This window comes from Elaeis guineensis, chromosome 1 (assembly GCF_000442705.2).
Source record: "Elaeis guineensis isolate ETL-2024a chromosome 1, EG11, whole genome shotgun sequence".
Lineage (NCBI taxonomy): Eukaryota > Viridiplantae > Streptophyta > Magnoliopsida > Arecales > Arecaceae > Elaeis > Elaeis guineensis.
In genome coordinates, this window is record NC_025993.2 from 158,479,125 (window position 1) to 158,623,303 (window position 144,179).

The window sequence follows — 144,179 nt, forward strand, 5'->3', positions numbered from 1 at the left end:
AAATGACAAAGGCATGTTGCTTTAAGAGCTGTGTAAGCATAAAAAATGATAGTAGATGGAGCACTTTGAGATTTGTGTATGCAAATAAATGGTAGAGCATAGAGTGTTTTGAGATCTTTGTAAGTAAATGGATGATAAAATATGGAGTTTTTTAAGATTTATGCAAAAAATAGATGATAGAGGATGGACTAGTTTGAAATCTGTGCATGCAGATGGATAATAAAGGATAGAGCATTTTGAAATTCGTATAGACAGATAGATGATACAAAATAAAGTGTTTTGAGATATATATATAGGTGGATAAATAGCAAAGGATGAAGTATTTTGAGATCTGTACAGAAGGATGGATGATAGAGAATAGAGCACTTTGAGATTTCTATAAGTGAATAGATACTAGAGGATGGATAATAGAAAATAGAGTGCTTTAAGATTTATGTAGGTGAATGAATGATAGAGGATGGAGTGCTTTGAGATTTGGGTAGGCAAATGAATTACAGATAGAGCACTTTACGATTTATGCAGATAAATGGATAACAAAGAATATAGCTCTTTAAGATCTGTGTATATAGATGGATGATTAAGATTGGAGCACTTTAAGAGATGTATTGGCAAATGAATGATAAAGAATTTGATGCTTTAAAATCTATGCAGGTAGATGAATAATAGAGAATGGAGTGTTTTGAATTGGTACAGATAAATGAAGGATAAAGGACAGTCTCTCTGAAGTAAGGGCATTTTTAGTTTTCTTATTCTGTTAATGGTGTTAGAATCCAGATAAACGATTGGGTTATATTGTAATAAATTCGAAATTTTGGTGATTGATTGATATTTTTTTAACTTTTGGGATCTACGCATAAATGGTCGAAATTTGAAGGAGTGCATTAGTAATTTTTTCTGTATTTTGAATATGATATATTGACCTTCCATATCAAATTATACTCCCCATAGAGTTGCAAAAAACTTCCAAGGAGCCTAGAATTGCAATTACTCAAGTACATGTACTACTTGCTAAGAATACATTACACACATTGACACTTAACATATATAAATTTTTCATCACGTGTAACATACGTGAGCCCACAGATAATTACCAAAACAACAAACCATGGGTGGTCCATTGATGTTAATTGAGTTGTATCCAAGCCCAGATCCAAAACCTTGCCCCATGGCTCAGGCATGGTCCCAAACTTGGACTTTAGTGTCCGATTTTGTACAAATTTGATCATGTAAAAGTTCTTCCAGCTGGAAACGGTAGTCTAATTTTTTGATAAGAATAATAGTCTAATATTGAACACAAAACTTTACTACCATTGAAAGTTGGCATTTCCACCATTTTTTCGATAAATTCAAATTCTAATTGTCACAATCAAAGCAGGCATGCCCATGCCGCAACAAAATTTATAGAGACCCGTGGAATTTCCAACCAGTTAGGCATAAGCTGGTTGCATCTGATCTAGATGGTTAAAATAAGTGAGCTCAAAAAAAATTCACGTACGATCGCAAGGATTATGTTTGATCGCAGGGAAATATATAGAAAAATAAAAGTATAGATAAAGAAAAGAAAAAAAATAATGAAATATAATTATATACTTTTTAATTTGTTAGTTTTTTCAATAAAAGCAGATTTTTCATCAGCCTAAGTTCTTAACCCAGATCCTTTAAATATACAAATTGAGTTTCGAGCTAAAACCCGAAACTGTTTTGAATGTGACCCAAGCCTTGCCACGGTTACACCAAAAGATATCTAGCTGTTAATAGCTCCGGCTCAAGTCTGCCCCCTACCTTTTTTTCCACGGCTAATTCAATGAAGGATATCATAGCAAACACTGCCTGAAGCGTGGGTGAAATCAAATCCAGCTCAATGCCACTGAGAGCATGGCCAAGGTTAGAAATGTGGGCCCGGGACCATGGTGACAAATAAATTGAGGTGGTACAGTTTCAGGTCACTCTCACGGACAAGTCACTCTCCATGGCTCCTGAAGCCTTACTGAATTTGCTGACAGACATCAGCCTTGTGTGCACGGAACTACCAAACATGACAGCCATCAACATGAGAAGTTATATCCCATACTATATGTAACATATGACCGTACATGTTGTCGATCATAACTATTCATATTTATGAGCTCCGGTCATCAAGCACACATCTTAATGCATCGATACATGAACAAATAGTTGTGAGGAATGGTGTGTACGACTACATGGTGCATGGCATGTGGGATATAATTAGCTCTTCGACGCAATTAGCTTTTCGGCATGCGACCACGTAAGTAGAAAAGAGTTCTTCGTTTAATTTGATGGTGGCTTTTGGCTCCGATGAACTGCAAACGTTCCACAAACAAATACATAAAAGTCTAGTGTTATACGTAAACGATAGATCCAAGAGAGAAGTGAATAGACAAATTTCTGTTCTACATTATGACCGTAGGGTTCAGGACTTGCAAGTCTAGTTCTCTCAAAGTTTTCCACATTGCCTAAAATCAATTTCCTCATTTTATGAATTTTCCTATCTGAATAATAGCATGCTGATCACCTTCTGTGCCAGACCATACTGCATTCCTTGTGACTCCAATAAAAATGCTTGTCGAAGAATATAGCATGTTTCCGTTTGCAAGGCGATAAATGGTGATAAGATCGTACTCATCAAACCTCCAAACAAAATAAGCCAGTTCCTGTCATGCGTAATCTGCAAGCCCCCCACACATCTTTTATCAAAACAAGCATTGAAGCAACCAAAGGTGGTCCTTTGATACGAGGGAAAAATTGTACCCAGCTTTGGACCCAAAATCACGACATTTGTGTCGGTGCAGCAGATCGGTCCAAGTTGATATATTTTGCATAATCTTTTGACTCATGCACAAAATCTTAGCCATGATAGTCGTATACTATTTTAAAATCTTTACCCCAATATAGTATCGTTGTGTAAAAATAAAATTAAATTTTTATAATTTTATAAATATTTTTTATACATTAAAATTAAGACCAGAACTCTCACGACGTGACAAGTGTCAGCCTCTCCAATGCATTATATGTCAGACTTCCCTGCACGCAACATGACAACCCACCAGATCTTCTACCATGAGATCTTCTCCCCCGGTGCTTTTTTTTTCCTTTTTGTTTAGCGCGCTGTGGAGTCTCTTTGGTTCCCGAATGCAGTTTCTTGTCATCAGAAAAAAAAAAAAAGAGGGAAGAGAGGTGATTGGATGGCTCAGAGCAGGCCCTCCACCTACCACAATGATAGAGTGTGCTTCAGAGAAGTCAAAAGGGAGGAGATGGGGCATGGGAGAGCGACAGAAATGTCAGCAGAGAGAGTCAAAGATATGGAGAAAACGTACGGTGGTAGCTGTACCTTAACTATCTCGGAGAGGAAGAAAAAAAAAAGAAAAAAAACTCGTTGATTTGAAAGGGACATAAAACTAGCATGCCTTCCCTTTTAATTACAAGATATGGGGTTAAGAAAAAAAAATATCGAAAGGAGATCGGCGATAGGATGACTCAAACTAGCTGGCTCTGCCATGTGGAATGTCATTACCTGTTATGGCAGAGACGTATGCAACAGAGAAAAAAAAAAGGATTGGATGATTCCGTTTTGTTTAGGATAGGATTAAATGACTATATTAGAGGAGAGTATGGCTTTGATTACCTAGACATGATGATCTGAAATGATTGTGGTGATGGTTGGAGAGACTGTAGGGATGGTTGCAGAGAGGTTTGATGGTGAGGGATAGGGGTTAACAGAGGTATGACCGTGGATAGGAGAGATGATTGGTTGGTTTTCTATTTAAGGGAGGATAGAAACCAATGTAGTCCACATTGGTTCAGGATTTTCTTTGTTTTAGTGTTGTTTTGATCAGCTCATCAGACGTTGGGGGTTGCTGCTATGTTTCACGCAGCCTTCCAGCTTACAACGATGCATCATTTGAGTACATCTTCGGCTATCGGTGCAGGTATCTATTTTTTTTTTCCCTTTTTGGAACTCATAAAATATTTATGGTTGCTACCAAGTTTCAGATGCATCATCTGGGAGAGGGATCTCCGATCATTTGCATCTCTGGTCATTTACAACCCTGTTTTAGATGATTGCATGATGGGAAGTAGGGGCAATGGAGGGTTGCTTCTCGCATTGGGCAGCCATCCACTTCGTTGGATAGGTGAAAATGTAGGGGAATAATGGAGGGTTGCTGCCCGCGTTGACTAGCCATGGCGATGAGAAAGAGCAATGGAGGGTTGCTGCTCATGTTGGGTAGCCATCCGCTCCATTAGAGAAAACAGGTTCATAAGTTGTATAATTTGGATTGATGGGTTCAGCTTTACAAATGTTGGATCTAGTCTACTAGTTTACGGGTTAGCGGACTGTGGATCGGAGCTAATCAAGTTAGGATTAGGTTAGGGATATGGTTAGCATTCGGGCTAGGATTGGTGTGCAGTTTAGGTTAGGGCCAAGGGATCAGGTGGAAGACTTGATCAGGTGGGATGCTGAGCATGGAAGGAGGTTAATCCAGTTAGGATTGGATTAGAAATGTGGTTGGGTTAGGTTCAAGGGATCCAGTGGGAGACTCGATTGGGTAGGATGACAGTTGCATGTGAGGGTTAGGGTTAGGGTTTGGATTGTAAGACAGCTATGATCGGAGAAGATGGCCGAAAGAAGGCAAAAAAATAGGGTGTGGATTGGGAATGAACTAGAGGTTAGGTTTAGATTTGGACGATGGGAAGGGTTATCGGGAACATGATTACAAAATTAAGGATAGAATTTGGGTTGTGGGGCGGCTTAGAATTTCATTGGTGGGGCGGCTCAGATCGGAGGAGATGGCTGGAAAGAAGAAAAAAAGGTGGGGGATTCGGATGAAATGGAGGTTATGCTTAGAGTGTAGGGCTCAAAACAAGAAGAATGTGCAGAAGAAGTAGAATGATGGAAGAGAAAATAAAAAAAGAAAAAAGATTGGAGTTATCGATAGTGAGGAAGCTAGGAAAAAAAAAGAAGAGAAAGAAAATTAACCTTTATTACCCGAGAATAGATTACCGACATCTTTGTACTAAAAGAGACAAAAAAAGAAGAGGCAAAGAGCGAAACTGCCGGATCACAGTGAAGAGGCCGAAGATAGTGGGGAGCTTCATGCTGTCCATCTTGGGGATGTTGCCTGGCACGTTGCCCTTGACGGTGGAGAGAAATAAGAAGAAATTGTGAAGGTGGTGGTGGCGAACTGATTGAGGAAGAAGGTAGTGGTCGGGAGAGAGTTGGAGGGGGTAGGGGGTTGGCGATGCCGTTAGGGTGGGCGAGGATGGTCGAGAGAAAGTTGGGGAAGAGACGGGGTGAGGTCGTGAGGGAGGGATGGGGTGGGCAACGGACGGTGGTGGCGTAAATTGGGAAAAGGTATGTTTTAGGATTTTTAGGGATGGTGGGGATGAGTGGAGGAGTTGGTAATACTCGAGAGAAAGTCGAAGAGTGGAACTGATTGCGAATGGCGATTGGGTGGGCACCGCAGAGGGCAAGAGAGGGTGTCGAAGAGAGGCACGGGGGAGTGGGGAGGGGGGTGGTTCGGGAGCTGGTGGTGGCTGCATGAATCGGGAGAGAAGTTAGGATTAGGGATTTTAAGATGGGAGGGCGCATAGTGATTCTATACGTTGCTCACTGCATAAAAATTTTATGGGGATCCGTTCAAGATATCTTGGTGTGGGTATCCTCATAATGGTTCTATGAATTAACTGGCTTTTTTTTAGGTTATTTTACTTGATTTTGTGTTAAATATTTGTGTATAGACATCAATGTACATTCATACATGCATATACACACATGCATATAGGATTTGATAGTGTATACATTTTTTTAATTATTTATAATTTATTTAATTTTATTTTAATAAAACTAGGTATAATATGTTATTGTGATACTGATTTCATAATTTATTGTAATTGCAAAAATAAATTTAATTAAATTTTTTTCAAAGATTATATTGCAAGAAATCATGGCAAAATTGGGTCTTATGCCACCAGCATGTTTTTGAACTATGATATTTTGGTTTTCTCCGGCATTGAATCTTGCAACTAATCAGAGGTCTGATATTTACTCTTCTAACTGTGATCAGGCAGATCCTTGATGTCACTTATATCTTCTAAATTATGTTTGGATTGCCAAGCTTCAATGATAAGAAAGATACTTTCAAAGTGATACATATTTTCAGGATCATAAATCTGAATCAATTGATTTGCCTGAAAGTTCTATAGCTACATCTTCTATATTTCAAATATTAGAGGAATATGCTTTTTCAACTCCTTAAAAACAAATTCAGTGTGAATTTTTTCAGAAAACCACTCCTTTACAAAGAACATCAAGTATAGAATGATAATATATTTTAATTATTAATTTTTTTTTTCAAAAAACAAACCATAGATAAATTTTATTGTTTATACAGGGAATCGCCAACGCACCGTCAACAAAAAAAATTATATTCGAAGTATTTTGACATTATATTTCTCATTTTGATCATAATAAAGTTTTTATAATTTGATTATAATTTTGATAATTTTTTATAATATTTATGCAGTTTGGATGAGCATTCTGAAGGTGTTGGAGATTAAAATTTTTTTTAAATCTTATTTTATATTTTATTAACACCCGCTGTGCCGCATGGTCCCTTGCTGGTTAGGCAAAAGGAGAGGGCCATTCAGGAAGGAAAGTAGGCAACATAAAAGTCGGCGTCAGGATGCCGACTTCATGTAGCGCAACGCAACGGCCCGCAACTGGACCACACTTTCACCGGCTCAGCCGCTTGTGGTTCATTTCCCGGTCGGCTTTCAAGTTTCAAGACCATCTCTGGTTCGAACCCAACAGCAAACGCCATTAACACTCCTGTACTTTCCCTCTTGTCTCTCTATTACCTTGCAGCCTAGGGTTCCGAGACTCTGCCGGCGGACGACGGCGAACTCGCGCCCCTTCCAATGGAGAGCATGGGCGACCTCGCCTCCGCGCTCGACACCACTTCGAGCTCCGATCCGGCCTCTAAGAGCGGCGGCGGTGGAGGGTCCTCCGATGCGGCCCGGATCGCGGAGGTGAAGGCGTGGCTGGCGTCGCAGTTCGAGTTGGCTGGGAGGGAGGTGCCGGAGTTCGAGTACACACCGCGCAGCGTCGCCCATCTCCACGCCCTTGCCTCTCTCTCCCAGGCCCGAACCCGCGCCGCCTCCATCGTCGCCGCCGACCTCCGCCTCAAGGCCTCCGAGTACCGCGCCCAGGCAGCCCGGATCCGGGAGATCCTGGAGCGCGTTGGCCTCGCCCAGGAGCAGCTCTCACCCAGCGCGATCGCCTCCGCGCAGGTCGTCGCCAACGTCGCCAACCTTCTCAACATCAGAGACACCGAGATGAGCAGGTAAATTAGGTCAGGGTTCTGGCTTGATTTTATATTTGCAGCAATTTGCCGATTTTTTTCTCTTGGTTCTTTTGCTTTTATTATTTTTAATCGCTTTTTTAAAAGTTAGTGAAATTTGTTGTAGTTTTGTGGTGGCTATGGGGGATCTGTCGCTGAGGAAGGAGGATGTGGAGGAGAAGAGGGCGAAGGTGCAGAAAGAGTCGAAAATCCTTCTTGAATACACTCGAAGAGCCATTGCGAAACTGAACGATCTTAAAAAGTAGGAAGGGCTCCTATCTGTTTGTAAAATTGTCTCTCTGAAGCTATTATCTTGTAGAACATGAATTCTCGTTTAGTTGGATACTTGAAGGGTTGTTGATCCTGATGCATGGGATCACATGGATTCTTCAGTTGACATATATTTTCTTCCATTTGCAGAACTCTTGCTAAATTTGAAAATGAAGTCGCCATGCATGAGGCTCAGATGCTTCAGTGGCAGAAGAACTTGGCCATCTTGGATTCAAAAGAGCGACAGTACATGCTTCAGCTCTCCAATTATAAGGTACTGATATTCTTCTATTATTTTTTATACTTTAGATATGGGGTTTCAATAGGCAATTGGATTGCATCATTATCTGTCGAGATAACTGTAGCTTTTATGTCATCAAGCTCTGTATGGAAATACCATAAAAAACAATACACCATTCCTTTGACTAGTATTTCAACTACATCCTACCTGGTTTTGTTAAAGCCAGTCCTAATCCAGCTCACTTTGCAGGACTTGTTGCATCTGATGTATTTTGACTCATATATTGTCTATTATACATTCAGGTGCCATGTGGCTTTAATTATGCTTGGAGTGGTAGTCTTATGATGGGAGGCTAGGTAATATGTATTCAAGAGTGCTTGGGCATTTAAATTTTTCCCTTTGAGCTAAGACATTTGGGTTGGAAGGAAATCCTTAGAAATATCTTTAGGGCCCGTTCTTTTGTAGATAAATATCATGAGAAAGTTGATCAACTTTTCTATTGACCAACTTATCCATGTTCTTACACTTTTCAAGATGGATAAGTTATTTTCTATGGATAACATTTATCAATTTTATCAATGAAATAGAGAAAAAAATCTTATCTATCTAGAGGGTGGTTAAATCATTTTTCCATGAGCTAGTAAAGTCGACATTTAGTTTTATTCCTAAAATACCCTATCCTCATTTTCAATGCCTCTATCATTCAATGCCCAATAACTCAATCATCCACTTTCTCCAAACCTGAAAAGCATAAAGGATATTATGAAAAATATAGCTATATTTTGGCAACTTACCCAGGAAAGTAATAATGCAAAACAACATGGGTAATGGATTTTGAAGCCACTTTACCATGCATAAAAGAATATGAATAAATTATTTTTCTATTTAAATGTTGCCTGAAAAATATTTACCTAGAAAAATATAGATTCTTAAATAAATTTTTTAGCAACAAAAGAACAGACTCTAACTAATTCTCTTTATTCAAGTATCCTTGCTGAGAAATCTGTAGGAAACTTTATTCAATACTATTTTTGTTGGAAACTTATAACTAGTTCTCTTTTGTTACCCAACTAAGGTATTTATTACAGCTCTGCTTAGATCAAACTGGATTGGTCATGTGTAGAACATTTGGCATGACTTGTTTATCATCGGCTGAAGCCAGTTTAAATGTACAAAAGGTTAGCCTTTACTGACTTTGTCTTAGTCAATTTAAGGGACTGGGAAACTAGCGAATTTATTTCATTTGTTGGGTTGGAGGATGGTTGGATCAGGTTCAAATTGGCCCGGTATTATGGAGAAATACTTCACAACTGATAGTGATCTAATTATTAAAGGGGTTTTATGTTTTAAGTTAGAAGGATCAATTGATGTAGAGCAAATCAGCTGCTAAACCAAGATGGACAGAAACCAACGAGTTTTGCTCCCAAGTGTACTGTATTAAGCTGGATTTTACTTAATTTTTGGAGGACCGACCTTCTATCTTGAATCTTAAGCCTTAGATATAACCTACTTATTTTAGATTTGCTCTATAAATCTGTTGTGGCAGCTGAACCTAGCACATCCCGCTACCAATCAAAGCTATTTCATGTTAAAACTTTTAAAATTTATCTACCTGACGTTATACAGATTTTAAGATGATATAGTATTTCTGAACTTTGAACATGTGTAGGTCAACTTGCCATTTATTTCTTACTCATTTGCTTGCAATGTAAAGTACTTCTAGCATGATGCCTTTTGGTTCTCATGAAACTTATTGTCTTTTTTCCTAATCCATCCTTGAAACACCATGAACAGGCCATACTAAATCGTGTGGGCTACACTGCAGAGATCAATCATGGTGTGCTGATGGAAATGGCAGAGCATAGGAAGGAGTTAGAGAAGAAAACAAAGCCCATTTTGGATACCTTGAGGAGCTATCAAGACTTGCCACCCGTATAATGTCACTTCCTCTTTAAGTAGTAAGAGTGTGTAATTGATGCTTATAGGATTTAATGCATTCTTCTTGTTATTTACTCAGGATAAAGCTCTTGCTGCATTAGCAATTGAGGATAAAAAAAGGCAATATGCAGCTGCAGAGAAGTATCTTGAAGAAGTGCTGCATTCTGCACTAACCACGCCTGAATTATGACGTGTATGTGACATGATTAATTTAACTTAACATGAAATGTTTCTTTCTTTACAAAATGTTATCACATTTATTCATCATCACCATTATAGAACTACTGCAGTAGTTGTTTTCCATTTTCTTGATGGTGAATTTCATGTCATCTGACAGTTTTGTGAGAAAGGATAAAACTTACATTGGAATTGTAATCCTGGAGCATCTCACCATCTAAGATCAATCAAGAAGGTATTTTGGATAATTTTCTTTTATCAAAATGAGAATATATTGACTTCCAATTCCTATAAGATTCCAAGACAAGGGAATTCTATATAACATGCATTCTGATCTGAACAGAATTAGAAATCAAATTGTATCGCATGACTAATAGGTTTGAATTAATTATACAATATAATCAAGTAAATAAATATTGGTCATGTAATTTGATTGGGTCGAAAGTTGAAGTCAAAGCCAAAGTGTGTAATTCAATTGATGCCAACAGTAGTTAGTTATCGAATCAGTTTGAGTTGCTATGATCATAAATTTGATATATGATTATAAAGTTTGATATATAATTAATCATAAAACAACATTTATGACTTTTAATTTGATTTAGCTTATGATAACATTTTTCTGAAATTTTCTTTGCCAGTCCCACTCCTATCATTTTTTACAACTACTTCCTGCTTGCTTCTGCACCTAATCATGCTCCCTTCCCCCTCTCACTCCATGCTTCCATATAAGACCTCCAAAACAAATAATCTTGTTACTACAACTCTGCCTGTGGGGCAATGAATATCTGAGATACAACTTTAATACATATACATACATACATACCTACATAGTATGAGTAATGCATATTTTTTTGAAATAATATGCATAGGATCTCCAAATTACAAGAGTTTTTAACAGCAAGCATTAGATGCATAGCCTATATGGCACTGTATCAATCTTTGGTATTCTTAAAATGTAGGCAGGATGAATTTGGACAGATGTTTCCTCAGTTCTTTGGACCAAGATTTAATTTCATCTATCTTCACATTATTTGACCTGCCTAGAACTTTTCTTAATTTATGAGCACCATTTGAAACTGCACCTGGGCATTTATCCAAGAAAAAAAAAAGGAGAGAAAAGAAAAGAAAAAGAACCTGCAGCTGAGCAGGTAGATAGTCATTGCTTTATATATTTTATAGCTGTATGATTTTTATTATGCAGTTGCATCAAGTTGGTATATCCAGTATGCATGGTAAACTATGTGATGTTAAGTTCTGATTTTGGATGTCTTCAAGCCTGATGTCTTCTGGCTTGACCCATTCTACTGCACTAACCTTTTCAGTGGATCTCAGCAGGATGCTGAACTGTTATGAAGGTACCAAATATATTTGTGAAAAGTTATATACTCAGCAAGACCAGGTTACTTATTAATATGGATTTTAATGATGATGTCATAAACAAATCTGAATAACATGGATTGTAAGCACAATGGATAAAAAAATGTACAGACTGAAACTTTAATATATGATTGTGGTTTCTCACAAGTAAAGCTACAATCTCTTTTTGCAAGTAATTAAATTAGACTCTGCCCTGATGGTCTTGTACGTTAAAGAAAATGCCATAACTAGCATTGGATGCATACAAGCTCCATGCTGTTTTGAACTTTGAAAACTCATTCTTTATCTAGTGAGAGGAGGAAAAAAATGCTAAATGCTTTATGAAAATATAGATCTTAATTCACATCTGATTTATCCATTAATATGCAGGCTGCAGCATTCTCAGTAGGTGCCTCCCAGATGCTCAGGGCTTACCTTCAGTTACCATAGATTGTGCGGCTATTTGTTGAGAATGGGTCATGCCCGTGGAGATGTGTATGTAGAATTATGATGTAACCAAAATATCATTTTCTGTTCGACCATTTTTTTTTTTCATTGATTGCAATGATGTAAGTAGCTTTTTATGTGGAGTAGAATGCCCTTGATGCCTGTTTTCACCCTCAAGCTTGAATTTACCTTTTAACATATACTAGTAGATGCATGTATGATCTATTCTTTCTGTTAAACATTTTACACCACTTTCATGTGACAAATATTGTCTGCATTTTCTTTGCAAAAATATGACAAATACCCTTTTTTTTTTCCCCTCTCTCTTTGACAATTAGAAAGGTATTCTAACTAAAGGCAATAAATAAGAGGAAAAACACCAGTTGATGAACCTAGATTAGCTGCAGCTGTTCTTTGTTCAGTTCATTGTGGGTAAGAAGTTTAGTTCTGATTTTCACCTCAGTGCATCTCACCTTCATGTTTTGTTTGTGAACAATAAAGATCCTGTGTTGATTAGTAACTATCATCAATTATTGTCTGGATATGTGTCATATGACGCTATGCTGATGTTTAAATCTTACTGTGGCATTACATGAAGAAGAGGATCATACACTTTGCTGTCTGGGTATAAGAATTTTTTTTTTTTTTTAAACTCTATGAATATGTGATAGAAGATTTAACGGAGAAGATGCTTGAAATTGATTTTTGTTTATCTGTTTTGAAACCGTGGAACACTCTGGTGGTAGGCCTGGAGGGAATGTCTTTAGACCGGTGCAATAGTTTGTAAATCATGTAGTTCTTCTGTACCCAGCTCATCCTCTCTTGGCTTGTAGAGTCCAGATCTTGTTTCAACCAGGCATTGTTTGACGAATTGGAAGTAGATTTTGTCGAACTGCAGCTAGAGCTACCGGAGGTCCAGACACAAGCATTCTGTACGAGGTTGTGAAGGGGGGCTTGGCTCCAGTCGGTTTTCACAAGCCCGCCCCTTGTTGCCCAGTCTTCAGCGTCCCAAAAGCTAGGATGGATCCTGATTGGTTGATTCTTTGGAAACGCCACACCCTTTGACTCCAGATTCTTGAAATTTCTTATCGGTATGCCATCGACAGTGAAGCTTGGAAGCAAGCCATGTTGGGCATTCAAGTGTATATATTCTTAAAGGACCGCAGTGAGCGGTTCTTGTATACAAAAAATTCACGCACGTACTAACAGAATATTTAGATATTTAGGATTCACATGTCTGATGTCTGGGGTTTCAGAGAACGGAATAGGTGTGAAAGTCTTTAGTGGGGTCAAACCAGTGGTGGGACTGCTGCTTCCTCTTCCCCTTTCCCTGGACGAAGATGTTGGTGTATGGAGTAGGGATCACAGCCAAGGTTTTCCAAGGAACTCAAAGCCGATCTCATCGTTGTTGGGCTCCTAAGAAGATAGCTGCATACATAGATCGACTCATCAGCAACCAGAAATCTCCACCGAAGTCGAAACAAGAAGATAATTTTAGGAGGCATTATGACATTACGTGGTAGGCAGCGACGGTGCCGGCCGAATCACCAGGATCGAGCTTGAGCTGCATTTCGATCCTTCCGAAGAGGTGGTACTCATGCTTGGATTGGAATCCAGATCCTGAGGCCTTGTCCAGAGACAGTGAAAGGAGCTGCCTATTGTCAGGTACTTTGGCACGGCCACTGCCCCAGATGATGTCGAAGTCCTGGCTGAAATTGCCAGCAAAAGCACTGGCTATCAGATAGCATCCTGATAGAGGAATCAGTAGAGCCATGATAGCACTGGAAGGAGGAGCTGCAAAGACACAACATGATCAGAGACACCAAATGACAAGTTACAGGAAGGATGACTTTATCAGGTATTTTTATTTTCAATTTTGAACGCAGTACTGGTGTATTTGTGGATCTTCATGACAAATGAGTGAAAGCCAGAGGCCAAAAGGATAATTACATTTACCGATTAGTTTCTGCTGGGTTCGAGTATTAAAGGACGTAATTATGGGATATAGAATTTTTATGATATATATCAAAATAGTTTTTGCTTGAAAAAAATATTAGAGGCAGTTAATTAATGTGAGTCATCTATAAATGGTGGAAGACTGAAGTCATATTCTTCTGTCATTATGGTGATAATGGTATCGGACGGCTCTGCCCTGAATTGGCAACCGATGGAAAAAGAGGATTAATTTCATGGTTTCGTGGGGTGTGCGATTGTCTTTGGCTTCTATCTCCCTCACCGATCGACCTACCGAACAAAGGTCTCAAATATGGGAAATGCGTTCTAGATTTATGTAACAATCCAAGAACTTGTCCAAAAGGACTAGCCGAAAAAATATTATTTAAATTTTTTAACTTTTTATAAATAGTTAATATCATCAGTGTTATAATTAACATTGGACTAAACACATTTCGTACTTTCAGAAAACCAGTGCCACTCGGCCTCTAGTATTGGGCTAAGAGCAAACGGAGCTGGATACTCCAAACGGCTTGGTTCCAATGTTGTCTCACGGCAAGCCGATTCTACACCTTAATAAGAATAGGATGTGCCTGAGGTTGAAATCTGACGTTGCTTTGATTAAGAAGATGGAGCAATGAGTGCAACTCCACTGACAGGGCTGGCGCGTCCAATTTTTTTTTGTTTTTAGAGGAGGAAGAAGTGGATCTTGAACCGGAATCAGAACTCTTGGATCTCACAATTTATTCACAAAAAAGAGGATGTCAGGTCACCTTCCTGTGGCGTCATCGCTACGGGGATCGGAAGACGTCGCATGTGTTATGTTTCAAATTCGAGATATAACATAATTATATTATAAAAAAATAATTCGAAATATAATATGATCATATTATTAAAAAATAGAATTCATGATAACAAGAAGTTAATTCATTATAATTATCTAAAATTTATTAAATAAAAAAATTTAATTCTTTTATTCATCAGATAATTAAACCAATATTGCTTCAGCGCATCTAAATCCGCAAGTAAATATAAATTTATATCTCAAAATTTATAATTATTTACTATAAATTCGTGATCATCGTATAAGTAAACTTTATCTACAAAATTTTCAAGCTTGCATCGCAGATCTCTAAAGTCTGGATATCCTTTATCGGTCCTAGCCCTATTTCTCTGTATAAGAAAAGAAAAATAAAAAGAATATGAGCTACACTAGCCCAGTAAGTAGAACTTGCGCTTTCTTATCGGATCAAACATAAGTTTTTCATGATAATGAAATATTTAGAAAATAACAGATAATACAAAATAAAGTATTTCATAGAGCATATAATAAAACAAGTCATAAACCAATCATGCATGCATAAAATCATGTATATTTTACAATCATGAATCATAAATCATTCTTGTCATGTATTCATATCAAGTTTTGAAATATTGCTCTCAGATATTCGTGCTAAGGTCACTATTATACCCGTGATAGTACCATATTTCTTAATCGACAGAGTTCTTGTTTCGTGTGCCAACTTTATACTCATTGGCGGAGTCATGTTTCATGTGGATATTAGCTTCGGATGTCGACCTTTTCGAAGAAATTCGTTGATAACTATCTGAGAGCCATTGAAATCCTTATATATTTTTTTTAAAACATACGTATACATTGATGAAAAAATCAATGAAATTCATGCTTCATAATCATGCTGTTTTCATAAGATATATTCATGAAATCAATGCTCATAATAAAATGTGATTTTTAACTTCACATATGCTGATCCTTAATTTATAAAAAATATAATTTCATCAATAACAATTCTTTACATAGAAACATGATTATTTAAAAATAAATAAGGAGCATAAGATCTACTTACCTCAATCGTCCTAGATCTTTAATCTTCCTTAAATGAATCAGATAACCTTATTTAAAATATTAAATCAGAATCAATTTTCATTCCATATATTTAAAAAATTAAATAATAATAGAAAGTGATTGACTGAATGACCAGTCAGATAATCCTCCCAGGCACTAAATCAATTCAGGATCATAGGTCCCTAGAAGGAGAAAAGATAGCCTGATATGGGATCCATAGGTCTTCTTAGAGAGAGAAAAGAGGAGAGAGAAAATTTTAGAGAGAGAAAATGGAGTGAGAATAGAAGAAAAGAGGGAAGAAGAGGGGAGAGAGAGGAGAGAGAGAATCTTCTCTCTCTCTCTCTCTTTTTCTTTTTCTTTTTCTTTTCTTTTCTTCTTCTTTTTTTTCTTTTCTTCATTCCCTTCCTGGCCGAACGAAGGAGGGATCGAGGGGAGAGGCTCGGTGGCTCGGGCTCTGACGAAGGGTGGTGGCACGATCGGAGGTCCGACAACAGGTGAAGGTGGCGGTGGAGCCAAGGATGGCCGACGATGAGGTTCGGTCAACAGAGATCCGAAAATAATGAAAAATAGGAGATTTTTTTTCTGACAAAATCCGACGACTCCGATCACCGGCGATCATGCACATTGGCACGGAAAGGAAAGGAAAGAAGAGAGGGAGAAAAATCGGGGCTTACCTCGAGCTCCGGTGAGAAATTGAGGCGAGCACGGTGATGGCTTCCGCGAGCAAATTCCGGCAATCCTCACCGTTTCGCTCCGAGTTCCTTGGTGGGAAGAAGGGAGAAGGGGTCTCCCCCTTAAATAAAGTCGGAGGAAGGAGTTTGACTCCTCCCCGGCAAGGTTTCCGACCCCATTTAGGAGTCGGTCGGAGGAAGAAGAAGACTCCCTGAGGGAATCTTCTTCAATTTCTCTTTTTTTTTTTCGTTGGGCTTCTGAGATTTTGGGTCTGGTCTAAGACCCAAATAGGCCGGATATTACATTCTCCCCCTTTCAAATAATTTCGTCCTCGAAATTAAGTTATGTTGTTTGAGATATTTAGGGTTCTTCTTGGCATTATTTACAATAAAATAATCTACTGGCAAAAATTATCAGACTATGATCATATTAGATTAAGATCTATAGTATTCTTTCATTATCAATAAAATCTTTCTTTATTTACAACTAGGGGGTGTTTGGTTCGTAACCGGAATTAGAATCAGAATGAGAATGAAAATCGAAATGGCTTGGAATCGGAATAACCAAATCCCCCGAAGTATTTGGTTCGTGATCGAAATTAAAATCGAAATCGAAATTGGAATGAAAAATTGAATCCATAGAGGAGAGTAGGGATTGAGTTCTATATAGATTAACCCATTTCCATTCCATCCTGGAATCGAAATCGGAATGGGACTCCTCTCAACCAAATGGTTGGAATGGGAGTCACCCATTCCGATTCCGATTCTAAACCCCCACTCCCCCCAACCAAACACCCTCCTAATGTATTCTATAATATCTTTTGATTTAAAGGATTAATATTTCTAATCAATTCAGACTACTATGCTTTTGCTGCGCACTTTGATCTCAACTTACCAAATTATCTAAGTCTATCAAAAATAAAAATATCTTTATACGTTAAATCAATCAAAGATAGTTCTAACTTTCAAATTTCATATAAAACTTTTTCTTGTCATTACTATCTCTTAGGCATAGCATATCAAAATTAAATCTTCATCCACCTTCTATGTTTGAACTTATTACATAAGCTTCACCACTCTTCAAGAATCTAATATACTTAGAATTAATTTGAGTTAACCTTCGATTTACCTTACAATCATTTAGACAATTTCCAAACCAATCTTTCTTTGTAAAAAAATTAACATCAAAATCAGCAAAATTATTATGTCCTTTATCCATATAAGTTTAGCATTCCAATATCATCGAATATACCCAACATAACATATCAATACCTTCCACTTTATTCTAGGATCAATACTTCTCGTACTTAGGTCAACCCTACTAATTGAAATCTAAGATATAACTCATTGATTCTATTATAGACATCATATACCACTTATGCATAAATTTCATCATAATATCTATTGATTCAAAATCAAATTATTGAATCATTTCTTTTATATCTATCATGTTCCTCGTGATCTTAGCCTCAAGTTTAAATATCACTGAAGTCACAATCCCGAATAATGATAATCTTAAGCTCAAATACCATTTAAGTCATATTTTCTAGTGATCATAACCTAAACTTTATATCATTCTATCACGTCCTTAATGATCATAATCTTAGGCTCTGATATTATCCATCATACTCCACTCTGTCATATCCTATTGATCATACATAAAGTTTTGATATTACTTCATAATCTTAGTGATCTTAAACCTAAGCTCTGATATTATTCTATTATATTCTAATCACTTATATCATAATCCCCAATGATCATAACTTAAGCTCTGATACCATTCTGTCACGCCTCAAATCTGGGACATAACACGGCCATGCTATCGAGGGATGAAGCCCACGATAACACGAAGTCAATCCATCATAATCATCTAAAATCCATCAAATAAAAAAATTTAATTCTTTTATTCATTAGATAATTAAACTAATATTGATTCAGAGCATCTAAATCTGAAAGTAAATACAAATTCATATATCAAAATTCATAATTATTTACTATAAGTTCATGATCATCATATAATTAAACTTCATCTACAAAATTTTCAAGCTTGCATCATAGATCTCCAAAGTCTGGATATCCTTCATTGGTCCTAACCCTATTTTTTTATATAAGAAAAAAATAAAAAGAATATAAGCTACACTAGCTTAGTAAGTAGACTTACGCTTTCTTATTGGATCAAGTATAAATTTTTTCTGATAATACAATATTTAAAAAATAATAGATAATACAAAATAAAGCATTTCATAGAGTATATAATAAAACAAGTCATAAACCAATCATGCATGCATAAAATCATGTATATTTCACAATCATGAATCATAAATCATTCTTATCATGTATTCATGTCAAGTTTTGAAACATTGCTCCCAGATATTTGTGCTAAGATTACTATTATACCTATGATAGGGCCATGTTTCTTAATCGACAGAGTTCTTATTTCGTGTGCCAACTTTATATCCGTTGGCGGGATCATGTTTCATGTGGATTCTAGTTCCGGATATCGACCTTTCTGAAGGAATTCGTTCATAGCTATCTGAGAGCCTTTGATATTCTTATATCTTTTTCTTAAAACATACGTATACATAGATGAAAAAATAATAAAATTAATGCTTCATAATCATACTGTTTTCATAAGATATATTCATGAAATCAATGCTCATAATAAAATGTGATTTTTGACTTCACATATGCTGATCCTTAATTTATGAAAAAATATGATTTTATCAATAACAATTCTTTGCATAGAAACATGATCATTTAAAAATAAATAAGAAGCATAAGATCTACTTATCTCAATCGTCCTAGATCTTTAGTCTTCCTTAAATGAATCAGATAACCCTATTTAAAATATTAAATCAGGATCAATTTTTATTCCATATATTCAAAAAAATTAAATAATAATAGAAAGTGATTGATTGAATGACTAGTCAGATAATCCCCCCAGACACTAAATTGATTCTAGGTCATCGGTCCTTAGAAGGAGAAAAGATGGCCTGATATGGGATCCATAGATCTTCTTAGAGAGAAAAAAGAGGAGAGAGAAAATTTTAGAGAGAGAAAATAGAGAGAGAAAGTGGAGTGAGAAGAGAGGAAAAGAGGGAGGAAAAGGGGAGAGAGAGGAGAGTCTTCTTCAATTTTTTTTTTTTTTTTTTTCCGTTGGGCTTCTGAGATTTTGGGTCTGGTTCAAGGCCCAAATGGGCCGGGTATTACAGCATGGGTTGCTCGTTTGTCTAAAATAATTGAGGAGAGTTGAGAAGAAATCTATCAACGTGTAGTCGCCCTTGCTATACTATACTGGATGGTGGACTTCCACGTTGAAAGACTCGTTTTTAACCACAATGTGGTGGATTAGCTGCTGCTGGATTTTGATCTTGTACTCACCAATACTCCACTTGAAAAAAAAAAAAAAAAAAAGAAGAAAGAATCAGGGTGCTTTGAAAGGGGCTGCGTCGGCAACGAGATTATAGGTGGAAAGGAACTCTAAGAAAGTCATTGCCATGTTTCCATGTGATAAGCAAAGTAATTGCCATGATGAGAGGAACTAAAGGGGACTGAGTTTGGGGGTGTCGATGTCCAGAATTTCCTGCAAACCATTTGATTATCTGTAAACTATGCAGCCAAAGTAGTTGATTGGGCAGTTGCATCTTCGAGAGTTCTGATTTATGGGTTCATAATCTCATGGATTTCAGAGAAAAGTATCTTAGTGAGCCTACTCTTGACTTTCAAACGGTTCACATTTGTTGAAAGATGGCATTTTCTGATTAATCTTGATTAGTCACTTCTGGATATACATTTTTGTTGTCTAATTACAACACTGCACTTTTAGCACGCTTATTTTTTGTTCATATTTATAATATGTATATAGTATTTGTGTTTAAATACCCTTTCCAAATTTCTGAATTCTTTCGCCTCATCTATACAGTTTGAGGAAGCATCAAGAAATATTGCAGTTGGGAAGAACCACTGTAGAACGTGTTTGGCAATTTGATGCACTGTATGACACTTTTTTTTTTTTTGGTATGACACTGTATTACACTATTCATTGATGTATGGTTCACATCATTTCGCTTTACAAGTAACAACAAGAAAAACAAAGTAATCAGTGCTTGTCTGCTATAAACAAAATTAATGAAACAAAGAACATATATGGCATCCCTTTGTTCTGCGTCACTGTTAAGCTAAGGAGCACTCTGGAGGTAAGCCCTGAGGAAATTGCTTTCCATCGGTGCAATAGTTGCAGATCATGTAGTTCTGCAGCACCCATCTTGTCGTCTCTTGGCTTGCCCAGTCCAAGTCTTCTTTCAACCAGGCACTGTTAATGGAAACAGAAGTAGATTTCATCAAGCCACAGCTAGAGGCACCGATGGACCAAATACAGGAGAAATTATTAGATCGACTATGTCCACCATGGATATAGGTTGAAATGAATCCACCTGCGGTGATTTCATCCTAGGTCCATAGTGGACCTGGTCCGCCTAATAATGGGGGCCAAACACAGGTATTAGCACTGAAATTTCTAGACGAGGGAGCCTGTCGGTTTTAACTAGCCTACATTCATCTGGTAGCCCAGTCCTCAGCATCCCAGAGGCTGTTGTAGACCCTCATTGGCTGGCTTCTGGGAAATGGAATGCCACATGATTCTTGGTTCTTGAAGTCCCTCTTTTTTCCTTTTTTTGGGAGAAAGAGGAGCTGCAGCTTAATTATAGAGAAAAGTATTAGTGAGTTTGTAGATTGCACTATATAACACAAGTGAGCGAAAGATTATACCCTAGAAATAGAAACATTACCCCACCGAGAACAAATAAGAAGTGTCTGTGTAGCTTGAACCATCTAGGCTCTTGAAGTCCCTGATTGGTCGGCCATCAACTGAGAAAATGAAAAAAGAAGAAGGCATGATTAACTTTCAATGTCATGCAAAGAAGACATTTGCCATCAATGTGATAGAAAGTTTTAGTTAGGTGGCCTTGCATGATGTTTTGTGGATTCCAGATGATGGAGTAGGTATGAAAGACGTTGGTTAGATCAAACGTGAGGTAGCACTGCTGCTTCGTGTTCCTTTTCCCTTGTCTAAACTCATTGGTATGGAGGATGTAAGGGTCCCCACTAAGGTACCCGAGGAACTCAAAGTCAGATCTTGTCACGGTTAGGCCTCGTGATGATAGCTACAAGCATTACATGAATCGGATACTAAAGTCTTAGTTACAACGCAACATGACCAAAACAATAGACAGAGGAATGGATGCTAAGATGTTAACTTACATTGTTGGGTTTATGGTTTTTATTATCCATTTATTTCTTTATTTAACTGACTTTATTCATAATGGACATCGAGAGAGTGCAGTCAAATGCAGCAAGTGCAACGCAGGAGCAAAGCACTTGATGAATGATTTTGTCGATCACGAATATTTAATAAAATTTGATAAATATCATTTTTCGAAACTTGGGCATGGTATTTCTTTTTGCATTCTTAGTTATTTGTTAGAACCATTATCAAGTAGTGTTTGTTTTTCTGAGGGGAAGGGAGAGGAAGACCATCCATGTGCAGTCATTCAGGTACAGACTTTTCAAAGACTCGCCATCCAAGAATTTAATCCATAATTTCTGGTTGCTAAGGTCTAAGCAGAGAGGTGTGTTGGGTGGATGTCTGGCCAGGACACCACCTCCCAAGACCCTTTCAGTACCACGCGATGCAGCAGGAAGAAAGAAGAAACAAAACAAAAGGAAAAACAATCAAAATACGTGGATCAGCCACAAAAGGGCTCGCCTCCACGGGACATGCAAACTTCACTATGAAAAGAAAATTTTACAAGAGGAGACCTCACCCTCAACCCTTGTACACCCAATTCTCTCTCACATGAAGTTCCCCTCACAAAAGCTCTCTCTCTCTTGGAGACCCCCCTGAACCCCTGAAGAGCCTGGCGACCGCTGTCCAGGAGCCTCCTGCTCCTTCTCTCAAAGCGCCTCACGCCCTTCTCTCTCCTCTCGGTTCGTACGGCGGCGAGAAACCGAAAAACCACTCCTCTCTGTTACCTCACAGGCTTTTTATAGGTTTAAACAGGCTTTAAACCTTGATTAGAAGGATTAGGAATCCTAAACAAAGCCAAAAATCCCTCCGGACCGTTGGATCAAGACCGTGAGCGTCCTCGACCCTTAGATCGCGCTCCGGTCCACGAAATAGAGCCGTGGACCGCGAGAAACGCGTGGGAAACGCCCACGCGGTCCACAGACCGCGCCGTGGACCACCCGGTCCACGGTGGACCGGGGATGGGCCAGCAGGCCGCTGGGTCGCGCGTCCCGCTTGGGCCTGGGCCTGGGACGCGCGTCCCGCGCAGGCCTGGGTCGCGCGTCCCGCGCGGGCCTGGGTCTCGCGTCCCACGCGGGCCTGGGACGCGCGTCCCGCGCGCCGCCGCCTGCGGCCGCGCTGCTGCCGTCCGCCGCCGGTCGCCGGCGGTCCTCCGCCGCCTCGATTTTCGTGCCATCTTCGAAAGCTCGTATCTTCTCCATCCGAGCTCCGATTCAGGTGATCTTGATCTCGTTGGACTCCATTTTTCGCCGCGAACCTCGCTGTGGGCTCAATGTGGGCTGAATCTCGAGGCGTCAAATCCTAACAATCTCCACCTCGACTCGATATTCGGCCTCCTCCAAACTCCGAGAGCTTCTGGATCTCCTCGCCCCCATGCCCTGGGGCAATCGCCTGCTGATCATGGATGGGCAAACATGGGAGTCGAGCCAGGCTGCTCGATCCCATCTCCGTCGTATGCTGTGCTCCTCCTGACCTGAGACCTGCTCGGGGCATCATCCTGCGGCAATAGGAATCTTACCTTGCGACGTCGCCTCTCGTCCTCCCGAGTCTCCTGTCTCGTGCCCGATCCGCCTCCTGGAGCTCCACCTCGCTCTGGGCTCCACCTGGCTCCCGATGCTCCACCTCGCACTGGGCTCCCTGCCAGGTAATAATGTCCTCTGCTCCCCTTCTTCCCCTCCAGCACAATCCTATCGCCGCGTAGCACCCTCAGGATTCCTCCACCAGCTACCGTCCTGTAGCCTCTCGAATCCAGTCTGCTAAGTGAGATAAGATTCCGTCTGAAATCGGGTATGTATCGGACCTCCCCCAATCTCCTCACTGCACCGTCATGTGTCCTCCAGCTGACCGTCCCAATGCCTCTGATCGCACAGCTCGATCCATTCGGCAGATATACAGTGCTCTCACTGTTCTCCAGGGAGTCAAACTGCTCCTCTCTGCAACACACATGATAGGGGCATGCAGAATCTAATATCCACTGCTGGGAAGAAGTAGATACCTCGTCAGATATCTCCAGGACATCTCCATCTGAATCACTGCCGGCCGTCGCTACAGCAGCCACCGTCCGATTTTTCAGTTGAGGGCAATCTCTGGCTAGATGCCCCAACTCCTCACACCGGTAACACCTGGTTTTGCTCAAGTCCCTCCTGGACTTAGACCGCCCTCGATGCGATCTCCTGTCGCTCCGTCTACCGCCTCCTGCACCTCCAGAAGCCACCAAAGCTGAGCTATCGACACCTGAGCTCGAAGCTGGGTTCTCCCTCCTGAGAACCTCGTTCTGGAGTATCGCCGCGGTGACCTCGTCCATCTTGATAGTGCTCTTCCCCACTAGAAGAGCAGTCACCAAGGACTCGTACGAAGAAGGAAGCGACGCCAGCAAAACCAGCGCCCTGGTCTTCTCCTCAACGTTCTCGCCAACGCTGAGAAGGTCGGTGAGGATCTTCTGGAAGTGGCTCAGATGCTCCTGCACGCTCTGTCTCTCAGTCATCCGCAGTTGGTAAAACTGCCTCCAGAGGAAAAGAGTGTTGGTGAGAGACTTCGCCATGTACAACTCCTCGAGCTTCGACCACAGCACCGTCGGGGAAGTCTCGCTCAGCACATGGATCACCACCTCATCCGCCAGGTACATGCGGATGGTACTCACCGCCTGCATCTGTAGCCGTTTCCAATCCCGCACCTCCATGGTGGTCGGTTTCTCATCGCACAAGAGAGCATCGATCAACCCCTGTTGGATGAGCACGTCCTTCACCCTTGCCTGCCACAAGGAGAAATTGCTCTTACCATCGAACTTGTTGATCTCCATCTTGATTGTTCCTGTTTTCTCCATCTTCAGTCTTGCTCACCACCACTGCAATCTGCGTCCTTGTACCGCCTTGCTCTGATACCACTTGTTGGGTGGATGTCTGGCCAGGACACCACCTCCCAAGACCCTTTCAGTACCACGCGATGCAGCAGGAAGAAAGAAGAAACAAAACAAAAGGAAAAACAATCAAAATACGTGGATCAGCCACAAAAGGGCTCGCCTCCACGGGACATGCAAACTTCACTATGAAAAGAAAATTTTACAAGAGGAGACCTCACCCTCAACCCTTGTACACCCAATTCTCTCTCACATGAAGTTCCCCTCACAAAAGCTCTCTCTCTCTTGGAGACCCCCCTGAACCCCTGAAGAGCCTGGCGACCGCTGTCCAGGAGCCTCCTGCTCCTTCTCTCAAAGCGCCTCACGCCCCTCTCTCTCCTCTCGGTTCGTACGGCGGCGAGAAACCGAAAAACCACTCCTCTCTGTTACCTCACAGGCTTTTTATAGGTTTAAACAGGCTTTAAACCTTGATTAGAAGGATTAGGAATCCTAAACAAAGCCAAAAATCCCTCCGGACCGTTGGATCAAGACCGTGAGCGTCCTCGACCCTTAGATCGCGCTCCGGTCCACGAAATAGAGCCGTGGACCGCGAGAAATGCGTGGGAAACGCCCACGCGGTCCACAGACCGCGCCGTGGACCACCCGGTCCACGGTGGACCGGGGATGGGCCAGCAGGCCGCTGGGTCGCGCGTCCCGCTTGGGCCTGGGCCTGGGACGCGCGTCCCGCGCAGGCCTGGGTCGCGCGTCCCGCGCGGGCCTGGGTCCCGCGTCCCACGCGGGCCTGGGACGCGCGTCCCGCGCGCCGCCGCCTGCGGCCGCGCTGCTGCCGTCCGCCGCCGGTCGCCGGCGGTCCTCCGCCGCCTCGATTTTCGTGCCATCTTCGAAAGCTCGTATCTTCTCCATCCAAGCTCCGATTCAGGTGATCTTGGTCTCGTTGGACTCCATTTTTCGCCGCGAACCTCGCTGTGGGCTCAATGTGGGCTGAATCTCGAGACGTCAAATCCTAACAAGGTGTGACCAATAGAAGAAGCCTTGGACATATGAATTAGCATTTAGTATACAACCACTGTTGACTATATCTGAATCCAAGCATCAGGTGGGAACTGGTATGCTAATAAGAAAGAAGCGAACCGGACTGGTGAGGCTGAGTATTTTGGAAATTAGATGTATTCGGTTTCCTGGCCAAAAGCCTGTTTTTAATGTTAGAAAACATGATAAAATTGGATCCTTGATTTTGTGGAAATCATAATTATATATTTATCAAATTAGATTTCGGTCTTCTTATATTCGAATATCTGTTTGGATTTCATAATCAAGAAAGAGATATGATAGATTACAGGTAATGCCCTCTGCAAACCACAATTGCAGTATTTCTTTTCTCCACCCCTGTAATTTTGTTGAAACAATCCTACTAATCAACACACACCGGGCATCCCGAAAAATGGATGTCAAATCTAATTCTCTTTTATTGTTATGTTTCTAAAAGTTATCTGTATTTAGTTAATCGGTATCTTCACTCTTCAATAGAAATTTCTGTCAATGATATTCACACAGGTCTCAACCATTGAAACTGTATTATTAAGAAAATCTATGATGGTGTTTTTTTTTTTCAACTACATTTAAAGTCCTTTTGCTTAGAAACTTTCAATCCCATGAGCTTTAAACAATTTAATGATAACAAAACTTACAGAAGTAATAACATCACAACAATCCATGAACCTAAATGGCAAAAGAACATATTTTGCTGCATCTACAACACAATCTTTAAAAAAAAAATGGTCCGTGTCCGGCAATATTGACAACAATTGGTACAATGAGTGAGAATTTATTGAAAAACAAAGATTATTTGATCGATTTAAGAGAAGTCACGCGAGTGAGCATTCGATGGGAAGGCCTTGTGGGAATCGCTTTGTATCCTTGCAGTAATCATAGATCATGTAATTGTTTCGCACCCATGTTAGCTTCTCTTGACCTGTGGTGTCTAGCCCTTGGCTCATCCATGAATCATTTGATGAACCAGAGCCAGTAGAGCAAGAAGAAGTGCCTGAAGACCACACACAGGCATTAGCACTGAAACTTCTGAAGGAAGCAATGAAGGGTGCCTGCGTCCAGTCAGTCTTGACAAGGCCTCCTCTTGTGGCCCAGTCATCGGCGTCCCAGAGGCTGCAGTAGATCCTCATGGCTTGGCTGTTTGGAAAGGGGACTCCAGAGGACTCAAAATTCTTGAACACTCTAATGGGAATGCCATCCACAGAGAAGCTGAAAAAATTGCATTCAGTTAGACCAAAGTAATGTAAGAGGCTATGTCTGTGAATTACTCGACACTGACCAAATATTACTTATCAGTAGATGAGAGGCACCAAGATGGCTTGGGTCGCTAAATGGGCCTCTTAGATGGCCCAATTATGCAGCCTATAATTGAATGAGATTTGAGATTGTAATAGCAGGCATAATTCTGAGTGTTCTAGCTAAGAAATGAAGAATTTTGGAGACTTTGTACATTTCTTTTCAGATTTTATAATGATAGTTCATGGGTGAAGTTGTCGAGGATTAGCAAGGAGACAAGAACTAAAACTGAGAAAGTAAATACGTTCTGTCTTGATTAGATAGGGAAAGAGCAGGAGTCAGATTTATTGAGGTAACGAAGAAAGAACTTCAAAAGTTTATAATAATTATAAATTCAGGATGAGTTGAGTAATCATTATAGCAAGTTCATACGTATGATATATCTGACATCGGTCTCTTGCTTCACAGAGCCTTGCTATATATTAAGATATTTTGTAAAAATTAGCCAAATCTGCGGCTCTGGGTCTCGGTTTTGGTTGGTTTAGGCCAAACGACACGTATACCGTGCCAAGAAATTGAGCTTCATCTGCCAGTTACCTACCAAGCAAGATTTTGTATCACATACCAATTTTTTTCCTCTGATCTTAAAAAAAAAAAACAAAAGGAAAAAAAAAAAAAAGAAATGTATCATAGACTGTGATACAGCGGTTCAGAGGCTTACATGATGTTAATGGGATTCCAAAGGACAGAATAGGTGTGGAATTCCACTGTAGGATCAAACCAGAGATAGAACTGCTGCTCCCTGTTCCCCTTCCCCTGGGTGAACAAGTTGGTGTGGAGGATGTAAGGATCTCCACTGAGGTTCCCCAGGAACTCGAAGTCGATCTCATCATGCGCTGGACCTTGGGATGATAGCTACAAGCATTACATGAATCAATTATCAAAGTCTTAGTTCTAAAGGTAACATGATCAAGATCATACAAAAGAGGTCAAAGTAACATAGCATGATGCCAAAGTCTTACATAGTAGGCAGTGACAGTGCCTGCAGAGTTCCCTGGGACAAGCTTTAGCTGCATGCTTATCTCCGCAAAGAGGTATTCATTCTTCGACTGGAATCCAGAACCTGAAGCCTTGTCTAATGAAAGTGTGAGCAGCTCTCCATTGTCGAGTATCTTCGCACGACCGTCTCCCCACGTGATGTCAAAGTCCTGGTAGAAGTTGCCGCCATAGGCAACAATCACCAAGCTGGATGCCAGCACAAAGGAAACAAGCAACATTCTGGTGCTACTGGTGATGGAGGACCTCGACATGGTCAAATAAGAGGTGATCAGGACCGAGTTTGTGAAACAAATGGAGCAGGTTGCATGGAGAGCTTGAGGAGCCTTTTTATACATAGAGTCCGAGATGTGGACCTGTCTTGGTGTTTGATGAGTGAAAGAATGGTGCAAAGCTGGCAGGCACGATTCAGGAACAGCTGTGGGTTTGGTGACTTGTGGTTTGGATCATTTGATGGCTTTCTTTTTTGAAATGAATCATTCTTATCTCCAGTATAAGTCTAGGGGACGGACTTATCATTGTGTTTGAATGGTTGCAGCTCTGGTTTAAGGAAGGGGGCTGGGTGGGGACAAACGCAGGCGGTCGAAGCGAAATTCTTATTGCACCGCGCGCGGTGCAGCTCGTTCTGCACCGCGCGCGGTGATTGGCGCGGAAACCCCCCTCCCTCGCGGTGACCAATCACCGCGCGCGGTGCACAAAGAATCGCTCCTGCAGTCGAATAGGGATGGGAGAGAGGAGGGTACTGATTGTTGCATGGCTGCTGGATATTTTGCGTTATCTGGACTGGGTATTCTCTATTATTCTATCCCTTTCGCAGCTTGGAAATTTCGACTTGGAACCTTTGGAAGATGAACATGTTACAGCTGTGGAGGCCGTCCCACTTTGAATGTTGAATTGATTTCGTCCGACTGACGCTGATGGCTTTGCAGTGCAGCCCAGCCCAAACCAACCTATCAGCGGCCACAGTGGTTGGCCCTCTCTTCGAATCACGAAGAGAGTCGTTTAATGAAGAAGACTTATCTTCTGGCCAGTTGACGAGTCCATTGAAATTTCTTCGGGATGATGAAAGCTGCTTGATTTCTTGGAGAAAGATAATGAAATGAAAGCTGTGTGAACTAAAAAAATTCTTTTAATTAGTAAAACCGGCTACTTTCTGAAAAAAAAAAGAAGTTAAATTAAGTTACATGTTAAGTTCAAGTATGGATTTTTTTTTCAAAAAACTAGACATGAGATTTCTGAGTTTTTTTTTTTTTCTAGGCTATCTAAGATTGACCTCTGGGTACGAAGGAAAAGCAGTTGCAGCAGTACATCCAAACATATTTCTATTCTCATTCAGCACAAAAGATGTATTTAGTGCATGGTCAAAATCAGGATCAGAATGAATTGAAATGTGAATTGGATCGACCTTACCCCCCTTGAGGTATTTGCTTCGTGACTGCAATCAACATTAGAATTAAAATAGATTTGAATACTTGATGATCTTGGTGGTTCATATACTGTCCACCAACTAAAAGACTATTAAGCCATCAATGCTTACTTTTGGAAGCAGGGTTCTTTTATTTTGTCTCCCACTTTCTGATCTCAGATTTACTGCCACCGTTATGTTTGAAATTTTCACAGTACTTCAAATAGAGAAGGGAGGAGATGGTGGTGCTGCAGAGGTTATTGTGGCCGGGGACGAGCGTCGGATCTGGAGATATAGTGATCCCAAGGGCCCACCTCTGCATCTCACCCACCAAAAAGGTCAAGTCACCTTACACCGTAAGGTGCTGTTTGGTATATCACTAGTGGTGATATAATCACTGGAGTGATGTGATCATTAGGATGATATAAACATTAGGATGATATACAAATACTGAGGTGATATGTAATTACCGTATTTGATATATCATTAGAAATAAAATTTCACTGTGTTTGGTATATCATCAAATAGTGATAGTAATAATATATAAAATACCATAAATAGTCTTATATATTAGTATATAATAATTACGCTACAATTTAATTAAATATTTTTCATTTTTAACTCCTCACAAAAACATATAGCAGTGGTAATAATAATAATATTTATTTATTTATTATTATTAGTATAGGTATTTATTTTGATGAATCTATTAAAATGATATTATGATAATATTATATATAATCATGCTTGATTAGGCTTAGCCAATTTTGACCATCAATATCAGGGCTGCCCATTAGGAAAGATTTAACCTATCAAAATAAATTGAGAAAAAGAACCGCATGAAGGATTTAGCATGATCCATCCTTGCCAATTAAGCATATCTACCTATAGAAATAAAGTAGGTATTTAATAAATAAATAAAATGTATCCATATCATTTAACTAAATCTGTCAATAAAAATAAAAAATACATCCAGTAGATAGGCATCTATAGAAAAAAATGAGAAGGATTTTTATTTTCTTTTCAATTTGCTGATTAGAAATATTTTTATTTCAAAATAATTTCAGCATATCACCAGTGCCTGGTGATGTGCTATCACCTAGAGTATGCGTAGTGATAACATCACTATATTGTACAGTGATGCTATCATCGAGTTTATCACTGGATCCTTCATTACTGGATGGAATTTTATAATATCAAATAAGTTGATCACATCACCTAACTTACATCACTAGGGTGATGTGAAATATCATCCCTTTTCAAACAGCACCTAAAGGCTCTGGGATTATGGAGTCAGGTGGTCGATAGGGATATGACAACGAAGAGGCAAAGGAGGAAGGCGGGAGGGGAAGGAATTAATTACTGATTAAAAAAAAATATATTCTAGGTTCCTATTCAAATCAATAATTACTGAAAGTTAAGTCACAACATCATATAAAATCTAATGTCAATTTTATGCAATATATCCATAAAAATTGCATGAATTATCTTCCCATTTCACAAGCTCCGCATGAATCCATAGATCTTGCCAACTTTAGTTGATAATTAATTTGTGAAAGGAAAATTGTACACTTCCTTTATGAAATATAAATTGCTCAAAAACACATACTGCTAGCTTCTTATGAAGCTAGTATTGCTGATTACAATTTAGAAGGAATATTTAGAGAAAAATCATGAACAAGACGATGGTTGAACCGTAGCTTATGAGCTCCTTATTCACAAGCTTGTATAAATATTGGCCAAGGCTGCTAGAATTTGCTTTATATAGATCAAGTAGAATATGCTATGTGTAGTACAGGTGATTTAGAGATAAATAACCATGGATACTCTGGCAAATATCTTTGCGAATATATCGATGCCCCTCCCATTAGATTTATTGCATATTTATTCTTTGAAAAAATTTATGTGCATGTATACCCCACAAATCATCCTATTTTCATATCAGTGCCCCTCCCATTAGATTTTTATGCTAATGATGTTAATAAAGAATATTTTTTGGTACCATTTAATGCTATTACACTTATATATTAATACCATAAAAAATTTAACATTTGGTTTTTGTCTATAAGAGATATATTTATTTAGTTTTTTTCACTAATATTAATGCAATAGGGAAATAAAATTATTTTATAGTTAAATTAGTTGTTTCTTAATACTATTAGCCAAAAATCTAATGTGAGGAGTAATTGTACAAAAAAGGATGATTTGAGGTATATATGCAATTATTGGTTTTTTTTAGATGGTAGATATACAATAAGCTAGTTTTTAAGGATATGTATGTAAAAATATGATTACGTTTAAATCCCCAGATAAATCCTAATTCCTGAAGTTACAAGCTTTGTGAGAAGTCAACAGAGTGTGCTTGAATTCATTTTTATGGAACTGGTTAAAGTATACTTGCATATGTATGTGAAAATAATAGCCAATAGAAAGAAAATTTATATAACCAGTTTCAGTTGTAACAGAAAAAACTATCTGGTTTCACCCTACAGATTATTTGTTCACAAGAACCATTTAGGATTTTGATTTTGTAGAAATTGGTTTTTGCATGCATCTTGCACATGTTGTATTATGTTTATTTGCACAGCCCAAGTTAAGCACAGGTCTAATGCTCCAAGGTTGGGCTTATGCATAGCTTAGATTCGAGTTGAATTGGCTTTCGGCCTAACGTGTCTATACAAATTTAAACCATGTATAAAATCATGTCTACATTAATTGGGCCATGTGTCCTTTTCTTTGTCTCCCCATGGAGCTAGATTTTCTAAACCAATTTCTACCAGGTTGCTTGTTTAAGTGCAATCAGCTTGGGCTCAAATTTTTTGGGATCCATGACTCTTTGAATTTGAAGATTGAATCCAAGTTTGGAACCCAATGGTTTTTTTAACGTGGGCGCGGGCTAGGTACAAAGTCACATAAGGTACAATCCAAATCTAGGTTTCAGAAGCTGAACTTAATGAGTCGGCTATCCGCTTCATTCGGAGGATCAAATCATAGGTGAAGCATACAAGCAGGGAGTAGCCAGGGATTACAGAGCAGGCTGGAGTGTGGCACAATCTCGGCATTCCCATCATTGTCTAGTGGCTCCGACGATCCGAGTATTTGATGATGGAGTAGAGCATTCGGGAGTGGTTGGAGGGTTGGCAAGATAAATCGCTTAGGATGATGGGTAGGGTGATGCTTGTGAGATCAATTCTCAATACTATGCCCATTTATCTTTTGTCCAATATCATTTTCTTTAAGACCTCTCTCCTATCATTAAAGCAAGTGTTTACGAGCTCCTTGTGGGGCTCGCATAGGAGAAGGGTTGGGGTACACCTTATGTCATGGGATGTGATCTATCAGTTGATATGCAAGGAGAGTCTGGCATCCAGTCTTTGTCGACCAAATAAGAGACTAATTGTGAGACATGCAGCTAAATTCCTATTTGAGCTTGGGTTTCTTTGGAGCACTATGATGAAGGTAAAGTATGATCTATGGATTGCTAGAGCAGAGATCCAAGTTGATCAGAGTTGCTTATTCACGTGGAAGGAAATCTATAGTCATGCTCCAGAGTGGTGACTCGCACGAGATGGTTGATTGGGATGGCAGTGGATGTCTCTCAAGCTACCTAGCTATCTAATCTCCCTTTGGGGTAATGGTCAACGACGATCAGCATGGAGGTGGTGATGAGCATATCAGTCAATAATTTATTCCATCCAAGAGAGAGGAGATGGGACATTGATCGAGTTGCCAGTCTATTTGGGGAATAGTTGGTAGAGAGGGTTTTGTCCTTGATGATCCTTGCTTAAGTTTGCCTGGACATAAGTGTGTGGAGAGACTCATGCAGTGTGAGGGCTCCAGGCATAGATATCTATCACCTATATAGAGAGAATCCTATTAGGAGCTTGGATGCTACTAGGATTTGGAGACTAGGGTCCATTCGAGGGTGAGCCTTTAAATTTGGATGTGGCGTGGGGTTGCTTCCTGGCTAGGATAGCATTAAGAGATCGTGGAATGGATATTCCTCCAACATATCCAGTTACTACAGAAATGTGGAGACTAATGAATATGTGCTATTCTAGTGTCGGAGAGCAGGATAGGTGTGGCACCTTATCAGCCTCTCTTCGACGATCACTTAGTTTACGATCCAATCCAACTCTTGATTTTCTTTGGCAAAGCTCTACTAGTTAGCTCACTAGAGTAGAGGGTATCAGGCCAGCCTATTTGCTTACTAGATCTAGCTAGTCAAGAACAACTGCATCTTTGATGGCTGTAACCAACTTGTGAGGCTTGTTCTAGAGAAAACCTTGACTCAAACGACTGAGGTTATTGGTATACAGTCAGATGATATGACGTTGACAACTTAGGATTTCTAGGACTCCCCTTCTACTCTTGTAGTGACCTATTGTGTTTTCCTCACCAAAGAGCCTCCATCCCTGAGTTTTCTTTAGATCAATTCGATGGTAGTGTGTCCGATAGTGGTGGAGGTATAGGGTTTGTCATCCGACACTCGAGTTTGGACTTTATGGTGGCTGATTGGAGTCACCTACTTGATATCTCCATCTCGAGGGCAAAGCTAAGGGCAGTTTGGGCCGGTATCACCTATACGAGGAAGATGCTATGGATAAACCATTTTATCATCTACCATAGTGGTGAGATGGATTTAAGGTAGTCGGAGGCTGCACACTTTCATCCCCTACTTCATGATATTTGAGAATGGTGTGGGATGCACCTCTTTTGATATTAAATATATCTATTGAGAGACAAGCGATGATGCAGCCTAGATTGCCTATTATGTAGCTCACTATTTAGATGACGTGCTATAAATGAAAATAGCAATGGTGCGTTTAGAATTCAGGATATTTTATTTTCTGATTTTGTGGGATATATACATATTAGACTTTTATGATAATTTTAATTTTCATCAAAAATAAATAAATAAATATCTATTCATTTACTCAGCTAGAACACCCTTCAAAAATAGTAACAGTAAAAAAAAATTAATCGATAAAATTAATTTAATTTAATTGAAAGTTCTTAATTCATCAGCTATGATATCCATCGATCTTGTGGTTCTCAATCGATGGATTCATTGTACAATTCACGAGTTGAATAAAGAAATAATAATAATAAAAATTATGTCATATAATTTTATTTAAAAATTAAATAAATTATATTTAAATAATTTTAAAATAAAAAATTAAATTAAAAAAAATATCAATTTTGACCCTCCCGTGTTTTCATTCTTGTCGTTGAAGACAGTATTATTATTATTTTTTTTTTTTTTGATAATATGGTATAATTGCACAATCCTTAGACAAGGAGGACACAGAGACAGAAATCACGTATCGCTCCTCTGTGGCGTTTTCCGGCCCACACCTCCCACGCACCCAAGAAACGGTTGGATCGGGTCGCCGCGCCCGTCGCTCTCCACGCTCTTTCCTCGTCCTCGATGAACCTCAACGATCGTGACTCGTGATATTAGGCAGCCTCAAATTAAATGTCCCTCCGACGGCTCTCATGGCACTCTCCTTCCCTCTCTCTACCACCCACACCATCAACCGCTTCCTCCTCGCCTCCGCCCTCCTTCTCCTCTGCCTCTTCCTCCTCTCCGCCCTCTTCCTCCCTCGCCGCTCTAGCCCTTCCCCCTTCTCCCTCTCTTTCGATCTCTCCCTCCCTCCTCCGCCCTCGTCACCGCCGCCGCCGCCTCCACCTCCTTCTCTCTACCATCCTCCGCCTCTCTCGGCACCACTCGGACTCTCATTGTGGGTGCCAGGAACGTCGGATGGGGCGGGACCTCGAGAAGTCGATGATGGTATCACGTCTCTTCCCGAGCCCGCAGTCTGGGAGCCGGAACCGGAGGCGGAGACCGGTCGGGATGCTGCAGAGTCTCGAGAAGGCCGTCCGACCGGGAGGAGGGAGGGGAAGTGCGATCTCTTCCACGGGAGGTGGGAAAGGGATGAGGAGGGTTGGTACCCTCTCTATTCTCCGGGATCTTGCCCTTATGTGGACGAGGCTTTTAGCTGCCAGGAGAACGGGAGGCCAGATCGGGATTACCTGAAGTGGAGGTGGAAGCCGAAAGATTGTGATCTTCCGAGGTAGTTTATCTGAGCTTATTCTTTTTCTTCACGCTCCATCTTATTATTTTATTTCCAGAAATGTACTCGGTCATATCTATTGTCATTATCTGACATGGAGGATGGAATAATTGGATATCATTGACGGCAGATGGTAAAATTTAGAACTTTTAGACGTTAGGTGCAGCAGTGGATATAGACAAATTACTGCAGAAGGGGTGAACTAGTTGGTAGCGCAGTGCTCGTGATCCTGCTTCAAAGGGAGGCTCAATTTCATGACTTGGGAGGTTTTCTTCCAAGTAACTGGACCTTGGTAGTTCCATTGGGTAGGTCTTGCTTGCACGTTCCTATAGAAAAGAAAAGGAGGAATGAAACTCTAGGGCCACCCGGAATATGGTGGGATAAAACTTAGTAGGAGAATTTTCATCAGAGTGGCGCAGATTCAATGTAATTTGGTAGGATGTCAAATCTAAAAACGGAGAGAAGGAACAGAAATTACGAGTCAAGGAATGGAAAGGAATAAAAGAAAATTGCATCAGGTCTTTCTCATGTTGGCTACTATTATTTCATTTCTTTTTTCTTCCGATGACTTGGACAGTTTAAGTGTGGACCTTCTGAAACTTGTCACTGCTACAACTTTTGGAGTTTGTTAATGTGAGACTTGAATGGATCGAGTCTTATTGGCTTGGATGGCTTTCTGATTCATCAAACAATTTGAATCTATGGACCGCTGTCCAATTTATGTCCATCTTATTGCATGCCTTACTGCTTAGAGTGCTTGACTATGTTTGGGAGCCTAAATACATCTTTGCTAGGTAAAACCTCAAAGGCTTGGCATGCTTATGGATGCCATATCCTAAAAAATATCAGCTAGTCTAGACATTCACCAAATATGGATTCCTCTTAATTTTCTCTCAGTATCTTAGATAAGGAAAGTATAGTAACCAAAAAACAGGAGTAAATTTGCCAATTTGCATAAACTGAAAAATATGTCATGGCAGCAAACCTATTCTTGAACATTTCACTCAGCGGTGGGGTGATGACCATCTATCAGATACTCCTTTGTTTTGAATCATAACCATCACATCCCTCTATTGGATCAGTTATGCGCATCACACATGCCAAGCAATGATTCATAGATCAACGGGATCACAAATGTTCATCAAATACTGCTTCCATTTTGATTAGTTGATGTGGTACCTGCATCAAATGCTTCACCCTCTTTATTGGTAATTGGGTTCATAAGCATCAATCAACTCTTTCTCCTTGAATCTGTCATCTGCATCACTGTTTTTTTTTTTGGGAAAATGGTGAATGTGCATCTCACATATGTAGTTTTACTATAGTTGGAAAGTGAATAATGAGGGTCATCTCCTAATTAGTCAGCAAGAATTTCTGTTTCTTATCCCTTAAAAAGGGCTGTAAGAAGATTTTGAACAACTAGTTTTAGTAGGTGGTCAACTTGTTACATTTTATGTTAATGTTTAGTGTTGTTTGGAGGTTTCTATTATGAAATTTTTATTTGAGTTATCCAAGGTTGGCTGCCAGTTTTAGAGTAAGAGCTAGGTTGGCACTCTCTTATCTCTCCTTTTTGGGATGGCAATGCACATGCCATTAGTTACAGGGTAGCGTAGAAAGAGCTACATCAATTGAGTGAGAACTCCAAACTTATGTTTGCAATTCTTATGCCTTGGATAACTAATAAGCAGTTGAATGTCTCATCCATCGAAGGTTATTTATTGATAAAAATCTACCAATGAAGTCAAATATACTACCACTATTAAATCACTGTGTATTATGGATTTGGAGATTCTGATTTGCAGCTTTACCTCAACCACTTAGATTTGGGTACTTCTTAATAGTTCTTTGTTTAGTTGTCTCCTCCTGATCATAGCAAGATGAAAGTAAAATGAAAGAAGAAGTGACTAGTCATGACATAATAGGTGAAATCATCGAGCTTTTGACCCTCTTTTGCTGTGCCTTCATGTATTTATGTGGCTCTTTTCATGAGCACTCCAAAGAAAACTTGGAACAAAAAAACACCATAAATTGAAGTCATACGGAACTGAAATTTAGAAGCTTAATCAATAACATAGTGAGATTATTGCCATCAACTTTGAGGAGATTTGGATGGATGTTCATAGAACTAGGAATGGTAGATTGTGGATTGTATGATGATGCAGAAGTTGCATCTATTGAAGGACAGAGTGGTGAAGAATAGTTTGGGAAGGATTGAAGGAGATCTTGATAAGGAGAGGTGCTGAAATTTATGTCAAAGGGTTAGGAGGAGGAGGGGACAACTAAAGTTAACATGGTTTTTGTTTGTCAGAAAATACATGAAAAGTTGTAGTGACACCATAGTTTGCCCTTAATAGGAATAACTGACAATCTTTAGAAACATGTCCTCAAATATTTAGGACAGGAATGCCATCTAATAAAGAATACAAATCCAAAGGAGATGAAGAGCATATTACTCAGTTATCGAGGATTACATGGAATCAGTGGTCAAGGAATTATGGAATCAATTTTGAGAAGACTTATTCAATTTCTTATTTGGCGTATAAGCTAATGTATCATAAAGCATCTGTTAGGATATTGTGCATTCAGCATTTATCCATGAGTGTAGGATACATGAGACTAATCTCTATTTCCTGGAATGCTCATGATTTTTTGGGTCCATTAAAAAACCCCTTCTATTCGCTAGTTTAAAAAATTAACAAAGATTTTGCCTAATAAATTTCATCTATATGTCAACCTTTCCTATTATAATTATGAAAAATTCTTTCTAGCAAATTAAATTGTTATGTAGAAAAGTCCTTACCTATTCTCATACTAAACCATCATTCAATTATTCTCAAGGATTTGATAAACAAATTCGGGTTCACTAAGGGATCACATGCCATTACACTACAATGTCAACTTTTCCACACTATTTCTAACATAGCAAGCTCACAGAACTTAGGTTCTATTTTCCACATAAAATTCTACCAGACATCTAATATGTCAGCCATTTATCCTCTTGCAGTTATCTCATTTCTTAGCACCTTTTTTTATGGGAAGGGAGGAAAAAAACAATGCATGCATATATGAGAATGTGTTTTGCGGACAAGCATCGGTTGCTTGCTTAATGCTTACAGATTTCCATGTAAACATGATATCTAATCTTCATTTACTGATTGGAGAATGCTCGCTCTACATTGGTTGTGCTATGATATGTAGCTTGTAAACAACTACAACCTCCTTGGTGAATTCACCCCCGAATTCTAGCATTTTCTATTTGCTGTTACTACCATCCATATTCACCACCCTTATATACAAGGGGAATATGCTTAATGTAGAAAATGCCTCATTAAGGCTTTATCATAATGCTTTGTGATTTAGTTGCTAAAATTAGTGTATGATGAGTAAATACCCATAATTGTTTTCACTTGATTTGGAATTGCATGCATGCACTTGCAAGACGCCATATACAGAGATCTGTGCAGTCACATACTGCAAGCACCCTGAGGTTTAGGTCATACACCTTTCTAATAGTTTAGGGGTGTCAATTGCCTAGATTGGTTTGGTAGCCCAATAGGTTAACCTGCTCTAGACTGGACTTGGGCTGGGAATAATATTCTGTGGGTTGGGTTAGCCTAGAGCTGTCACTTAGTAACCTTGCTGTTGGGTTTGATAAGACATAATTATGCCTCAAATAAAGTTTTCTCTAGTTTTTAACAGTTTGATGAGTGTTTACCGTGTGTGGAGACTCTAAACATTTGCTTCCATGTAGTTCATTATAGTTATATGATTTTTGTATTATTTGCTGTTCATTAGAACATAATTCTGTAATTCTCTTCTATCTTCTTCAGTGTTTACTTCCATTGAGGAGTGATCTTTAAAAAATCAAAACAATAACCTTCTTGTACAGACCAAATGTGAAGAGTGAAGATATGCCAAATATCAAGCAAAGCATCATTAGATTTTTAGCTGGATAAACTAGGCTTTGGCCTCGATCTGGACAGCAGGCATTGGCTGTTTTTTGGCCTTAAGAGGTAAGACTGAGGTCTGAGATATTCTTAAGCTGACCACTGCTTCATCCAATTCTGGCCCATGGCATACTTTAGGAAAAATATTTGTTTAAATTCATCTTTGAACTGAATAAAAACAGTTGGTAAGTCAGTTTAGGTCCGAGCCAAAATATAATGATGATGAGTGATGCATCTTTGTGGATGACTTTTCTTTCATAAGGTAGTGTACCCTGTTTGCAACATGAGGTAGCGCAGGTCCAACATGTGCTGTTCTTGATGATGTGCTGGTCTCTTTTTAGTCAATATCATGGAGCCATAGACAATCCCATGATCACATTATGGAAGGAGCTGAGACACAAGATGGTTTTAGTGGTGTTGCTTGTTGGCCCAAACTTATTGACCCATAGGGTTAGATACATCATCGTACCATATCTAGTGCTTTTTGAAGAAGAAACAAACGGATCTGCAACACATTTCTAGTCAGTTTTTAAACAAAGCTCCTCAAGAAAATGATGCAACTTAGCTGACATCCCTAGCAACAACCTACCTTCCCAGACGATCCTGTCAGGACCAATTGGAACTCTAAGTGGGGACCTCAAGCCATGTCAGGTGGAATTTATGTAATCCAGGCCATGATTCGCAGTTTTTTTCCCATTCTGAACATTAGTCTACTTCATAATTGTCTACAACCAACCAAGCACCACTGGATAGTCTCGGTAATGTTTTCAACACTGCAAGTTCAAACTTCCAAATAAATTGACATCTGTGGCAGTGGTTCACAACTTTGTAGTTGTTTAGAAGCAACAACTCAAAAACCAAAATCGTGCTTTTCTAGCTTTATATGTTCTGGGTCATTAATGTATCTCTTGGATACAAGCCGGAATCATAATATTTTAGGACAAAAAAGGTTGTTGTTTCCTGAGACATGGCAATTGAGTCATGCATCATTCAATTCTTGCATAAGATTATGACATAATGACCAAGTTTACATGGTGGCAGGCAGAACAAATTGGATTAAAGTATTTGACCAACATAAATCGAATTACAGGGCAAAAGGAAAGAGCACATTCCCCAGCAACCTTGTTGTCTCTGGAGATTCACATCCGACTAAATTGTAAATTTAAGGGTACTGCCAAAAATCCTAAACCTCTACCTTGGAAGCTATAAATTTGTTCTTTGGTTGCATTCCCAATTTCTCATAAAACATGCCTTTCTTCTAATGGGGAGCATGTTCAGCCTTCTTTGAAAACTCCGGTTGGTTGGCAATTGAGGTTAGTTCATAAATCATGAGGAGAGTATTAGGTTGCCACCCATTCCTAGCTGAGCCACTTCTTCACAGCTTCTATATGTCTATCTTCCTCTTGGGCTGAGCGATTACGTGTTATCCACCTAGAGAACACCAAATATAGAAGTGCGATTGAAGCTTAAGTCCTATCAATGGAAGTGCCGTACTCATCATCTGTCAAACAGTAATCCTTCATCAAAATTCTTTCTGTGTTTTTGTTCATTTGGCATGTTGCCATACAAGTAAAGGGGATGGGTTCGGAGGGGGTTATACAAAGTTAAAATATGCACAATCATTCCATAGTTATTCAGATATATTCTTACACAGTTTGATAGGTGTCCCTGAAGAAAAGAAAATTGTAACATGGAAAAGTGTGATGCATGTTTAAAAAAAAAAAAAATCGGGAGAAATCTGGGGTTCATGAGCTTTGAGGATTGGAGAGAGTGCTCCTAAACTGTTTCAATTTCAAATTATTTGAGTGGATCATAGGGTTGAAGAGATGATGAAAAAGATGAAAAATTGGAAAAAAATCATTTTAATTTGAAACTAGTGGGAGGATTTATAGGATTGAAGAGATAATAACTTGTGTGGTTGGTAAAGAGGAAGACAGAAAAGGAAACATACTGTTTTTGATATTTACTGAAGATACCACATGATTTTTATGTAATATTTTTCAAAAATACTTAGGCCACTTTTATCTACAAATTTGACAAGAAAAATCTATTTGGCATATTCCTTTCTCATTTTTAATAAATCATAGATAGGAAAAGGTTCTTGCATGCTATAATATGGCATTTCTGCTTAGGATATAGTTTTTAGTTACTCTTTGTGCAATGGTAAGATTGCTCTATTATAACTTGAGTTTCATAGGTTCGAAGCGTGAAAACAACCTCTCCATACACGGGATAAGGCTGCATGTGTCTTACCCTCTCTAGACCCCACAGTAGTAGGAGTCTCATGCACTGGGCCATGCTTTTTTTATAAAATTTTTAGTTTCTATCTATGGTAACTCATTTGTTAGTCAATCTATTGACTAGAGGAATCATTTTATCCATCTTGGAAGAGAACTCTTCTATTGTGTTTGAACCATATGTGTGCATTAGGTCTTGTGTGCGTGCCCTTCATCCTACTGTTTCCACTATGAAGTAGCAGCAAGGACTCATCCTTAAAATGTTGTTTCTTCTTGACCTACTTATATTCTTCCCTCAAAGAATATGTTTAATTTTTGGTTATTTTTTGTAAGCAATTTCGACCTTTTTGGCCCTTATACTTGGTTGGTAGGTTTAATGCAGCAGACTTTTTGGAGAGACTGAGAGGTAAAAGATTGATGCTTGTGGGTGATTCAATGAACCGGAATCAGTATGAATCCTTGCTTTGCCTTCTACATGAAGCCTTGCCTAATAAGAGCAAAATGTATGAGACTCGAGGGAATAGAATAACTAAAGGACGTGGCTACTTTATATTCAAGTTTGTGGTAAGAGAATTATTCATTCTGCATTTTAACTTGTGTTTAATTAACAAGATCATGATCCATCAAGCCTGATAATTGAATGCTTGTTACCATCAGTTTATTTTCAAGTGCCTAAACTCTGCTGTAAAATTGTATTACTTTTTTTCCTGAAGTTGCAGTAAAGGATACTTTTAAGATGTGAGTAGAACAATGATACAACCAATTTGGAAAAATAATCAACCATAAGCCCTAAAATCTATCCACTTGCAGAATATACTTCCCCACTTCTCCTCTTTATTGGATGAACAACCAACAATTGATCATCTGATTGTTTTGTTATTTTGGCAGGATTATAACTGCACAGTAGAGTTTGTTCGCTCCCATTTTCTTGTCCGAGAAGGGAAACGTGTCAACAGACAGGGCAGTTCACCGACTCTCGCAATAGATCATATTGACAAGTCAGCTCACCGATGGAAGAGAGCTGACATTCTGGTTTTCAATACTGGTCATTGGTGGACTCATGGGAAGACAGCAAGAGGGTAAATCACATCTTTTGCTCCTTGCCCCTTAATTTCACTAGTTTATTCTTGCACCAACATAAGTACCATAATTTCTGCTGCTTTGCTTGACTCACAAATGATTAATAGATGGCTTTTACTGATTAGGAAGAATTACTATCAAGAAGGTGATGTTCTCTATCCACAGTTTGATGCAATTGAAGCTTTTAGGAGAGCCATGAGAACTTGGGGAAAATGGATTGACAATAACATGGACCCTGCAAGGAAGTTGGTCTTTTACCGGGGGTATTCTGCTGCTCATTTCAGGTGCTGATACTTTTTTGTATAATATTAGCAGTTCTGTTGTTCATCTGAAATATTTCAACGATTCTCTAATTCAAAACTCAAGCCTCTTTTCTCTTCTCTTTACTTAGGGGTGGAGATTGGGACTCTGGTGGCACATGCAATGGAGAGACAGATCCTATTTCAACTGGAGCGCTCCTTGATAGTTACCCCTTGAAAATGAAAATTGTGGAGGAGGTTATTCGTAAAATGCATTTTCCAGTTATTCTCTTAAATGTAACAAAGCTGACCAACTTCCGTAAAGATGGGCATCCATCAATTTATGGTAAGACCCGGACACAAGGGCAGAAAGTTTCTAAAAGAAAGCAGGATTGCAGCCATTGGTGTCTCCCTGGGGTTCCTGATTCTTGGAATGAGTTGATATACTTCTCTCTTGTCCTTGCGCAAACAATGCATTTGGCGAAGTAAAGATGGTTGGTTAATCTGCTGAGTCAGGTTTTTCTCATGTGGCACATAATTGTATCTTTATTGGTCATGATTAACTGGGAAGAGATTATACATGTATGGAGGAGTCGAACAGAGCTTCAGTTTTTCTCATTATTAAGAAAATCATTTTGTTCCTGAACCCACCCTCCTTAGAAAAGAAAAAGAAAAAGAAAAGCATTTTATCAATGGAAATGCGTCAGTTTCTGAGCTGCATATATGTAGAAGTCTCTGGTTTCCATTCGAAAGCATAATGTATAGCAGAATTTTATGTTGTGGGGTGATGCATTTTCACATGAACCTAGTTTTAGGATACAAGCTGGTTTCTGTTTAATTGTCACAATTCTGTTTGCAATGTTAGAAACAAATCAGGTTTCTCCCCAGACCCTGCTCACTAGTATACATTTTTTAGTATCCTCACCAGGGTACCCAGTAATCAAGTTAGCAAAGGCCTAGCAATCATCATCAGGAACACCTATGTTGCAGGAGAGCAGCTTGACTCAATCTTTTTTTTTTTTTTTGGCTAAAAGCTTGACTCAATCTTAAAGGATGTCGTAGTGCTCTATTTTTGGGGCAATGACAACTGCTCCTTTCAGAATAATGTTATACCTGCCTTGGTCTCTAGATGAGAAGAGTAGTCTCTAGATGAGAGGAGCTATGTTTTGCTAAACAGAACTGTGATTAAAGGATAAGAGAAATTTCTCTTATGCTGATGTCACAGAGGACCAAGTGGACAATCTTTAACAAGGATTGTGAGCCTAACAAAATGACCCGTTTGGATAGTCTGGAGTTCTCTGTCCGTAATTGCTAATATGCTAGTATTGTTTGATTCCAGCGTTCTAGATTCCTTTAACAAATGGCTTTACATCATCGGGTTTATTGGGTCAATTCTTTGACCGACCGATAAACTGTCTCATAATAGTGTGTACTGGGTTACAGGCACGTGGTTTGCATATAAACCTTTATCTACACCTAACGTTCAATTTAACATATTTGTGCTCAGTCTATTGGCTGTTGACTGCTCGCACTTTCCTTCCCAAACTCTTTGCTCCTAATGATGCCTATCCGCATGAGCCGAAATAGTCGGGTGGTTTCCTTCTCGAAATCATCTTCGTGGGCCAACCTTTTGGACCATCAATTTAGATGTCTTATCATATGATATGATTTTATTTAGCTAAATTGATTATATTCTAAGAACATCAAAGCTATTCCTTCTACCGGCGTACCTCCCCCAGAATTTGTGAAAATTCTTAGCCAAATCCACTCAACCGTGCGGTTTGGTGGCATAGACATGTGCCGTGCTAATAATGCAACCGAAAATGAAGTGTTTTCTTATTTTTTCATTATTTTTGGTAGTGGAAGGGAGAGACCAATTTCAACCTAATTACACACTGACAAGAACAATCTATCCTCAACCTTGAACCGTAGTTCACATGACACTGCTTCCTGTCCTTTAAGGAAGAGGTGGGTGGTTCAATTTTATGAATAAGTGCAAATGATTCTGACATTTGAGTGAAGTGGTGTGCACAAAATTATAAGGGTCCTGGGAATTTGTATTTATTTTTCTACCTTCTAAAGATCCAAAGGGTCCGAGGAATAAAAAGGAAAAAAAAAAAAGGATGATCCGATTTATGAGAATCTTGCCATTTGCAATATCCAAAGAGGGTCAGATGTATGCCTCCTAACCCTTAGTTATAGAGAGACTCTTTCTATATTTCGCATGCATGATCTATAGGTCACAGTGGAGTAATGTTATTATCAAAATTCGTCATCTCGATACTAGATTCTGTATGAGTACCATTTTATTATAGTATCAGTACATGATTCGATTTGAGATAGCGTACCAAATATCGATATGGTATAAGGTGGTGTACTAATAAAAGATCAGTATGATATAGTATATTTGGTACTAGATGGTACAAAATGGTATGATAGATCATAATTTTTGCTGTGCTGAGACTCATCCTTCTCAAATATATAATAAAATAAATTGAAATCAACGTTATGAATTGCGTGGACCAAGAGTATAAATTTTTGAAGTACAAAAAAGATAATAATGAAAGAGAAAAAAAATTTATTTGTCACTTTAACTCGTTTTATAGCAGCCAGCCCTCAGTTCCCTCTCTAATTTTTTTATTTTATTAAAATTTAAGATTTTTTTTATGAAATTAGATATTTTTTTTTATAATTTTTTTAATATAATTGAAGTATCGGCATTCGTAGCTACATTTACGCAAACGTGGCAGGAAGAAGGCCAAGTCTCGGGTAGGTGGGAATTCCACTTCCACTTACCCGTTGAGGCAGCTCAGTCGCAGCCTCAGCCTGGGGAATTGTACGGACAGAAGGCTACTTAGTCATGCATGTCAATCCGCTCATAACGATACGGAAATACGCTTTTCCTGCACGGCAACTGCAAAGTAGAATAAATATTTCTAAAAGACCCAAGGAACAAGGGAAGAATGCACGAAGCCTACCATATGTTTATCTTAATGGATGTGACCCACCTTCTCAAGTTTTAATGCGGAAAGGTTCAGATCACCACCTTCCGGCGGCTGTGACCCTCCCATGAATGATACTAAGAGGGTGTACTTTAGATCCCAAATACATACATACATATATATATATATATATATATATATATATATATATATATATATATATATATATATATATATATTTTATAAGATGGAAAAGCCACACTATCCTACTATGAATGCATCCAATAAATTTAAAAAATGAAATATCACAGACAAAAAAAAAAAAAAGCAACCTAATCTACAGCACTTAATTAGCAGACTGCTTCTTTCACTGGGCACCTACTAGACGACATCTTTTTAGTAGACAATCTAAAGATGCTACAAAAAATGACGAGCTAAATTAGACCTTGATATCGCTATTATGGAAAATGCTACGAGGTGCCAGTAGCTTCTTAGGCCAATGTGAGATTGGTGTGAGCGCACGTGAAGTGCACCCACCGTGCTTTCTCATCATGCAGCACTATAAATGTTTCATGCACCCAATTGGCTCCTTATAACATTATTGCACCCAATTGACAGTGTATTTAATTTCTCAAACATTACTATGTCAATAAAATCGACGACAAGACCAATGATATTTCCTAATCAACATAGGTAGCACTCGTTTACCCAAAAAAATTAAAAAAACAGAAAATAAGGAAATTATTAGAATCATAAATTTACTATAATCTGAACTTAAAAATTGTTTTAAGTAACCCATTTAACACTCAATACGAAATGGAGAGGAAGAAAACAAACGGACTAGACTCATAATTTCATTTAAGTTGACTCTCTTCTGCCTCTTGATGGGGAATTGGACCCACGAAACTTGAGAAGAAAGAGAACCTCTCTCTGCCCTTTTGACCACAAGAAAAAGTTTGGCTTGCATTGCTGATGGGGGTGACGCGTGGTCATCGAAACATTTGGCAGGCAATTGTTATAATTTTCACCTCACCTACTAATTAAGTACCTCAATTGCTTGGTGAACAAGCCTCTAAGCCAACTCAAAGAAAATGACGAAGGGACCAGCAGGGTCCGGTGCACCAATCATCCGGGAACAACAAAGTAAAATTCCATGACTGGGTAATGGGTGGAATCGGTCCACCATATGCTTTAGTAAACAAGCTTTAGTCTGAATGTTTCTTATACTATATATATTATATAGTACTATATATATGCTTTGGAGCTAAATCATATTCTTCAGTATTCTTTATCATATCTCCGTTCTTCTTGGTCTCTATTATCTTCAGTCTAGAGGTGTATTAAAAGTTGGTTTCTTCATGCTCATGTTTGACAGGTAAAATTTTCATTATTTGCGCGTTACGATTGGTGCACTCCTATCATTTTTCTTGAAAACAAAATTAAAAAAAAAAAAAAAAACATCAGCTTTAGTTATGGAATTAAAAAGAAGATATACCTCCAGACCAACTAATCTTCCATTATTTGATGGCTCTCTTGTCATAGTTGCTTGAGCTCAAGGTACGTAGTATTCAGCAATTCATAGAATATCGTATGTAAAAAAAAAAAAGACCATTTATATGCGATTGATGTTATGTTGTGCATCTACCATATATAAGATGTTCTTGAAATTATAAGTTGGCCGAACCATGCAAACTCCTCCATTTTCCCTCTGCAGTATAAGTTCATCATGTCTTAGGTTTTTGAAGAAGCAACAATTAATTCAATTAACTCAGCTAATATCGTTGCGTTCATGGCCTGTATAAATAGGCCAAAGAGCATTATTGACAATTTTATGCACTTATTTAACTTTTAGAGTTCTCTCATCAAGTTTGCTTCAAACTTTGGCATGTACCGATTGTAAATTGTGCTTGGAGAATGGCTGATGTTTATACTGGATTGGCCCCAAGCATGGAATCGACTTGATGTTATTATGCTAAGCATGAACATCCTGAAGCATGACATGACACCATGACAAGTCTTTGCGACACCGCGTACATTCGTGGATCAGGCATATTTTTGCTCAAATGATTGAGGAAAAAAATTAAATGGGATATTATTTTCACCCTTGGATTGACTGTCATTTCATGTGTACGATTCGGTGTTGATGGTGATTTTATATTTAGTTTTTTTAGAGGAGAATGGTGGTTCCATATTTAGTTTCCTAGTGGTATACAGATTAAGCAGTTCTTTTTTAAGAGAAAAACCTAGTGACATGCAGGTTTAGAACCGAAGAGTCCATCAAAAAAAAAAAAAAAACGAAAGGAAAAAAAAGATAATTTTGCAAGGGGGACATATCTTTCTCCTTTCGTTTTCCATAAAAAAAAAAAAAAAAAAAAAGATATGCAGGAAAATAATTTTGCTGCCAAGGACTAATCATCTAATGGCAGCCAGAAAAATGAATGCAGCTAATTACCTTTGCCAAAAGGATTATGGGACGAGTTTCATTATATCTGTAGCAGCTCCTAGCAAGCATTCCTCCGCTTGTCTGGCACATATATATTAAATCAAACACGGGGTTCTTCCCTAATACCAATTTATCCAACACAAAAATTGATAAGAAGTTTGTATTTGCATTGAATTATAGATAACCCCCACGATATATACAAATTTCACCAAATAGACCTTTCCTCTATATATGTCCTAATTGTATGTCTTCAACCTTGTATTACTTCTTAGTTCTGAAGGCCGACAAGTCCATTCTTTAGAGGGACCCGTTGGCTTTTCATGGCATCCAGATCACCGTTTCCTTTTTCACTGCCGGCCGCCACGGTCCGCTCGCAGGATGGGCACAAGTTCAGTGTCGCCACCTTTGGGATGCCGACGTAGAACGGACACCCGGGCTTCATCGACTTCAGCTCTTCCAGTTCTCTTTTTAGCCTCCGGTTCTCGTTGCTTAGGTTCTCGCAGCACTTCTTGAGGAATTCACAGTCCACCTCAGTCTGCTTCAATTTAGTCCTGCACGATACAAACCAAAAAATCCCTTTAAAAATCACATAATTATTAATCGAAAACGCTATGCATAGCTTGCATGTATTTTATCTGTAAATCATGCACTTACGCATGTTCTTGCCCATGTATAGAGGGACGCTAAGATTACTAGAGAAGGTAAATCCATCAACTCTGTAAAGGGTGAACCATTTGTATTGCGACCAATAATCCTCCAAGATTAAAGAGCTAAAGATTATGTCTATGATCAACAGATGGATATATTAGTACCTAGCTCTTCTATTCTGGAACCAGACTTCAACTTGTCGAGACCGGAGGTTTAATTGGTCGGCCAGTGCCTGTTTCTGGGTCTGCCAAAGGGATCTACCGATCAGCATAGAAATAAGCTATGAGGTCTGCAATACTTTGCATGCAATATATGGCATAAAATTCGATATGTTACCGAATTAAGGGTGTTGTGCTCTTGAAAGCTGTTTTCAAGCAACGTTAGCTGTTCTTTAGTGAGCCGGAGCTTCTTCCTCATGCCAACTTGGTTGCTGACGCCATCACTCATATCCTTGGTGCTGGTATCCTCCTCTTCATCGATGTTCTTGGATCTTGATCTCGATTTGTTTACATGTTGTTCTTCTGTTATCGGCTCTTCTTCTTCCTCTTCTCCTTTCGGCTGGGGGGGAAATAGGACGTGGAATTGAACAGGAGGCTTCCGGCCATTGTTGCGACTCTGGTTAGAGGAGAAGAGCCCACCACCACCTATTGCAAGCCCAAGGCTAATGTTGCATTCATCTCCTTCCATGGCAGGCTATTTGGTTCCGTGCAAGAGGGAGGAAATGGGAAGGGAGAAGCCCAAGAGGACTTCTGCTGGTAAAAATAGTGATAGGAGGGTTGAATGAGAATGTGAAGACTTTTATATAGGAGGAAGGAGATGATGAAGAGGGGGAGGGAGTTTCTGCTAGAGATTTAATATGAGGGGGAAGAGCATGCGTTGGAATCTGGTATATTGAGAGCCCCTTTAACACACACACAGAGCTAGAGAGAGAGAGAGGGAGGGAGGAGCTCATATTTGTGCGGTATTTGTTGGGCAGGGGAACAAAGGTGTATACCACATTTAAGTCAGCGCATTATTCTTCCTGGCAGTTTCCTTGGGGACCATCATGCTGCAAGAAATTCGCATAGTAACATATGATAACATCTCCTCTATATTCAAAGCATAGCTTTACTGCATATTATCTCTGCTACATGAGAATTAATAGGGTGCTGGAACTGTCACACCTGACGCTATTATTTTGTTTTATTTTATTTTTGATGATAAGGAACGATTACAAACATCCAACCGATGATTGAACCTAGTGGACTGGCTCACACCCAAAAGTCTAATTTCGTGTCTGTTTCTACTTAACGAGTCAAGCGACATTCATATGCGAATCCAAAACCTAACTCAATCACATTCGCATGTCTGGCCCATAAAATCTCTCTTAAATATTTAAAATCCTATTAAATATGTAAGTTTCCAAAACCCCATAAATCCATCCATTTTATCTGCTGGCTCTGGTCCTCTTGCTTTGGGTCTGGGCCGCACATGGGAATTCTAAGGTGGATTAATTTGAGCTAATTTATGCACATTAGAGATCCATTAATGGGATCCTTTGGTTCAAGGTATCATTCAGACTATAGATTTGATGAAAAAGATCATGCCTAGAACAAGCTAAGAAAAATCGTGCTCGACCCAACCTGCCTGGTTCTAATGTGAAAGATTGGGAAGTGATTGTAATTTCAAGACATAAATCCAGTCCAAATTTCCCTTGATTTGAAGTCAAATTAGAGGACTATTTGGATATTTCTATAGAAACAGACCGAAAATTCTATAGAATATATAAATTGACTGTTCATTTAACATAATCCATAAATTTTATAGAATGCTTAATTCTATAAAAATATCCGATTAGATTATATATATATATATATATATATATATATATATAATTTGATACAACTCGAGCAAGGATAGGTTGGAGAGACATTTAACTTCCATACTGAAAAGAAAACCCGAACCATTTGAAGGGCGTTCGTCCACCCCAAGTTTCTTGTTCAAACCCTCTACCTTCTCCCAGAAGAAAAAAATGTAAGCATTAAAAGCGACCCCTTCTTCTTGTGATCTGATGATTCCCGACAATTAAAGCCCGATCTTGATGGCTGGAGCACAGGTCGATGCATGTCCTCCAACATGGCAAGGTCATCCTTGTTGGGCCCACCACTGCAAGGGACACTCATCCATCACGGCACGTGTGAACTGCCCAGTGGTCAAACACGTTCCACCATTAATATGCCCAGCAAGGCGTGGTGACCATTCTCCTAGCATAGGAAAGTTCCCTCAACGATGGCCTAATCTAACTTACCAAAAAAAAAAAAAAAAAAACCAATGGCCTAATCTAGATTAATTGTCTCCTAAGTACATGCTCTAGAGCGCTTCCTTGTAGCTCTAAAGGGAGAAAAGTCCTGAGCAGCTATCGGCTAATGCTGCGTGGAATGTGGTTGAAGGGTGACCTGGATTTTCAGCACCAAATCTTAGCCAGCAAGCTTACTATTGGACAGAAAAAATTCAAATGGATCATTTTTGAGGAAAAAATTTTTTATAGTCAAACCGACAACGGAAGAAATTAGAATCGAACATTCATAAAAAAAGAGACAGTTATGTGATGGTTATCTAAATGGTTCAAATATCTTTAATTTTTTTTTTTTTAATATTTTTATCTACATACTTATCATTTTTTAATAGATATTTTTAAGCATGTCCGATCATAATTTTTTTTTGTAATCGATCCGATTATAAAAATTTTATCCATTCTTGAGTGACCTTTACTTGCTCCACGGATAAGCCATACATGCTGTTCCTTTGGATAGAATGAACGATCATGACATTGGATACATGTATCAGCTTGGATCACAATGATTTCGTTCAACAGTTCTTATCCTCCCGTAGTATTCCATCGTAATGGGATTTCCGTTGCCAAAATATTAAAAAGTGCGCACACAAAACCTCATACGTACAAATATATTTGTATTTTTATATTCTCCTTTTTCATTTCATGACACACCGTCCCTGACATCTCATCTCCTAAATTTTTTTATTATATTATATGATAAACTTTATTGTCATCTTGCAACCGATAAATTATAAAAATAAATAAATAAATAAAGGGAATCCACAATATGATGTGTGCAACAGTTCAACAAAAAAAAAAAAAAAAAAAAGAAAGGAAAACAAGCAAAAATCTTTGGTTTTTCATGAATATGAGAAAACCGCTACCCAAATGTAAATTAAGGACCAACTCTTCTTCTTCATCAAGAGATAAAAGTTCATGCGCTTCATATATATTCACTTGCAACGACTGATGCAACATCAATACCTCATCCGACATGATTTTAAAGATGACAATGGTTAGGGTTTGGATCAGATATTGTACTATCCATCTCCAAACTCAAACTTAATATCCTATATCCAAATCTTACCCGATATCCGATCGAATAAAAAAAAAGATACCCATTCTCATATCCAATAGATTCGTAGATATCCACAAGTAATCTATTTTCCCATACCCAACTCATACCCGCCCCATGTCTATTCCATATCCAAAAAAAATAAACAACCAAAATAATTTTATGCATATTATCAATCAAAACAAAATTACCAATTCAACATAGAACATAATTTATAAGTCCAGATTTATAGAAATCAAACATAAAAATAGAATTACAATTCAACATAAAACATATAAATAATCAAAATAATTTTATGCATATTATCAACCAAAATAGATTTACCAAAACAGAATTATAAATATATATATTCGGATATGGGTTCGGATATTACTCATATCCGTAGATTCAGATCGGATTCGGATTCGGGTTAGAGTAGAAAACAGCACTACCCATATCCTACCCATACATGTACTATAGTTTTCAGATTTTATCCAAATCCGAATCCAAACCCGGTCAAATCTTATTTTTCGGATTTGGATAGGATGCATACCCTTCAGGCCAGATTGATTTTGTCCTACATGATTCTATGGCTGCACCTAAATCAATCAGATTGAGCCAAATCCTTCAGCAAAATTAGAAGTTCAGCCACTATTAAATTATCTGACTACACTAATACACTCCTGGTCTAGTCACAGCCACTAACTGATCCACTTCTCAAGTAGCCAAGAGGGCGCATCATTTTCAGTATTGCTATTGATAAAAGAGAAAATCTTGTGTTGAAATACTACAAGAGCGCAGAAGTCAGGAGCAACTGGCATGTGAAGAAGAATGCATATAATTATATTGGAAAATTTTGCGTGCTATTATATGGTGCCGAATCTATTGTCTTTATACACACAAACTTATCCATCTACAGTCTATATATTAAGCACAGTAAGTGATGCAGTAATTTGTAAAGAAAACTCGCATCTCTCCTTCCTCATCATAAAGGCAGTAATTCTATAAAAATCGACACCGAACAATCAGATCGCAATATTGGCCTTGGTCAGCACCTGCCCCACCAAACAAAACAAAATACTAAGAGGGTCTCCATGCTTCCTTCAGGACATCATCTTTTTGTTTCCTTCCCCCCCAAACCAGAGGTGGTGCATGATGAAGATAGCTCTGTGAAACTTATGATTTTGTCGACGAATTTGGGAATAAATCCAACCGACCAATGATTCTTTTGGATCACCATGAACTTCTCCAAATAATTGTTTCAAAAGATTGGTGCATACTTCAAATTCACGCTTCTTTTATCATAATTCTTTGTAGCAGACAAGCACATCCAATATTTTACAGTACGTTTTGCAACAAAGCCCCATTGAGCTGGTATAAGACAACTCAAACAGCCTTTTAGTCTTTTAATCAAATGGGTATACGTGGTTTACCATACTGGCAACCCATGAGGCTCACACTAATTCACCAATTGCATCCCTGTCGCTTCAATTATACATGACCGAATTATATATGTACCATGTCATTTGCATCAGTAGGTGTTTAATTCCCTAACACCACCTCCTCCATTTGCTGGGAAAAGTGTCAATCTGATTCACCAAGGCTATGGTTTTAAACCTAGACAATAAAATTGGGGATTGTTTTACCTATCCTCTTGTATACTCAAATGGCATGGTGACTTTAAGGATAAAGCAGGACAAACAGTCTTTTGCTTTCAGGAAAAGGTTGCTGTCTCGTAGTGAATTGCATCATACCACTCCAAGTTCTGCCAATACTGTGATTACCAAAGGATAAAAATAGAAATGCCCTCGGCTTTTTCACATTGGCTGGTGAATGACAAGCAAGGGTAGGCTTTAGCGTGTACGCAGGTGAATGTAACATGCGAATGCCTTGGTCCATTAGGAACTCTTAAGGAAATGCAATCCTCGTACCAACCAGCATTGGCCAGTATGGGGAGATTCCACTTGTGCAGGAGGGAGAAGTTTGGCAGGGAGAAGCACCGGATTGGGCTCTTTTCCAGGCCTCGCATATCCACTCACCAAACTAAGCCTAACGAGTGTCTCATGAACTACATTGGTGATTAAGACGAGCAACTTGGTGCTGGCAGGATTTCAGCGACAATAGCAGCCAACAATTCAGTGGCCATATCGAATCCTGGAGGCCAAACCATTGAGCTTTACACCAAATAACCATGGGCACAGTAAAGACTCAGATATAATTCGCACCAACTTATCCTACAGGGAGAATCAAGCAGTTCGGAATAACTCCCATGTTTACATCTGCTTTAGATATGTAAGTACCCATTTCCAAGATGACCAAGTCCCTAGAGCTGTATGTTGCAGGATTCGATTCCACTGCCACAATACTCTGAATCAGAAACAGCTTAGAGTCTAAGCACATTTTTCTTCCAGCATTTGGATGGATCTTGTTAAAACAGTACTAATTTGTATTACAAACTACAGGATTAGTTTTGAGTTATAACTAATGTGCCAAGTAATATGGTTGGACCGAGAAATGGTTTGGGTGGTTTTGTGCATAAGCCACTATACTGATAACTATACCAAATAAATTTATAAAATTGCATATCTTTTCTTTATAAAAGATTATTAATACAAATTCTAAAGTGGCAAATTCAATGAGAGAATACAAAAAGGCACATTCAAATGTGACCTAAAATTTACTATGGACGTGTTTCCTGTGGAAAAAAAAAAGAAGCAAAACAAACTAATCATCGTGATCACCAGGAAAATGAGCACATATGAAGCAAAAGTAGACTGGCATGGAGAAACAATTATAGCAGTCAAATTGGAAGGTATTGAAATTTAAGCCAGCCTAGCATGCCAAGATTGCAGTCTGAGTTCCCCTTTCTGTGGACGTATGCAGTAGCTGGGTGGCAACGGCTATTGGAGGATGCTGGTTGGCCATGCTGGGTTCCTTGTGGTCTCCCTGCCTCCTCATGGATAAGCATCCTTATCTTGAAAGTCTAAAATCCAGTTACCTACCAAGAAGAACCTTTCCTAGAAAGACAGAAAAAACTGAAAAAAAAAAAAGAAAAAGAGAGAGATTCTGCAATCTTATTCTGTCCCAAAGGAAAGAAGACTACATTCTCAAGCTTAATGATAGGACATAAGCATGATCTTACCAAGAAACCACTGTTCTTAATCTCTTAATAAAGTACTACAGTATATAATTTGTAGCAAATAACTCAACAGACCTCCAAACTTTATAGCATCTTAGGTCCAACAAACTTAAAATCTGTGAACCACCGCAGGTCTTTATCAAGAAATACCTAACTTAAATGAGAAAGAATGCATCCATATCCCCACCGCTTGGGAATCATTCATGCACCACCATTTAAAGATCATCTTTTGAGTTGACACCCAGAAGTTCAGCTAGTCTGCCACTTTCATATGCTTCAACGGTATCTGACATCAAATCAACACCACTCACATGAGAATCTTATAGATATACTTTTTAAAGTAGATGTCAATGAAAGCAACATGTAGTGTACCATCGGAGCCACCAATGTGCTTTCCATGTATAAAAACTTGAGGGACCGTGCGCCTCCCAACAATCTCCGACAAGGCATCTTGAATATCCCACCCATCCTCTGGTCATTTGTTTAACAAAAAAGGGCAACAATTAGAAATATGTGGGAGCTAAATGATTAAAGTAACGATGAGGACCTCTCCTTTTGAAATGTGTGTTCTTTATCTTGAAAGATGACAGTGCGGTAAGTTAAAACTCATGGACTGCCTCACAGCACAGTAATAGAATATGAAAGCTTAAAACACTGCTCGCTCAAATGTTATAACTAGAAGGTAGATTTCTGGAAGTAGGATGGTTTCAAGTTACAGGGATTTTGTGCTATGAGGGAGTAGAGTTCATCATTTAGATCTAAGAATAGCTGATGCTAGAGAGATCACAACTTCTAAAATAACCAACTAGTTCTGTTATTTCTGCCAAGCATCTCCAGTAACAAGTGCACAATTCAGACTGCAACATTAAGGAAATCACAAGTAATAGATCTAACATGCTAGCCTTTGATCACTATTTATTACAACTGCTGAGGAACTTTTTTAAATTTTTTATTTTATGTGCAGTTTAAACAGGATATAAAATGGCCGAATAGATTATGTGCTCAACATGAGTTGTGTGCATATCTCTTGGTATGTCACTTACCTTATCTTTTTAGAAAAAACAATTTCCTTGTTTCACATTCCTACAAACCTAATTTGTAAATGGTTTAAAAACATAGAAAACTAAACCTCAGGAGAGATTCTCAGAAATGAAAGTACAACAAACCTCTCTGGTCCAGCTCCACGACATATGGTTCTTTGTTCAGTTCTTTGAAAACAGATTTTGCTCTTCTACAGTACCTGTTCAACCAATGGTGAAAGTTAAATGCTTTCATTAGTCAAACAGTTTAAAGGGCATGGAATATACATACGTACATACACAAAAACATACATAAAGTACATATACGCACACATATCTACATTACATACACACACACACACATATGTGTGTGTGTACATGTATATAAAACAGAGGTGATTGGCTATTCAATAACAGTTTATTTCCATCAACAATGTAACTGCATTTTTGTTATCTCTTACCTCATGCATCCACAACTAATATCAGTAGATGAAGAAATTGCATGACATTAACATAGATTGCATAAATAAGCATTTTATATCTATTTTAAGTTTTGACTGGAACCATGATTGCAGACGGACCATATTAGCTCATCATGCATACTTTAAAAAGCTTGTTAATATTTTTTTGTGCTGGCCAATCATCTGCAAGACACCCCATGACCAAAGCAAGTGATCCATCTTGAAATCTCAAGGAAAACATGCTACTTATAATACATACATACATATATACATACATATATATGTATATGTATGTACGTATGTATGTATCTATATATGTGTGTGTGTGTGTGTCTATCTATCTGTACATATATATATAAACATACATATATATGTATGTATGCGGCACCCATGAAACAACCCTAATAAGGTCAAACTTAACTGAGGACTCGACAATGATGATTCGAGCTATTGGATGATATCTACAATTTCTAAATTTCTTGCAATCAAAAAAATGATGTTATTTGAAGATCCTAGCTTATGCATCCACTGGTTAAAAAATATGCATTATTTCATATTTTTTTAAACTGTTTATTTTTAACCATTGGATGCATAGGCAATGCATATGCTAGGAATATCTAAATCACATATTTTTTGGCAATTAGCAAATTTAACAAGATAAGAAAACTCCCATAATAGTTGTTAGTAAATCACATGATTGAACTAGATAAGAAAATTCTAGAGGTACAATGCAAGGTTAGAAAACATCCAATCACAACCTCAAAATGTACACACATAAAGCCCCAAGCACAGTGTTAGTCAAATCCCAAGTAAATAGTATTCCTAGAACCCCAATTGATTTGACGTGCTGATTCAATAGCTATCAAAAAGAGACTGTACTCGGTCCCACAGCCTCTTGTATTTTCCACATCACCCAATATCAAAAACCACACCAAAATTATGTCAATATCAATTACTGCTGCCTCAGTGCAAATCCTAGACTTCATCTTTCCCTTAAATCATCAAAAGATGCCTCTGCCAGTTTACTCCATACGGAACCTTATGTAACCACTGCTCACAAAATTCTAAGCAAAGCTTGAAATTCAATGCAAGAGTTGGCTTCATCAGCATAAATGTATATGGCTCTTCTTGGTGCCAATTTTTTGTAAAATCTCATTAACTTCTTGAACTATACCCCTAAACTAGCAAAGTAGACATTATCTACCAATAAAAAAAAAGTAGACATTATACCTGCAAACAATACATGATGCAAATCGACACAAATCACAATGCACATGGTGATCTCCTGTAGACATCACAACATCAGACAATAGGTTCATCCATAGCACTTGCCACTTCTATAAATTCAACAATCTTTGTTTTTGTAAACCAAAAGGCAGTCATAGGTTAGAGCACCTAAAATTATTTAAATCACCACTAAAGCTGATAGAACCTCTCATTCTACTAATTCTTACAAATACTGAATCGATAAGTGATAAACCCTTCAAGTATCTAATAGTGCACTTCACGGCCTCCGATACTTCACTTACTCAATGTGTCTCCATGATCATCTATGTTCCAAAAGTTTTCTACACACACCATAGCTTTCCTTAAGTAAATAAATAAATAAGTAAATAGGTAAATTAATAAATAAAACACACAACACAACCGCAGATGCACATGCATTCCTCCAGAGCGGAACATCGAGATCAGAAAGACAACAAATACACCGTAAGAGCTTCTATAACCAGGAATCATCACCAGAACGTTAGATACACTCCCAAAAAAAAAAAAAAAAAAAAAAAAAAAGCTATAACCAAAGGAGTAAATCAACAATTATTAGATTACTAACATGATAACAATATGAGGGACTTCAAACCAGACTAAAAGGTCGATCAACACGAATCCAAGCACACAGACAAGTCCGCAATATGGTTGAAACGGGCTGCTACTCTTTGCACATTCGACGTAGTGAAAGTTGCTCGCATCTCTAACCAAGATGGGATTTTTCTTCGAGATAAATAAACAAAAATCGAATTTTAAACAAGGATTGGAAAAAAATCCCCACGTAGTTCCTCAAATAAAGTTTGAAAAAGATCGATCTTATGGTTTCCTTCTACGGAGGGAGGGAGGGAGGAAGAGAGCGTACGGGCAATAGGACTTGGAGAAGATGACGATGTCGTGGGCGGCCACAGTTTTCTTGACGAAGGCCGCCTTCGTCGCGGCAGCGGATCCCTCCGACGAGAGGCCGAGGAGAATAGCGGCCACCGCAAGCAGAGCCCCGGTCGACGTCCCTATACGTCCCGCCGCCGTCGCCATCGATCGATTCCGGCCGCTGCTCCTCGCAGATCCCCGACTCGACTTAAGATCGGATGAGCCCCCAAACAGAACCCAAAAAAATGGGAGATTATGTATTAATATTTGTAATGTTTAGAGAAAAAGAGTAGCGATTGGGGACGGATCGACGGAAACAGGAAGGCGGATGGCATTCGGAACCGGGCTGGGTGTAGAAGGGCATCACGCAACTGAATATTTACGTAAATACCCATGATCCACGGATGTGGATATTTTGACACGAGCCACATTAATCATCCATGAGTCGGAACGGCGACGAGTCCGGATCGGATCGACTCTAGTCTGCATGTACCTTCCCGGTGTGGTGTGTTCAAGTCGATTTATCTGGCCGATTTCTCCATGACGCAAACCCAACCGGTCGTTCGCTGCCCATTCGTGCTGCTCCTTCCCAGCGGGGAAGAGCCATGGGTGTTCGAATCGGAAAGAGGAAGAGGCGGCCGCGGCTCCTATGTGTTGTGGCAATCAGGAGAAGCATCGCTACCGAATGAGAAAGAAATACCTAAAAAGTATATGATAAAATATCTCTGAGAATCATACTTACGACCCTCCAAAACGAACAGAGGAGGAGGAGGATGAGAAGGAATGCTTTCCTTTTCAACCCTCAAGCCCCTCCTTCCACTCCCCCACTACCTCCTCCACTCCCTTCGAATCACCACCCTCTCCTCGCCCGTCATTTCTCGTCACCACCAGCACCAACAACAGCTCCCGGACGATTTTCCCAACCCCTACGACCTGACGAAGGAGGACCCCATCCAGGTGTGCTCCGACCTCTGGGTCCGCTGCTTCTCTCGCCCAGACCCCCACCTCCCCTTCCCCAACCTCACCGGCTTCCTCAAGAAGTTCGACCTCTGGGTCCTCGCCTACCAGCGCGCCTGCGCCCACCACACCGGCTCCTTCCCCCCGAAGAACGCCATTCACCTCCCCCACCTCCGCTCCCTCCTCGCCCTACAGCGTGCCGCCCTATCACCGAACTACCCCTGGGGCGCCTCCACCCACCTCCTCCTCCGCTCCCCTGCCGATCCCCCTTTCACCCGGCCCATCTCCCGCCGGAAGTTCCTCGCCCTCCTCGCCTCCGCTCCACCCCCCTTCCAGGACCGCGTCCTCCAGGAGCTCCTCCTACTCCTTCTCGAGCCCGTCTTCGAGCCCCGCTTCTCCCCCAGGTCTCACGCCTTCCGCCCCGGCCGCAGCCCCCACACCGTCCTCCGCACCATCCGCTCCAATTTCGCCGGCTACCTCTGGTTCCTCAAGGCCGATCTCTCCGCCGTTTCCGATAACTTCAGCCCCGACGTCATCATCTCCTGCTTGGAGAAAGGCGTCTCCGACCGGAAAGTTCTGGGCTTGATCAAATCCGCCTTGAAGAACCCTGTCAGGGTCAGGTCGTCGTCGCCCGCCGACGAAGTGGTCGACAGATTGACCAAGAAGAGGATGAAGCGGAAGATGCTGCGGAAGAGCAGGAAGAAAAAGGTTTTGAAGGAGAACGAGCCCAAGCCCGATCCCTACTGGCTGAGGACTTTCTTTGGCTTCGCCCCCCACGAAGCTGCCAGGGTCCCCAACTATGGGCATTGCGGGATCCTCAGCCCTTTGCTTGCCAATGTATGCCTTACCGAATTGGACACTTGGATGGAAGATCGGATAGCAAGGTACTTTCGGCCATCAAAGCTCGACTCCATTTGGACAGATTCGATCACCAACGACTGCCACAACCCTGCCTGGCCTGAATTCGTTCCTGCCAGCGGTAGGGAGAAGACGAGGAGGATGGATTTCATTCGCTATGGCTCCCACATTTTGATTGGAATTCGTGGACCGAGAGAGGATGCGGTGGAATTACGAAAGGATTTGATCGAGTTTTGTGAGAACAAGTATGGGTTGAGGTTAGAGAATTCAAATATAGAGATCGAGCACATTACAAGAGGCATCGAGTTCTTGGATCATGTGATCTGCCGGCGGGTCATACACCCTACATTGCGTTACACAGCAACAGGAGGGAAGATCGTAAGCGAGAAAGGTGTTGGGACTTTGCTCTCTGTGACTGCAAGCTTGCAGCATTGCATCAGCCGGTTCAGGCAGCTTGAGCTTGTCAAGGGGGATAAGGACCCAGAGCCGCTGCCTTGCACACCAATGCTTTATGCCGGCCAGGCCCATACCAATTCTCAGATGAACAAGTTCCTTGAGACCATGGCGGATTGGTATAGATATGCAGATAACAGGAAGAAAGTAGTCGGCTTTTGTGCGTATGTCATTAGGAGCTCTCTGGCTAAGCTCTATGCTGCAAGGTATAGACTGAAGTCTCGTGCCAAGGTGTACAAGATTGCCTCCCGTGACCTCAGCCACCCATTGAGAGAGAATACAAGGAATGATGCGCCAGAGTATTCTGATCTTTTGCGTATGGGGCTTGTTGATGCCATTGAGGGTGTTCAGTTTTCTCACATGTCATTGATTCCATCATGTGATTATACCCCATTCCCTAGGAACTGGGTACCTGACCATGAGCAAATATTGCATGAATATGTTAGGCTGCAAGATCCGAAATTCTTTTGTGAACTGCATAAGTCAGTGAATCGGCATGAATTGAGATCGCCTCAAGATGCAATATCAGAGATTGTTTGGGACTATAAGATATGTGGAGTTTGGAGCAAGAAGCCCCTAGGAAGTATCAAAGAGCAGGAACATGATGAAGAGAATACTAATGGTGATAGAAACTTCCTGTTGAAGGAGGAGTCTATTGCACTTTAATACGGAGTTACTAGCACATCTTAGCGCACGAGGCTCCTGCCATGGTGGGGTCTAGGAAGGGTCAGACGTACGCAGCCTTACCCTACATTTGGAGAGGGATTTCTATGTTCGAATATATGACACCTAGATCACAATGGTACAATCTTACCATTACTATGAGATGCAATTTGTAAATTTTCTGCAGTGATTTACATTTCATCGATGAAAGAAGGCTGAGGAGAATTATATTTTCCAAGTGCAAGTACTGGCCAACTGAACCACCATTGCTTAAGCAAGCCATACAGCACCTTGGAGCATGTAAAGGTATATGACCTTTATATTAAATCAGGAAATTAATGAGATATGCTGTGATATTAAATTATATGTTGCATGCTCTGTTCGTTCTCTGCATGCACTTTGGCAGTCCACTTTGGGCAAATTCTTCTGGAAAAACATATTGCTTCAGGTTTGTAAGAATGTTGTATGCTTTGTTGGGTGCCATCTGCTTTTGATCAGTCCATAGCACACTGGAAGTGAGGTTTCAGCAATATGTTGTCATTTCTTAGTTACTTTATCATAGAGTAAGTGCTATATTTGGTTCCTTATGTTGATGTGGATTAATATGATAGTCAGAGATGTACAGATGATATTTAATGCATAAATGCTGAAAATTATTCATTTCTTCTGCATTAGCCTACGCTATGGATTAATATGATCGACAGAGATGATACTTATTGTATGCATGCTGGCAATTATTTATTTGTTTGGTGGAAGCTCACATGACAGATTTACTCTTTAATAACATGAGTTTGATTTCATCTACCTGCAGTACATGTTGCGATGTATTACGTTTCAATTGCAAGGTTTAGGTTTATTTTAAATTCTATTTTTACTGTATGTTTGCAAAAAATTGCAACAGCAGTAATAAGAAAAATGCAGTCTGTGTTAGATGTTCTTCTCATCCACAAATCATTAACTAAGCCTCGAACTTGTTATCCTCTTTGCATACCTTTTAATCTGCATCAGTGAGCACATGACAAATTCTGTGGGCTACGAATTTAGTGGAATTGTACGCTGACTACCTGATACAAAAGCAGACAAAATTGGAATGCACTATCAGTTACATAAGCAGGATACATAATTAGTGATTTTCTGGGATTTTGAATAAAGAATGAGCTTTTGGCCTAAGCTTAGTTCTTTGAATTTAAACTGTAGCTTCGGATCTTTTTCATTTTGACCTTCTAAAATATACTTCTGTTAGATCTTTATAAATGCTGACCCATAGAACCTCATTGATTTTCTTTGTCGAGGTCTTCACAATTTTGGAATGCAACAGTCTTCACTACAACCCGTGAATAGCTAAACAATGTTTAGTAAATCATGCCTTTGTCCTTTTCTGTCTTTATACCCAGTATCATGGCTAAAAGGAGGATGCGTTCTTTGGTTATTTTCTTTTCCTTTTTTTCTTTTTTGATAAGAAAGAGCAAAAAAAAAAAAAAAAAATCAAAAACTTTTAATTGCAGTCTGTAACTAACTATAAAGATGAGCTTGTATGATTCTTGTCAAAGTTTCTTACCAGCTTGATATGTAGATCCTGGCAAGGGAATTTTGGTGTCTGCAGGGCAGTGATCTTATCGGAGTCTAGGATCTACAGCCACGTTGTCCCTAAAGAGAATGCTGATTATCTGAATTATGAGGTCTTTTGATACTGTTGGAACATGTGGATGGCCGGTTACTTGGTGCAATCTCTATGCTGCCATTTTGTTTTAACATTTAAATGGACGCATCTAATGTCACAAAATGCATACAATATGAGGTTCATTTAGGTGTTTGAGTTGTATGTAGGAAATAGAGTGCAGATTATGATTTCAATGGTTGTGGCAGTTTGCCTGTTCTTTTGGGTTCTCTTGTAGCTGTTGATGGTTTCACTGCGTCTTTGATAGATACCAAGAAGCCCACATGGCATCTCTGTTCCGTTACCCGACGTTCCCACTTGCTCTCTTATCAGATTTCGCTTGCTGCGGTCCTTGGGATCAAATCCGTCATCTTGGTTCTCTTTCTACTCCAATTATTACTGTTACATTATTTTTACCTCCCTGGAGCCCCACTTTCTTCCTCTCTTCTTCCCTCATATCAGACGTAACCTCCGGTTCCACTCTTCTCTCAGCCTTTCGCTGCATCTCCTGCTCCCTCGACTTCTGCCAACAGATGCCCTACGGGCATCTCTTCAGTCTTCTACTCTTCTAAGTTCAGCCCATCTGCAACATCATCCAGTGGAAAGTGAGCCCAGGAGACATCGAAGGAAATGCCCAAGTGGACTGCCACATGTTGACATGACTTTAACCAGTAATATTAGGAGGTGCTTGGTTGGAGAGAGTAGGAGTCTGGAATCAAAATGAGAATGGGTGACTTCCATTCCAACCGTTTGATCGGAAAGAATCTCATCCTGATTCTAATTCCGAAATGGAATGAAAATGGCTCAATTTACACAGAACTCAATCCCTATTCTTCTCTATAGATTTAAATTTTCATTCTGTTTTCGATTCCAATTCTAGTTTGGAACCAAGCACTTTCAGAGATTTGGCTATTCCAATTCTTATTTCGATTTTGATTTCATTTGTTAACCGGGCACCCCCTTAAAGGTTTGGAAAGCAAAATGGTGAATGCAAAATACACCAAGGGGCTGTGTTTTATGCTGATCAGAGCCAATCTAAAGCTTTTCTTTTCCTGGATGAAAACTATGCGTAAAACTTGCCTAGGAGTTCATACGTCTCAGCGTACTATCGCTTATCTACCAAATTGACGATTTCCAGAAGGCTACAATATATTCAGCAGTTGCACCCTTTAATCTCCCCTGGAATTCTTTGTCGCTGGCAAATCCTATGAAAGAAAGCCCATTTAAACTATAAAGCAAATAGAACTCCAAAAATAACGACTAGAAAAGATATAGAGAGACAAATAGAAAGTCCCTTCAGATGTTTCTGCTCCACGAAGGATAAGTCTGTTGGCCATCTCAACCCCCCCTGCATATGGGCATATTGATTTTTTTCTTTTTGAAGCAAAGAGAATTTGTTTAAATCCCACAATGATGCAGCCAGAGTTTCCAAACTTTTGGAGCCTTCTGGAGCTAGAAAAGTTGGATATTTATCTTATTCTTGATATATGGGAGAGATTTTGACAGTCGAACCTCCAAAGTAGTCCAATGTTGGAGAGCCAAACGCTGGAAAAACATTCACCATCCCTCCACGTAGGGCTGAAAACGGTGCAGCTGGTTTGGTTTTAAATGGCTTTTTCAAGCTGAACCGACATTTCGGGTTAAGAGATTTTTAAAATTAAATATTTGATTAAATATAATCAATTTTTTTAGTTCGATTTTATATTAGTTCGATTTGTTTATCTAGCTTTTTAAAGTATTTGAATAATTTAAATAATTTTTGGATTTAAGCAGGTTGGTCGATTTATTTTTTATTTTTTATTTTTTTATTATGATCCATGATTAAATCAAATTTGATCTAAATTGAATTGAAATAGGGTCAAATCAATATTTTAAATTTTTAATTTATATAAAATATATCGTCCAACTTTGAATATACATGCAATATAAATGTACATATAAATATATGAAACATGTAACATGGATGTATATATAAATATAAAATATAACACAGTATTTTAATTTTGATTTATCAGTTCGGTTCAGTTTTAATAAATTACATAAATCAATAAATCAATAATCAAATCGAAATATTGATTTTTTTTATTTTATTCAATCGAATCAAACCAGTTAAACCGCTAAACTACCATATTTGATTCGGTTCTGATCGAATTGGATGGTTTAGATGATTTAATCGAAATTTTTTACACCTCTACCTCCATGCCCGTCTACTCCATCGCTATTCTTCTACTCCCTGTCACTACTTACCAAAAGAGAGAATATTACCATTTCTCCTAGATCAAGGCTCCCTCTTCTGTGTCCCTATCTACCATCTACCATCTCTACCATAAATCTTGATGCCCAAACATCAGCCCCTTCTAAATGATTTTGTCCAAGTACCTTTGACAGCATACATTCACATAAAACAAAGTATATTACAATGATATTAGGAGGTTAGCCAAATGCATTATGATAACTACAGCTATATACTTGGTTTGTGGAGGAAAAAAAAAAAAAGATAGCTATTTCGACATGATCTGCTATGTTAGTTTCATATAGCACGACACTCGATATGTCGTCTTGCATCATACTGTACCATATACTGATATATAAGATTTGGTACCGAGATGATAAATTTTGATTACAATATATAATAGCATACAGCAACAGCAACATGTCAACATAATTAAATATCTTTTTTGTTGATACATAGAGATTTGAATTAAAAAAATATATATTATTCTAATCAAATGAATGGCAAAACATCATTCTAATCAAACATATAACAGCCGGCAATGCTTTTGTAATTTGGAAAGATCACTCCAAAAGCAATGCTATTGTAACTTGCCTCTTTACCTGGAACTTACACCCATGAACAGGAGCTCACCTTGATTTCAGGGTTGCGCGAGACACAGCATTTTCCTGACAGCATCAGGACAAAGGCAAAAGGAAGACTTTGTTTAGCCATACAAGCAAGACCATGGACTCTATTGCTGTTTAGATCGATCGAGGTCGGAAGATGAATATTTGAGATCAAAAATCAGATGTCTGATCTTAATACAGAGATACTGGCGTTGGAGTGACCTACAAAATAAATCTTAAACTGGAGGTTGTGGCTTCGGTGAAGATCTTCTGACACTCAAGTCAGAAAAATAGAGAACAAGGAAGCAGCAACAAGTTCTCTGAGAGGGATTCGATTGAACTTACATGAATCTTCGAAGCTCTAATTGTTTATATAGAAGGATATCGGACAGCTAGTTCATAGCTATGTGATCGTACGATCTCGAGATTATCGGACTGTTGAAATTACCATAGTAGATGAGATAATTCAGCTCTTGATTGCTCATGCGAGATCAAAGGAGACTATTGCTGGTAACATACTGAGTGAAAATTTGAATATCCCTTTTGAATAACCTCGAAGTCTGTGCCTGATTTTTTTGACCTTGTTGAATGAATGGTGTCACCTCATAGCAGATGAGGGTCTCATCTATTAATTGCATAGATTATCAATCAGAAGAGATTTTAGCCTTCATATACTCTCTACGTGGGGATATTTATTGCTTTTGACCTTAGCTCATATCGGCATTGATGCTCAGGATATTTCGTATCAGTATAGAGGAACTCATATCAGGGTCAACTGAGCTCATATGAAGGTAGCTCTTCACAGCATGCCTCTTTACAGTATAGTCATAGCTCATAGAGTTGTAAATCTGAGGCATCCATCATACCACCATAACATACCCCCCTACTCCTGAGTCTGAGATCAGGCGAAAGGAATACTATTGACATGATACCTCGATTCATATGCTATCTTTTTTATTCTTCCTCGAGCGCTCGATTAATTATCTCTTATGAGTGGCATTGTGTGCCTGCGGCGATCTTGTGCCTACGATATCTAGCTCTTCTCGTCTTCACACGAGAGGCAGTGTGTACCAGTGGCGAGCTTGTGTCTGCGGCATCTTGCACTTCTCGTCTTCTCGAATGACTCGGATGAAGGAACCATATCTAGGGTTTCAGGGTTAGATCTTGAAACTTTTTCAAGATCATACAGCGGAAGACTAAAATAAATCAAAATTTATTTTCTAAGATCAGAAAATTCCTAGATCTAAGATCCTATTACATGATTATTACATAGCATTAAATCAAAAATTAAAATATATATAAATATAGTATGAACTACATGTTGATCATATCAACATGTTTCTATACTAGCTACATCTAATGTATGTATTAAATAATAGATCAGATCTATTACCTTGCAAGTTAGACGCTCTAACCTCGCTGATCTGGGCTTAAGGATGATGTTGCAAGCCGCACACGCGTCTGGCCTCTAGGAGTCGTCCACACGAGCCCACGAATCTCGATCAGAAGTCCTGCTTCAGGAAATCAGCACAGATCCTTCTTTGATGGTTGATCAGGTGCCTCCTTCTTCTTGATTTGGACTCTTCCAAAGATGAAAAGTAGAAGGAGGAGTTTCAGATCTGAGACACTCTCAGGAAACTCAAGATGGAGGGAGGAAAGATATGAAAACAAAAATCCTAGAAGAAGACCCTCTTCTTCTTCACGTTTTTCTCTCTAAATGCCCTAACTTGCGTCTTTTATATCTCCACGACCTAAAGGTATTTCTCTCTAATTTTTGGATGGCAGAAAGGTCTCTCAAATATCTATCTCCTCCTAAAATTTCATGAAGAAACTCATCTTATATAGTGAGATATGATAGAGTCCTTGTCTAGGTCAAACACCTAGTCAAGGCTTATCCAAACATGGCAAGTTAAGGGACGCCCAACTCTTGAGCATCTCCTCCATATTTTCGTGAATGGATCACCAGCAAAAAGTTCACAATGTAAACCCTAAAGGCCATGAAAATTTCAAAAAAAATTTGGATAAATTCGGTACAAAATTGAAAGAGTTTTGGATTTCTAAAACTCTATCTCATAGAATTCAAAATCCAAACTTATTCCTTTTAGATTTGATCCAAACCACCTTCCATGTAAGAAAGAAGAGAAGAGACCTTTTGTGAACGTGAGAGAGATCTGGGAGAGGGCTTTTGTCGCACAAAATAAGTGGAGATTGGCGTTGAATTAAGAGAGGGGGCGTGGAGAAGGCTTATGTGGCGCAAGGTGGAATCCTAGTCCTACTAGGATTCTGTCTTATGACTTGTTTTAATTTGATTTCCCAAACCAAATCAAATCAAAATTAGATCAACCCAATTAAAATAGGTCTTAACCCAATTAAGAACCTAATTTAATTAGATTAAATTAGATTTAAATCTAATTTAATTTTTTAATCAAATTAGAAATTAGATTGACCCAAGTCCTAGTTGAACTAGGACTAGTTTTTCCTTGCACTTGGCTTATCCAATAAACCAATTGGACTTGATCCAATCAAACCCAAAATAAATCTAATTAAATTATATTTAATTAGACTTAATCTCAGCCTATTGGCTTAATCAAATTAAGCCAATTAGCAATTGAATTGCTAATCGATCCGCCTGCAACACTTGCACTGGGTTAAATGTCAATCATATTGATTATTTAACCCTAGAACGATTCTTAATCGTTGATCAACCATCTGATCGGATCATGAACTCTAATGTGTGTGATCTCATAGGTCCGAACCTAAACCGGTAGCATAGGAACAAATTCCTATACCAATCGAAGTGACCGTCTAGCAATGGTACCCGACGACCGGATAGGTCGAATGTGTAGAACAACATCCTTAGAACCCATGCGGATATAGTTTTCATATAATTCATCCCCTTGACCAAAATGATCATAGGACACCCCAGAGTTTAACTGTCAACTCTGATCAGGTTGTCCATATTGTATTTCAAAATATCAAATCCATCTGATGGATTACCCTGGCCAAGGTTTTGCTAAATTGAAATACAGCGACTCATTCTTCTCCAACTCTTGGAGTGGTCAATCCCATCTCGATCACACTCTGACTTCGCAAGTACTTGACTGTGCCCAGAAGCCTTCCGTCCCTGAATTAGAAATTCAGTTAGTCCAGTACCAAAGCACAGTGAGTTGCTTGCAAGTCACTGAGACGATCTCAAGTCTAAGGGACACTTATACCTATATCCCATCAGAGACATTCTCGACAGCAGAATGCTCTGGAGTTGGTCACGTTCAATGACGATGTACCCTTACATCTCACCTGTATGCCATACCAGTGTCTCCACACTCTTTGGTTAAGAGGACAACCAACCCATATGGCCTACAACGACCTATGCTCGATAGAAGCTGTCGTCCTTATTAACAGCCTATCATTTGGTCGTGAACAGTTTTAAGGACTAATCGATAAATCCTCTCTTTATCGAACCTAAATAGTCCTAAGGACTTCATCATAACAACGGAGTTCATTAGAAGATGAAAGCTTATGATGAAAATGCCAAATATATTTTATTTATTAACAAATCAATTACAATACTTGGTTGCTCAACCGTCAACAGCTTGACGATTGGCTTTTTGGGACACATTTCTCAACAACTCCCACTTGTCCTAAAGCCACTCGGCACAGTATCTAATACCCATCTTCGACTTGTGGTTGTCGAACTCCTTTATTGCCAAGGCTTTAGTGAAGGGGTCGGCTAGGTTCTCCTTTCCGTCGATCTTCTGAAAGTCGACGTCACCTCGATCCACGATCTCCCGGACCAGGTGGAAGCGGCGCAAGATGTGCTTCGTCCGCTGATGTGCTTTGGGTTCCTTCGCCTGATCTATGGCACCAGTGCTGTCGCAGTAGAGAAGGATCGGACCATCGAGGGAGGGTGCTACTCCGAGCTCGTTGATGAATTTTCTCAGCCACACAGCTTCCTTCGCGGCATCTGATGCTGCGATATACTCCGCTTCACAAACAGAGTCTGCCACAGTATGCTGCTTGGAACTCTTCCAGCAGATGGCTCCACCATTCAGAGTAAAGATATAACCCGACACACTCCTGCTGTCATCATGGTCAGATTGGAAGCTGGAGTCTGTGAACCCCACAACTTTCAGATCTGACTCGCCATAAATCAACCATTGGTCCTTAGTATTTCTCAAATACTTAAGGATGGCTTTAACCACTTTCCAATGGTTTTCTCCAGGATCAGATTGGTATCTACTCACTACTCCTAGTGAGTATGCCACATCTGGTCTTGTACATGTCATGGCGTACATGATAGATCCCACGGCTAAAGCATATGGGACTCTACTCATACGCTCTCTCTCTTCAGGAGTTGTCGGACAATCCTTCTTAGAGAGAGAAATTCCATGGCCTATCGGTAGATAGCCCTTCTTGGAATTTTTCATGCTGAACCTCTTCAGCACAGTGTCTATGTACATGGACTGGGATAACCCAAGCATCCTTTTAGATCTATCCCTATAGATCTTCATCCCTAGGATGTAGGATGCTTCACCCAAGTCTTTCATGGAGAACTGTGATGACAACCAAACTTTTATTCCTTGTAGTGCGGGGATGTCATTTCCGATTAAGAGAATGTCATCCACGTACAAGATAAAGAATACCACAACTGGACCATTTGCCCATTTATAGATGCAGGACTCTTCTCCATTCTTAATGAAGCCATACGTTTTGATCACCTTATCAAAATGCATGTTCCAACTCCGAGAAGCTTGCTTCAATCCACAAATGGATCTCTGAAGCTTGCACACCTTGGACTCATCTGTGGATGTAAACTCTTCAGGTTGTATCATATACACCTCTTCAGTCAGCTCTCCATTCAGGAAAGCTGTCTTTACATCCATCTGCCAGATCTCATAATCCAGATGGGCAGCTATTGCAAGCATTATCCGAATAGATTTGAGCATTGCCACAGGGGAAAATATCTCGTTATAGTCAATACCATAACGTTGACGATACCCCTTGGCAACCAGACGGGCTTTATAGGTCTCCACCTTTCCGTCTGCGCCCCTCTTCCTTTTGAAGACCCATTTATACCCAATGGGTTTAACCCCTTCAGGTGGGTCAAGCAATGTCCATATATTGTTGACCTTCATGGACTCCATTTCGGATTTCATGGCTTCAAGCCATTTCTCGGAATCAGGTCTCTGCATAGCATCCATATAGGTGATCGGATCCTCATTATTCTCATCAAGTTCAATGGGATCACCATCCCGGATCAAGAAACCGTAGTATCTGTTCGGCTGACGCGGTACTCTACCAGATCGCCTTATTGGTGCAGGTATATTGGGCTCCGGATGTGATCTAATCATATCCGACTCAGGTTCAACTATTGGTGTCGGTCCTTCTACCTGTTGAACTTCATCAAGTTCAACCTTAGAGGCAACGGTTCCTTCACCAAGGAACTCCTTTTCTAAAAAGATTGCCTTAAGGCTGACGAACACCTTTTGTTCATCAGCATGGTAGAAAAAATATCCTTTTGTCTCTTTGGGGTACCCTATGAATGAGCATTTGTCAGACCTAGGTCCAAGTTTGTCTGTGACTAATCGTTTGACATAGGCCGGGCACCCCCAGACCCTAAGGTGTGAAAGTACTGGCTTACGCCCTATCCATATCTCATATGGAGTCTTAATTACAGACTTACTTAGAATCCTATTTAACAGATAACAGGCCGATTCGAGTGCATATCCCCAAAAGGATATCAGCAAGCTAGCAAAAACCCATCATGGATCGGACCATGTCTAACAAAGTCCGATTCCTCCTTTCAAACACACCATTATGCTGTGGTGTTCTTGGAGGAGTCCATTGGGAGAGAATCTCATTCTCTCCTAGATATGTGAGAAACTCACTAGAAAGATATTCTCCTCCTCGATCAGATCGAAGAGTTTTAATACTCTTTCCAGTTTATTTTTCTACTTCACTTCGGAATCGTTTGAACATTTCAAATGAATCCGACTTATGTTTCATCAGATAGACATATCCATATCGAGATAGGTCACCGTGAAAGTTATGAAGTAGAAATATCCATCTCTAGCACTGGTGCTCATGGGCCCACATACATCAGTATGTACTAGGCTCAAGAGCTCAGTAGCTCTCTCACCTTTTTCAGTAAAAGGTGACTTGATCATTTTACCAAGAAGACAGGACTCACAAGTTGGAAGTGATTCACAATCACGGACTTCGAAGATTCCCTCTTGAGTCAACCTGTTTATTCTGTTCTTGTTTATATGACCTAGCCTACAGTGCCATAAGTAGATATCTGACACACTATCTAATCTATGGTGCTTGCCAGTTGAATAGACTACATTAACATGTTGTGATAACATATACACACCATTGTTCAAATGTCCACAAAAAATAGTAACACCATTCTCAATGATATTACAAATTTATTTCTTTATTGAAATTTTATAATCATTTTTGGCCAGAAGGCCTACAGAAATGATATTTAAAAAGAAACTGGGACAGAAATGACAATCATTAAGAACAACGATATGGGATTCAAATACAAGTTTCAAGATTCCTAATGCTAGAACTGAAACTGGTCTTCCATCTCCAACGTTCAGGAACCTCTCACCTTGCTCGAATCTCCTACTGACCTGCAACCCCTGCAACGAATTGCAAATATGGTAAGGGCTACCGGTATCCAATACCCAGTCAGTTATATCACAAATAGAGAAATTGCAAGGAGTTATCATATAAATACCTTGCCCAGCAACAACTTGCTGCTTTCTCTGTCTGTTCGGGTCTAGGGAGGCAATGTACTGGGGACAGTTCCTCTTCCAGTGCCCCCGCTTCTTGCAAAAGAAGCATTCAGCTTGACTCTTATCGGGTTTGATCTTTTTGGTCTGACACTGCACAGATGTCCCAGCCTGAACTTGCACCTTCTTCACTTTCTTCTTCTTGTTCTTCTTCCCTTTCTTAAAGGGTCGAGAATCAGAAGATGAACCTCCCACTAAATTCACCGACTCCTTGTGAAGTTGGTGATCCTTCTCAAAGTTCTGAAGCAACCCCAGTAACCCGTGGTAGTTTTCTTCAGGCTTTGTCATTCTATAATGAGTGAGGAATGGGAGATAAGACTTGGGCAGCGAGTTCAGTATTGCATCTTTTCCAAGCTGCTCATGCAAGAAAAAGTCGAGCTTGCTCAATCATTCCATCAGCTCGATCATGTACAATACATGATCAGTGACAGAGGCACCATCCCGCATTTTGGCATTGAAGATGGCACAACTAGTCTTGTGCCTCTCCACGTCATCGGGTGTGCCAAAGGCATCTTCCAACACTTGAAGCTTGTCCTTTGGCTGAGCTGTCTCGAATCTGTGACTGAACTCGTCGCTCATGATAGCCAGCATGATACAGCGCACCATGGTCCGATCATTGAGCCACTTCTGGTAAGTGTCTCTGATTGTTCCACGTGCATTGACAGCTGGCTCCTCAGGTGCAGGATCTATTATCACATATAGGATCCGTTCATGCTCCAGGACTATCTTCAACTTTCGGTACCAGCTACCGAAGTTGGATCCCACCAACTTATCATTGTCCAACAATGATCGGAGCGATAGGGAAGTGGCCATATTTGCACAAAGGAGAACCATAACCTAATTAGTAATTGATTCATTAAACCTAAAGATTTGGACTTTAATCAAAAGGTTTCTCCCACTATTTTATTCGAATTGGTAGCCTCTACCTTCAATTCGAGGAATTACCCTAATTCCTTAGCGGGTACTAGAATCCACTTGGACTGCACACAAGCCCAACTTTGGTTGGCCAACCCTTGTACATCTAAGGGTAGGTTCATAACCAATTGTTTCTCTAAACAATTTCTAGTAATTTTAATTTTTCCCCAGAAACCTAATCAGTAGGCTTTGGCCTCCACTGTAAGGATCCAGTTAGGTCCAACCATTAACATGATCATACTTGGTGTATCTAACCAACGAATGATTAAGCCCAACTTTGGTTGGCTCACCTAACCACCATTAGAGAGACACTTCCAAGTCATCATATGATGAGTGATAATTTCATTAGTCAACAAGCACCAGGCCTTTGGGTCTGCAATGATTATTGAGTTAATGGACTCATTATCAAACACCTTAATGGGAGGCTATGACTCAGTTATCTCCATAACTTTGTTATTTTAAGGACCTAATAATTTTAGAGGATTTAAATAATTTAGAGGATGAGGTCAGATGAACCAGCTTATCATGATCCTCCCACTGGCTTCATCAAGTCAGCTTAAGGGAGACCAGGGCTGGTCTAGGAGCACCTAAATCAGTCACACTGATTTACCTAGCTGACATGGGTCAGCTCGAATAGTCAAGTGATCCGATCAAAACATAATTTCACCAAGAGGTCAGGTAAGTTCGATCAGTGGGAGGGTCTGCCAAAGCTTGCCTTAGACACCATCAGAAATGGCCAGGTAAGCGGGCTCCCAATTAAAAACCACCGGTCTGGTTTACCTTAGACACCAACTGGTTTAATTAGTTTCGATTAGATCAACCTAACAGTTCATGCTAGACCGCTTAGCCAAGAATCAAGTCCATTTGGTTTTCGTTAAAGATATGGACTTGACCAACTACCACTATTGTAATTGATCTAGAGAATCCTTGACCTAATCTAAGACAACAATTGATTAGATTTAGTCAATTCTCTAATTAAGTCCATCTTTAATCTAACCATAGGTCTAACCCAATTAATGGATCTAATTCCCACTAACCCATTAACCCAATGTGTTATGATTTGTGTCTTAGGTTCTTCAATTCACAATCCTAGAACCTAATCAAACAACTTCTTAATTCTTAATTAAATTTTGGGCTGAGGGTTGGGTTTGACTTTTCAAAAAAAAATAATTTTCATATTTGTAAAATAATTTTAAAATATGATTCTACCAATCATATTGCATGTTTGATTCATAATCAAGATGCAAGTGAAATAAACATGAAACTACTTTAGATCTAATCTAAACAGGTTCATGTAATTGAAATAATTTCAACTTTAAATAATTTCTTTGCATAAAAATTATTAACAAAGAGATTTTATTTCAGATTTAAACATCTTTTAAATCTAATAAATCATAAATTTAATCTAGATCATATCTAACAAATTTATGATTAAAGATAGATCTACACAAACTAGGACAACCTTTGCACTGTAAGGGTTAAACCTTACAGCAGGACAACCTTGCAGTTTGTGATTGATCTAAAATTTTAATTTTAGATTTAATAATCAGATTATAAATTAGATCTAATCTAAAAAATAATCTAAGCATGTATAAATAATCATGTAATAAAGAACCTAGGCTCTGATACCAATTGAAGGAACCATATCTAGGGTTTCAGGGTTAGATCTTGAAACTTTTTCAAGATCATACAGCGGAAGACTAAAATAAATCAAAATTTATTTTCTAAGATCAGAAAATCCCTAGATCTAAGATCCTATTACATGATTATTACATAGCATTAAATCAAAAATTAAAATATATATAAATATAGTATGAACTACATGTTGATCATATCAACATGTTTCTATACTAGCTACATCTAATGTATGTATTAAATAATAGATCAGATCTATTACCTTGCAAGTTAGACGCTCTAACCTCGCTGATCTGGGCTTAAGGATGATGTTGCAAGCCGCACACGCGTCTGGCCTCTAGGAGTCGTCCACACGAGCCCACGAATCTCGATCAGAAGTCCTGCTTCAGGAAATCAGCACAGTATGCTAGTACTGCGCTGATCCTTCTTTGATGGTTGATCAGGTGCCTCCTTCTTCTTGATTTAGACTCTTCCAAAGATGAAAAGTAGAAGGAGGAGTTTCAGATCTGAGACACTCTCAGGAAACTCAAGATGGAGGGAGGAAAGATATGAAAACAAAAATCCTAGAAGAAGACCCTCTTCTTCTTCACGTTTTTCTCTCTAAATGCCCTAACTTGCATCTTTTATATCTCCACGACCTAAAGGTATTTCTCTCTAGTTTTTGGATGGCAGAAAGGTCTCTCAAATATCTATCTCCTCCTAAAATTTCATGAAGAAACTCATCTTATATAGTGAGATATGATAGAGTCCTTGTCTAGGTCAAACACCTAGTCAAGGCTTATCCAAACATGGCAAGTTAAGGGACGTCCAACTCTTGAGCATCTCCTCCATATTTTTGTGAATGGATCACCAGAAAAAAGTTCACAATGTAAACCCTAAAGGCCATGAAAATTCCAAAAAAAATTTGGATAAATTCGGTGCAAAATTGAAAGAGTTTTGGATTTCTAAAACTCTATCTCATAGAATTCAAAATCCAAACTTATTCCTTTTAGATTTGATCCAAACCACCTTCCATGTAAGAAAGAAGAGAAGAGACCTTTTGTGAACGTAAGAGAGATCTGGGAGAGGGCTTTTGTCGCACAAAATAAGTGGAGATTGGCGTTGAATTAAGAGAGGGGGCGTGGAGAAGGCTTATGTGGCGCAAGGTGGAATCCTAGTCCTACTAGGATTCTGTCTTATGACTTGTTTTAATTTGATTTCCCAAACCAAATCAAATCAAAATTAGATCAACCCAATTAAAATAGGTCTTAACCCAATTAAGAACCTAATTTAATTAGATTAAATTAGATTTAAATCTAATTTAATTTTTTAATCAAATTAGAAATTAGATTGACCCAAGTCCTAGTTGAACTAGGACTAGTTTTTTCTTGCACTTGGCTTATCCAATAAACCAATTGGACTTGATCCAATCAAGCCCAAAATAAATCTAATTAAATTATATTTAATTAGACTTAATCTCAGCCTATTGGCTTAATCAAATTAAGCCAATTAGCAATTGAATTGCTAATCGATCCGCCTGCAACACTTGCACTGGGTTAAATGTCAATCATATTGATTATTTAACCCTAGAACGATTCTTAATCGTTGATCAACCATCTGATCGGATCATGAACTCTAATGTGTGTGACCTCATAGGTCCGAACCTAAACCGGTAGCATAGGAACAAATTCCTATACCAATCGAAGTGACCGTCTAGCAATGGTACCCGACGACCGGATAGGTCGAATGTGTAGAACAACATCCTTAGAACCCATGCAGATATAGTTTTCATATAATTCATCCCCTTGACCAAAATGATCATAGGACACCCCAGAGTTTAACTGTCAACTCTGATCAGGTTGTCCACATTGTATTTCAAAATATCAAATCCATCTGATGGATTACCCTGGCCAAGGTTTTGCTAAATTGAAATACAGCGACTCATTCTTCTCCAACTCTTGGAGTGGTCAATCCCATCTCGATCACACTCTGACTTCGCAAGTACTTGACTGTGCCCAGAAGCCTTCCGTCCCTGAATTAGAAATTCAGTTAGTCCAGTACCAAAGCATAGTGAGTTGCTTGCAAGTCACTGAGACGATCTCAAGTCTAAGGGACACTTATACCTATATCCCATCAGAGACATTCTCGACAGCAGAATGCTCTGGAGTTGGTCACGTTCAATGATGATGTACCCTTACATCTCACCTGTATGCCATACCAGTGTCTCCACACTCTTTGGTTAAGAGGACAACCAACCCATATGGCCTACAGTGACCTATGCTCGATAGAAGCTGTCGTCCTTATTAACAGCCTATCATTTGATCGTGAACAGTTTTAAGGACTAATCGATAAATCCTCTCTTTATCGAACCTAAATAGTCCTAAGGACTTCATCATAACAACGGAGTTCATTAGAAGATGAAAGCTTATGATGAAAATGCCAAATATATTTTATTTATTAACAAATCAATTACAATACTTGGTTGCTCAACCGTCAACAGCTTGACGATTGGCTTTTTGGGACACATTTCCCAACATCGGATTCTATAGGGGTCTTGTAAATTGGCCCCATCTCGAAGTCGTCGAGATCTTCTCAAAGATCTGGTAAGTTAGCCCCTACGAGTGGCCTTGTGTACCTGCAGTATCTAGTATTTCTCATCTTTGTACGAGAGGCATTGTATGCCGACGGCAAACTTATGCCTGTGGTATGCACTCTCGACAGTCTTCTGAGGGTCTGATTAGTTACCCCTCACGAGTGGCATTGTGTACTTACGACAATCTTATGCCTGTGGCATCTAGCACTTCTCATCTTTACGCGAGAGGTATTGTGTACCGATGGTGAGCTTGCACCTGTGGCATGTACTCTCAACGGTCTTCTGAAGATCTGATAAGTTATCCCTCATGAGTGGCGTCGTGTGCCAGCGGCGATCTTGTACCTACGGCATCTAGCACTTCTCATCTTCGCGCGAGAGGCATTATGTGCCGGCGGCAAGCTTGTGCATGTGGCATGTACTTTCGATGGCTTTCTGAGGGTCTGATAAGTTATCCTTCACAAGTAATGTTGTGTGCTTGCAGCGATCTTATGCCTACGATTTCTAATACTTCTTATCTTCGCATGAGAGGTATTGTGTGCTGGCGGTGAGCTTGTGCCTATGGTATGCACTCTCGACGACCTTCTGAAGGTCTGATAAGTTATTCCTCACGAGTGACATTGTGTGCTTGCAACGATCTTGTGCCTGTGGTATCTGGCACTTCTCGTCTTCACGCGAGAGGCATTATGTGCCGGCGGTGAGCTTGTGCCTATGGCATGCACTTTCAGTGGCCTTCTGAGGATCAGATTAGTTATCCCTCTGGAGGTTCCTTAAGGATCTCCCTCTACTCTTCGAATGACTTGGGCTTTGCAGGGGTCTTATAAGTTAGCTCCGTTTCGGAGTCGTCGAGGTCTTGAGTTGTGGACCTGCACACAAAAGATGAGAAAACTTGCCAAACCAGCTCTAACGGGGCTTTTTGATTTTTTTAGTCAGATCATACTTTTGGAGGTAAATAGACTGTTGTTACCCATTTGAGCTGGTTTGTTTCTCTTTGGCTGGTAACGTTGATTGTTTGAGGCTAGTTTTTTGGAAGTCATCTCATAGGTTTCACCTCATCTTTGTAGCTTTGGTTTGATCTTCATTTCAATTTAAATGCTTGAAGACTTGTTGTTCAAAAAGAACGACACAGAATAATAGATAAGGTTCAAAAGTTTTTTACCATGAGAGTTGTGAGCACTATTTGGGAGCTTTTTGGATTTTGCTTTGCCTTAGTTTGGATTTACTTTTAGCTTTAGATTAATCTGATTTTTACCTCAGATCTGCATGCTTGGACCTTAGATTTGCATGTTTTACCTCGAATCTGCATGCTTGGACCTCGGATTTGCATGCTTGGATCTCGGATTTGAAGGATTTACCTTAGATTTGAAGGATTTTACCTTGAATTTGAAAAATTAACCTCAAATTTGAAGAAATTTATCTCAAATTTGAAGGATTTACCTCAGATTTGAAGGAGTTTATCTCGGATTTGAAGGATTTACTTTGGATTTGAAGGAGTTTACATCGAATTTGAAAGATTTATCATCGGATTTGAAGGATTTACCTCGGATTTGAATGATTTACCTTCAGATTTGAAGGATTTATCCTCGGATTTCGATCAGAGATCAGGAGCTCGGACGCTCGAAGAAAGCTCGGAGCGGCATGAGCTCGGAGGAACAAGCTCGGAGCGATGCAAGCTTGGAGTGAGAGCACTTACAGCCAGCTCAATGGGGACCAGGGTGATGCTGATGAGAGCATCGGTGAAGAGGTTGTAGACGTCGCTGCTGAAGGCAGCGCACAGATAGACCTTCGTCAGACGAGGACAAAATGAAAGAGAAGAAGGTGGAGCTTCACCACGTGGTGGCCCTCGCTGCCGCTGGTGGTACCAACCACCCTCAGAAGGTCGAGCTGGTCGACGAGCATCTCCATTTGGGCTCGCTTCTTCATGCAACAGCTGAAATTTGGCTTAGAACATTAGCATCTCCATCAGTGGGAAGGTTGCCCATGCCGCTAAGCTCGAGGACATGGGGGAAAGGGGAGGACCTCAAGATCGCTCGCAGGTGAGTTCTCCAATGCTGTCAAAGGTGAAGCACATGAGTGGGGGAGGCTTTAAAGCCTCCGGGCCCAGCTCTGATTTCGAGAGGAGCTCGCACGCTATAGGAGATGCCAATGGCGCCACCAAGAGAGGTATCGATTATGCCACTAAAAGGGGTGCGGGAGCAGTTTGGACCTTCTAAACAGTGGCCATCAAAATCTGGACTTGCTGGAAGAGCAGATCAAAATGATCTACCATGACCAGCACTAGTTGGATTGGCAGAGGAGCCTCCATCACTGGTGGCTGTGCCGATGGTGCATGGTTTTCTTCAGCACCGACGGTGGTTTGAGAGGCGGTAGATTGCCTCGATCATTTGGTGGCAGTTTTCATTGATCGTATGTTGTAAAAAGTAGGCCCTTCCTCTATCTACTACTGCTTAAATCGATCGAGGCCAGAAGATGGATGTTTAAGGTCGAAAATCAAATGCCTGATCCTAATGCAAGGATGCTGGCACTGGAGTGACCTATAAAATAAGTCCCAAACTAGAGGTTGTAGCTCCGACAAGGATCCTCCGACGCTTAAGTTAGAAAAATAGAAAACAAGAAAGCAGCAACGAGTTCTCTGAAAGGAATTTGATTAAACTTATCTGGATCCTTGAGGCTCTAGTTGTTTATATAGAAGGATATCGAACAGCTGTTTGTATAACTGTGTGATCGTACGATCTTGAGATTGTCGGACCATTGAAATTGTCATAGTGGACGAAATAATTCAGTCATTGATTGCTCATGCAAGATCAGAGGAAACTGTTGCTAATAGCATACTGAGTAAAAAATTTGAATACCCCTTTTGAATAACCTCGAAGTCGGTGCCTAATTTTTTGACCTTATTGAATGGGTGGTATCACCTCATGGTAGATGAGAGTCCCATCTATTAATCACATAAATTGTCAATCATGAGAGATTTTAGCCTTCATGTGCTCTCCATGTGGAGACATTTATTATTTTTGCCCTCAGCTCATATCAACATAGATACTCAACATAGATACTCAGGATACCTCATACCAGCATAGAAGAGCTCATATCAAAATCAACTCAGCTCATATGAAGATAGCTTTTCACAGCATGCCTCTTCACAGCATAGTCATAGCTCATAGAGCTGTAAATCCGAAGAATCCATCATACCACTATAACAGACGATAATTATTTTTCTCCATGGATAATTATTTTCAACAGGGAGTTAATTCAACATTGGCTCACAGCATAAAATTATTAGTGGTTGTAATTTAAGACTGCTGCTACTCTGAAAATGACACAATAAATTCACTGTATATAAGCATTCAGACATCAAATTGTTAGCTACAATAAATAGCTGACCTTATTCTTACAATTCATGCAACAGAATCATGTTTTTGACGTAATTGAGTAGGTTAGACATGATAAGGACATAGAATGAACAAATACAGACTTCTGAGTATTTTGACATCAAGCCGAATTCTACCTTAAGACTAGATTCTCTGCAGGTTGTTTGACCAGTGATGTAAGTCCACTCCAATCTCACATTAGTTGCAAGCATTAGGGTTACAAGGACGAAAGCAAATAGTGACCATTCTATTGCTTTCCTTCCAGCGTATTGTTAGTCTGGCTGGCTAGGAATCGCACCACAACGCATGTAATATTGTCTGCACTTCCTCTTTGATAAGCTTCCTGCATCAGTATCCTTGCTGCCTGTTCTGGGTCTTCAATGGGTTTAATCATCCCAACAGCCTCCTTAAATGATGAAACATCAAGGGATATTAAGCTTTAAGAAAGCAATAGGTTCATGGGCAACATCAACCCAGATCGGAGTATATCCGAATACCTCATTTGAGACAACATCCCATAGTCCATCACTTGCAAGGATGAGGAATTCTAGAGAACCATCAACCACCTCTTCCTGCATTTCCACAATAACTGGGTATCAGCCAACATTGGAATACTCAAAGACTGTTCATAGAACTTTGACTATGCAAATCAACTTCACCAATGCACTTCAAGAGAAATTCATCTTGAAAAAATTGTGCATGGAGATTGCTCTTAAAGAAAACCATCCAACTCTTGAGCAAACTGGAACAGAAGCTTTCTTCACTGACTGCAGTGCCAAGAACGTACCTTAATTTCTGGATCAGCAACAACAAACTGTTTTAAAAGTCTATCACCAAATGCACGTGAAACAGCAAGAACACCTCCTACCCGCCATGTTCCTGTGGATGTATGTTAATAGTCATATATAAAACAGCTCAATCCATGGGAAAAGTGCCAATTAAAGAAGCCAGCAAATTACCAGCCCACATCACGAATCCTCCAGCATCCTCAATTCGTTGTCGTTCATCTGTCTGGTCAGGTTTGTGATCTCGTGAAACAGCTATAGCTGCAAATAAAAAATACATCATCACACTGAGAAAGGTCTGACAACAAAGGTACAAACTTCTAAAAGGTTTTCTAAGAAACTTTATAATGAAATGATCCATGCAAACAATAATTATCTACTTGTTATAAAGTTATTGTATCCCCAGCAACTTAAAAGTATCTGAGGATCTCATAAAATCATATATGCATCTTACGAAATAAGTTGGTAGGACATTTCTAAGTAAAGAAATGCAATCATATAATAAAGAATTACCTGTTATAGAAAGATGGGAGTAGTTGAGCATATTGTTTGCAACAGAACCCTGTCTACTATATAAAGGAGCAGTTATTTCCATTAGACAATAAAAAGAAAGGACAAATCCAATATGAAGCTTGCTTTCCATAGGCACAAATGCAATCCTAAATTGGCCGATTCATTTTCTACTATGTATTGCTTTCCCGTGAAACCAAAACCAGGATCACTTCACACAAAAACATTCATATAGCAATGGCATCAGAGCCAATCAGCAGCTTCAAGAAGTAATTCTTTATGAGAGTCACAGCTTCAGATGCACATGGATATTAATTGACATACTTAGTTAAGCATAAGAAGCTCATGCTCTATAATGGCTGACATTTAGTCATGTGGCAGCCAACAATTGAAGCTCAATTGCACAGAGATGCTCACCTATATTGTAAATTCCATACATTGATTGTGTATATTATGGAGTAGAATCAGATTGACCAGATTTCAGGTCAACGTCAATCCTTGCCTCAATGATAGGGGTCTGACATCAATGATTCAAGCCATTAGATATGATCTATTATCTCTATCATAGTTTGCCGAAACGTCCCGAACCCAGCAGCTTGGGGCATGCCAAACTGTACCAATGGCTAACCGGTGCGGTTCGGAGTTCGATTCGGAATGCCAACGAAAATGGAGCAAGGGAGAAGGAAAGATAGGAAGAGAGAGAGGAGGAAGGAAAGGAGAAAGAAAGGTCGGCGGTGGCCCGTCGAGTCCTTTGGGGCTCCGCGACCTCCACGAGATGCGAGAAGAGAGAGAGATAGAGAGAGAGGAAGGGAGAGAAAAGGTGTGAGGGGAAGGCCGTAGGGAGGCCGTCAGGTGGTAGTCGTGGCTACTAGATTGTCCATATCTGCCCTACAATCGCCATGGATTTGAAACAGGGGTGATGCCCCTGTTTCATCAATTTTTTTAAAAAATGCGATAAATAATGAAGCTGAAAATAGATTTGGAACAGCCACTAATGAGCGTTGCCCCTGTTTGAAACTCGCAATGACCACAGAATGAATTTAGACTATCCGGTAGCCTGCCCACCAGCTTTCTCTCACTCCTCTTCCCTCCTTTTCCCTCTCTTTATCTCTCTCTTCTCGCATCTTGTAGAGGACTGTGGAGCCCGAGCGGCCTCGGTAGCCCTCCAAGGGCCTCCACGGCCCTCCGATGGCCACCGTCGGCCTTCCTTTTCTCTCCTTCCCTCCCTTTCTCTCTTTCTCTCTCTTTTTCTCCCTGGTTCATCCATCATTTTAATGTCGGTTCGGACCTAGTATGGTCCAGTATGGAGACATACCGACTCATATTGCCGGTTGGCTAGCACCGAGTCAGGTTCCGAGTCGGTACACCTTGACCTCTATACTACATGCGCACAAAAAGAAAAAAAATATATATTATTTGGAGACTCCTAACCTATGTATAATGTGGTCAAAATATATGCATTGTTTTATTTTATTTAATATCATCCATTTTTTAGCATTTGATAAGCTAGCAGTCTCTAAATCACATGATTTTTTGTGTGTAAGAAATTTAGAGATCATAGACACATCTAATGGCACAGGTTGTCAGTATTAGGTCCCATCCTCTGGTTAGAACTAACCAGATCTAACCTGAAATTCAGTCAACAGGATTCTAGTCCACCTCTGTGTGTGTATATAAAAGAAAAATTCAGGGAGGGGACCAAACAACATATTCCATGTCCTCAATATAGATTTCCAAGAGTTGGACCCATCCCTTGTCGAATTCAGCAAGAGATCAAGGGCAAGAATTGAAGGATTCACAATGAGAAATTGCTGCCTTTGGGCATGTGTAACATGATATGCCACATAATTTTATGAATATTCACTCAAATGATCAACAAAACAGAATATTGGCACCTTTTCCAGTAAAGTTGGAGTAACAGATGTTTAGAATATTCTCTAGCTTTGAATAGGGCTCAAAAGGAAAAACCATTCTCCAGCACTATAAACACAGAGTTTCCATTCAATGCACTTGATAAGCTTGTAGCAGTTCATGCTCGCTAATCCTATTCTAGAGCAAAATATAAGATCATCTCAGGCAATACTATTCATTTCAGTTGTTGTTGTGACATAATATCATATGACAATAAAATAATTCACCAAGCAATATGTAATAGAACTACATAAAACATTTCCAGATACTTTACTGTCAACATCAATAGCACAGCTAGGCCATGAACTACATCTGAGAACATCAACATGTTGTATTACTTCTCCCAACTCAGGAACTACAGGTCTATATCACAGAGATATGCAAGAACAAATAGTAAATTGATTACATAATTATTAATTTCTGCACTTGATGTTTCTACATAACTCATGGCATGCATTTAAGCATTACTAATTCATATAACAGAGACATCAATGAATTGTAAACAGCAGTCAACTACTTGTATGTTGCCTACCTGTATGTTGCAAACATACTTGTATGTTGCCTACTTGTATGTCGCAAACATACTGCAGCATCATTAATCACAATTTTCTTCTTCATAATTCATTAACTCTCTATTGGAAAACATAGGCATGAAGAACTGCAGATTTGTATCCACAAATTCAAAGTTGCAGATATCTTCGCCCACAAAAAAATTATGAGCCCACACCCTGAGGCATGCATCAGGAACCTCTCTTTCATAGATAGATATAGATACATGTGCAAGCACATGCATACACCCTTGCATATGCATATGTGCTCACATCCATGCACATGGGTATGTGTATGCATATGCACACAGATGCATGCATGCAGGCACCTGCTTCCAGCCACAGAGATATGGTTAACAAAGCACATTGTCAAAAGATTCAGGCAAGTTCTTTAACATTTGCATTATATAATTTATTGGTTGTTCCCATGCAAATTAATTAGGGAACCCTATCAAATGATTGAAATTGGAGCAATCAGTACTCACCATTTCCTCCCCGACAAATAACAGCCCTGGAGTCACCAACATTCGCGACTAGCAAACGATCACCAACAAGAACAGCTGTTGAAGCAGTTGACCCAGCATCACGATTCTGATTTTTCTCAGATTTCAAAAACTCTGAGTCTGTATGGTTGTATGCATCAGCTGCAAAAAAGGGAGGTATCAATAACTTCATCCAGAAGCAAAAGCAAAAGAAGAATGCCCTTCATCTAAAAAGCTTTAGTTTATAAGAATGTTGGGAAACCACAACCAAAAGATAAAATCTCTAAGAAAATACTTATGTATTGTTCCACACATAAAAACAGACAGTAGTATGCAAAATTACACTGACGACTTTACCAGTAATATCAATTACAGTCAATATTCTACATCCCATTTTCTCACTGTTTTACACAAATAATCTTAGAATTTAATTTCTGGTCTGTTTTGATTGCAATGCTACAAACCTTGCAATGAATGGTGTTAAAATCCTTACACAGAAGTACACTATTTTTTTCAGATGTGGAAAGGAAGAGCACCTATTGCTGACTTTGTATCAGTGATGAACTTGGGATGATTAATCAAATTGCTGAAGAGATGTTGTTTAACATACTCAGCTGCTCGAGCTCCACCATGACCTAAAATTACAATCACAAATGTGTGAAGTTACTGAAAAAGGATAAGCACTAGATAACTATGCTCACAGCCTTCAGAGAAAGCATAGTTAAACAGATAATAGGAAAAATACAAACTTTGTTTCTTGAAATTTTACTTGTTAAAGAACTAGGGAGAGCAGTGCACATCATTTTAACCCAAAAAAAAATTTGGTCAACATTCACAGGGTTAAAAAAATGATGACTGGAAATTAGACCAACTTGTTAGCGAGGTAAAACAACTCATTACCATCAAAAACTCCGAATAAACCAACAGTCTCTCCATCAACACCATCAATTCTGGTTTCATAGAAGTCCTCCATCGACGATCTTTTCCCTGGAGAGCTAGCATATCCATAGCTGAACTTCCCATTGTGACTGCATTTAATAATGTCAAATGACAGAGCCACGAATATGAGAATTGATAAATATGCATCTCAACGTCAATCTGACCCAATTTCAAACCATCCAGAAGTCATATAACAAGTTAATGTAGACAAAGTCCAAAATAAACAAGCTATACATCACGCGTCTCTAATTGATCATTCACCTATTTGCAAATGGATTTAAGGGAACGACTCTACACTACGTTTTTAGCATATTCACATTCTAACAGTTATCAATTTCACAGTTATACATTAGTACATAATTCCGAGACAAGATTTGAAACAGAGGATGATCTTCTTGGAGAATGAACTTCCGTGGAAAGAGATGAGAATACACTGAGCAAATATTTGAATTATTCTTCACATGTTCTCCCAAAAAAACTCCAAAAACAAGAATTGAATAATTGTACAAAAATTTACACACAGCTTTATTGCTTACATGAAAATGTAGAAAGAGAAATAGCTATCCTGAAATTTTGCAGTATTAAATCAGAGAAAAGGATAATTCGTAACAACGAGTACATCGCATAAAAAGCAAGATTATAGATGATCCTTTTTTTCAAAAAAAAAAAAAAGGAAAAGAAGAGGAGGAGGAGAAAGAAGACGACCTGAGGCCTCCACCGCTGACAATAAAGCCATCAGCCTGAGCTCCGCTGGTACTCGGAAGAACAGAGTTCAAGTAGCCCATGTTCTTTTCTGCCCAAATTTTCCCGAATTCTTCTTCAAAATAGAAAAATTTTCACGGAAAACGAGGAATCTGGAACTGTAATCGGATTAACGAATACAGCTTAAGAATTCCACTAATCTCCACATCTAAATCCAAGGACGACACACGACTACGACCACGACGACAAAGAGGACGACCCTGCTATTGCTTCCAGGTCTACATCAATTACGGAATTTATCGATGGACCACGAAAATCTAGAAACGCAATCCGCAAGAAGAAGAAGTGATGAGAGAAGGGGAGAAAATAATGCGTAGGAGGAGAAGAGAGGGGCGGTGTGAGAAGGGGTAAGCAAAGCACCGGGTTTCAGGGGTTTGTTTGGTGGCGGTTGTAAAACGAGAGGCAAATAAGAGGCCTCGGCATTTTAGCTATTTTTGATCTTGTTTCTTGAAACAAATAATGATAATGATAATTCAAGGAAATTTTTGTAAAGGGGAAAAGAAAAAAAAGATACGGGGGAAAATCAATTTTTGGGCAAAAGTAGTTAATTTTGAATTAGTGGACCCATTTTATTTCCTTACCTTAAATTTTCAAAGAAAAATAAATATTCTAATAAAATAAATGATTGCTTTTCAAAATGATGAATTTTGAACAGACCATTATAACTTATAATTTTTCATAAAAATTAAAATTTTTGCAAAAGTTTCAGCCAGAGAAGCTAGTATATCCTCCATTAGTTGCACCAACGTCGAGTTCAAATCCTACCTACTGTTTGCAGCAGAATCTTGGATGTCTGACGTACTGCTGTTTAACCTGTTAAGTCGCCCGGACACAATACATTATTCGTCAAGCTAGTTGCTCTAGATCGTCTCCCCGACTTGTACTTCTACTAGCGATCAAACCGCATGAACATCTAAGATTGCACCGTTTAATTGCTTTAAAACAGTTCCAAAGACCACGGTGGGCTTGTGTGGCTCAAGAAAGTACAGTCTCCGCGTAGGATTTAAACTTCCAAACAAGCGCAAGAAGAGTGCTGATCCAATCAAGGATACCACATAGACCGGTATTTCAATAACATGCCCTGAACTCGAATACATGTAGATTGCGCTCATCTACAATCATCCACCGCTTGTTCACAATCCATCTGCAGATCAAACGAAGATACCTTCTCCCTGCTCGACATATATTCCAACATACTGAAATGTTCCCTCTTTACTTGACAAAACCCATGCAAATGGCCACCAAAGATGAGATGAATTATGGGAAAAAAAGGGAACCCAAATTTTACAAAACTTGCTTTACTTTTGGAACTTCTGGTGTGGTTGTCATGAACATTTTCTTCCACAGTGTCAGCTAGGAAATAATTGAATGATTAATAGGACTAACTAATTCATGAATCTTGCAATCCATCTGGCTTCTCCAACCAGTGAAGAAGTCTTGACATACAAAGCCAAAATGTTTCTGGTATTTTATCACGGAAATAAATTGCTAAGGCTGAAATTATGTCCCAAAGGAATCTATGGACCTCAGGTTTCACAAACATGCGTATCAACATTGCAGTCCATACTTCTGGTGCCAAACTTACAGCTCGTTTGAAAGACTGAAAGCCATTCACCAATCTTTTAAGCACTTCATCTCTCTGCCACATGAGAATCAGACAACAGTTATAAAAGATTGAGAAAAGGTACTCTAATTCACATCACAATAAACTAATAAGTACAGAGGGTGTTCTGATTCTCTAGCGTATGTAAATTTAGCGAACTTGTTCACAAGAATCTATCTACCATGACTACAAAGGACATGTTTTTGCAGCTGATCATATAATTATTGATACTGCATGCCAAAATAAACTTTTCCTCTCTATGATAGAAGTAAATAATAATACACTCACATTACATTAAAAAACTGTTTCATATAGGTTATGTTTGAAGAACTTTTGATACGCAATCAGCCACCTGACAAAACAATCTACAAATGCAGGGCATAAACCATGCACATGCTATGGCAAAATGCCTAATACAAGGGAATGAAAACTTGCCAATTTGATTCTCTAGGAAAGACCATGGCCTGGATCTGTTAGGGGAACAAATGAATAACCAAATCAGCATAACCATAACCATCTAGCCTTCCCTCAGCTATATGATGGGTTTATGGTCAGGCCTGGATCTGGCAAATGGATCAAACGAACTACCAAATCAGCATAACCATGTTCATCAAGCGTTATATCAGCTATATGGGTGGCAGACTATCACATTATAGCCAATTATAATATCATTCTCCTATTTCTCCACAATTTTGCATTAAGTACTAATCTAAACTGAAATACGCGGTGCACCAAAATACTGGGCTTTAACAAACCTCAGAATCAGAAATTTTGCTTGCTTCTTCCTCGTTAGATATACATGGAAAGGAGGCTTCTTGCAGGAAGGCATCTGCAGCCTTGATTATGTCCTGAATAAGAAATACCCGAATCCTCCAACCCTTCTCTGACAAGATAAAATGTAAAAGATCTTCTGTAGCAGAAACCACAGAGCGCGTATCAAAGGATTTCCATCCTTGGACATTTGAAGCTGTTGCAGTATAATCACTAGCATCTTCACTTGCACATTCAGACGACTCTTCAGAAATCGCTGTTACCTGATGGTATTCCACACATTAGAAATAGATGAAATTGTTGAAATAAAGAAATCCAGATATGTCAAGTTTTTCGCAGCAAAGAGAGCAAGAAGCCAAAAGGACATCCAGAAAAAATATAAACACTATCTTACTGCATGTTTTGAGCATGTTAATATTATCATACAAGTTTGACCTGCCACATGTTTTATACTAATAATTAAGTTCTAAAAAATACAGTTAAAATGAAAATCCCCACAAAATGGATATCAGTATTATGATTCCCTGCACAAATAATTACTTGAGTTGTCTTCTTACTCAATTTTTACTGTTTTACTGGAAAAACCTGATCTGTCGATCTTTTTAATTGGTGATCTCATGGATGATTGAAATATTGGAGCATGCCCACAATTGTCGTAGTTGTCCAAGATTTCCCATGTATACAAACATGTTGAATTAAATGTCATAAGAACAACCTCCTTTTTATGAGGTCTCTTTCACCATGAAACCTCTAGAGTAGGCTTTATTATAAGTCTTGACTCTGACTTTTCAGGACAAGAAAAAAGTGGTGCTGTGGTAAGGTCAATTGCTCAGTCAATCATCAACTGCTTCTCACATACTAGAACTGATGATGTCTGCATGATTCCTGAGCAGGCAGACTTTGTGAACAAAAGCAATATAACAAATGGAGCATATGAGTGCCCACTACACCAAAATGTCTTAACAGGTTGTTTCTTTTCTTTTGAAAGGAAGCAAGAGACCGACACCATAAATGAAGCATAGGATGAATTGCAGCAAAGGTGAAACAGCTAACAAGGTCAAATTAAGCATAATAGGAGCAACCGAAACCACTTGCATTATCCAAATAACCTAATCAAAGAAGCAAACATGATGCTGCAATATCCTAATGGATCTCGAGAATTTGTTTCCTTTATTATAAAATAAAAAGGGGGTCAAACATTATCACAAAAATACAAATTACAGAAACCAATTGTCGCAGAAACCAATGACCCATCCTAGGAGCTGGGTCACCATGTCATTGGTCCAATATCTGAGTCAACAAGTAAGACCAAGGACATATTAAAAAAAAAATAATACAATTATAAAACTAATATAATTATAAAAATGTTTATGATAAATATATTTTATCATGATAATAGGATAACTTGTTAATGAATTGTATTGGTTAAGAGAGTAAGCTGCTTCTTGCAATCCATGGTTCGATCCATGGGTCCTGCACTGAGTCTTGTTTTATGGGCATTATAAAGAGGAACTTTTTCTTTCTTGTTTTATGGTGTAATTAAGAGGAACCCAGTTTCTGAAACCCAACGATCACTTGGGTCAACCAAAACCCAGCCAGGTCAGGCAGGTTTCTGCAGGTCAAACATAAATCCATTCTAACTGGAAACCTGAACCAGACTTAGTCCTGATTTGACAGGTTTCCAATCCAACCAGCTGGTCTGGTCTGGGTCTAATAACTGTGCCAGCAATGGTAAAACAGATAAATAGGCTACATCAAGAACCATGAAACAAAGCATAATGACCACTAAGATTATCCTAAATAAAAACCAAAAAGGTACTCTGCGCCTATATAGATTTTGAAAATTGGATACTTTTTAAAAAAAAACAAGGGATGAAATGCTGCAAGATTGAACTGCAGCAATGGCAAAATAGCTAATCAGGCAAGAAGATACCACCAGCTTATCTCTTCGACAAAATAATAAGGAGATAAAAATCAAAAAGATGAGTAGAACTGTAGAAGCATAAAAATGGTCATAATTTACAGTTCTATCAAGTCTATATGTTTAGGTATGACTCCCATGGGACCTGCATAACAACAATGCCTATTTTACAAATTTCTGCAAAATGTGTGGGTACTGCTCATGTTCTGGCACCAATCATTCAATCAATGAATGTTCCACTCAGATGGTTCTATAGTCAAAGATGCTAATAAACTAATAGCTAGTTAACATAATTCATACACCAAAAGCTACAAAAAGTTTAAAATATATGGTAAAGTCTAGTGCATATAAATTAACAGTTGAAAAACTTAATTAAATTGCAGTACAGGTGCAGGAGAAAGATACATGTTATTAAAAATTAACCACTCACCAGTCGTTCAAGCCGATTCCATCGGATGGAGCCATTGTTACGTATGATAAGTTCTCTTAATATTTTTCTCATATCAGGGTTTGGATCTGCGAGAAGCCTCCCTATGACAAAAGGGTATGCACTCTCAACAACTTTAAAATCAGGATCCAGAGCTTTTGCTGTCCCTTCTAGAGATCCCAATGCTCTTATAACCAGAGCATAATCAGGGGGCAGAGAGAAGTTGAACTCATACATGACATCATATAACTGGTTCATTATGCCCTAAAGTAAAATGCAGTAGATGTAATGAATATATAGTTCCAAGAGGATTATCATTATCTTGAAGATAACAGCAACATGTATGTCACATTGCCAGACATCTAAAGTAGATAGTTCTTTGCGTTAATGAAATGCCACAGAAACATATGGAAGAGAACCAAAATCAGAACACCTTTCACTGAGCTATGAGAAAATCCACTTAACAATTATATGATGCACCAAAACCATAATGCCGTGAATCAAAGTACTGTTTTCCTTTGGTGATGAGATCATTCCCACATAACAGGTAACAGACTTTTTGAGAAAAAGGAGCTGTAGATATGTAACAGAGAAAAGCATCTCCAGCCAGGTACAAGTTTGAAACAGTAAAAGAGAGAAGAAACCAAAAGTCACCACAATTTATTGAAATTGATAGCATTTCTCTTCGCTTGATGTAGCTGTAATACCATCATTCTTGGCTGCTCACCAGCGTATATGGCAACCATCTCCAAGGACCATATATCATAACCAACACAAGCAATGACCTTACTGGAAATGTGAATTTAACATTGACAATTAGTACAGTCTACTACTGTCTCTAGCCAATCAACAATTACTTTTGGATTATGTTCATATGATTCAACCAGACACTCAAGAATAGTAACTGGAAGGAGTATATGTTGTCCTACAGACACACATAACTTCAATGACTCTTCTCCTCAGCATTAGCAACTCCACATACATTCATCTTTTTCCTCAACCCTACAGCACATCATCTTAGTCCCTTATACCTTTCGTTTTCTCATTTACCTTCCTTATAATAGAACATTCTATGAACTACTAGAACCACAGGATCAAACTTCCAAACTTTAACTTGGATAGTCCATAAATAGTCCTCATCAGTTGCTCACAGACTTTGAAATGCCATTATGGTTTTAGAATTGTTCTAATGCAGATAGGACTAAATGGGGTAAAACTGTTCAGCCATCTTAGGTCTTGGAATGCCTATTCTGTTTTCATAATTTGTCCATGATTCACATGTAGTCCATCCCCTTGCTACAGTCACATTTGTCAATTCTGATTTGGCTTCATATTGGTGTCAGATAAGACCGCCCTAATGGAAAACTCAATTGCCCAATCTACCAAATTGACCTTTTCAAAGACAAGGTTATGCCAGAAAATTAACCTGCATATGTTGTTCTACCCTACAAAGAAATTGTGCACAGTTTTCAACAAAATTTAAATTACAAGACAGACAGTAAAATTTATCACCGTACTTCTTCACACTATACAATATTTCTTCCCTGTTATGAATCTATTGCATGTTAATGTAGAAGTTTTGTAGGGCTGTTCATTGAAGGTTTTTAGTGATACAAGCCGCATTTACATAAGTACAAACTGGGTTAAAACAAGTAATCTTAATTATGTAAAATGGGTTAAAACAAGTAATATTAATTCTGTCCTTATGACTGCAATACAATTCTGCTTCATTTTTCTTTCAAAACATAACTTCTACCCTAAGCTGCGCTGAATCATGTAGGGAGAATGCAGTCATACATATCACTGGTTAACCCCCAAACCAAGGCATTTTAACAACATAAAGTTTTGAATAAATATTTAGATATACGATTTTACTTCATTCAACTGGTATACAATTTCCTCACTGCCATTTCTGACTGCTATTGCTTATCACCACCAAGTAATAAAAAAAAAAGTGTTAATTGCTATAATACTCCATTCATTCATGGTTATTCTTAATATAGATTCTAGAAGTTTATTTTTGCACATGTATCAGGAAATTTGTATTGGTAAAGCAAAGAGAATGGTACATTCTTTCCAAAAAGTGTTCGACATGCAAGTTACTTATATAGAGAATAAGACAATTTGGGAAGGCATTCACTAAGAAGCAACCAAAATAATAAACAAACCTGGAAGTCATTTGATTGTCGGGTTCCATCACCAAAGGATGCATGCAATGCATCAGCAACTAATTGTGTATCCGTTCCATCAGGTATAAATCCCAGAGAAAGGTAGTCGTTTGCCAAACCCAAAGAATCACGGTTAACATAGTGTACAAGCTGAGATAAATATAATACATAAATGAAGTTACTAGCATGCAGAAGAGAAAAGGTCATCAAAAAAATTTAGCACATGAAGCAACATATTTAGGTTTTAAGAAGAGAAATGGGGGGAGAAGTGGGGGGTTAAGTGCAGAAGGACATGGAAATATAAGACTAAGACCTATAAAAACAAAACGCAGTCATATTATAAAAGTATGCGAAGTACGATGTACAGACCCTAGTAGGTAGAATCTTAGCCGCATAGAGTCTACCAAACGATTCAAATTGGACGGTTCAAGCTGTACCGAACCAAACCAGCCAAGAATCAAACAATTCAGTCATTCAATTCAATCCCAGGTCAAAACTAGCCTGAACTGTTTGGTTCCACCTGGTTTCAAGCAATTTTGGGATATTTTGGACTAAACTAGGTTCAATCTTTTGTGAGTTACAACTCCTCTCCCCTCTCCCAATCCTTCTTGCCCCTCCCCTCTCTCCATCTTCCCCAATCCTGCTCACCTCTAACAAGCCTCCTCTCCTATCACAATTCCTCTTGCTAGGTTAAGGTGCCATCGCCGCTAGCACTATCGCTACCTATGACAATATTGACGACGATGATGATGACAACCACCAAACCACCATCTCTCTCTTTATCTTCTCTCTCATCATGCCTCAAATGATGATAGTATCAAAGGTATGCTGGCCCCTCCCTCCCTCTCCTGCCCCCCCTCTCCTCCCTCCTCCCTCTCCCTCCTACTCGTTCTAATATGCCTTGGATTACTAGTCCTAATAAAGGTTCGCCGTGCTGGTACCAGACCCTAGACTAGTCGATCGATGGTACGATTCCGTACGCCACCATTCCATTCCGTGTCAAGCCTAAACCGACACAGGAGAGAGGAAGAAGAGAGGAAAAGAGAGAAAAGAGAAGGGAAAGAAAGGAAGTGAGAGAAACGGCCTTTGGAAGCTGCCGGAGGGTTGTCAAGGCCACCGCTGCCACTGCTGAGGTCGTAGGCGCCATCCCAAACCGACACAATAGAGAGGAGGAGAGAGAGAGAAAGAAAAAAGGGGGGAGAGAGAGAGAGCAAAGGAGAGAAGGAAAAAGAGGGAGAAATGGCCTACGAAGGCCGCTAGAGGGCTGCCGAGGCCACCGTTGGTGCTATCGGGGCATCAGAAGTCCGTTCGATTATAGGAGCTTCAGCCTTTGTTTCATCTTTTATTTTGATTTTATTGGGTGAAGTCGGCAGTGGTCCTCTTTTCTAACTATTACATACTAGGATCAATTTGTCTGTAGATTCTATACTTCATTTTTCTCCCCTAAACCTCCTTTTTTTTTATTGACCCACCCCCCCAACCCTCAAAAATCAAAAAAAGGCAAAATCATCTCTCCACTTATCTATTCACCTAGACTTCCTAGTACCACAATCTTAGGACTCTCATCTTGTATGGCTGGCTCCCATGATTGCTGCAACATCCTAAACCAAGCATTTTCAGTCAATCTTATTGGTTTATTAGTTTTCCCTTGTATGTCATGCCAACCAAATGGTTTGTCACACAACACCCTAGAAACACCTCCACACTTCATCCATCCGACAAGTTATCTACATCATCATTCTTCAGTTTTGATTACAACTAATATCCAGCCATAGAATATCTTATGGATCACTCCAATATACATAATTTTGTGTTATTGATTATTCCATTCATGTCTATGTTATGCACAACCTTCTTATGAACTCTTTCAACTTCTTTCTGACTTTTATCCAAACCTGTGTTCCATCCACTCAAACAGAAGAGTCTAACAAGGCAAATGGCCCAACAATGTAACTACTTCAGGGGCCATACCTAAACTCAAGGCATGTCTGCTAACACTAGAATTAGCAAAACGTCATTCAGAGAATAATGCAGACTTCTGTTGTCAAATATATTGGTACCAAAGGTCCAGTTACTGCTAAACGGAAAATTTTCAATTGTCAATGTATATCAGAGAACTTGCATCATTTCATTGGCATGTCAGATAGCTCTACTCAACCAGAAAGGTTTGACAAGTGAAACAAGTATAGGATGCACATATAGGTTTATTAAGTTCTCAGAACTTCTTGGTGATCACTTTTAATGTTCAAGCCATTCGTTGTCCAACAAAAAGTGGCACTCTTTTTTATTTCAAGTGACAAATAGCTCATAAGAGGGCCATCATACACCACATGAAGTACCATCTGTACATGCACATAGTGGCAATGGTATTGGATGAAATAATATGTCTCAGAAAGAAGAACCTTATTGGTGCAGAAAAGGTATATGATCAGGCAGCTTGATAGCTGAAAATAAAATAGAAAATAAAACTAACCATAGCCAGTAATAGCCAGAAGGCACTTATCTCCATTTTTAAAGGTTTGGTTAGATAAATCTTCTTTCACCATTGATTCATATCATGTAATACAACATCCACTCACTAGCCTTTTCTTATCCTATTTTAACTTCCATTGAGATTTTTTTGGTCCATCCCTTTCTCTTGTTGAGCTTTTACTGTAACCTCCATCAGAACTCATTTCACGACTATATCATCTTAATAAATTCTATTAATCTCCCCGTACTGATTCGACTCCTATGCTTTTGTTGATGCAAGCTCAGGTAGCTCTGATTTTTACCACAAATTCACCTTAGAGTTATCACCCCTACAGTGTTCTTCTTATGTGCTGGATTGGGCATATAAATTTATCGCTCCAGCCCACAAAGAGTTGGAGGTTTCATACCATGGAACAAAAAGAACAAGTGTTAAGAATAAATGTAGGTCCTTTGAGGAAATCATGCCAAACAAATATAGCAACAAGTGAACTCACATCTTGTAAGTCACTGCACTAAGAGTATCACATGTGAACCAATACACAAACTCAATATGCAATCCTTGAAGAAATCAGACAAAGAACTAGTAAGTGCTTATATCTATCGTAAAGCACATACAGCACTATTGCAAGTTACAGACCTCATGCAGAATTAAACAAGAAATTAAAATGATATGAGAAGACTGCATAAAATATTTCAACACTACATGAACCTGGTGCAGTAAATCATAGTGCAAGGAAAGCTAACCACTTGGATAAGTCCTACACGGAAATGGCGAGGAATGTCTCCCATCATACCAAAGTCAAAATATGCAAGCGATCCATCATTAGTAGCAACAAGGTTTCCAGGATGTGGGTCAGCATGAAAGAATCCCTCTTCAAGAAGTTGTCGCAGTGAGCAATAAAGCCCCTGACAAATTCAAAAAAATAAAAAAAGAAACCTTATCATTTCAAATATAATTGCCATGCTTTCACAATCACAGAAACATATTAATTGCAATGTTTGAGGATCATTTCCAAGATCGTAGTTAATCTACAAATATTGAAATTTACCAAAATTATCAACTCCACAAATTTATTTGTGATAACATTTGTTAACATTTATTTTCTTAGAATAAGACATAATACATGGTGACAAAATCAAAGATGTTAAAAGATGAATGTTATAAAGATCATGTTTGCAATTAACCTAGCATATTAGTAGTTATTCACTTATTATTCTTATATACTGGATCGAACTAAGAAGGCCATCATGATTTTCAGAGATATTTTATTACAACATTTGATACATTCAAGACACGAAATTAAGTGCTAAGATGGAAAAGATAAGCTAATATAAAACAGATCAAAATGAAGGGTAAAATGAAGATTAATGGTGAATAAACACCTGATCAATTAGTTGTTTCCGATTCAAACATGCTTCTTCGATACGGTCAATATCTGTCAGTTTGATCCCATCTATCCATTCCATTGTAAGCACAGCATTACGTGTGAAGTTCCAATATATCTTTGGAACCTTGATGCCTGAACCTCTTGTAGGATTACCCTGACCAGTTGCTGTTGGAAAAAGCTAATCAAGGTCAACAATCATGCATGTAGAACCACTAATGCAACTTACATCTACCAACATGGAGATCTCAAAGTTCCATATAGCTACACATTGCATTACATGAAATGTAAGACATGGATATTTTCAACATCTATTCGGTAAAGTGCTAAAAAGTATATTGCTAGGAAGATTTGTAGGTATGTCACAGCACAAAGCGAGTGACTCAAAATACTGAGTTTTAGGGAGAAAATTAGCAATATGGAAGGGTTTTCATTTGGAAATTACGAGCCCAAAAGTTCTCGAGCATGACATTTGCTAATGTAATGGCCATTCGAACTAATAAAATAAAAAATGATAAAGGATGAAGAAAATAGATATACCTATTCGAGTGATGTTATATTTTTTTAGACAATAAATACAGCAAATATAACATACTAATTTTTCCCCAGTTCTTAGAAAAAAGAGAGGAAAAAAAGATGAATGGGCAAGTTTAGCATGCAATTAACCAATAATGCTCCATCATTAAAATAGAGAAGAAACACCCCATCATTAAACAATGTCTGAAATAGTAGTAATAAACTGCAAAACCAAATGTCACAGTATTCCAGCAGTCCAGCCTAGTGGTCATCAGTCATATCAATGTCCAACCAAAGAAGTTAATAATCACTGCCTGAAAATAAAAAATCTAAGAGAACTTACTTGGAGTAGATGCATAGAGAGAAGAAAATCTTTCAGCATTTTGCGCCTCCAGGATATAATCAATTTCATCAAACATGTGTCTAACCTGTTCACTCCAGAAATTTATTGCAAGTGTCATTACAAAAATCATCTTGTGGCAGAATTTTAGGCAAAAACATTGTGCAAAATATCATTAAAATTTTCTAAAAAGGGTTCCTTATATTAACAAAAGGGCACAAATGTTCACAATCATTAGATAATCTTACTGACAAATTAAGACAGGCAAAGAGCCAAAGAAGCATCTCAAGCATGGTTTATTGTACTACCATATACTACCTGATATAGGGTGTACCGTACTATACCGGTACATTATACCATCCTATAGCGACACTGTCGCACCATATTATACCACATATCGATAGTATAACAGAATTTTACCGATATAGGGTCCGGTACCCAAACAGCGAACCTTGATCTCAAGTGTTCTACAATCTCTCTGCTCTTTCTAAAGATAACCCAAAAAAAAAAAAAAAGACAACATCCACAATTATTAGCTTTGACACTCCCAGGGGCCAAAACCCAAGATGATAATAAATAATACTTGGTTTCCTACTTGTTAAAGTCCACTCTTAATCATTTTTGCCCCTCAGACAAAGAAATCATAAGCCGATCACAAGTCAGAGTGACCATTTGAAATGACTACTCCCATTTTCTTACTCGGAAGTACTTCCACTTGCTTCATGAAAAACATAAAGATGATGAGTGTAAGATAACAGATATATAGATTTTGTTAAGGTGATGTAACTCCTCAGCCTAATTCCTCAACTTGAATAATAGGTTACAGCACCCTTGTAAAAGCTGAAGCAACACCACCACCACCACAAACACAATTGTTGCTTGGGCATGCCATCATGTAGTTAACAACAATACACCATTTGCATCTATATGCATCGTTTAAATTAAAGTCTGGTAAAATCTGTGTTAAATTCTGATTACATGGCACTATGACATATTTATCAATTTAGCATGAAAAAAAAAAACGATATACATGATTTAATACATCGATTAGCTAAATAAAAGAATGACCATACAACTCAAAAATGATAAGTGAAAATGATATTATTATTTGGAAACATAGGTACAAGAATACGACATTCATGACAACTTCGTTGAGATGATGATGATGATGATTAAAAAAAGAGAATGACCATACCATTCAAAAATGATAATTGAAAATGATATTATTATTTGCAAACATGGATACAAGAATACCAACACAACGATCAGATAGACACATTCATGACAACTTTGTTGAGATGATAATGATGATGATTGATGACAATATGAAACAACAACAATAATAATAGTAGTAGTAGTTGTAATAGTAGTAGTGACAGTGAGCACACCATCTCATTCACTGCTACCAATAAATCTTTGCGAGCCTTTGCAAATCGCTTCAGTTGGCCTCCAATCATATGGAACAATAGTGCATCCAGAGTCAACAAGATTGCCATACCAGGTCGTTGCACTTTGACAGCTACAAGCTCCCCAGAATGTAGATGAGCTGTATGACTTGAAATATCAAAGTAATGCATTTAAACTCATGAAACTCAAAGCTTCAATTGCATGCTTGAAAAGACAAGGAACTAATTATCATAAATGTTTAAACTCAGAGTGAAAGTGGCAGATCGAACAACAATTGTAGATTTCTAACCTTTATAAACTTGCCCCAATGATGCTGCCGCAACAGGTTTGGGGCTAATATCTGAAAATATTTGGGAAATTGGTGCACCCAATTGAGACTCAATAGATTTGATTGCAACATGGGTAGAAAATGGTGGTATTTGATCCTGTTGTAAATAAAACATTCAGCTCACAAACTGAGGGAGAAAAAGGTTTCATTGAGAAAAAAATTGTGTGGACAAATTGACAGCAATTGCATAAAATCTTGACTTGATGACAATTGGCATGCAGAGTTTGTTGCCTAATGTTTTCTAGATGCAATAGTTTCGGTAGCAAGAACACTTTATGGTCCATTAAGAAGCCCATCTTCACTTCAACAGTTCAACTTACCTTGCTTTATTTTTTTTCCAGCAAGATTACGGTGTTACATTGAAGATACTCAATTGGTTTAATAGGATAAAGTTTAATTCATTACTAAAAATAAAAAAATAAAAAAAACAAAGGAAATAGAACACCTGAAAACAAAATCTACTGAAAGATCAAATAAACAACATCTGCCAATAAAGGCCAAGTCATCGCTGTTTTAGACTAATATCAGAAATTTGAAAAGATGCATTGATTAGCTTGAGAGCTACATACCTGTAGCTTTGACAGCTCTTGGCAATAGGCAGTGGGTAAGATATCAGGTCGTGTGCTCAATGCCTGCCCAAGCTGCAAAAGAATAAAACTATAGGATATAGCCAAAATGAACATATAGTTTATGCCAATAACTAATTAGGCATTTAACATTAACCTTGAATCCTTTTGATGAAGAAGCTAAGATGAAGAAAAAAAACCAGGAACACAAATTAAGCACAAAGCTCATACAAATAGATCATAATAGGTAACAATTAGTGAGAAACAATTGCTACCTAGATGCAAAATCCAACGTAGAGTAGATTTTGGACACAACTTTTTCTTGAATCTGTTGAATGATGGACCTTTTAGAATGTGTAGACATGAGTTTGACAAGTGGGAGGCAGTTTCTGACCAAAACCACCAACTGTCCAAACCTCCCCAAATTAAATGGAGTTCCATCACAATTTTAATAATCAACCAGGTAGTTGTTACCAACCCAATTATGAATAGTTCAGGTTTGGGTTTTCCACTTGAACCCAGTGGCTTATGGGTTGGACAAACAATTAAAACCCAAGACCCAGGCCCCTAGGATGATGGTAATGGTTAGTGGACCACATGGTGATCAAGGCTTAGTTTGAGTGATCAGAAAGGGCAAGCAATTAATGGTTAGAGCAACCACTATGTTTAGGATTATTATGTTTACTTCTCCACTTTGATTTCTTCTCCCCCCGCTCCCCCTCTCCCTTCATTTTGACACCCAGCCCTATATCTCTTCATGGTCCTGTGCTGTTTCCATTTCAAAAGTATATGACTAAAAAGCCCTAATCAGGTTGGCACATTGCATACGTTGCACATCGAATAAGTGAGTTGGCTATGAATTTATGTTTTCAACCCATATACGAACAATACAGGGATGAGTTGTTATGACTAGTTTGACTGCTTTAAGTGTAAGCTTGCAAATTCCAGGCTTAATAGTTTGTATTGCCACTTACTGAGCCCAGTACTGCTGTGCATGCTTACACAGTACATGCATACTGATAGATGACTGTAATACCCCATACCATAGTCTTTCAAATCTTGGCAACTTGTAGTGATTCCAGAAAACTCACCGCACCTTTTATTCTGATTTTTTTCCCAACAAACTAGTAAATTGCAAATTTATGTTTCTATATGTAAAATATTTACACTTTATGTTGCCAAAAATCATAAATTTCAGTTCTTTGAATCATTATGTCTGATTAGACACTTATTTCAAACTTCAAGGAAAATTAGTCCTTCCTTTTTTTTTTCCTGATTATTGTAACTTGTAACAAAAATTCCCCAGAGTTAAATAATCCCAGCTGCTCTTAAGACCCAACTTAAGAATACAAATTTAGCTCTTTTCTTTTGGTATCAAGGACTGATGCATCCCAACCCAGGATGCATTTCCATGTTATATCTTTTTTTTGTTAAAAAAAAAAAAAAAAAGGGACTCCCATAAGCAGCTAAAAGCAATGATCTAAAAAAGCATTCCTACTTTTACCATTTATAAGATATAGATAAACTTAAATAAAAAAAAATATTCTTCAAAAGACAAACATAAAGTCCTTTTGTCAACCATTAGTAGAAAACATTGCACTCATTCATATATGACCAGTATTGAATGTCCAGTTAAAAGCATTTCAAGCCAAATTAGGATATTTGTAACTAAGTCTGACAACCTTAAATCTTATAATCTGGCTGCGAAAAACTGAATTTTCTGACCTGGCAAAATCTGAGGCAACTCAAACACAACCTAATCATGTGCAAATTGAGTTCATGTTAGCCACACCTTACTGGTGCTGGGTGTGGTGGGCAGATTAAGAGGTGTCTAAAACATAAAGTTTTGAAAAAGGCGAGCAGGAGAGAGCTTGAAGCCTTGAACCTCAGGAAAAAACCTCCTTTTCTGTTGCATAATTAAAACCCTACAAAATCAAAGATCAAAAGCACCAGAGCACCAAGTGTGGCACAGGAGCTTGACCCTGAGGTGGGTAGGTACTGGGATTTTTAATATTTATTATCTACTTATTCTTTTAATATTAAGTTTAACCAAATCAGCCTAGACTTAACTTGAGACTGGATAGAAGAGGTGCAATTGTGCATTTTCCTAACCTGACGAAATTCTAGTGAGTTGAGAATTTTATGGACTAGACCTGAATTTAACCCAATCCATGTAACCGTTAGACCCAATGTATTCTCTTCTTCAAGTAGGATAACTGCAAGATAAATGGATGCGCAAACATAGGAGCTCCAATGGGATTTTAAGAATTAAAGATATAAACAATTTAAATTTAAAAAGAGGTGGATGCTAATGTTGCAAAGATGTTCTGTTACAATTACTGCATATAAAAATTCCATATTGATAAAACACCATAGCTTACCTTTATATAGAACGGACCCAAGCGAATTAAAGTCTCTCGAAACTGAAATAATCCAAAAAAAAAAAAAAAAGAATAAGCTAGGTCATTGTTGAGACTAGTATGAATCTATGGTCAGAAAACAACAAAATCATAACTACCCCGTGGAACTAGTTATGATTCCCTATCTACAGCAGCACCTTTAACTCAAAAGATAAGCTAAAAATAAGCACACATGCAAACACATGAAGACAAATAATGAGCCCAAAAACAAATGCACAAACTAACACAGACACATGCACACATACAGACACGTGCAGAGAAGGATTATAACATATGGCTGTCTAGATATAAACATAGGGCCTTTGAGCAAAGCGATTAAGTGCATTGCAGGATGGGGATATGATAAGGTTCATGAAATATCTAACTCCCTTCTCATAGACTTTTGCTAGCAGGAGCCCAGTATGCAAGTGATTGAATGTTATAAAGGGTTGGTAAGGCAATTCTCAACAAATGATAGCCATGGCTTACAAATGTATAGGATCTAACAGTTATCTTAAGTCTCATATAAAGGATATAACAGGTATAAAGTATCCCTAAGAAAAAGATTGAGGAAGACTTCCCCCTGTGAGTTTGAACGGACAAACAGTTACCTAAAACAAGACCACAAAAAGTCTAAACAAAAACCTATAATAAAATTGAATTTGTATATTTATTCGTATATACTACAGGACTCCAAGAATTCTGGTTTTGCAAGAAACCTTCGAGGACCCCTTTTAATTGGGTTACTGGATGCATCTCCCTGATCGTTCTTAACATAGCAATCTACTTGTACACAACCAGCTACTCTAGTCAATCTACTACTTGAAGACCGATCTTATCCTTTGGCACGAAATTCACGTACTCTGAGGAGGACCAAAAGAATTTTTTTTTTTTTTTTGAAAAAATTGAATAGCATCTAAAAGCGCTAAATCAGAAAACTTGACATATCTACAATTAAATTTCTCGGAAAAACAACCTAAGAAGATGACATAAATTTGCCAGATAGACAAAATGGATGACCATCAATATGAAAGAATAGTAAACACAATCTTGCCCAAAAGAATGGAAAACGGCTGTTAATCTTCTCGATCTGTCACAAGCACAGCTCATAAAACAACAAAGAATCAAGATGATCAATACACCTTAACAGCACGTTTATTTATGTCTTGAAGCAAGAAGTGCCATACGGTCAGCTTGGCCACCTGGAACGAGATAATCGCCGCTCTGTACAATGCCAAGAAGGGACCGAACCGTTGGTAAGCAAACCATGTCTTGGAGCCATACGTTCCGAGTATGTTCCCGAATTGACTCTCCAGTGACTCCTTCCTCAGCTTCGCATACTCCGCCGATGGCCTCCCGCCGTGGACACTCGTAAACCCAGTAGAAAACCTAAACCATTACCGATAAAAATAAATAAATAAATTCAGCAGAGCGCACAAACGTAGAGAGAGAGAAGAGAAGAATGCACTGACCGCCGTCGTAGTAGATGATCCGATGGGCGTATATGATCGATTCTTTGACAGCTTCTGATTGCAAGAATGGCCTGGCATCTCACCAAGAAACACTTGAGAGGGGGATTTTCCGAGGAATCGCGTCCATTGCGAGGAGCTGCACCATGATTTCATCAAGAATCAAAGAGCGGAGCAGGAAATCGATCTAGAGAACGATGGAGAGATAGAAAAGAGAGGTAAGGTACGTGGGGAGGGGAGAGATCGGCGGGGGCGACGGAGGAGTCTGGGGAGAGCATTCCTCATGAGCTAACCCTCGATTCTTGATGCGATTCTTTGATCACATCAACCAATCTGGGATAAAGGGCGAGATGAGATAGAAGGGAGCGAGAGAAAGAGGAGAAGAGATTCGTTTCTTGGAGGGGAGCGAAGCGGAGAAGACAGAAAGGAGAGCGGAAGTGAGAAAAGCGAGCCGCAGGCGGCGAGACGCGGAAGAAGAGGGGCGCGAGAGGGCGCCACGCACCCTGAAGTTTCGCCAAGGTGCGGGCACCGGAGACTTGGCTGGCTCGTACGTAACACGTGCAATGCACGTGAATATAAATAAAAAAATTAAATTATACAAACATCCTATCAAATTTAGATAAGTTACACTTATATCTCCTATACTTTAAAATATATCAAACAGATCTCTCAAACTACCAAAATATTCCAATAAAATTCTGACGATCGCTTAACCACTGATTGCATTCGCTTATCGTTTCAATGAATAAAAATATCCCTCTATCACGAGAATTGTTTGAAATGGATTTCGATTATATCCCTCCTAATTTCAAAAATTTTCAGTTTGGATCGCATCCTTCTATCGTCCTCTCTCCCGTGAATTTTAGACAACCCAACTGCCATCCCACAATTCACATGTCTCCGACAGTTTCTCTTTTTTCGTACATGCACTTGTTAGTCTCCGACAATCCTCTCAGCGATAATTTTTTTCTTCATTTTGGGATTGATTAATGATGATTTAGTGCATTATGATGTTTGTTTACTAGAATGCTTTAAATTAAGGCATAAAAATCGCATGATTTAGATATCAAATTTAGAAATTTTTTTCATGTAAAGAGGTGGTGGGTCATGAAATCCAAGTTTGGTATACCTTTGATTGTTGGCTTTATTCCATTTATTAAATGGATATAGAATAGAGATTGCGGCCGTAGTCTATTGCGGTCCCATTTGTGTTACATGTGAGTATAAAAAATGATCTATTATGATCCCATTTGTGCTGCTTTAAATTATGTTTGGACTATTGTTGTGGTCCCTTATAAGTATATTTTCTATTTTCTGAACATCTACCCCCTTTATCATGATCCCACTATGGATTGTTTGAACATATAGCCTTTTATTATATGCCACTTTGTTTTAGTTTAATATATGCTATTTTTTAAAAAATATTTATTTAAAAATTCTTGGTTCCACTCCTATCGATGTTCAATTGAATATAAATATTTCTTTAAGACTTCTTTAATATATGCTGCACAGTAAAACTAATTTTTTTAGTTATTGTTAGGATCGATGTTTTAGTGTCTTTTGGACTGATGTTTCACTTTGGAACTACTGTTTAAGTTTATTAATATTTATAACTATTTTTTATGTATCACTTCTTACTTATTGTAGAGATGGAGAATGATTTTTTCACGGTACAAATTCACTATGGTGGGTCTATCAAGTCTCATCTTAATTATCATTACAGTGAAGACTATTCTAGATTTTTTTGATAACTACGATCTAGATAGATTTAGCATCACAGAGCTACAAGATATGTTAGATCAGTTAGGATATACTAATAGATCCCACTTTTACTATCTCATGTCAGATCATACTTTTGAAAATGGCTTGAGAGAACTTAAAGCCGATGCTGATATTATGGATATGCTTGCTTGCATGAGAGAGACTGACACAGTTTAAGTATACGTAGATTATCCATAGGTTCAAGCTAGTACTGTTGCCACTTAAGAAGATATTCAAGAGATATCCCTTTCTACTGCCGCAATGCCTACTCAGGAAGCAATTGCCTCCATTCGAAAACTTAGAATTAAAAGAATGGCTGTAAAAAGGGTTGGTGGAAGAAGACCACCAACATTTGAGAAGTCTAACATTGATGATAAATAAAAAGGGATTCCAGATATACAAAAAAGGGCTGCCTCTTTGAAAGAGCCTTCATTTGGCCGTTCTAGTAGTACTAATAGATCACTTAGGTGATTCAGAGGATGATGATGATAATCTATTTGATGAGTATGTGGACAAAAATTTTATTGATGAGTAATTGAGATCGTGGACACAGCACTCTTATCTATATGGAGGTATAAATTTTTTTGAAAACGAGCAACCTACTGAGGTTGAAGTAGAGAATAGTGATAGCTCTCATCTCCATAGTTTGGGTAGTGACACAGATTCATATGATGGGATCTCTGGTCTACACTATCCTGAATTTAATGAACCTATAAATATGAAATAGACCATCAAACTTCTGTTGGAATGAGGTTTAGCAATGCCACACAGTTTACGAAGGTACTGTGGATTTATAGTATATAGGAGGGTTTTGATTTTGTCTATAAGAAGAATGAGACAAGTTGGGTTATGACTATTTGCAAGCAAGGTTATGGGTGGAGGATTCATGCTTCACCGGTATAGAGAGAAGATATCTTTCAAATCAAGACCTTCCTGTCAGTGCATCAATATGGAAAGCAGTTCAAAAATCACAGCGTCATATCTAAGTTTCTATCAGAGAAGTATCTTAAGGAGATTAGATCAAATGCAAAATGAAGTATCAAAGGCTTCAAAGAGCATATAAGGAGAGATGTAAAGGTTTCTGTTTCAAAGTCACAATACTACAGAACCAAAAATAAAGCACTAGAGATGGTGCAAAAAAGCCATAGGGATCAGTATGTCCATCTATAGGAGTATTGTCAGATAATTAGGCAAACTAATCCCGGAAGCATAATGTTGATAGATGTCTGTAGATCAGATGAGTCTAGTCAGCCTATTTCAAGAGACTATACTATTGTCTTGCAGTATGCAAGTATGGCTTTGTCAATGGCTGTAGATTTATCATTAGACTGGACGGATGTCATCTAAAAGGCTCATTGGGGGAACAGCTTCTAGCTATAGTCAGAAAAGATGGTAATAAAAATATATTCCCCATCGCATGGGCCGTAGTCGAGGCAGAGACAAATGATAGCTAGAGCTGGTTTTTGATATATATATTGGGTGACATTAGATCCGTAAAAGAGTATGGTTGGACCCTTATGTCAGATAGACAAAATGTAAGTTTTTATTCGAAAATACTTAGTTTTAGTTCAAAGTTATTTTAATATTATATTTAGGTATTCTTAACTTGTTCATTTTTAAAACAATTGTGTAGGATCTCATTGAGATATTTCAAACCATACTTTCTACCGTCGATCATAGATTCTGTGGGTGGTATTTGCACACTAATTTTAAAAGTACTGGATTTAAGGGTAAGAATTATAGAGATATCCTTTGGAAATGTGTCAAGGCGACAACACATTATGACTTTCAGTCTGCCATAGATAAGGTGCGTCAGTTGGATGAAACGACATGGTAGTGGCTGACACAGCATCCACCTGAGTTATGGTCAAGATACGCATTCTTTCCAAAAAGCAAATCTAGCATGTTGTTGAATAATATTTGTGAGTCATTCAATAAGTATATAATTAATGCTCGAGATAAGCTAATTATTACTTTATTCGAGACTATTAGAAGATTCTTGATGCAACGATTTCAAGCAAAAAGAGAAGGATTAGACAAAATTATAGAGCCTATTTGTCTAAAAATTTAAAAAAAATTGGAGAGAAATAAGTTGGAGGCTATGGGTTATAATTGTATTTGGGGAGGCAGGTACAGATTTGAAGTAGAACACTGTAGTGATAGAGTTGTTATCAACTTGGAGGAGAGTACACATGGCTATATGATGTGAGATTTAACTGGCATCTCATGCTGTCATACTATGGCAGCTATTATATATACTAGAAAAAATGTACACCACTTTGTCAATGCACGGTACACCAAAGAAGCATTTTTTAAGACTTATGAGAAGATCATTGAGCTAGTTTCTAACATGAAAATCTGGCCAAGGATAAAATACCCCCTGTATGTCCCCCTCCCCTAAAGGTCCCTCTAAGTAGACCCAAAAAGGCAAGAAGAAAAAAAATGGGTGAGCCAAAGGATTCTTCTAAAATTAGAAGAAATGGTGGTTCTCTAAGATGTGAGAATTGCAAAAAATGGAGCCATAATTCAAGGACTTGCAAGGGACCTAGAAAAGAGAAGCCAAAGCAGAAAGAACAGAACATTGGTTGCAGTCAAACTGGAAGCAAAATTAGTAGGACAAGGAATAGATCACAGATTTAAAATGCTCATTTATTAGTTTTAGTATATATTTAACTATGTTTTTATTATGTTTCAATACTTACTTTCAATACTTATTTTCATGAAGATGGCTACTCCATCACAAACATCAGCAAGAGTCAATAGTCAACGTACTTTAGCCTTCAAAGCTATATTCTCCCATCCATCTACTGTTGAGGATCTTCACACCTGCATGAGGATGTAGAGATCAATAACAATCTCCTTCTTGAAGAGTCTTCGTGCGGAAAATCAATGAAAACGATAAAAACTGAAAACTGCAGCACTTTGTGGCTCTTGAAAATAAACTTCAAAAAGTCGGCCACAAAACTCATGCCGAAGATATGATCCCTATGGCAACCAGCAGTAAGAACCCCTCCACACCTCTTAGGCATAGAGAAAGAGGGCATCAAAGGACTTTGGGCAGCAAGATTTGATGGCGCCCACTACACGGGGCACCTCCCTCTTCCAAACCCTAGGGCATCTAGGGCTTGAGGGAGGCACCCCCTCTTGGGTTTTCTTCAAGTGAAGGGCCGGCTAAACACTAAAGAGAGAGGAGAGGAATAGAGAGAAAAGCTCTATTGATTCCATCTATTATTAGGTTACAATACATGGATTTATATACCCTAGGATTTCTACATGTTTCTTAACATAACATGAACCCTAATAAACCCCGATTCAAAAACTCTCCTAGCTAATCTATATGAGATTGCGCTCACTCAAGTCAATGTACATCCATGACTTGATCCAATCTCACCCCAGGGATACAAATCTGGCCCATACATGAATTAGCCCTCTTAAGACCAAAATCCCTGGATCTCAAGATCTGTGGAGGGGCAAACCTCCATCCTTAGAACCAAACCGGTCTTAGTTTTAGGATCCAAACTGGTCCTAAACTCATTGAGTCAACTCCATGGCTTAACTCCTATCCTCCCAAGGCTTGGGAGCACCACACCTGTGCCTACATCTACCACCCTGCCTACCTCCTCAACCTCCAGCCAGCATAAGCCTCCCAACCAGCCTCCCAGCCAGCACACACCTCCCAACCAGTAAATTCTAGCCAGGGATATGATGTTCAACTTGAGACTGGCAGAATCTGATACAAAATTACATTTTTAAAGTGTGATATGGGTTGACTTTACCATTATATATAATTCTGACTATTATCACTTTGTATTTATATCATTTGATGACAATGTATCATATTATATCAATCTAATACAAACTTATATTTTTAAAGTATGATACAAGTTGGCTTTACCAGCTAGCAGCTTCATCCCAGCCAACACAAAGCCTCTCTGCTAGCAGAAGCCTTCTAACCAGCAAAATTATGTCTTTAGATGAAGGGTAACATGGTAGTTTTGATTTGATTTGTTTAAATTATATATTGTTTATGATGTTTAACTTCAGACTACGAGAATATCAAATGTACTGATACATATCATGATTTGAGATACAAAGTTTGGTTCGTGACATAGAATTATGTCTTTAGATAAATTTACATATATGGATTCTATTTTTGGATATTTTATGGCAATGTATAGTGTGATACAGGATGGATTTACATGTATGGATCTGTTTATCTTATTTTATGGCAATATATCATATTACATCTTGTGATATAGGATGTGATACATGATGTGATATAGGATGGATTCTCATTTTGGTCTGTGATACAGGATGAATTTTGGATGGCAGTTTTGATTTAATTTGTTCTATTTAGTTCATATATTGTATATCATGTTAAATTTGAGACCGGAAGAATTATGTTGTGATATAGAATTATATTTTTAGAAGAATTATTACATCTTGTACTAGGTTCCACAACTCCATCTACCAAGATATCTCTATTCACCTTTTTTTAAAAAGAGGGGGTGTCTATGCCACATGATAATACTATAAGGGGGTTACTGTAACAAATATAAATTGTAGGGGGTGTCAGTGTTATAATTCTAAAGATGGGACATCTGCACAACGTCATAATTTTTGGCAAAATGCCTGTATGCTATTTTTATTTCAAGAAATGGCCTATAGCGACCCTTTTACTAAGCCACCGGTTCTCACCTCAAGAAATGCATTCCTCGCATTTATGGTATTCTTAGTCAACAACATGTGTTCTATGTTAATCATTTCACAACGACATGATAATCTAATTTGGAATGCAATATGCATCTATATAATTAACAGTTTAAAATTCCAAACATATCTATTTCAAATGGGATGGGTTCTCATTATATAATTCCTTAAACATTACAAATTAGCCTCAAAATACCCAAACAGGATAACATCAATTTATGGGACAAAGCTCAAACATTCAACTCCATAAAAAACAAGCTTACTTAGAACATTTAAAATATAGATGCCTTAACATACAAACACATATAAACACAGTATGCTAGCATAAAGAACACGGCCCATTTCACCTTTCTTCTGTAACTTGAAATTTCAATCTCAAGCTTCTTGTTTTGCTGCAACAGTCGATTAATAACATCTCTATCCCTTGGATTTGAAGACGGATCATGCCAACGGAAGTAATCACAGCCCCTCCCCTTTTTACCTGGAACATCAATTTGGGTTTGGAGATTAAAGCCCAAAATAGAATAAGCCACCAAAAATGAGCAGACGTGAACATATCGCATACATCCCGCATTCAAAGAAACGTCGGTCAGAGTTTACAGTGGTCCATGAGGTTCTCAACGGTGATTTGATACCACAATAGCAAAAATCGACCGCACGAAAGGATATATTTTTAGAAAAACTTGATTCAAAAATCTCCATAATCTTTTTCTCCCTCCACACCACCCCCTTTCCTCTCCACTTGATTGATTTCTTCTCCTCCTCTGCTTGATTAAGGTTCTATTGATGCAAAAAATCAAGTTGTTGATGGCTTGGAAAGTAATAGGTCACGTGATTCGAGATTTTTGGCACCATAAATCACATCCCATTGGAAATGGACATTAAGGATATTTTTGTTATTTGTTAAAAGTAAGGTATCACATGATACCTTTTTGTTAATGGAGATGGATGGCAGGATCTTATTGGAATATTTCGATAACTTTACGTATCCGTTTGACACTTTTAATATACAGAGAGTGTAAGTGTAACTGATCTAAGCTTGAGGGGATATTTGTGTAATTTATCCCAAAAAAACTCTTTTTGCATTTGTTATTTTTATATTCAAATATTTTATTACTTTTGTTAGTTAGATTTTATTTATATTCCTGCTTTATAATTTAGATATTATCTTTTTCATCATAACTTCTTTTCTGGCTTGTAAACTAAATTATTTTTTATTCTTTTCTAATTTTATTTATGTCATGTTACCTATATTTCTAGCTTTTTATTTTTGCAAATTTTATTTCTTTCTTTTCACTTTTTAAAATTATATTGTTTATTATTATTATCTAAGTATGCTTTCCACTACTAAAGGAATTTTAAATTCTTAATTTATTTAATATTTTGTCTCATGCAGTAAATCTTGTATTTCACATTTATTATATTTCTATATTTTAATATTTGGATGTTTCTGTTCTTATATTTTAATATTTTGATATACCGTTCTATCTTTTATATTCACTGAGATGTATCTAATACTTTCTCTTAAGTTTTTATTACTTTGTATTCAATACCTAATTAATCTGTGATCTTTTTTATTATTATTTTTATGGTTACTGAAGTATGCTAATAAGAAAAAATCATTAAGGCTCTAAAGACAATGTATAATGCAATTCTCACCACATCTATTTACCTATGCTAGTTAGAAAAAATCATTGAGGCCATGAACAATGGCGAAGCCTAACATTAAATGTTGGGAGAACAAAATAATAATTTATTAATAATTTTTTAAATAAAATATTTTATAATAAAATAATAAAATAAAAATATATATAATCAAAATATTACAAAAATATCAATAAATATTTAATTTTATGCATAAACAAAGATAAATAAAAAATATTACCTTACACTATTTATAAAATAATTTTGATTGTATAAAAATCTCAATAATCTCTTCCACGTTAAAGGTTGAAGAATAAATAAAAGATTAAAGAATAAATAAATAAATATTCTTTCTTTAAAAAATTTATTATTTTTAATAAAAAATAAATGTATAAATTAATTACATGATATTTTTTCAAACTAATGGACTCATAATATGTGTAAGATTAAAATATTGGGGAGACCACCATATATATAAATATATAGATAATAAGTATTTTAAAATTTTTTAGAGGGGCAGTGGCCCCCTCCGATCCCTCTTACGCTCCACCACTGGCTATGAGTACACCAACCATGGAAATCTCTAGAGATTCATTTGGTCTGGAGAAAAATTTTATGTTATTGAAATATTTTTCTTAGAAAGTTAAAGTCTGAGAGAATAAGTGATATATGAAATACATTTTATAGAATGATTTCTATTTGGTTGAGCATTTTTTTTGATAAATTATATAAAATATTTATTATATTATTAATTAAATTATATAAAATACTCGAGAAACATCACATACATAAGATTTAATAGCTATTTTTAAATATTTTCAAAATGTGAAAATATTTTTAAATATTAAAAAATAAGTATTAAAAATATTGATTGGTTTGAGCTTTTAGACTTCTAACAAATTTTAACCGTTAGAAAACTTTGATATATTATGATAATTTCTAGTAGACACTAATATATTTTTATATTAAAATTAATAGAACTTTTTATATTATGGTAACTTTTAGTAGTATATTTCAATAGTTTAAGATTAAGCATTATGCAGATCATGATAGCTTAAAGATTTTTTGGAAAAAGAATAACACAATTACTAGCTCATGGAGGGAAAGTGGCTTTCACATATTCCCTATAGGTTTGTCTTCTCATAAAATATAAAAAATTTATTTTCATAAGAAAACTGCTTCTCCTTCTTTTTTTTTCTTTGAAGCCTCCAATATTATTTTTTTATTTTTTCTTTAACCGCACCTTCTCCTTTCCCATCCTACAAACCAAAAAAGCCCAGGTGTCCGTCTTTAAGCATCTCTCCGTGGCTGCAGCGCACGTGCCGTATCCTAGTAAACTAAGTAATTGTTACACCTACCCCCCTGGATCGGGCAAGCTCCATAACCTTGCTCTCCTTTCCTGTGGAACAGGAGCCACACCAGATCGAGCGTATATTTAAGACTGCATGTACGTCGCCTTCATTTGCGGCCCCCCCAACCCCCAGGAAAAAAAAAAAAGAAAAAAAAGGAACAAAATGGGTTTCTTCATCGGATAAGAGCCTCGTTGAGGACAAAAATGGTTCAGTTGATAAAGCCACTGGTTGTCGTATGCCAGAGATTTTTGAACTCCATCCTCACCCGATTTCAGCTAAAAGTTCCACACCTTGTACTACAACTTTCACGTAGAGCCTATTGAAATATAGTACTGCAACATATACCACATAGTATAACAATCCAGGAAGTCTTCCGGTTGTTACACTTTCACCTCAGCAAGAAAGTTGAGATCAACAGCTGTGTGCTCAGAAACGAAGTCCATAGGGTAAGCCAACCATCCATTCTCAGCATACATTTGCTGATACAAGCAGGAGAGAGTTTTTCTTTTCTTTCCTTTGAAAGTTAAACGACGAGTATTTATGATCCTGTTAGCAGATGAATTGGGACAAGAATTGTCCCGTTGTAATCAGATAAATATACTACAACAATCATAATTGCAGTACGTCCTTTCATCAAGAGTGAAACTTGGACTACATAGGGCTTCATTTTGCTCAAAATAATGCTTGTCAACCATCCAGTGAGCTTAATCATATAGAAATCCCTCTTCAGAAAATACCCGAGGTTAACCTACTTTATCCCCTGAAACCATTAGTTTACAAACATGACTACCATTTGAAGTACTGCAGGGACCTTTTTCCTCCATAAATAGACCAACACATGCAGACATTAGGCCAACTTAAAAAAATCAACATCTTCAGACAGTATATATTTTTTCTCGTTCTCCATAAAAATATAACATGGATTAGCAACTAAGCTGTTAACTCCAGCACACACACTGACACACTTGGATGTTCCTTTTGATGCTCTGTTTATCGAGCACTTCCTAATTAGGAAAATTTCAGGCTCCACCGGGACATTAATGCAAAACATAACTCTTGGCACCACCACCTACAACCAGACCATCAAAAGAAAACACCGAGAATCAACATTGCCAGACACAGAGCGTGTCATAAACAAACTCTTCATGTCTAGCTCAACTGTCGCAGCATGGTAACATGTTGCTACATACATATACACACACATACGTGCATATACAGCCATACCCTAAGGCAACTATTGGATTTATATTATATTATGCACTGACAACATGAAGAAGGATGCATAAAGCTGAGTCCAAACAGTCCGAATAGGTCCATCAAGTATGAAACTCAACAAATTACTGGAGAGTGTGATGTCAAAAGCCGCACTAATAAACCAAAATTATGATCCCATGCTTGGGTTGCCAATACTACCAAGTACCAATTAAAGCACAGCTTTAATGCGAAAAATTGATTGACTTGAATGACCTGAAGGAAAAAATACAAAGCAAAGAAAGCCAATGACAACTAGCATTTTGGGGTACACAATGGAGGAGCAGTTTACCCCCACAGATGAGGAATCAGCCCGAGGAACTAATAACACATCCTTCCAAACTTGGGGTATGCAAAAAACTGGCCAAACCGCAAATCTGAACTGAACCGGTCTCTTCGGTTTGGTTTATATCTCTTTTTTTTTTTTTTTTTAAAACTGGGTTTGGTGTTGGTTCGAGAAAGACTTGAACCGAAAATTTATATTTTTAGACCCAACCTGGCCCATTAAACAACAACTCAATAAAACAAACCAACCGAACCGAATTTCTCAAATTGGTTTCAAGCAGTTTTTGTAAATGGCCGGCTTGATTTCAGTTTTGGTTTGAGGAAACCGATTTTAATCGGTTCAGTTTCAGATATATCTCCAAACCGGACCAACCTGACCCATGCACACCCAATAATCTAGACCATGAAAGATCCACCCAGAGAATATGCCTTCCCACTGAACAAGTTACATTAAATCAGTATCCATTAGAATCTTGTGAAACAAAGAATGCAAGAAACCTTCATTTTCTCTATCCCACCGGTCTGAAAGATCAACAGGAGTCTATGCACTCACCATATCAATAAAAAAAAAAAATCCTATATGCAAAAACGGAGGCATGAGAAGAGGATAACTTAGGTGATGTATGCAGAACACCAAAAACTCATAATTTTGATGAGAACATCCCTCAGTTCAGTTTTTACACCCAAAAGTAAGGCTGCACAATAAGAGATCTAACAAAAAGGACGAAGTTATCAGGTCACATAGAATAAATCTTTAGTTAGAGAATCATGTTTCTTTGTGCTATCTTTTTGTCCCACACCTGCCCAGCATTGATATGATCAAACTACATTAATGCAAGGTTTACTTTGATCTTGAAGGAAGGCTTAAAATACCTTCAACATAGCCCAACTTAATAACAAATTCTGAAGAACCACAAAATAACAGCAAGTACCGACCATATTTTGGATTTTAGAACCAATCCACAGCCAAAATGTAAACAAACTATCATAGAAATTGACTGCACATACACAACAATGGATGCTGAATGGTAACCACAGTCCCTAATTGCCTAATATTCAAACACCTACATAAATTGTGCCTTCTTGTGCTATAATTTAACCAGAAGAGCCAAAACACCCTTATATATCTGAAACCCAGGCCAACTAATTCTTTTGGCAGTCAAACCAGACTCTAATCTATGTTGGCCTCTCCAAATTCTTCTGAAAAATAGACAATGATTGAAAAGAGTCTTTTAACTCAGAATAGTCCACCATCTGAGGCAAGAAAGTAACAGCTCCGTGATGCTATCTATCTATCCACCTGAATGATCAGGTCCTTGTTTGCTTCTTTGTCTCGCTTGCACATAATAGCAACATAAGAGAGAATATTCCAATCTTTTGCACCCTCTATTTGTTCCAGCCAGTAAAAAAGTAAGCCGATTCCTCCACAGAAATATTAGAGAAATAAAATCACAAAAAATGTTGATCATTTTTTGCCTATAGATACCCACCAAAGGTCCAAAACACATGCACATAGACACGTGCACAAGCACGCACACAGACACACAAAAAAGAAACCCTCTTAATCATATTATCATGCTTGAGTAGAACAGAATTATATCCTAAAGCATGTCGATGAAAGTGAATGATAATTTAGACCACATTTGGCATTGGTTCTATTTTTTGAAAGTTCGCAACTGTTCTATGTGTGCTAGAATAATTAAAGATGGTTTTGATCCTTCTTTTTAGATTTTGGCTTCAAGTGTTTGTTTTCCTCTGAGCATCACAACAGATTTGCGGATAACATTTATAGATGGAACACTTACATTTTTAGCAGGAATTCCATCACTAGTTCTATCTCACCTAATTAAAAACAAATTAAGTATTAAATACATATAGAGACTTATAAGCTAGCACATTAATAATAAGGATCTAAATATAATAAATCAAAAAAACTAAGAAACAAAGATAACAAAGTAAAATCTAACACATAGGGGCAACAAGGAAGGATATTGCAGGATAAAACAAGAATTACAAACAATGGCAAGAGCAAAACTTCCGAACAAGGGCATGTTGCAGGGGGGGGAAAAAAACATCCAGCATACTCTTCTTTCTCCTCCCCATCCTTTTGAGGATCCAAATACATAGTCCAATCCATCTTACTTGTCGCCTTCACTCCTCTAGCATTGTTGTTGTACTCCTCCACTGTCATTAGAGTGCAGGAGTGCTCCAACCCAGCCAAGATCAGATCATGACCACTGGGGCCATCTCTGACATGTTGAAGGTCTGGATTAACTTGTAAACAGTGATGCGAGGAAAAAGGACAGAGGGCAGAGGGAGGAGCCAATCAATAGCACAGTGTGCAGTGGAGGGAGGAGGTGGCGACAAAGGTGAAGGGAGGTTCAGGTAGCAAGGGGAAGGAGGGCACTGATTGGGCATTGCAAAGGGAGTTAGGGCTTGTTGAATAAATTCTAATGGGGTCCGATCTACCTTGAAAAATTTTCAGAGCCAGAACTTTTTGTTTCTGAAAAATTTAATATTTCAAAAACAGAATTTAAATCAAGAAACATGTTTTTGCTATATCTTACAATCTGTCTGTTTTTAAAAATGAAGAAACATAAAAGAAAAGCAATACCAAACATAATTTTGAGAATTTTTTATTAAGCATATGCTTGAGCGGGAATTTTATAAGTCAAGAAAAATCTTGGTATGGTATCTCCTTGAGAAGCAATTCTAGAAGTTGATGGAGCTGTTTGCTCTTGGACATCAATAAGGGGTCATGAGAAAGAATCCATGACCAAGTTGATCAACTTAGTCACAACATTAATAACCTTCATATTCCACAACAAATGTAGCTACAACACCAACGCACTGCAAAACAAAACAAAACAAAACAAAGAAAAGGGAGCTTGTAGACATCACAGTAAGTGATAAAAGGAAACAAGTCCGATTTTCTGCAGGAGAATTGGAGGCCTGAATACCAAGAGCCTTATTACCCAAAAGTGAGCAACCCCTGGTCACCGAAACATCTAAGCTGGACAACCAACAAAGAATATAAAAAATAAGAAAAGTTTCACCAAAGAGGGAACACACACCTCCAAGCATGCGATTCTATTATGATCCAGCAAAAGTTGCAATGTCCATAAAAAAGCAAAACAAATAATTATGTCTCATGAGCCTTTAAAAAACCTCCAATCAAATATGACAAGACTCAGAGAAAGATTACAAGGACGGGAAGGGGTAGAGAGACAGGTTTTTATTATTATTATTATTTTTTTTATTTTTATGAATGCTCCCTCCAACAAAACCCCAGGAGACAAGCTTCAAACAACTCCTCCTTGCTCATATTCCTTAAGAGAACCCAACCCAAAGGAATTTGTCCTATTGCCTCAAGTCTCTCGCTCTTATGCCCTAAGACCTCCAATTAAGCTCCCAGAGTTATATTAAAGGGAGGAAAAAATAGAACATACTTTACCAATTGCTACCTGTTGTTAGAACAAGAAGTTGCAAGCTAAAAGCTATGCTCACAGTGCCACCACCAAAAACATGCAAAACCCCGAGGACACCATCAATAGCCCTACATCCAGAAGTAAAATGGCATCAAACTAAGCAGGCAAAGCACGAGAATGCAACAGATTCTGCAGTATGGCAACCCCTTTCACCTAAAATTCTTTGTGTTATCTCCTTCCCTTGCATTAAACCAACATATATGTATTGTCAAGGAATCAAATATCTGGTCCATTCCACCCCAAAACTACTTCAACAACTACCATGCTTTGTCCAACCTAAAGCAGTAACACTGCATACAGAGAATAATAGCCTAAGGAAAGACATTCAGTTTTCGATAATAAATTATTTCTACAAATAACCTCACTTCAGTTTAACCAAGGAACAAGCGAACATATCTTAACAACATCAAAACATGCCTTGCCAAAGTGCATCCCTTGTAAGCAGTAGTGAATGGTCAATCAAACATTTTAGTATCCTTTATTCATCAAACAACAGCATGCACAGTTCCTACTGACTCATCAAGCACATCAATATCTTAAGCTCACAGGATGCAGCAGTATCTTGAAGCAACAAGTTTGTAATCTTCTTAATACTCCAGAAGTTGGGTTCAAAGCACATGACACATGATGTATAGGCTATGGCCAATATCAGGCTTTGCACCCCATCATCGATCGTGACAGACCAAATCAAAAAAAAAAAAAAAAAAATCGTAACTCAAGTACATTTACATAGCCACTATTTAATTGGAAAAAAATAACAATAAACCCAAAGAAAACAGACTGGAGATCCTATGTACAGGTGAGAAGCCATACAGAGACGGAGACCGGACGCATAAAACCATCCCTCAGACGTCCGGAATGTTTGCAAAAGAGAAGCCTTTGTATCCCTTGTAAGCATAATACGCGATCCTCGTGTAATAGAATCCCGGAATGAAAAGTATCGACCCCAAAATCGCAAAGGAAACTCCTGTTGCATCAAAACCGAAAGAATCAGAGAAATCAATAATACCCCTAAAGAAAACCTGGCTATTGCACCAAAAAAAATCGAAGAACTCAAAGGGAAAAAGAATCGAGGACCGAACCCTAGCTAGGGTTTCGACGAGTAATGAAGGAAAATTAAGGGGGCATACCGTGGGCCCGGTCACCGCCGACTCGGTTGCAGGCCATGACGGCGCCGATGACGATGCCGAGGGAACCGAAGACGAGGAGGGAGACTGCAAGGCCTATCTCCTTGATGGGCGGCCGGTTCTGGACGACATTGGGGGATTCCATCATGATGTCCTCGTCCGAGATGGAGAAGGCGTGGTCGACGTACGCCATGGGAAGAGGAGGCCAAGATCTTCGAGAGAATCGAGAGAAGCGGCGAAGAGATGGAAAAAACCAAACTGCCTGCAGCTTCTCTCTCTTTAATTTTCTCTTTTCCTTCCGCCGCTGGTTTTGTACGAGCTGGAAATTGGAACAGAAACGAAGAAGGCCGGTGGTTCGCGGAACGCGTGAGAATGAAACAAGGAAAAGAAGACGGGAGACCTGCTCGTCGTCAGTGACTTAAATACGCCACCGACTCAGATTATCGACACGCGGGGCCCACGTATATTTGATCTGGTGTTTGTTGCGGAACAGCTTAGACGGGTGTGTTCCAATTCTACGCTCGAAAGACTGTGGACCCCAAGAGCAGTTTTTCTGATTTTTAAAGTGTCAAGCTTTGACTGGTTGGATATGACATCTTTTTGTGGAGAATCGGGCTCAAGATCCTATAGACACGCTTTGGGACATGGATGGTGGAATGCAAAAACAAGATGAAACATTTCTCGGCTGAACGAGAGCCCACGGTTTTTCAGGAGCGGATCATCTAATCCGATTGATCCGCATAATTATTTTTTTAATATATATTTAATATTTTATAAATTAATTTTTATATAATAAAAATATATTCGTAACGAACATAATATTTTGATGTTGAATACTATAACGTTATATTGAATATTATAATTTTTTTAAAAAAATTAAAAATATTTTTATCATTTAAAATTTTTATGATAAAAATATTTTTATTTTTTATATAAAAAATATAATATTCAAGATCATATTTTATCTCAGATGTCATAATATCATCTCGAATGTCATAATATGAGAAGGATATTTTTATCCAATCACTTTTCAATATATAGTTAATTAGGACGGATAAAATATGATCCGATCTACCAATTCGATTCGTGTTCGATCCGATTCTTTGTGCATCGTATATGGTGCCCAAAGAATTGCTCTATGATAAATTATGCAGGAAGGCTCTTAACCTCATATTTGAGGTGATTGTGAAATCCTTTTGGATCCTTAGTGCTAGATTTAAGCTTGAAGATGTGCATCCGGATCTTAACTATCGAATAGTGAATCTAAAGTCACAACCTCTGGATAGCATTTAGTGATCTAAATGAGATCACCACGATGATCTAAGATTGCTAGTGATCCAAATTCTCTGACAATCTGATCATCAGTGATCTAAGATCACAGCATTTGGTAGACCATGATCTAGTGATTAAAAATCTCGAGTATCCACGAGTAATTTCTTTGGTATTCTATGAGAATTCAAGATTACTGATTATATAATATCAAAACTACTCATAATATATTTCATAAAAATATATTTATTAAATCTATATAATATATTATATTATAAATAAATATTACTATATTTATTAATATATTAATAATTAATAGATTCTATAAAAATATATCTATTAGTCTTATAAATTATTAATCCTTTAAAATATATTAATTATTATTATAGAATTAATATTTTTATTTATATTTATAATATATTATCTATTAATATGAATATTTATTTTGATTAAAAAAATAAATTGAAGTAATGTATTAAAATATTATTATATAATTATAAAGTACAATAGATATTTTTACTCTAATTTAAAATTATCATTGAATCATAATATAATAATAATATGATTAATAACATATTATCATGTAATATATATTATAAATATAATATAGTATTATATATTCAATATTGATATAATATATTAACGGTATATTGATATATCAATTTTTTTACTAGATTGAGAAATATTTTTGTCTTTATATTTCAGTCCAAGATCACTGCTTGAGGGTGATCTTGGATTCCAGACCTCAAGGATAGGTATCCCATCATTGGGTTGGGGGTGATTTGAGGAGTGAGAGTGATTTAAAATCACTGCCATATAGGATCACCATGGTATAATCAAACACAACCAAACACGGTGATCTAATCACCTCTATTTACATCATCTTTGATCTTGAGTAGAGCTGTCAAAATGGACCGATCCGGCCTTAGCCCACGTGGGTTGTGATTATGGGGGCTGGGCCAGGCTCGGTCCACTTATTAAAATAGGCTACAAAAATTCAGTCTGGCCCTAACCCACATGGGCTGTGGGTTAGGGCCGGGCCAGCCCACTTCTTTTTTTCTTTTTTTTTTCTTTTTTAGGGCATGGTTCAAGTCATCAGGGATGAAGGCAATGTCGAGGAGGACGATGTCAGGGTTGATGGAGAGGTCGATGTGCTCCCACTCGGAGAGGGCAGGCTCGTCCAACCTCATCGACGGTGGCTGGGGGCCGACGAGGGGGGCTAGCGCAAGGGGGATGGAGGCGGTTTGGACTGTGAAGAGGGCGGGCTCGTCCGACCTCACTAACGGCGGTTGGGGGTCGACGAGGGGGGCTAGCACAGGGGGGAGGGAGGCAGTCTAGGTTGTGAAGAGGGTGGGCTTGTCCAACCTCGTCGGTGGTGGCTTGGGGCCGACGAATGGGGCTAGCGCGAGGGGGACGAAGGCGGTCTGGGCTGTGAACTAGCAACGAGTCTTGGAAGTAGGAGAGGAGAGGAAGGTAGGGGGGAGGAGATGGTGATTGCGCCATTTCAAAATGGACTAAGAGGAGGAAGATGAGAGAGGATTTAAGAAGGAGGGGGTTTTAATTGGTGAGGTGAAGCCAAAGGAGAAGTCGAGAAGGAAGGGGGAAAAAACGAAAAAAAGAGTGGGCCAGCCCATGAGCTAATTCGGCCCTAACCCGGTTTAACCCATTGGCTATGGAGTCTGGGCCAAAAAATCCACTTGTAAATATGGGCCAGAATATCTCAACCCGATCCGGCCTCTTTTTAGGGCCAAATGGGCTGGCCCATAGGCCCTGACCCATTTTGACAGTTCTAATCTCGGGTAGATCACCCTGTACTAAGTATCCCCTGATTTAAAAAGATTTTTAAATATGATGTTATGGATGGATCCTACATACCAGGGATTTTCAAGATTTTGAAATTATATATATACACAATTTAAAGTAAATCTAATCATTTATATGTTCGATTTGGATCATATTTAACCTGATTGAAGATATTCTAGATGACTCGTCGATTAATTAGTAAGTACCTCTATCTCTGGTGATTTTATTATGCATGCCACATATCCTGGTTTAAATTTATTTTGTTTAGTTATATACTTATGTTTGAAATTTATTCAAAATATTTGCAATTAAAATTTATAAAAATTATTTGTGCATATTTTGGTTGATTAAGTATTCTGCATGCTTTTCATAAAAAAATAGTTTAAAAAAATATGGATCAAGCATAGACTATTTTACATGATCATGACCATGAGCATGAATGATTTGAACGACATGAGTATTTAAAAGAAATGTTAAATCTATTTTGAAACTATATGTATGTTTGAGCATGTAAGAAGATTGATTTGCATAATGACTATAATTCAATACCACATGTATATTTGAAGAATTATGCTTACTATATATTCAAGAAAACCAATTTTGAATGAGATTATTATTCATTCTCTAATTTTAATATGATTCGAGTCCGGTCAACAGGGTTGATCATTGAATACATGTTCAAAAACTAGCTTTTTCTAGGCCTAATCAGTCAGGGTCGATCTCTATCGAAATTAATTCTTTTTGGGCCTAGCTAGTTGAAGTTCATTTTAGGCACATATTGATGGATGATAAAATTTGCATTCAGAAGTTAGTTTTTTGCCTTATTGTAGGGCAAAAAATGGCCGTATAAATTAAAACTAATTTTTTTTCAAGCTTAGCTAGTCAAAGCCGGTTGCTGGTATATGTTGATAAACAATGTGTTCTAGATTCAAAAGCCAATCTTTTTCGATCTTGTCATGAGACTAATTATGATTATAGTTAAAAAACTAAAAGAAAGGGAGAGCCGATGGTTTTATATACCTTAATTTTGAAATTATTTTTTGATCATATACATTAAAATTTTTAAAATTTTTATGTTGATGGGTGCATTAAATATTTTATTTATATTGACGTACATTCACCTGCATACTTTGATTTATAAATTAAAAATTTTATGTTATAAAAATTGATATTTTATGTATAATATGTTTGATCCAACCAGAAGCTAAGGTTACTTATTAAACTTTAGCTCACTCATCTATCTTTTATATTTTTGAAATGATGAAGAGTAGATTAAACAAGGATTATGAGCTGAGCAGAAAGGAAACTAAGGTCTAGTTGACTTTATATTTACTTTTTTAAGTTGATGAATTGATAAGATAGATGTATATTTTGATTTTATAAAATTGTTTGGACAATTATATTAAATTTATTATGCTAGAAGTATTGTTGTTGTAATGGTACCACTACTTGGATTTTGAGTTAATATCAAACCTTGCATGCATATCCTTTGGAAGATTTGACCCTAGAGATATGCAGCCATCTACCATGCATTTGGCTTGTGAGTTTGGGCCGAGGCGTGACACTAAGAGCTCGACTTCATACCTAGGCGAGAAAATACATAGCATCGGGAGCCTCCTATATATACATAAAATGGTTATTATTGATGCCTTTTTTTTTTTTTGGATAAATCGGTTTAACATTTTTCTAGTATCGATGAACTAGGCTTGCTTCAGTTAGCAAACCCTTTTATTTAGCAACCAGAAGTTTTGTGTTTTAATCTTAGATATAGCATGCATATATCCCTGAATATTGGGATCCGGATAATTATAGCTCATGTGGATCCCCTCTCTCATTCTCAAGAAAAAAAATTCTAATGCATATACCAATTGACATATTTTAAGCTAACTGCTTCATTTCCTACCATAAGAGCTATATCTCCCCCTACTTAGTCAGATGACTAGAAAAAGGAAAAAGGCCATTAGGCTAATCGCTGTAAATAACTCTTGTTTTCAGCACAAAGATCTCTTTTGGGTCAATGTCTACAAGATTGATACCCGCACGATATGCTAGGAGATACTGAAACCCAAATTATAATTTGACATAGTAAAAGAATAATAAGAACTTAAAAACAGAATTAAAAAAATATTATACATGAAATGTATCTAATGATTATATATTGACTATTTTAATTTTAGTATCTCATTAATAAAAAGATCGGTAATAATGAAAAAGATAAATTATATAACATAATAGTTGAATATTTGCAGCAAGATAAATAAATGTGCGCTTATATGGAGACATCTGATCCTTTTGATTTGATGCAAAAGATTTTGATTTTTTTTTCTTTTAAACTTGAGCAGTTGTTTTCATTTTGGTTGAAATATTCATCTCGTGATTATTTCAACAGTTATATCCACATGACATGCAAGAAGATATTGGAAACCAAAATATAATTTGATGTAGTAGAAAAATAATATAAATCAACAATTATATCATAAAATTAAGATAATAATATTATCAATTTATAATAATATTGTAATATTATAAGTAATATTATAATATAAATTTAGTTAATATTATTAATATTATACTATTGATAATTATCATATGATAAATTATAATATTTCTAATGTTAATGTTAATGATATTATAATAATATAAATATTGTCAATATTCATGTTGCAGTTGCATATTTTGATTTTATAAGATTGTTCCAACAATCATATTAAATTTATTATGCTAGAAGTATTGTTGTTGTAATAATACTATTGCCGGGAATTTGAGTTGATATTATAAAAAAAGATAGGTCTTACGTGTCCTTTGGGGATTGAACCATAGGGATATACGGCCATCTTCCATGCATCCATCTCCTGAGTTCGAGCCAGGGCGTCACATTGAGAACCCGAATAAGACGATGCATACCGCTGGAAGCCTCCTCTATATACATAAATGGATAGCTTTTAAGGCTTTTTTTATTTAGATAGCTTGGTTTAACATTTTTCTAGTATTGATGAACTAGGCTTGCTTCGATTATATATCAGACCCTTTTACTTAGCAACCTGAAGTTTTATGTTTGAATCTTGGACATTACATGCATATATCTCCAAATATTTGGATTCAGATAATTATAGCTCAAGTGGATCCCCCTCTCTTTCTCTGAAAAAAAAAAAAAAAAACATTCTTCCAGTGCGTATACCAATTAACCTGTTTTAAGTTAACTGGTTCATTTTCTACCACATGAACGGTGTCTGCCCCAACTCAGCTGGATGACTAAAAAAAAAAAGAAAAAGGCCATTGTGCCAATCTCTGAAGATGAGTACTATTTTCCAGTGGCTTTTTTTTTTTTTTTTTCCGTGTCTGTAAGAGGATTATAGAAAGAGGAGTAAAAGATGTACATTTTTTGCTGTGCATGAGGCGCAGCGTAAACTTTTGCCATGCTCTGAATGGAGGAGGTATCTGATACAAATTTCTTGATGTATATCTAAAAGTTCGGATTTTTCATATTTTACTAATCGACGGCGGCAAGTCATGGGCCGGAGAGAGGCCCGGCAATAAGCCCAGATGCAAAATAAAAAGATGTGCAGGTAAAAATAGAGATTTCAATGCAAATATTAATTATCCCTTTTTGATTTTGCATTTTTGGCTTGTATCAAAAAGGAAAAAAAAAAAAAAAATCAGCAAACTGGATCAAGATGTGCCACCGGTTAGAGTTACTAGTACCAGACCTGAAAATCTGATACAACAAGGAATGAAGATAGTTGCATAGAATGCTGTTCCTCCCACACCTTTTTCTTTAAATTTTTTTATTTTTTTATTTTTTTTGTGCACGTAGGCCGAGGATATTGTAAAGTGGTAATGTAAGGTTCAACTTATAGAATACTTATTTTTAGCATCTTCGGATTTAACACAAATGAATTTCGATCGTCGATCTGCAAATTTAAATTTATTTATTAAATATATTATATTTATATTTAAATTTTTGATATTTTTAACCTATTCATTAATTAGTTAGGATCATGATCCAACCTCTTTAATCCATTTAAAATATGATTAATATATTTTTACTTTATTTAACCCAATCCGCTTAATTTATTTAAATTTATTTAGTCTGTTTTTGATCCATTTAATTTATTTAACTTAATTATATTCGTTTAATAAATAAATTTTATGGATTCAATTAGATTATCTATTTAATAAAAAAATAAATTTATATATAAAATTTTAATATGTTTAATAAATAGATCGAATTCAGATTGTTAAATATTTTACCTAGCCCATTGTCTAGGCCAACCTGTATCCCATCCAATCCAACTTAATTGCCATCCTACTGTATTGCGATAATTATCCAAATTGTTTGTAGGTCTGGCCACAAGCCACAACAAAAACACCAAAGAAAAAGAAAAATAAAGTGCGGACAATCTAATACTTCATATTTTTATATCCAATTTGAAGAACCTTACATATATTTGGCAATTGGCAGGGTATTTCGAAGGCCAAAACCATCCATAAAATTCTCTCCCCTTTTTGAGCCATTAATCCCAACTCACCTTCTTCTTGATCTAGTCCTATTCATCAGCCGTGTGAGCAGCGAGAGACCTGGCTGACCATCGCAAAAATACATGTTCGAGATCTGTTCTGATTGGTATTATCCAGTGTTGGAGCAATTGGATCTACTCCCCTTGATTCATAGTCAGCGAGCTTGATTCTTAGTTGGTGGATAAATGAAACCTCCGACTATTAATCGGTTACACCGATATATAACTAGAGATTCTCGATCAATTTTTTCAGAGATCGAGTCAACCAAGATAATCAATATATCAAAATAATCAATCGACGATCAGCCGATATACCATATATATTGACATAAAATCGGTACATCAAGATTACCGACATACAGTCGGTATATCAGAAATCATCAGTGCAGAAAGCACATAACGATCACATATCATGATTATCAGAGGATCTTAACTGTCCATCCTACGATCATATAATATCGGAATAAGTGGGATCTACGTATCTAACCATCACAAATGATTACCAGCATATTATATATAAAAGAGAGATAAACGAACAGCTTGGATAAAATGCTTCTGGGCTCATACTCTGTCATTTTGAATATTCTATTTGCTATTCACCACTTCTCACTGACTTAAGTATCGAAAGATTTCTGTCGGATATAATTTCAGTCTGTGGATTTCTTTTTGCATGTTGCTTTTCACCGAGTTAAGCGTAACAGGAGATTGACCGCAACAGATTGACACACCAAATAGGAGAGGACTAGTGAAATAAAAAATTATGATAAAAATAAGAGCTCAAAATAACTCCACCGGCTCCACCAAGCAATCTTTCCATCAGAAAGATCTCCTTTCTCTATCTCCAATGGCAGAACCCAGTTCTTTGCGTCTTGTTATAACTACGAACGTTTAACTTGTTACTTTAATGCAGAAAATGAAAGTATTGATGGAGGCAGTGCATAGTCTCCAACAGCAACAGACATAGCAACAACAGCAATCGATGGTGGAGGAACCGGCAGTGCATACAGTGCCATCCAGACACAGTCGTCGTGCTTTGTGACGATCTCTTTCTTCATCTCCGAAATGATGACCATCTCAACATTCTCCCCATGTCGAGCCATCACCTTTCGGCACTCTCATCATGCCGCCCACCATTCACGGCGATCTCCTTTTTCTTTACATGGACATAGTATCAAGAAGGAGAAGAGGCCACGTTGATCTTCGACTTTCTGATCCTCGAGTTCTTCAGGAGACTTTACCCTTGGGTTCTCCCAGCAATGGTGGCTCGACGAATATAAGTGCAAGTTTAAAAAAATCGACCGCCAGCAAACCCGACCGTCCGGATCAAGTGCAAAGAGCTGAAATTGCTCCGAGATACGATATTATTTTCAGAGCCAATCAACACTAGATCCGGATAAGGAAGAAACATTCATACCCGGATCCGAAAGAGAATCATCAACTGGGTCACCCGATGGACTATCCCGAGGGGGCTCATCTACTCTAACCTTCTTTTTACCTTTCCTACTGCTACCAGCCATCGAAAATGGCAAGAAAAGAAATCAAAGAAGATTAGAAAAAGAAGAGAAGGAAGAGAAACCTAACTTGAAACTAAGGGATGATCTGGAGACCATGAAAATACAAGGAAGAAGACTCCTAGAATCTTGAAGCTCTTGACACCCAAAATAAAGCCTCCGGTTGCAGGAGAGAATGACAAGCAAAGAAACAGAAAATCTAAATAAAAGCAATATTATATATATAGAGCCCATCAATGATCGAGATGGATTTGTTCAAATCAAAATTACCTCATATTTTAACACGTGGCTGTATCAGAATCGATCATTGATCGGACGGTTCAACACACCTACTGCCAAATCGTGCCATGTCATCTCTATCCGCATGAACGGTTAAAAGCCAATAACAATTGGATACGTGGCGGCAATCGATTAGTCGGAATCAAATCGATCAAATCATTTGATCACCTAATCATCTTCTCGAATTGACATTATAATGATGATTTCACGATTATCGAAGTGACAAAATGATTGGAGACTTTTTGATTTTTGAAGAAATCATTAATATCTGCAGCTGAATCGGAGCTCGAGATAATACATGACAACTCCTTTTGTCCAATATATCGAGCCACGTATCAACCCATGTGTCAAGTACCTTGAACTTAGGAGTGGAGGGCAACTGATGGGGTAATTGGATCTACTCCCTCCAATTCATAGTTGGCGAATGCGACTCTCAGTCGGTGGAACAAATGGAATCTCCGACTATCAATCGGTTACACCGACATATAGTCGGAAATTCTCGATCAATTTCTTTTTGAGATCGAGTCAACCAAGATAATTGGTATATTAGAATAATCAATCGACGATCAGCCGATGTACCATATTTACCGATATACAATCGGTATGTCAAGATTACCGACATACAGTCGGTATATCAGAAATCATCAACACAGAAAGCACATAACGTTCATATACCATGATCATCAGAGAGCTTTAATTGCCTATCCCACGATCATATGTGTCAGAATAAGCAGGATCCATGTGTCTAACTGTCACAAACAATTACCAGCAGATTATCTATAAAAGAAGGAAAATGAACAGCTTGGGTAAGATGCTTTTGGATTGATACTCTACTATTTTGAATATTCTATCTGCCGTTCATTACTTTCTACTAATTTAAATTGTGATAACCCGGCCCGTTGGGCCTAAAGCCCAATAAGCCCACCCAGAGAAAAAAAAAGAAGAAAGAAAGAAAAAAAAAATACTTATGAGAGAAAGTTTCTCTCATCTCTCTCTCTCTTAATTCTAAATTATTTTTTTTCTCTCTCTAAAATTAAACTTTTTTTCTCTAAAAATCTTCTCTCTCTAAAAATTTTCTCTCTTTAAGAAGCCCTATAGATCTCCTATTAGGCCATCTTCTCCACTCCCAGGGACCTATGTTCTTAAATCGATTTAGAGCCGAAGCGGGAGATTTATTAGACCGATCATCAAGTCGGTCATCTTCTTATATTATGTAATTTTATATATGAAATAAAATTTAATGATGATTTAATATTTTAAATAGGACTGTCTGATTCATTTAAGGAAGATTAAAAGGTTTAGGATGATCGAGGTATGTAGATCTTACGCTCCTTATTTATTTTTAAATCTCCATGATTTTCATGCATAAGATCTCTTATTGATGAAGTCATATTTTTCATAAAATAAAGATCAGCATATGTGATATGAAAAGCATGTTTTATTATGAGCATTGATTGCATGAATGTATTTTATAAAATGTTGCATGATTATGAAGCATGAGATTTTATTGTTTTCCATCTATGTATATGTATGTTTTAAGAAAAAGATACAAAGATTTCAAAAGCTCTCAGATAACTATGAATGAATTTCTTCGGGAAGATCGATATTCGGAGCTAGCATCCATACGAAATATGGCCCTGCCAGCGGGTATAAAATTGGCATATGAATTAAGAACTCTGTCGATTAAGAAACATGATCCTGTCACGGGTATAATAGTGACCTTAGCACGAACATCTGTGAGCAATTTTTTTTTGAAACATGACACGAATACATGACAAAAATGATTTATGATTCATGATTGTGAAATATACATGATTTATGTATGCATGATAAGTTTATAACTTGCTTTATTACATGCTCTATGAAATATTTATTTTCATAATAATTATTATTTATGAAATGATATATTATCATAAGAAATTTTATGCTTGATCCGGTAAGGAAGCGAAAGTCTACTTACTGAGCTAGTGAAGCTCATATTCTTTTTATTTTTTTTTTATGTACAGAGAAATAAGGCTAGGACTGGTAAAAAAGGAATCCAGGCAGGGCCGGTCCTGACATTTTTTAGACCTAGGGCTAAATGAAAAAATGGGACCTTCTCTATTAAAAATTAACATACTTTAAATATTAATTATCATTGAAAAATTAATCTACGTGCAATAATTTTCTATAGATATATTCGTTAAGCAGTGTATAAAACCCATCATTAACCTATTTAATTATTTTTCTTGTTATAATATTGTAAAAAGCTATCCTTGCACCCTATTGGAACATCAATACAAGATCTAAGCCTGGGGCCTGGGGCGGTCGCCCAGTTTGACTTGCCCCAGGACCGGCCCTGAATCCAGGCTTGGGGATCGACAAAGCAAGCTTGAAAATTTTGTACTAGGAATTCAGTTTATGTTTATATTGTAGCTATTATGAATTTTGAGGCTTGGATTATTTTATCTTTAGATTTAAATGTTCTGAACCAATTTTAATTTAATTAAATATTTGAATTGAACTTTATTATTATATTTATTTATGATGTACCAGTTATTATATTTAAGAGGATGAATTTTGGCTTTGTATTATCGTGGACCCATCCTTCGATAGTATGGTCGTGTTATGTCTCAAATTTAAAATATGACGTAAATATTAAAAAATCTGCATTAAATATAATTTTGATCTATAAATTTTTTTTATAAATTATTTTTAATCGAAACTGGGTGAAACAAAAAAAATTGACCGCAACATCCAAAATTTTGTCTCAATCCTTCTCGTGGACAGCGGAAAATTTCCATCCTGCCTGTTGGGAGTACGTGTGAACGTCATGGGAGTGGGTAAATTTGGGCCGAGACGAGGAATCGAAAGTGAGAGGAAACGGAGTGGGGAGGGATGATCTGGCGGCAAGTGCACTATGGGCTGCAGCAGCAACATGTGCAGGCTTTTATTGCGGTTGGTAGCGTCCGTATAGGTATGTGATCCGAAGCAGATATTATATGGTCCCTTTTCCCATTTATCACCCATGGGCCCCCTCTTTTCACTGTTGTTAGAATACGAAATGTTTTGGGTTATTCAGCAGTACCGCTGAAACTAACCCTTTTCCGGTTGTAATTATTATTATATATATCATTTTTACCAAAAAATGTTATTATTATATATATCATCAAAATTTATTCAGAGAATTCCAGGATGGAAACTTTGGATCTAGTCTGGTTGAACCCAACTCATTTTGGTGTGAATATTGAATCATCGACGTCCTTATCATGGGTTCAAGTATATATTCTGTAAGAATTTTAAACAAATCATGATAGACTCCAGCATGACAAGTTGTCCATATTTGCTAGGAGTCAAACAAACCATCGAGTCATCTTGTGGTAGTATACTATGGATTAACAAATTATTGTGACAAGTTACTCACATTTCCATAAATGTAAATTAACATTAGCTTGGTTTGATGAATAAGGACTTGTCATCTGCTCTGAAATTTGGAGACATTTGTGAATTTTTCTGAGGAAGAGCCACTTGATCCTTCAATGGGCTTTGAGTAAGTTCCATAACTGAGAGGGCCTGGGAAACTAAACCACTCAACGGAGTCATTAAAATCTGTGGAAGAATCTGAAATCATCAATAGCTGCGACTCTTCAGACTCTTCGAATTTCTTTTTCCTTCTTCATATCTTTTACTTCCGTCTTTTGTAAATACCTCATGTGACCTTCTCTGCTATCAATAAAAACTGGGGGTTGCTTCTGGCAACTCTCATTTCCATCAAAAAAGATGAACAAGGACTTGTCATAAATTTTGAGGTCAAATTTTGAATGGTTAGTTACTAAGTATTATGACCAAAATAATTATATCAGGATGGGTTCACCCCTCAACCTCCCTCTCTCAAAAAATAAAATAAATAAAAATAAAAAGAAGCCTTGTGAGAAAAAAAGGCTCATGTTGAGTTTGCTATCTTATGTAATGATGTGGATGGAAAGAGACGCTTCTTTACCGGTTAATTCGATTATTTTTTCCTTTCTTTTTTTCCGCCCTATATCCAATAGTGGTAAGAGTTTATCCAACTTAATCAAGTGACGTCCCTTCTATTAACCTATCTATGGACATCGACACTTATGCTATGACTTAGTGGCAGAGTTCCGCATAAATATTAAATTTTGCTCAACTTTTCACATATTTTTTTCATTTATTGAATAAAGGGGGAGGGTTTATCCTCTAGCCAGCCACCTAATTATAGATGCGGTCATTGGATGCTACACTAGTTGCTACCTATATCAACTCCTAAATATATCAGCAATAAATAATTTGATATAATTTTTCAGCTTATCACTAGCTCATCCTCCCATATCTTTACAAAAAGATGTTTGGTCTCTTGGATGTGCGGACCACTTTAGCTTTATAGAGTTCTAAAGCTAATTGGAACTTTGTACCTATTATTTTGTCCATATCTCTCTACATGGCTTCACATGTATGGTGCAAAAATAGCAGTATGGTCCGATCATGTGATATTTTTTATCGCAAGATTACCAAAAAGTACATTCCCACCTTGCAGCCATAGAGAATAATTATACTCGTTCTCTCTCCCTTCTCACTGGAATCTGTAATTTAGTTTTCTTTGTGATCCAATCTCTATCACAAAGAATTCTTCTCCAGTAATCAAAATCCTTTTCAATATGAGTTGTCATGAAAAAGATGATGACTGCTGATAGTGATTTTGTCTTGCAAATGGTTAAGAATGCTCCCTCTGGTCTTCTCTCACCCTCTATCAACCTCAATATCTCAAGAATAAACAAATGGGTGTCGCAAATCTATCTAATCACGCAAACCTCGTGAAAATATGAACCAGTGAGTACTCCATTTTTTTTCCTTTTCCTGGAAATAAGAAATGGCAAGCTGTTACTGCACAAGTTAGATTATAGATCTTGACCAACTGGTAAAATTTTATTTCCAAACCCAGACTTTCTCTTTAATGAAATCCAAATTAATTAATAGCATCTGTATGGCAGGATTACACCAGGCTTGATCCTGAAGGATTCAGCTGGAAACCATTTGACACATAAAATTGAGAAACAACCTAGATCTTACTGAGAATTGGACTGTTCCTCATCTAAATTCGTTAAGTAAACGAGTTAATTTGTGTCCAAATAATAGATCCTGAAACTGTTTAGCCAGATCCAAAACACATCTTCATTGATTTATACCATGATCAAACCGAAAGAAGGGAATAAAAACATGGAAAAGTATTTGCTCCTTGGAGCCAAATTTGCTCGAAATTTGACCACCAACTCTTCTGTAGATGCGAGTCATGTGACTTAAAAAAGTGAGAGTCAAAAAGTCTAGAAGCTAAAAAAGATATCTTTGCTTGTTAGCCAAGCTATAGAGTAATGAGTTGAGCTGTAGATACTAGAGATTGGTGGGTCATCTTTTCCTCTACCATATGCATTTATGCACAACTATTCCCTCTTCTGTACATTGCAACCACTCTCAATGCTAACAATGTGCTTACCATTTCTATAAACAAATAGAGCAGGACTAATACCATGTCACCCTATATGTCAGCACCATTGTTTGTAAAATTATAACCAAAGTCCAAACTTATTATCTAATATACCACCAGCTTGCAAGTTCCCCATGGGCAAATACTATCTTAGCCAGGTTCTCTCTCAGGCTATGGATTTCGATCAGCATGTGGTGCTGGCCTCACTGGGGACCGCATGATGAGGGGTATCTCAGGGTTCTGCTTAATTATGGTCGGAAGAGGATAATTTTGTGCTACGTATACACACCATATCTCAGTGTGGAAGACAAATGAAACAGGACAAAATTAATTAAAAGAATGCCTATAAATCAGTTAGGATGAATGGTTCAGATCGACAGGGTTAATTAGCGCTGGTCCTCTGTTATATTTGGGAAAATATACCTAAAGACATTGCACCAAATTAAGGAGTATCGTTCTTTTGTGAAAGCATTCAGTCAATGCTTCTTGGCAGTGTCATACTCTTATGCTGAACTTGTTCATGTGCCTTTGTCTCGAGGAATCAATCCCCCCGAAAGAGGGGATGAGACCAAACCATTAAAGAAGGTAGTATTCGTGGATATTATCCCCTTACAACTTATTCTTTTTTTTATTTTATAATTTAGTTTTGCTTCTTTTCTTCGCCAATATTCTCAGGAGCAATTTAACATGAAGCAACTAAGACATAAGAATTACAAAAAAAGAAAAAAAAAATCATCTGAAGGAAAGGGCTGTTGGCGTTCCTCTCAGAGAAACTAACACTTTTCTTTGAGATCAGAACGAATTAATTCACAAAGAAGTCAGCTTACAACGCAAATATAGTTGGATATATATATAACTCTCAGCTGAATTTCTAGTCGTGATGCGTAATTTCTGATTTAGTTAATTTCTTCTACTCCTTCATATTAAACCTTCTAGTAATTCAAGAAAAATATCTAAGTGAAAGATCAAGTAGAAAATTAAAGCAAGATAGACCATTTTTATTTCTTTAGATCAAACTCGAGAGAACTAACAATGGCACGTAACAACTGGAAAAAAAAAAAATGGCACAAGCCCATGTAAATTATCACGTAACATCTATGCAAGTTCACCATGGTTATTGTAAATCAACATCAATATAATTCCGATCACTCAGTCATCTTATTTCGTGAAGAAAGATTTTTTTTTTTTTTTGAAAAAATATCATTTATCATGGTCGTGGAGGGGGGTGGGGGGAGGGAAGTTACAAAAGATAAGGAAGAATTACATCAACCTACTCGAATTTTCTTGCTGGGAAGAGCGAGAAAAATAGAGGTAAGATCACGTGGAACTGGGTGGAAACCCTGAGGTGGAGGCTGGACTTTCCTCTTGACCGGCCGGGGCTTCCTCGGGGCCGGCGGGCAAACCAACGCCGGCTTCAGTACATGCTCTTCGGACTTGGGTGTCACGCACTCCACCTCGTTCTTGGGAGACGACTCCGGCTGGGGCTCACCGTCGGGCTTGTTGGTATGGTTCCCGGTGGTCTGAATTGGTGGGAGGCATGGCAATTCGCCCACGACAAGCTCTAAGCCCATGGTTTCAAGTTGACAAGAGGAAGAGTAGTGGGAGAGACAAGAACTGGGCTGGGATAATTGAAGACGTGGATAGTGATGGTGGGGGTGTAAAGGTGTAACCCGCAAGGGGCTTAAGGAGGGGAAGGGCAGGCGTGGAGACACATGAGATGGTGGTGATGATGGGCTTGGCAAGAGGAGATGGGAAAAAAGGGAGAACAGAATTATATAGAGAGGTAGTGCAAAGAGTTAAATAGTCACAAAAGTCACACACACACACTCACACACACACACACACAGAGGAGGGGGGATGCAATGCAAATGATTGTGGGGAATGAGGTAGGAGAAGTTCGGAAGGTACAGAGAGGAAAAGGTAAGAAGCCGAAAGAACAAGGAAACAGGAGTTAAGGCAGCCTTAACTCTGGGCATGGCTGTGGCCATCTGGGGCTGAGTATTGCCCCAAGTGGGTCCTTCGAGTTGGCCTCTGTAGTGAAGGTGGGGTGCACCACGGTCCGGTGGGCCATTGGTCCACAGAGCCCATGGTTAAGATGTCGTCTTGGTAGCGCAATGCCTTGATTCCAGCCATCCATTTTGCTATTCTTATCACTGCACCCAGTTCATCCTTAATTACCCAGGAGAAGGGCTCCATGATGAATCGGAGTAAAAAGATATTGGCCCATTGGCCATTAATGTATGACAACCCTTCTTTCTCCCCTGGAAGAAGGATTGATAACTTTGTAAAATAGGTGAAGATTTATGAGTATTTAACTCTGGAAAAGCATTTAAACTATATTTATTAGGGCATTTAGTTTTCATTCTCATGTTTCCTTCTCAGTCCATCTCAGTAAAATCCACAAAAAGTTAAGGGAGATCTTCCAGCCCCATTTAATGGTGTTATCTAAAGAATCCCCCCTGAAATCTAACAAAACCACAAGAATGCCACTACTTTCACGGTTAACGCTCGGTTTCATGATCTAAAGCCAGGTCCCTCGCTTCTTTGGCCCATAGGCAAAAGCTGTTCATATCACATGGTATTTGTTGGGTTAGGAAGGGATAACTTTCCTTCTAAGATTTAAATAATCAAACCAGCCTTGTTTTAAACTGAAAAAGGCTGGCAAATAATAAAAAAAAAACGAGAAACATAATTAAGGTAGTATCATGACTGCCATGTAATGATCAAATTGGGTGGCTAATATGCCACCTCAATCGAAGATCCAATCCACTTTGGTCCATATGTAGGTCTCGCTCGATCGGATGATTCAATTTATGGGGTCGATGACTTAATGAAAGGTGGTTGCCTGAGGGGGCACCAAATATTTCGGGTGATCCTAGGACCACTAGCTGGCTAAAGGTGCAGCTCAGATACCCATCCTCATGAAAGGTGGTATGGGTGAGTGCATGTTGCCATGTGCTAACACTCAGAGGATGTCTGGTGTACGAGCTTGTTCCATGCATCTGAGGTCGTAGAGCTATTCTTAAAAGCTTAACTAAGTGGTCGATCGATCTGGTGAGAGGGATATATCAAGGCAAACATTGTTGGACTACATATCCATTATTAAATAATACGGAGCAGCATGTAGGAGAAATAGGCCTTGAAAGATATGGCATAACATTTTCAGTATGGGAAACGAAGAAATAATCCATGAGATCGGACAAATTTGGTTATTTGGGTTGTTGGCAACGGACTTGAGCCTTGAAATCATGGCATCCTATCAAAGTTCTCTATTAAATGCTATATAAATATTGGTGATATATATTGCATAGGGAAGAACTCTTTGGCAATTATTCATATGGAAGGACAGGCATATTCTTTTCTTATAGGAAAACACAACCCCACATACTAAAGTGCTTCCGTAAGAGAGGAGGAATCATGATCATAAGAGTTGGTCAAAGAAGAATGGAAGGATATGAAGTATGCATGAAAGAGATCCACATATTTGGCATAGTGGGTAGTTGGCAGATTGGCACAAGCCATTACATACCACTTTATTTGGAGGATGCTTTCCCATATGGTTGATCTTTTTCTCAATTGGGACAAGCAATATTATGGAAGAATAAAAAGGTTGCAATGGTCAAAATGTGTGAATTGAATGTTTCTATGGGAAGGATGTGTATGGAGCAAGAAAGGAATCACTTGCATGGAGTGATAAGGAAGTCCACCCACTACAAACTCTTCAGGGTGGTTACTTGTTGGATGTTGGTATACATACTTAGCCATTACGGGCGATTCTAATTGTGAGTAGAAACGATAACCTTTTCAAGACATGCAGGAATAAAGGCTCTTAAAGTGAATAAAAATGCACAATTACATTAATATGCGTTATCATACGAAGAGGAATCAAGAAAGAAACATATATAGGAGGGAAAAAAAAAGCAAAGAAGATGATTAGGGAGGGTGTACTGGGAGAATCCTGGCGTATAAAAAGCATGGGTTCTTGGCTACTTGTTTGTTTCACCCATTAGACCTTGATAAAACTTCTTCCTCAAGGATGATCTTTTTATCATATATAGATGACCACCTTTAGTAATAATAAGGAAATAAAGGTTATTCTCATAAAAAAGGGGAGGGTGAGCGGCAATAGGGAGGAATAAAGGTGCGGTACATATATGAGGAAGAATAAAATTAAAGTTCGTGTCACAGAATACATATATTTACTCGAGAGAATACGAAGCATGCAAAGGGTGTAAGCTAAGTCGACCGTAGTAGAAATAATGGGCCGTTGCACAGTTAGTTAGCGTAGTAAAACAGTGTTTTTTGTTTACGTATTCAGAGAGAGGCCCTTCAGCACTTCTATCAAAGAACAGGGACTCTTTTGGTAATTGTGCTACATAAATCAATTTAAGTGAAGGAATCATTAAGGAGTGTGAAGCAAGAAAGGAAGTATATGGAGTCTGAGAGAGGGGTGAGGGAAGACCGTAAAAAAGAAATGGAGACCCAACAGAAATGATAAAAAAGAGGATAGCATGAAATTGAGTGAAGTAAAAGAGCAAGAGACCCTTTCAAAGTAATGATCCAAAAAAACCAACGAGGTCAACCGCATCAGATCCATGGACAAGAAAGAGAAGAAGCACATGAACCAGCCTTTTTGTTTTATTACTTGTCTTGAAGTTCTCGTAACAAAACAACCATATATGTACTCTACTCCTCTTCGTCTATGACTGTATCCGATGTATAGGGAGCACAGACTTCGGACAAAAGAGCGTGAAGAGGGTTACTTCCTTTTTTTTTTTTTTTTTTTTTAATAGTTCCCTTCCTTTTTTTTTTTAATAGTTCATGGCAGGTTATTATTGAATACGTCCTTGAATCTTCCTCCACGTCACATGCCCTCGGAGTCACGATGCCCATGGAATGAAGGAAAAGTGGAAAAAGAGAGAAACGTACCATTTACTCCAATGTAATAACTGAGCATTAAAGCTTCTCCACCCTCATGAGATGACATTTATTCCATCTCCTCCTTCACTCAGCTGGCTTTATGGATCATAACGCAACACACTTTCACCTAAGAAAAAGGACAAAATAACCCAAGGGGACGGGAATCTTCATCGGAATGGTAAGAACCGTTGAAAATTTAGTTGGTGGGCCTCAGACACGTGAAGGGAAGGATACCCTTGGTAGTACCCATGTAAAGAAAAAGGGAGTTGGTAGCGTGCCAACGTATCTTATCCCGTGAAGGTGGAGAGTATACCAGCCGTTTACCCGCACAAGTTGTATGCGTATGTCGTCTGTTTGCATCCCAAGGCAGAGAAGAAAGATGTGATATACAAGGAGTGCTGGTGCAATAAAAGAACCACAAAATGCCAATGAATGCTTTGCAGGCAAGATCAAAGAAAAATAAACGGTACCAACTTGTTCGGTGTAAGAAGTTATCCAGGATTAGGTAGCCCAGTGCGGCGCAAAAAGCCAGGATTAGGGCCTTTAATTGCAAGGATTGTGGGAACCCCATGCCTTGTGAAGTAAGCCTACCATGTAAAAATCAATGGAAAAATACTCTAGTTGACCTTCAATGGACGCCCTGTGCAATGTGGGGTGGCTCTGTAGAACATCCAATTAAATATTGTTTCACTAATTTGACATGGCAGCTAATCAAGGAACTAGGCTAATTAGACCTTACTATATTGTTCATCATTAGTGCATTACCTGACCTTTACGGTGCCTCTCAATGATATTTTTTTCCCTTGAACCCTCTCTGTCTAATGATTTTGTAATGCAAAGAGTCAATTTATTATGAGCTCTATTATACATTTACCAACAAAACTCCATGGTTGCAAATTTGCAGCACTTGCAGCAGTTGTAGTTGTATTAATCATTGGATGACAATTCTTTTTTAATTTAGTCGTCTTGATACGTTGCTGCCTTTATTTCCCAAAAGAATCAAACCGAGATTCGGGTCACCAAGTGTTAATTGCCTCCAGAATGCCAGATGGGGCGCTTCTTTGAAATTTCGAATCAAAATTTCCACTCAATCCTTGAGGTTCGTCTGGATGGGGTATGCCTCGAAACATGATTATGGAGAAAAATAGATGTTACCATATATGGTTGGTAGAAATTTACTTAAAAAAAATCAAAAAAAGTTACTATATTTGATTGGAGAAATATTGTAAAATTTTCAATAATATTCTTAAATAAATAATTAAGATAATAATATATTTTTTTTCAATTCATTTGTTTGCTATTTATGGTCTACTTATATAAACATTATCAATATTGTCAATATTGGCTATTTCAAATATTGAAATATATTTATATAAATCAATAAATATTGTTAATTAATTATATATATTTAAAATTTATTTTTTATTATAAATAATTTGTATTATGTTTGGTATATAAATAAGTAGATTAAGTATTATTAATAAATCCTATATTAGATTTATTGATAATTAATAATTAATATTTTTAACAAATATATCAATATACTAAATATACTAGTATTTATAAATATTATTAATCAATATATTAATATATTTATACTCTATTAAATATAATATATCTTAATATAATTAATATTAATTATATTAATGCAATCAATATCCTATTAACATAATATAAGTGAGAGAATTTTCATTAAGAAATGATATTTTAAATTAGTGCCACTTGATAATCTAGCATGAAAAAAAAATATCATTAAATAATATTTGTTTTACTTTCTCTCTCTTTCATCAATTTTTCATACCAAATCTAGTAATCTAATGTGATTTTTTTTTTAATACTAGATTACGTCCAATCAAATGGACCTTTAACAAACCAAAAATCAACCTAGTGTTTAATACTTGGAAATGCAATATTAATTGGGATAGTTTTATCTAACATAACATTCATGAGAAGAAGGAAAAAACTCTAAAAATGGAGAAATTATATCCTACATCATATAAATCAACTTTAGCATGCACCGCACTAGTTATCTAATTTTTTTTCTTCTATGGACTAATCACTAAGATGAGTGCACGATGAATGAAGTTCATAAGAAAGAGACAAGGTAATTGGCGTGATGCATGATCATGTGGTACATATAGCATAGGATATATAATTTCTATAAGAAGAAAGCTAGTTGTCTGGTCTTTTTATTATGAGGTGATCATGGCCTTCCATCTTCCAAGTTATGCACCCAAATCCCTTGAAAAAATTTCGTACTTCTTTGTCCCTAGCTCCCTCGCATTATGACCATGCATAAAACAAATCAGGTGTACGTCTGCCTGAGAATTATCGACATTGGATACCTTGAAAACTTTTGCGCTGGTCGTATTTAGACAGGTGTGGTGGATGCACCGTCTGCAAGTCTACTAGCAAGGTAGGCCCTCAAATATTGGTATCTTACATGCAAAATTTTATACTGACCACCACAAGAGCCAAAATCGCTAGGGTGAGAGGGATGGTCCAGTGGGGGGTCGGAAACAAATCAACGAGGAAGAAAGGAAAGATCATATCTATGAATCAGCTATCACCAGCAAAGTGAAATCAGCTGGGAAATAACGTGTAAAACTTTATTCTCCAGATAAAAAAAAAAAATAATAAAGAGAGGAAGACGTATGAGACTTCTACAGGTGTAAAATAAAGGGTGAATATTTCCTTCTTAATTATATTAAAAGGACCACTGAGCCATTAGCAGGTCTCAAAACACGTGCACTAGTGAAGCCTTCACATCTGCCTTTGAAAAGAGTTCCCCCACCAGTTGATATCTAAGGCAACTGCTGAGCTCCCTCTAAATGATTACAAGCAGGGATTCAGATTTTCCTTGCCTTTTCCGGGATATTACCTCTGGTCACTCCTTTTTACAAGTTTCAAAACGTACAAGCGAACATCGGACAGGAGCTAGCTGTTCCTATCACACCGTGACCAGCAGCTTATTAGGAGGATACAAATTATGAGCAGGGACAGCTAGCTAGAGACGCATATTAGAATATACCAAAATTGGATGTCTCCATGGCTGCTGAGCTAGCTATTTTGACTCTTGCGGTTGTCGGTACAACTGCAAGTCTAAGACTAAGATAGGCTGTTAGACCAATCTCTTTCAATTAAATTTACTTCTGGACCTATATAGTATTTTATGCCAACTACTGACAGACCTGTGGTATTAAGTAGAAAATATTCACATTACAATAATGTCGACACAGGGTTTACAACATTAAAAGCGACATAAGTATATGTTGTTTGATGTAATTGCTTGTATCTTATTTTCATAAAAGAAGTCCTTTTTATAGGAGCTTATGAAGTCTTTCACCTAAATCTACGTTGTACTTGCTCTGAAGGTAAAGTCATTATGCAGCCTTCTTTGGTTGGAACAGTACGAAATTGGCAATTAACTTGTAGGAT

At 38.1% G+C, this 144,179-nt stretch overlaps 11 protein-coding genes across 17 annotated transcripts; 3 read left to right on the forward strand and 8 right to left on the reverse strand.

Annotated features, from left to right (window-relative positions):
- The first annotated feature begins 6,821 nt into the window (after positions 1-6,821).
- On the forward strand, positions 6,822-11,985 carry LOC105039291 (AUGMIN subunit 1). Of its 4 annotated transcripts, XR_830887.4 has the most exons (8): positions 6,822-7,361; positions 7,486-7,620; positions 7,779-7,902; positions 9,664-9,801; positions 9,887-10,000; positions 10,145-10,219; positions 11,307-11,339; positions 11,731-11,985. XR_830887.4 is itself a non-coding variant. In XM_010915398.4 (6 exons), exons 1-5 carry the CDS (start codon positions 6,937-6,939, stop codon positions 9,995-9,997), a joined length of 933 nt encoding a protein of 310 aa, XP_010913700.1. In that variant the 5' UTR covers positions 6,822-6,936; the 3' UTR covers positions 9,998-10,000; positions 11,731-11,985. The 4 variants fall into 4 exon arrangements, 1 of the variants encoding a protein (XP_010913700.1); XR_830885.4 differs by lacking the exon at positions 11,307-11,339; XR_012135317.1 differs by lacking the exons at positions 11,307-11,339; positions 11,731-11,985 and adding an exon at positions 11,186-11,204.
- Positions 11,986-13,291: 1,306 nt separating this feature from the next.
- On the reverse strand, positions 13,292-14,529 carry LOC140856744 (probable xyloglucan endotransglucosylase/hydrolase protein 25). The gene is made up of 2 exons (XM_073255045.1): positions 14,514-14,529; positions 13,292-13,581 (listed from the first exon to the last, which is right to left on the reverse strand). The coding sequence occupies exons 1-2, from the start codon at positions 14,527-14,529 to the stop codon at positions 13,292-13,294; spliced, it is 306 nt and encodes a 101-aa protein (XP_073111146.1).
- A 5,866-nt stretch (positions 14,530-20,395) lies between these two features.
- On the reverse strand, positions 20,396-21,564 carry LOC105039407 (probable xyloglucan endotransglucosylase/hydrolase protein 23). Its single transcript, XM_010915543.2, has 5 exons — positions 21,535-21,564; positions 21,248-21,437; positions 21,126-21,153; positions 20,834-20,935; positions 20,396-20,710 (listed from the first exon to the last, which is right to left on the reverse strand). The coding sequence occupies exons 1-5, from the start codon at positions 21,562-21,564 to the stop codon at positions 20,449-20,451; spliced, it is 612 nt and encodes a 203-aa protein (XP_010913845.1). The 3' UTR covers positions 20,396-20,448.
- Positions 21,565-26,154: 4,590 nt separating this feature from the next.
- Positions 26,155-28,321, reverse strand: LOC105039293 (xyloglucan endotransglucosylase protein 7). Its single transcript, XM_010915399.4, has 3 exons — positions 27,743-28,321; positions 27,442-27,635; positions 26,155-26,693 (listed from the first exon to the last, which is right to left on the reverse strand). Exons 1-3 carry the CDS (start codon positions 28,112-28,114, stop codon positions 26,300-26,302), a joined length of 960 nt encoding a protein of 319 aa, XP_010913701.2. The 5' UTR covers positions 28,115-28,321; the 3' UTR covers positions 26,155-26,299.
- A 6,208-nt stretch (positions 28,322-34,529) lies between these two features.
- On the forward strand, positions 34,530-43,525 carry LOC105039294 (protein trichome birefringence-like 5). Its single transcript, XM_010915400.4, has 5 exons — positions 34,530-35,258; positions 41,814-42,006; positions 42,331-42,521; positions 42,648-42,806; positions 42,914-43,525. Exons 1-5 carry the CDS (start codon positions 34,681-34,683, stop codon positions 43,248-43,250), a joined length of 1,458 nt encoding a protein of 485 aa, XP_010913702.1. The 5' UTR covers positions 34,530-34,680; the 3' UTR covers positions 43,251-43,525.
- Positions 43,526-48,292: 4,767 nt separating this feature from the next.
- Positions 48,293-49,810, reverse strand: LOC105039408 (homeobox-leucine zipper protein HAT9-like). Its single transcript, XM_010915544.4, has 3 exons — positions 49,131-49,810; positions 48,959-49,038; positions 48,293-48,697 (listed from the first exon to the last, which is right to left on the reverse strand). The coding sequence occupies exons 1-3, from the start codon at positions 49,479-49,481 to the stop codon at positions 48,415-48,417; spliced, it is 714 nt and encodes a 237-aa protein (XP_010913846.1). The 5' UTR covers positions 49,482-49,810; the 3' UTR covers positions 48,293-48,414.
- Positions 49,811-55,206: 5,396 nt separating this feature from the next.
- Positions 55,207-59,231, reverse strand: LOC105039295 (glutaredoxin-C8). The gene is made up of 4 exons (XM_010915402.4): positions 58,910-59,231; positions 56,468-56,541; positions 55,674-55,772; positions 55,207-55,587 (listed from the first exon to the last, which is right to left on the reverse strand). Exons 1-4 carry the CDS (start codon positions 59,077-59,079, stop codon positions 55,517-55,519), a joined length of 414 nt encoding a protein of 137 aa, XP_010913704.1. The 5' UTR covers positions 59,080-59,231; the 3' UTR covers positions 55,207-55,516.
- A 202-nt stretch (positions 59,232-59,433) lies between these two features.
- On the forward strand, positions 59,434-62,209 carry LOC105039296 (nuclear intron maturase 1, mitochondrial). The gene has a single exon (XM_010915403.3). The coding sequence runs from the start codon at positions 59,698-59,700 to the stop codon at positions 61,846-61,848; it is 2,151 nt and encodes a 716-aa protein (XP_010913705.1). The 5' UTR covers positions 59,434-59,697; the 3' UTR covers positions 61,849-62,209.
- Positions 62,210-81,568: 19,359 nt separating this feature from the next.
- LOC105039297 (probable protein phosphatase 2C 59) lies at positions 81,569-87,941 on the reverse strand. Its single transcript, XM_010915404.4, has 8 exons — positions 87,514-87,941; positions 86,770-86,897; positions 86,406-86,504; positions 85,873-86,031; positions 82,593-82,679; positions 82,421-82,512; positions 82,131-82,205; positions 81,569-82,039 (listed from the first exon to the last, which is right to left on the reverse strand). Exons 1-8 carry the CDS (start codon positions 87,591-87,593, stop codon positions 81,881-81,883), a joined length of 879 nt encoding a protein of 292 aa, XP_010913706.1. The 5' UTR covers positions 87,594-87,941; the 3' UTR covers positions 81,569-81,880.
- A 911-nt stretch (positions 87,942-88,852) lies between these two features.
- Positions 88,853-105,860, reverse strand: LOC105039299 (uncharacterized). Of its 4 annotated transcripts, none has more exons than XM_029262776.2 (14): positions 105,570-105,860; positions 105,346-105,481; positions 105,076-105,262; positions 103,856-103,897; positions 101,478-101,549; positions 100,870-101,005; positions 100,562-100,719; positions 99,177-99,261; positions 98,316-98,485; positions 97,677-97,838; positions 94,461-94,610; positions 92,296-92,556; positions 89,929-90,207; positions 88,853-89,209 (listed from the first exon to the last, which is right to left on the reverse strand). In XM_029262776.2, exons 1-14 carry the CDS (start codon positions 105,625-105,627, stop codon positions 88,961-88,963), a joined length of 2,145 nt encoding a protein of 714 aa, XP_029118609.1. In that variant the 5' UTR covers positions 105,628-105,860; the 3' UTR covers positions 88,853-88,960. The 4 variants fall into 4 exon arrangements, with proteins under 4 accessions (XP_029118609.1, XP_010913708.1, XP_073101723.1 ...); XM_010915406.4 differs by having other exon boundaries at positions 105,061-105,262; XM_073245622.1 differs by having other exon boundaries at positions 94,461-94,519; positions 97,727-97,838; positions 105,016-105,262.
- Positions 105,861-120,395: 14,535 nt separating this feature from the next.
- LOC105039300 (uncharacterized) lies at positions 120,396-121,338 on the reverse strand. The gene is made up of 2 exons (XM_010915408.2): positions 120,964-121,338; positions 120,396-120,800 (listed from the first exon to the last, which is right to left on the reverse strand). Exons 1-2 carry the CDS (start codon positions 121,151-121,153, stop codon positions 120,679-120,681), a joined length of 312 nt encoding a protein of 103 aa, XP_010913710.1. The 5' UTR covers positions 121,154-121,338; the 3' UTR covers positions 120,396-120,678.
- Between the last annotated feature and the right edge of the window lie 22,841 nt (positions 121,339-144,179).

What these genes read in the sequence shown, in the direction of transcription:
- LOC105039291 (XM_010915398.4), top strand. Translation starts at nt 6,937, where the DNA reads ATGGAGAGCATGGGCGACCTCGCCTCCGCGCTCGACACCACTTCGAGC. An exon ending in AAACTGAACGATCTTAAAAA is followed by an intron (nt 7,621 to 7,778) that starts GTAGGAAGGGCT and finishes TTCCATTTGCAG; the next exon opens with AACTCTTGCTAAATTTGAAA. An exon ending in TTCAGCTCTCCAATTATAAG is followed by an intron (nt 7,903 to 9,663) that starts GTACTGATATTC and finishes CACCATGAACAG; the next exon opens with GCCATACTAAATCGTGTGGG.
- LOC105039407 (XM_010915543.2), bottom strand. Translation starts at nt 21,564, where the DNA reads ATGGATAATAAAAACCATAAACCCAACAAT. An exon ending in CATCTGGAATCCACAAAACA is followed by an intron (nt 21,154 to 21,247) that starts TCATGCAAGGCC and finishes CTTCTTCTTTTT; the next exon opens with TCATTTTCTCAGTTGATGGC. An exon ending in TCAGTTGATGGCCGACCAAT is followed by an intron (nt 20,936 to 21,125) that starts CAGGGACTTCAA and finishes AAAAGGAAAAAA; the next exon opens with GAGGGACTTCAAGAACCAAG.
- LOC105039293 (XM_010915399.4), bottom strand. Translation starts at nt 28,114, where the DNA reads ATGTATAAAAAGGCTCCTCAAGCTCTCCATGCAACCTGCTCCATTTGT. An exon ending in GCACTGTCACTGCCTACTAT is followed by an intron (nt 27,636 to 27,742) that starts GTAAGACTTTGG and finishes TAATGCTTGTAG; the next exon opens with CTATCATCCCAAGGTCCAGC. An exon ending in TGGAATCCCATTAACATCAT is followed by an intron (nt 26,694 to 27,441) that starts GTAAGCCTCTGA and finishes CAATTTTTTCAG; the next exon opens with CTTCTCTGTGGATGGCATTC.
- LOC105039294 (XM_010915400.4), top strand. Translation starts at nt 34,681, where the DNA reads ATGGCACTCTCCTTCCCTCTCTCTACCACCCACACCATCAACCGCTTC. An exon ending in AAAGATTGTGATCTTCCGAG is followed by an intron (nt 35,259 to 41,813) that starts GTAGTTTATCTG and finishes CTTGGTTGGTAG; the next exon opens with GTTTAATGCAGCAGACTTTT. An exon ending in TATTCTGCTGCTCATTTCAG is followed by an intron (nt 42,807 to 42,913) that starts GTGCTGATACTT and finishes CTCTTTACTTAG; the next exon opens with GGGTGGAGATTGGGACTCTG.
- LOC105039408 (XM_010915544.4), bottom strand. Translation starts at nt 49,481, where the DNA reads ATGGAAGGAGATGAATGCAACATTAGCCTTGGGCTTGCAATAGGTGGT. An exon ending in AGCACAACACCCTTAATTCG is followed by an intron (nt 49,039 to 49,130) that starts GTAACATATCGA and finishes TCCCTTTGGCAG; the next exon opens with ACCCAGAAACAGGCACTGGC. An exon ending in TTCCAGAATAGAAGAGCTAG is followed by an intron (nt 48,698 to 48,958) that starts GTACTAATATAT and finishes TGTATCGTGCAG; the next exon opens with GACTAAATTGAAGCAGACTG.
- LOC105039295 (XM_010915402.4), bottom strand. Translation starts at nt 59,079, where the DNA reads ATGGCGACGGCGGCGGGACGTATAGGGACGTCGACCGGGGCTCTGCTT. An exon ending in TTCTCCAAGTCCTATTGCCC is followed by an intron (nt 56,542 to 58,909) that starts GTACGCTCTCTT and finishes TTGGTTGAACAG; the next exon opens with GTACTGTAGAAGAGCAAAAT. An exon ending in GCACATTGGTGGCTCCGATG is followed by an intron (nt 55,588 to 55,673) that starts GTACACTACATG and finishes ATTTGATGTCAG; the next exon opens with ATACCGTTGAAGCATATGAA.
- LOC105039296 (XM_010915403.3), top strand. Translation starts at nt 59,698, where the DNA reads ATGCTTTCCTTTTCAACCCTCAAGCCCCTCCTTCCACTCCCCCACTAC.
- LOC105039297 (XM_010915404.4), bottom strand. Translation starts at nt 87,593, where the DNA reads ATGGGCTACTTGAACTCTGTTCTTCCGAGTACCAGCGGAGCTCAGGCT. An exon ending in TATTTGTCGGGGAGGAAATG is followed by an intron (nt 82,680 to 85,872) that starts GTGAGTACTGAT and finishes TTTTATTTGCAG; the next exon opens with CTATAGCTGTTTCACGAGAT. An exon ending in TTGCTGATCCAGAAATTAAG is followed by an intron (nt 82,206 to 82,420) that starts GTACGTTCTTGG and finishes GTGGAAATGCAG; the next exon opens with GAAGAGGTGGTTGATGGTTC.
- LOC105039299 (XM_010915405.4), bottom strand. Translation starts at nt 105,627, where the DNA reads ATGAGGAATGCTCTCCCCAGACTCCTCCGTCGCCCCCGCCGATCTCTC. An exon ending in CCGATCTCTCCCCTCCCCAC is followed by an intron (nt 105,482 to 105,569) that starts GTACCTTACCTC and finishes ATCATGGTGCAG; the next exon opens with CTCCTCGCAATGGACGCGAT. An exon ending in ATTGGGGCAAGTTTATAAAG is followed by an intron (nt 100,720 to 100,869) that starts GTTAGAAATCTA and finishes CAAGTCATACAG; the next exon opens with CTCATCTACATTCTGGGGAG.
- LOC105039300 (XM_010915408.2), bottom strand. Translation starts at nt 121,153, where the DNA reads ATGGCGTACGTCGACCACGCCTTCTCCATCTCGGACGAGGACATCATG. An exon ending in CGGCGGTGACCGGGCCCACG is followed by an intron (nt 120,801 to 120,963) that starts GTATGCCCCCTT and finishes TTGATGCAACAG; the next exon opens with GAGTTTCCTTTGCGATTTTG.